We start from the raw sequence: 133608 nt of genomic DNA on the forward strand, positions 1-133608 counted from the left end.
ACTTACAAGACAAATTAGGATAGTCACGGTGGGGAGGGGGGGGCGCGAATAGTTTTCTTCTTGCTAGGGGGGGGGGGGGGGGCGTAACAGAAAATAATTGAGAAGCACTGTCCTAATGTGATCTATACTCTGTACAAAACGTTGTTTTAAAAGTCATACTGGAAGAGTTGACGTTTATTTTGGGTCAATTGAACACTAAGTAGTGTCAAGCATGTCCAGTTAACATGAGTTTGAATGTGACTGATTGAATTTGAATGTTGCCACATCCCAGTTGTAAGAGGGTGTGCAGACTTGTGCAACCACATTCCTAGATAATCTTTTTTGCCTCCCGTCTTGAAAATATTTTAAAACTAATTTCAATTGACTTATACTGCTTCTAGGTCACATTAATAGTGGAAAACGTTTTGAAATCGTTTATGCACGTTTCATTTCTTTATAACACAAAAAAATCTATGGAATTGAGAAAAAAAAAAAAAGAATGAATTTAAGATACATGATGAATCGAGACCCAATTACAATATACAAGCGTTCGTAAAAACAAAAACATTTTTAAACTAACAATGTCCAAGAATAATGTCACGTCTCTGGAAATCACAGGCATCATTTGACACGGCAAGATATTTCAAACCAATATTTTGTGACCAAATGTTTTTAATAAATTGTACAATAGCTTGCTTGAATATCTGGGTGCCATTTTTTTTCCTTGACACGCACCATTACAAACTGGAATAACGCGGCGATTTTTACATTCCTCTATAAACGCAGAGTTGAAAGGCCTGCTTGATTGACAAAAAGGTGTTCTTGTGGAAGTGGATCTGACTGCTGAGTCATCATTTGGCAATCTCAAGGGAACCTGTTAGCATTGTCGCTAAAGATTGAACAGCACTTCATGTATTTCTCAAATCATTCAAACTCACATCTCTTTGTTGGTACTCTGCTCTGACACCGTATGTCTGCCTACTTTTATATGCATATATGAATCTATATACAATCTACAAACATGGGAAACATTTTCGGAAAAGGGCTCCAAAATGAGCTGAATAACAAATAGTAACAAAACGGCGAATGAGAAAATGGCGGAACAGTCGCGTGGCGTCCCTCTCGATGCTTGATGATGACAACGATGATGATATGGATGATGATGATACTGCACGGCAAAAGTGTGCTAATATTGTAGCTGCTTGTTGAATTGTGCACTGTGCTCAAACTAGCAAACTAACCCCAGTCTGTCAACTAATAAACAGCATAATCAATACAGATTGCTGTCTGTCTCTGTGTGTCCATTTGTGTCTTTGATTCATTTTTCTAATCAACCGGGAAATTGTTTGGACACACTTTTTCTGATATTGATCGAGAAATTGTGTCCAAACTTTTGCTCGGCTGGTCTCCTGCAGTTGAGCGACACAAGATAACACTGCGGTCAACAATTTTTTTTTTTATGACATGTTTTAATCAGAGATGTAAATAAATATTGCAAGATGATTTTTTTTGCAATGATTCTGAATCTGCTTTTGCAATTTCTCTGGCCAATCAGGCTTTTATAATAATTCTACTACTACTACTACTAATAATAATAATAATAATAATAATAACAATAATAATAATAATGAAAATAATAATAGCACTGCCCCATTACTGCCCCTAGCTTTGAGCTTGAGCCAATTAATTTTTTTAAGATAAAAAGTGTATTAATACAGTAATGAAACCCTTATTTTAAGAGAGCTATATTTTAAGATTTATTTTTTTCTTTTGTAAAATTGTAATTGTTTTTTGTTTGTTTGTTTCTTGAAATGAGCGAACTATTCTACGGTGTTTTAGGCGAACACATAGTAGAATTGGCCTTGCCCTTCAAATATTTGCCATCCTGTTGAGAATGCAAATGATTTGTTTACTTGAATGCTCGCGCACGCGCAGTGCCAGGGGCGCAGTGAACGACGGGAAGTTCGAGGGGGAAAAAAGGCGAAACCAGTCCGGCTGCTTGTGCTTGGGCAGGCCGGGACCAACAATGCGCCCGCCGCGTTTACGCTTGCGCAGTGCGCGCATTCACAAGCTCCGTCTCGGAGTCGCATTTACAGGAGGAGGATGAAGCCCACATCGGTGACGCAAGTTGGGGGGCCCGTGTTGGACGGGAGGAGGATCCGCTTTCAGCGTCCCTATGGTGAGCCACTCACCGCTCGGTTGCGTAACGAAAAACACGTGGCCGCGCGCCAATCGGCCTTTCCTGACCGGTGTGGCGAGTGTGCGTGCGTGCGTGCGTGCGCGCGCGCGAGTCTCGTGGTGTCACGCTCGTTGACATCCCATGAAGGAACCAATGCTGCGCGTGCACGGCGTCTCCATGGCGACCAAGCAAAGGTGTTGCTGGGTGGGGGCTCGGCTCGATTTCAGGGGCGTGTATTTTGAGGGGCTTCGTGGGCGTGGCCAGTGTTTTGGCGAGCACGCGCCCACGTGGTTTTGCTCACTTATGGAGGCGATGAGAAATAAGAAAAATCTCCCTCTTCCGCGCACAGGTGAGCGTCCTCCTAAAAAGCCACACACCTTCTGAGGAAGTCCACGAGTACGTGACGTCATGCGTGGGGGTCGAGCGGTGTTGAACGTGAGCCGCCAAATATGATTCCGGTTCGAATTCGGAGAATCTGATGTCTACATTTAGATTGCTTAGCAAGTGCTTCCATGTTAAAAGGGAACTTTTAGTAGATTTTTAGAAATGGGGTCGTCCGCATTCAGACAAAACTGACCCAATAACAGTTCATGAAAACTAACAAAAATAACTCAATTTGAAAAAGAATTGTTATAATATTAAAAAAAATAAATGCTTTTGAAGAAGGCATAACTAACTTCATCTTGAGTTGATAATACTTACTAAAAATAACTCTAATTATACTGAAAATGACATTTTTGTATTTATTTTGGTATTGCTGCACATTGGTAGCCACTCAAGAACCAAAGTTAGCTGCTTGAAAATTGAAGTTGACTTTACTTTATTACTCAATACTGATTGACCTCATTTTTTTAAATCTTCCTACTTATTGACCTTTTTCATCTTGCACTCAACAAATACTCCATTATATATCACACAATTTAAACTAATACTAAAACTAACCCCACAAAAACGGAGCATTTTCGAAAAAATAATAACAAATCAAAACTCACAAATTGCTCATGGGAAATAAATTCCCCATGAAAATAAAGTCTCTAGGGTCACTTGAAATTAAACAGGTCTCACTCATGGCATCAACATTTGAAGATGAGTTTGGCTTCCAGGGCCAATTCATTCATTCATCATAAAGCTTTGCCTTTGATATTTTAAAAAACATAGACTTTGGGTTGATTGAATACATTTTGGCTGAACGGTCCGTGGGTTTCAGCAATTGAATACACGCGTGCATGTTTTGAAAAGCCGTCAGTGTGATGTTCTGAGCCGTCGATCCAAGCCCATTGGTGGCTGAGCTCTTCCAGCTCGTCTTATCGTCCAATCGGCAACACTCCGTCCCGTGCCATCAGCCAAACAGGTGCTTGGACGACAACGCTCTTCTAAAGTCTAAAGTCTGTGCACCCACACACACTCACTCAGTCACTCACTCACACACACACACACAGCAACAGCCATGTCGCAAAGTCACAACACCCTGACTCAAACACGACTGGAGAAGACGTGGGTGCCGTGGATGCCGGACCGACTGAGCAAGCGTCGAGGATGTGAGTACCGCAACGCGTCGTCGTGCTTTTGAATTAGACGGCTTGATACGCGGCGCTGCAAGCAGGGCCACCCTGCCGGTCGGTCGGTCGGCCGGTCGTTCACCCTGCCGGTCGGTCGGTCGTTCACCCTCGCTCCAACCGAGCAACCGACATTTTCCCCCTAATCTCATTTTTTATTTGAATCTATTTTTTTCTCACTCGATCGAAAGAAAAAAATCCTAAATCAATATCAATTAATATGAGAAAAAATATATATAAATCAAATCAATCAATCAAAATAAATGAGCAAAAATATTCCACTTGGAATAAATATCCTTTCCACTTTGTCCTGCTGACAAGTAATGGCCAAATTGTTTGTTGTGTTTTTTCAGCGTCGGTTCCACAGTTCACTAACTCGCCGACCATGATCGTGATGGTGGGACTACCTGCTCGTGGGAAAACGTACATCTCCAAAAAACTCACCAGGTATCTCAACTGGATTGGCGTCACAACCAAAGGTATCGCAAGCGGGCGCGATACGCGACCACCTCAGACTGGATCCATTTGAGATTGGCTTCTGTTATGTGCCGCCAACAGTGTTCAACGTGGGCCAGTACCGCCGAGACGCCACGCGTTCCTACAACAGTTTCGAGTTCTTCAAACCCGACAACGCGGAGGCCATGAAAATCCGAAAGTACGACTAGCAAGAGGCCTTTTGCTCCGTGGCCGCAAATGAATCGAACCGTGGCTTTTTCTCTCCGGCAGAGCATGCGCCGTTGCCGCGCTCAAGGACGTGTGCGACTACTTCACCAACGGGCAAGGCCAAGTGGTGGTGGGTCATCCACTTAAGTCATCGGACCCACAAGAAGAAGATATTTGATTTCATCAAATCTCGATGCGGTCATTTCAGGTTTTCGATGCCACCAACACGACACCCGAGCGCCGAGAGCTCATTCTCAGCTTTGCTAATGAAAATGGCTACAAGGTTTGTCATCGGTGATTAGTAATCGTATCGATATCTAGATATGAACAATGATTGACCAATATTAAGAAAGCTACAATCACCTCATGCCTGTTCAGGTTTTCTTTGTGGAATCCATCTGTGATGATCCAGAGATCATCGCTCAGAATATTAAGGTAGGATATGTGCGCCAACTCAATCGACACTTTTCGACCGCTTTATTTCTCAATTAGCAAGTCAAGCTAAGCAGTCCCGATTACATCAATTGCGACAAGGACGAGGCCGTTGCCGATTTTCTCAAGAGGATCCAATGTTACAAATTAACGTACGTGGCGTTGGATGATAACAAGGACAGGTAGTGGAACTCCTTCTCTGTATGAGACCAATCTCTTCAATCCTCACAAGTCCTGACCATGCAAATGTGTGGGGGGGGGGGGGATCCCGCACTTTCCCCTAAATGCAGGAACTTGTCGTATATCAAGATCTTCGACGTGGGCAGCAGGTACCTGGTGAACCGCGTGCAGGACCACATCCAGAGCAGAATCGTTTACTACCTCATGAACATCCACGTCACGGCGCGTTCCATCTACCTGTGTCGCCACGGCGAGAGCGAGCTTAACCTGGTGGGTCGCATCGGCGGAGACTCGGGATTGTCGGCCCGCGGCGCCAAGGTGAGGAGACGCGTGGCCGTGCCGTGGCTCGCGCGCTAGCTTTGGCTCTTTTCGTTAACATCCTGTCGTGCAGTTTGCTAGCGCTTTGGGAACGTACGTGCGCAAGCAGAGCATCAGTGAGCTGAAGGTGTGGACCAGCCACATGAAGAGGACCATCCAGACGGCTGAAGCTCTGGGGGTGCCGTATGAACAGTGGAAGGCTCTCAATGAGATTGATGCTGTGAGTATGCATTGCTGTTTGCTGGCAAATATTTCATTTAGTTTACAAAGTTGCAGCAGTCAGTTATTGCAGTTGTCCATTTCCGGCAGCAGGGGGTGCCGTTGAGCAAGGTTGCGTTGTGTTTCAGGGCGTGTGTGAAGAGATGTCCTACGAGGAGATTCAAGAGAATTATCCGGAAGAGTTTGCATTGCGAGACCAAGACAAGTATCGCTACCGCTATCCAAAGGGCGAGGTGAATATTGTTTGGACCTTTTGACTAGGCCTCTTCATCTTTTCCTTGAACATTTTCCTGGGGGAAAACATCCCGATATTAACACTTTGAGTAATTCACGACCGGCGGCCATCAAGTCCAAGCAACGGCTGGCTGCTTTTGTGCCAGTCAGGTGAGCTTCTCTCCTAACTAGCCTCATGTTCACCAGTCTTACGAGGACCTGGTTCAGCGTCTGGAACCCGTCATCATGGAACTGGAGAGGCAGGAGAACGTGCTGGTCATCTGCCACCAGGCCGTCATGAGATGTTTGCTGGCGTACTTCCTGGATAAAAGTGCAGGTGAGAGCATATTGCACAACGCACGTGTAATCATGTCGTCATCATCATCTTGTTGCTTGTGCTATTAATAATTATGATGACACATGTTGTACACAGTGGAACTGCCCTACCTCAAGTGTCCTCTTCATACCGTCCTTAAACTCACCCCAGTTGCTTACGGTCAGTTTTTATTATTACCGTAATTTTCGGACTATAAGTCGCACCGGAGTATAAGTCGCAACAGCCACAAAATGCCCATAAAAGTGAAAAAAACCATATATATATATATGTATATAAGTCGCCCCCCCCACCCAAACTATGAAAAAAAACGCGACTTATAGTCCGAAAATTACAGTATTGTTATTGGTGTTGCTACCGTGAATGTTAGCATTAATATGATTGATTTGTGTTTTTCTAACAGTACTTAATGTGACCAAAAACAATATCTAACTTGGGTTGTACGGATATTTGTAACTTTTTAATTCCCATTCAAAGTGGGGCTCGTTTATTGGTCCTTGCTGTTTCAACTTGTGTTTGTTTTGCTTTTGGTTCGGCTACGGCACAGGGTGTAAAGTGGAGTCGGTCTTCCTGAACATTGAAGCTGTGAACACACACCGTGATAAACCCGAGGTGAGTTCGACACATTCTCAGTTTGCCATAAAAGGTGACAAGATATGGAAATAGATTAGCAGTGTTATTTTAGGGGCGCTATAATTAGTGTTCTACAGTAAAGATTTTTCCGTAGACATGTTTTGGGGCAGGGAATATATTCACAATTTGTTTTAAAGATGTGTTTGATATATTCGAATGTGATAATGGCACATGGGAGAGGTACTTTAATGTTTAAATCTCTATACTGTGGACTTTGTTTTAAAAGCACACTAAGTTAGCTAAGCTAACCTCGCTAGCAAGGTATGCCTGGATGCTGTTTTTGTAATGATATTACATCCGGCCTTTGAACGAGTGAAGTAGTAAATCCTGAGCATGGAGATTTGCTCCATAAAGTCAGTGTCAATTTTGTTTTGAATCATTTCCTTGATTACGTCCAAAGGAAGGCCTCATTTGGTGACAATGTTTTAGTTCCCCCCCTTGAACGTGACGTCGCAATTTGTTTTCTTTGTCAGAACGTGGAGGTGGACCGAGATGCAGAAGAGGCGCTGGAGACTGTGCCGGATCACATCTAGACCACCAGGGGGGGAAAAAAAAACGCCGCCAAGGAGCACATATGATACATCAGACTGTATGTGGATATAATTACATTTTAATCCAAATATTATCAGATGTTTTGATGAGAAGCCATGGCCCAACAGAACATTTACAAGGGACATACAATGGAAACTTTACTTTTGTAGTTGATTAAGGGCTATATCAATAACTTGACCTGTCTGTGAAATCGGAAGCCACCACTGGCTAATTGAATCCTATTTCCACCATTATGTAAGTAGCCATTAGGATTTGATCCTATTTTCCCCGCTAAAGGTAGCATTTTGTGACAAAGATACTCAGTTACACTTGAAACTAGTGTTGCAGGTTCACCATTCGGAGTACTGTTGTGTAGGTTTGAACGAATGCAATGTCATTGCAGCTCTGCTTACCTTTTGAAATTGATATTGCTTTGGAGTTCCACTGTGGCATAAAAATGGCACATCTTGCGGCAAGTCATGGTGGAGAAAGTGTGTGTGTGGGGGGGAGGGGGTACACAATGAATTCTATTCATTGAATCATATTCAATGATGCACTTTATGGATGCTCAGGGAATAATCAGTGGGTAGAGTACTGCAATAATTTATCGTTATCATCGTTCAGTGTTCTGACTGTTCTGTCGTTCTTGTAGCGGTTTCGTTTGGTTTTTGTTTTCAACCAACGTGGACTCTTAGCAAAATGCCAATGGCGCAATAATGACAATAGAGACAATGCACCCCGCTTGAAATTTGTTTTCGCCTTCTGTGAGTGTATGGTTATTTCTTGCACTTTCCCAATAAAAATGATGTTTACTGTTCACTAGAAGTCATGAAAAAATAAATAAAATAGTCATCTCCGGCTGCTGTATTTTTTTTAATTGAAATGTTTTATTTTGTCAACATACTGTGGATTTTATACTTCTTTGTATTTAATAGTTGTGTGTTTTTTTTTCTCGGTTCAAATGTTTGACTTGAGGCGATTTTAATACGTTTGTTTGTTTGTTTGTTTGTTTGTTTGTTTGTTTGTTTGTGCGGTCATTAATACTATTGATCATACTACTAAACAGTTCCGTTACATTTTCGCCCCATATTTATATTTATTTGGAGGGTTACTTATATTGATTTGGAGTGTTATTATTGTGACGTATGGCTGTTTCCAATGATTGTTTTTGCACGTGACAATGACGTAACGAGGCGGCAATGGGGGCGTGGCCGAAAGGAGAGTTTACAAGTTTGAGTCGGAAAGTCGTGTCGAAGTGTGCGCAAGAGGAGAAGAGGTGCAGGACGCAGGGAACCTGGCTCGCTGGCTGGGTACGCAAAGGCTGGGGGTGCACCGTGACGCAGCGGGAGCGCGAGCGCAAGCGCAAGGCAGGCCGCCTCTCTGCTCCAAGGCTCGGGCCAAGACCATGCTGGCGAGAGGATGGGGGACGAGCCAAGAGTTTCCCCGCTCAAGAACTTTGTGGCCGGGGGGTTCGGCGGAGCGTGTCTGCTGCTGGCTGGACACCCGCTGGACACCATCAAGGTGACTCCCAACAATGTGGACAATGCCATTCTTGTTGTTCGTTCGCAGGCTTTGAGGAGATTATTGGACAAATCAGCTTAAAAAGGCACGAGGCGCAACTCGAGCTGCTCATTTATCTTGTAAAATTGAAAGATCATGTTGTGATTCGGGAAAAACACAAAGCGCAGATTTCAGGTTCAGGGTTCAACTCTCCCACCGACACTTGCCCTCTTGCAAATACAAAAACATCAAGTCGAAAGGCGACAGTCGGAGGTTAAGTAGGAGATTATGGCTGGAAGAGAAGTGACATGACTGCTTTTAACATGATCTGCATTTATTAGGCAAAATCGAAAGATTTATTGGCCGTCGTTAAAATGCAGTGGAATCTTTTGTGCGTACCTTTCACCGAAGCTGTACCTCTAACCATGTTGCAACTGAAGCATATGAAAATCGAAAGGTAAGCGGAGCTGCAGGTTTTAGCATGGGTTTACAGTATCGACAGCATTAGCTTTTGAGAATAATGTTAGAATAGTAGCAATGTCACCCATTACTAAAAAGTTATGTTGAAGGACTGTGCATCTTAAAGAGGACGTTAAGTTTCAAATCTTCTTAACAGTACAATGTTATGCATAGCCACGAGTCCAAACGCTGTATTCCGATGAATTATACATTTGTGGAATTTGACTAAAGCTCGAAACGCAGCCGTTTTGATCCACCTCACGAGGCGGACAATGAACTACTTGCTGTCGACTGAAAATGACATCACAGTGCGTAAGGACTCAGTTTGCAAAGGTCACATGACTAAATCAAGGTGAGCCATGTACCTGCTCTTTAGGCACCGTGATGTCATTTCCTCGAAGCCGAACGACACCAATGCTGGACACATGTTGTCAAATGGTCAGACAACAACAGATTGTTTCGAATAGAACATTACAAAATCCCCTTTTCCAAATATGTCACCCTGTGTTTTGTATTTTTTTAGGTGAGACTTCAAACTCAGCCCAAAGCCTCCTCGCTGTCTCGCTACGTCGTCTACACGGGAACTTTGGACTGCTTTCGTAAGACCGTCTCCAAAGAGGTCAGTGCGAACCCACACACACACACACACAATAACGGGCACCATGCACACACTCATCAGTATGCTGTGTGTGTCTAGGGCATCCTGGGCCTGTACAAAGGGATGGGTGCACCGCTGCTGGGTGTGGCCCCCATGATGGCCATCAGTTTCTTTGGCTTTGGTTTGGGGAAGCAGCTCCAGCAAACAAAACTTGGTCAAGAGCTAACGTTAGTGCAAGAACACACATGTGGAAGCCAGAGCCAAACTTTTCCATTGTCCCCATTAAGACATCTGGAACCTCTTTAACAATGTGGCGGGGAAAAATTGTCTCCCTTAAAGCTGATCCGCACATAGTAGGTTGAGCAGAATCTGACAGCGTGCAACGCGTGACCACGTTGTTCTGAAGTGACCTCGTCCCGTCCAAATATAAATGTCGACATTGACGTGCCCTCTCGTGGTATTTGCTCACGTGAGACACCTCCCCCCGCTGACGTCCTCAAGTCTCAGCCCCGCCCCTCATGTTACGCATGGACCTCCTGTTTCTTCATTGGGCCCCTTGGTCTATTTTCTTTGCAAGAAATACAGTATGCTATAAATATTGTGTTGATATGCTACAGATATGATGTCAATTGATGTTAACAATGAGTGACTCGTATATAAAAGTTATTTCTGCCGTCCTTGTGTCACTGCGTTCAGGCACACTCAAATATTCCTGTCGGGATGTCTGGCGGGGGTCTTCACAACTGTGATCGTGGCTCCGGGAGAGAGGATTAAATGCTTACTGCAGGTAAAGTCGAAAGTCCGACATCATGCTTTGGGGGGCAGGGGTCGGTTAATCAGTTACTGCAGCGATGTTACCCATTTGTATTTCACGTTTGTTTAGTGAGGGTCCTCATGGCTTTGTAATGAAGTCCTTGTCCACACAAAAATGTTTTTATTAAATGCATTCAATTTGCATGAGAACAGTGTCCTCGTGGTTGGCATGTCTGGCTCTCAACTGGTGGGATTCTGGGTTTGATTTTCAGTTGCAGGCTTACATGGGTTTTAAACTCACTAGTCCCACCACATGCACGGATCTGCTACACTATATTTGACAAGTTACATTGTGTGGCTTGGTGATAAATTGCTGTCTTTAATAAATAAATAAAAAGTGAAAAAAAGGCCAAAAAAAGAATAAATAAGTGAAAAAAAAGGAAGAAAATTCATCAATTAAATAAATTGTGCTTAAACAATGGCGGCAATAATAGTTTTGAGTCGCATCAAACTGTGCAGGTGCAGGCTGGTGGCGGCCCATCCAAATATTCGGGTCCTCTTGACTGCGCCACACGTCTCTACAAGGAAAAGGGCATCCGCAGCGTCTACAAAGGGACGCTGCTGACTCTCATCAGAGGTACACTGGCATGAAGAATACTATTGAGGCTTCTTTTCATTTGGAATCTTTATCATTGCGACGTTTTGGTTGATGTCTACGCTTTGACCGTAGCATGTTTTTGTCATAATCATGAATTCATATTTATCTGTGTTTTGTGTTTTCCAGATGTGCCTTCTAATGGTCTCTACTTTCTGACCTATGAATACTTGAAAAAATTCCTGACTCCAGAAGGTCAAAGGTAACTGTGTTAGCACCAAAAGGCTGTGAGGTTAAACACACGAGTTGATCTTTGCATGGCTCTGTTTGCTTCTGTGTGTGTGTGTGTGTTAGCGTTTCACAACTTGGCCCCGCCTATATTCTGCTCGCTGGCGGCGTGGCTGGACTCTTGAACTGGACCATTGCGTTACCCCCAGATGTCCTTAAGTCCAACTTTCAGACAGGTGACAGGGGATGCATGCAAAATAAATCATCCTTTTTATATATATATATATACTATATACACGTATATATTTGGGTTATATTTTTACAGTTAGGAGTTTTGAGAATTTGAGCATCACCCATATTTATAAACATGCAAAACAAAAAGAAAGTGAAAGTAACGGTTTGTTTGTGTTTGCGTGCAGCCGCAGACGGCAAGTACAGAGGTCTGCTGGACGTCTTGAGGACGCTGCTTCGAGAGGAAGGAGCCAAAGCGCTCTATAAAGGCTTCAACGCCGTCTTCCTCCGAGCTTTTCCCGCCAACGCCGTACGACTCCCTTCTCTTGCACACATTTGCGAATAAGAACCAATTTAAATCTCTTTCTCTCCTTCTTCCAGGCATGTTTCTTGGGCTTCGAAGTCGCCTTAAAGGGTTTGAACTGGCTGGCACCCGGCTGGTGACCTTTTGAGCTACTGTGGCCAACAAAGTGCTGGGACCGCGCTGCTGCCGAATTTCCATGTTTATATGGAGCCCCAGACATGACATAGAGAGAAACATTTTTAATTGTTTCTAAGATATTGATCAAATGCGTGCCCAAAATGTTTATTTATTGTCACTGGCCTTGTTGGGTAAGCAAATTGAGTGTACCTTAGAAAGGTGAGGGTGTGCGCCTTGGTATTAAAGCCACAAATTAGTATTATATTGCCATGAATATGCTTTGTGTATGGGTCTTTTGTAATTGTCGCCACAATTTATTCAGTCAGTTTGGTTGCATATAAGGATAACCGACTATTATCTTCTATTTCGTGGACCATTTTGAGATCTACATTTGATCTCGTATCTTTTATTTGAAATGTTTAAAGTGCATGAACACTTTTGGCACCGTTTTCAATAAAGCTTTTTTTTTTTTTGACAACCATTTTTCTTATCAGAAGTCATCTGAGTCCATGCTGGCTGCAGACACCAGGCAAAATAAAAACTCATGTAAACATAAGATATAATCAAATTCAAATAAAGACATATCAATGAGAAGAATAAACTGTGCAATGTGATGTCGACAAAACTGAAACAAATTGTCCAAAAAACCCACAACATTACAATAACGAGACGAAATGTCGTTCTGTTGAAGTAGAAACTTCACTACCCACAATTCAAAGCAACGTTTCACTTCCGGGTTATGTCGTCACTCTGTCATAAGGAAAAAAAAGCAAGTGAGGTGGGTGTTTTAATCTGTTATACTTTGTGCCGTCCCTCTATTACTGCTGCAAGAATTGAACTCATTCATTTTCCGTCCATATAACTCAACTTTTGAATTCCTATTCAACTTTTTGTGTGGTGAGTACAAACTGTATGCAGGGTAGCAACCGTAGTTTGACCTAACAACAACACCTAAGGAACCTCGCTCGGGTCGAGAGCAACATACAGGATGAATTCAAATTCTTGCACACGCACATGCACATTACATCACATTTTATTTTACGATCTGAAAAGGGCGTGAATGACACGATGCACAACATAGAATAATGTAGTGTAAATATCAGTCGTTTGCAATTTCAAATGACCATCATCACTCTTCTCTTGTTTATAGAATGAAGCAAAGAGCACAGATGATTAGGATCATTGCATAAAAGTAAAATGCGGTACATTTTCAAAACGTAAACCAGCTACCAAGAACGTAATGTTTAACATGGGATGTTGTATCTGTTGACAACTATATATTATTATATTTCCAAGAGGAAACACTTATTTTTACATTACATACATGTAGATGTAAAGAAAAAAAAATCCCATTTGTTATTTTAATGTAAGTTCATTTATTTATCATTTATTTGTGCATCCAAAAAATGACAGCATTCGTTTAAAGGATGTCATCTGACGTTTGCTTGTCTTTCCAGAGCCTTGAACAATGCTGCTCATCCTTTAATGAATGTGTGTGGATGTAGTGCACGTGCGTGTGGAGGGCTGCGATGCCGCTGGAGGTCAAGTGGCCGTTCCCACAATGCCCGACGTTGGCATGGAGGCTCTCCGGTTCGCTCATCATGGGCATGGTGGGCTCCTATTCCTACTTGTGGACCAGTAAGTTGCATGCAACGTTGCTAGCCGCATCGAAAAGTGGACTGTGGATTCTTACTAGCGATCCATTGAATTTCAGTATTTCACGGAGCCACGTCACAATTTAAAAAGAAAACAGAATTAGCAAGCCTAGCCGTGATCTCAATCAGAACCTTCTCATCACTCACAGCATTGTCGGTCTTCCCCTAGAGCACATGAATTGCCTGACGGTCCACAACCGTGAGGTTCTATTGGAACTCATCGACCAGCGGGCGGCTGACACGCCCCTCATCACGCTTTCCAATCACCAGTCTTGTATGGACGACCCGCACATCTGGGGTGAGAGTCCACCTAAAGCACTGGGAAAATAAAGTAAACAAATTGTACGTGTGTGATTATTTATTTGTGTGTGTGTATGTTTATGTGGGGTAGGTGTCCTTAAGCTCAAACAATTGTGGAACTTTAAGAAGATGCGATGGTAAGTTTTCCTTCTGTACAATTTCAGCTGTAACAGATAATTATTCTCTTTTTTTTTTTCTTTTTTTTTTGGCGAGGTGTTGGTGGGGGGGGTTATTTATAAAAACTTCCAATATATCTTTTCCATGACAGACCGATAAAAAAAGTAAATATAATTTTAAAAAATCCCTTTAGTTGTTGTATTCACAGTTGCCAAAGCGTGAGTATGCATGGCTCCAGTGTACACTTATAGACAACAGATTCATGTATGGAATGTATGTTTCACTCAACTTTCATTCCAACAGGACTCCAACGGCATCGGACATCTGCTTCACAAGAGAGTTGCACTCTCGATTCTTCAGCCGAGGAAAATGCGTGCCAGTCTGTAGAGGTGAGTGACACGAGCATGTCGTCGTCGTCGTGGTCTCACGTCGTTGATATTTTACGGCCCCCTCTTTAGGTGATGGTGTTTACCAGAAAGGGATGGATTTTATTCTGGAGAAGTTGAACAGAGGGGAGTGGGTGCACATTTTTCCTGAAGGTATGATTTGGTGCATTGTGTGAATTATTTAGTGGGTGTGGCTTTTGCATCAATTGGCTTCATAGTCGAACACTTTCCATTTGTGGTGTTGTCATTCAACAGGTAAAATCAACACAAGTGAAGAATTAATCAGGTTAAAATGGGGTAAGTGCATTGCATGATGGCCATCTTGTAACGTGGCGCTTACACAGGCCACTGGTGTTTTTTTAGGTGTGGGACGCCTTCTCGCCGAGTGCACCCTCAATCCCGTCATCCTGCCACTGTGGCATGTGGGTAAGTGCTGTTTTTTATGTCGACCTGATGCTACATGTTACATTTTCAATGACTGTTGGATGTTTGTTTCTTTGTTACGATCCTCATTTGTTTCTTATCCCGATCCCAGTTGTACCATATCTTTAACTCACCAAAATCAGGATTACTGTGCATGGAGATTTACATCGTTAATTATATCCGCGTAATTATTTTTCATTTCTACTCGGCTCAAACACAGACCCTTTCATGTCCACGTCACGATATATTATTTTTGTTTTTTTAAAGATCGCATACGGTACGTCTGCTAGCTTAATGCTAACATACAATGGGAAAGTCCATAGACTGGTTTGCAAAAATTAGCAACTCAATTGCTGTTTTGAAACACTCAAACATCTAGCATAAGCATAGAACATACAAATAGACTATCCAACAACTATGCTCTGTGGAAAACAATTTGATCTTAAGACTTCACGGGACCTATTTTATAACAGCCATCATCTTTCGTGTCAGGCCTGAGTGATGTCCTTCCCAATGTGAGCCCCTACATCCCTCGGATTGGCAAGGTAGGAACATTCTCTCGGCGTTCACCCCCATTCTCCCATCCTTGAGTGGCGGCCGCGTCCGATTAATCGATGGAGCCCTTGCAGAAAATTACCATCCTCGTGGGAAAACCCTTCGGTGTCAAAGACCTCGTGGAAAAGCTCAGAGCAGACAACAAGAGCCAGGTGAGACAATATCGGATTGTCTGTATTCTTACAAATCTTTTAACTGATTATATTTCCGGTTGAAATAGTATGTCCAAAAAAAACGTCGATTGTTTTATGCAACTTCAGAGGTGCTATGTTTCGCTTTGAACGTTCCTCTGCAATGTGTTAGCATTGCGGCGTCGGAGACCTTCACGGTTCCTTTGCTGTTGCAGTTGGAGATGAGGAAGATGCTGACCGACCTCATCCAAGTGGACTTCCAGAGACTCAAAGTTCAAGCTGAGGCACTTCACAAATCCTGACAAGGGTCAGGCCAGACAAAGGACACGACGCGGAAGGCCATTTTGTGCAGGAGTGTGCCGGAGCAAGTGGAAAACATTTTTATCACAGGACGCAGTGTGTGACCGGAACTCCTTTTAAAACATGTTGAATGAGGCTGAACATGAACTGACTGAACATCACAAATGATGTATTTTTCCTTTAATGGTATTTTTACCATTTTATGGTTGAATTCTATTCTGTCTTATTGCATCTTTCTATGTATCATTATTTTTTAGCTCAGTGCACATTTGTTATCCTGTAAAAAAACAAAACAATCTCTGGCTCCTCCATTACCGCTCAGTGTCAATGTCAATAAAGTTTTCTATATGTGGACCCTTTTGTGGTTGTGAAAAAACATGAAATCAATATAAAGACAATGAAGCGATTTGTGAAACCTGATGGACTTTAGTGCTTCTCTGCAATTGGGCTGCCAATGTATTGATTTTGATTCCATTTTTTTGTTGCTTTTTGAAAGTGCTTCTGTTGTGCCTACCTGTGACGTGCATCCTAGCACTAACAACATAAATGCGAACAGAGAGAGGACATAGTTGACAAGAGAACTGTCAGTCTTTTGTAATGCGGTGATGTTTTTTTAATTTTAAACACAATACGTGCTTTGGTTCAATAAAGGTTGGTGGGCTAGGAGTTTTCTGGTAAAAAATAATATTGGCTATTTGTACGAACGAGGCGGCGCTGTGACGTCGTCTCTTCATAGGCCGCCCGTGACGTCACCCGCTGGGATAACCGAAGATGGCGACGGCAGGGACGCTTCCCCTTCAATGCATCTCTCCGGCCCTCCTCGTCCTCCTGCTCGGCACGCTGAGCAGCTGCGAGGAGCAAGTGCCGCTCGTCTTGTGGACGCACCAATGGTGAGCCCCTATTTGCTCCTTTTCTGGTGTGTCCGTTTTTGCGGGGCGCGTTGTGGCCTCGACGACGGTATTAAGCCACCTGACAGCTCGCATCCTTCTGTGGAAAAACACCCAAGATGTCTTCCGTAAGCGCATCAGCGATACGGTCGCGCAATTGCCCGTTTGAGAATGGATGCATTTTGTGATGTCAGGGTTGTAATGGATTGCACGACTCTGCTGCGACAAATTGAGGCTCAATCGTGCAAAAGTATTGGAACGAACGGCCTCTCGTTTTCTTCTCCAGGACCCCCCAAGCGAACCAGCCCCTCCCTGCCGCAGGTCACATTGTGGAGCAGCAGCAACTCTCCGGTTACCTGGATACAATTCTCAACACTGGCCCCCGAAATGTCTTGCTGTTTCTTCAGGACAAGGTACATGGACATTTTTGGTCTGCTTTTGGTGGACCCTTTCATGCACGCATGCACGATTGTCTTTCCTCCAGATGAGCGTGGAGGATTTCACGCTGTACGGAGGAGCTTTTGGAAATAAGCAGGACAGTGTTTTCCCCAACCTAGAGGTTGGTTGTTCAGGTTTCTACTTCATGGGTGTTTCATTGCCTCCTACTCCTTTGTTGCTTTCCACTAACAACCATGCAAATTCAAAATAATGACTGTTTTTTTTTTAAATTGTTTGACTACCCTGAGGAGGCCAATGACACTTTGCACTATTGAGGGTTTTAAGGGGCAAATTGTAACATCAGCTGTCCATTGAAGAGTGCCCTGAGATCATCGTCCTCCTCCCTGGTGCTCCCGGCCGTGTCCTGGCCGGCCTCCAACGCAGTGATTGGTCACCTGCAAGAGCAACTGGAGACCTCCCCTCTATACATGGACCCCGACGCACTGAGTCAGCTCACGCTCAACGCTTCCTCGCCCGCCCTGCTCGTCTTCCGACTGCCCTACTACATCGGGTCAGTTGAGCTGGGACACCTTTTTTTAGTTTAGATTAGAAAAACTCAAACAGGACACCAAACAAAAAGTAAACTAGAGAACACGAAGCTACTTTTGTTGTTGTTTTAAGTTGTTTGACTGCCAAGTGTGAACCTTTCTTTCTTTCTTTCTGTCTTTCTTTCTGTCTTTCTTTCTTTCTTTCTGTCTTTCTTTCTGTCTTTCTTTCTTTCTTTCTTTCTTTTTTTCTTTTTTTCTGTTTTTCTTTCTTTCTGTTTTTCTTTCTTTCTGTTTTTCTTTTTTTCTTTCTTTCTTTCTTTTTTTCTTTTTTTCTTTCTTTCTTTCTTTCTTTCTTTCTTTCTTTCTTTCTTTCTTTATTTATTTATTTATTTATTTATTTATTTATTTATTTATTTATTTATTTATTTATTTATTTATTTATTTATTTATTCATTCATTCATTCATTCATTCATTCATTCATTTATTTATTTATTTATTTAAGGTCTGATCTGATGTCCGCCAAAGAAGTTCTGAGCGGGAACGGTGAGCCTCTATCGACTCGAGCGTGTCCTTCCGATTTTAAAATGGCCGACTTTTAACCAGCTTGCATCCTTTAGACGAGGTGATGGGCCAGGTTGTGAGTGTCATGAAGAGCCAGTCTGTTCCCTACACGGCCATCTACACCGCCCTGCGACCCTCCCGGGTGAGTTGGCGTGGCAATCGACAATTGTATATAGCACGTTGCTATCACATACTATTTATTTTCATACTGTGTTTGTGTTGCGGTTTATTTGGAATTCCGTCAGTACATTTTAGAAAGGGGACAGTGATGCAATAGTGAAATCATTGTTTTCGGATGATTGCCACTTGTAACTGTATTTATTTCTTCAAATATGGGAAAGGACAGTGCATTGTTAGGAACGTATGACAACGAAGCCCCGCGGTAATGGCAGTCGCGTCTGGCATTTTGCAGGGGTCGCCTTCGGTCGCCATGGAGGCGGCTTTGGCGGGCGGCCGCTCGCTACTGCAGGCCAGAGGCGGATACAGAGATCGAGAGCGAGAACGCGAGAGGCAGCGCAAAATGAAGGAGAGGGCAGGTGTCTACGCTCCAGTGGACTTTAAGGCATGTGGTCGTTGTTTTGATTTCTTCGTCTTTTCCTTCTAGATCTATTTTTGTTTTGGTCAAGGTTAAAACCTGTTTATCCTGCCCATTACTACCGCTCCTACCCTTCCTCCTCCTGCCGTTACTTCTCGCCCCGCGTTACTGCTCGTAAAACCGCAAAAATCTGCTAAGCCCAAACGTTTTGCAATTGCCGTTTAATGCCACAAGATGGCAGCAAATCGCTGCTGCTGTTTATAGCTAAATAAAGTCCATCGCATTCCATTTCAACATACTTCCTCAACACCAAAATACCACGAGAGGGCGCCAAATCAATTGGGATTTCTGTTTTGCTACTACACTGCTTTTTAATACTAGTCATGCCAGACTCCTGGAGCACACACTGCAAAAGATCCTAACCCTTTCACAACGTTTTGCGTGCAGGAAGGTGAGAGCAGTTGCATCCTCCTGTGGGCCAAAGGCCTGTCGGTCAGCATCCTTCGCAGCGGCCGCTGGGAGTCCCACGACCTCACCCCGGCCACCTTCGGTGAGGGCGTCAGTCCCAAGCTGCACGGTTCCAGCTGCGACAAAAGCAAAGCAAGGTAGCGCTACTATTTCAAACTGCTCGACACAAGTAATAAAGATGCTTGAACTAAAGTCGACTTTTTGGCATTGTCATTTTTTGCAGACTGACCCTTAATTACGAGAACATTCTTGGACACCGCGACTTCAAATTGATGTGAGTCTGCTTGACAAAGACATTTTTAACAATACAGTTGAACCTCCAAGTTGAATTACAGTCCGTCCTGAGACATTTTTTTCCCATCGCTATCAATCTTCGTAACGGTAAGATGTCAAAATCAAAAATCCTGCGTTTATCCGTGTAGCTTCAAGCTGAGCCAGCGCCACTACAGGGTGTCGGCCCGTCGCTGGTTCACGCTGGACGCCGTGGAGTTGGAGTACGACGGCACCAAGGCGACGTTTAACGGCAGCAGGAACATTTACGCCCCGGCCGAGTACTCGTACCGCTGCGAGTCGGTCAGCAGCTTCCGTTGGCCTCAGCTTATCCCGCGTTCATCCAAAGATCCAGCCAATCAGTGGAGGGTCGCCTTCGAAGACTTCCAAGTAAGATGGTTCCCTACTCGCAATGGAGCACTTTTCTAAAATGTCATCTTGTGTCATTATTTAATGACCGATCCCTAAGTCACGTGATCGTATCCTGACAGATTCAAGGCTTCAATGTGAGTGGCGGCGAGTTCTCCTACGCCTCCGACTGCGCCGGTTTCTTCTCGGCGGGGATCTGGATGGGCTTGATGACCAGTCTCCTCATGGTCCTCGTGCTCACCTACGGCCTCCACATGATCATGCAGCTTCACACCATGGACCGCTTCGACGACCCAAAAGGCCCGGCCATCTCCGTGCCGCAGACGGAGTAAAGTCCTGGCAATCATCACAATCGTGTTCTGTATTCCCGTCCCCCCATTGTCTCTCTGCCTACCCACACAATAGCATGTCCCTGCTCCTGTACCCCGACTTTCAACGTCCCTGCTCCTGACCTCACAGGGATTCTTCCTGCCCGCATCCGTGTTTGTTTTGTGGTGTAAGCTCGGCGCTGGTTTTGACCCTATATTCTAAATCTTTTTTTGTGTTTAACAGGACAAAAAAAAAAAAAAAGAACACAAACTGAAGCTTGTTGGAATCATTTGATCCCAAACTGAGGGATCGCTGATGTGAAAATGTTATTTATTGGTGAAGGTAGTTTTTGTTTACCAAAGGGAATACATATTGTCTGTAGATGGGAAGAATAATTATGATGTCTATTGGTTTTATTTTGTTGGATGACTGAAGTGACGTGAAAGTGCTGTAATGTCAATAAAAACATCTGTGGAACAAATTACTTGCAATTTTGGGGTCAAATCATTTTTAGATTCAGTGTGAAAAATGCCATTCGCGAGCAATGTGAATGATGAGTCACAGACCGTTAGGGGGCGCAGTTGGTCCATGATCAACTTTGATGAAACCTTGCTGCATCGAAAGTACAGGATTGGACCACAGAGGAAGTCAGAAAAGATATACCGTCATTTTCGGACTATAAGTCGCACCGGAGTATAAGTCGCACCAGCCATAAAATGCCCCAAAAAGTGAAAAAAAAAACATATGTATATAAGTGGCTCCTGAGTATAAGTCGCCCCCCCCCCCCAAACTATGAAAAAAAAATTACGGTAGTTTGATGTGAAATAGTGGTTCATCATTTAACACTAAACATCATATTTACTACATTTAGAGCCCTTGATTTAACAAGTATAATATTTGTTCTCCCTCAAAAGCCTACTGAGTTTGATCAGATAAATGCAATACAAGGATAATCCTATAGGGGGCAGTCATCCCCCTTCAGCTGTCTTTCAGTGACCTTGCAAGAAAAGAAACGGCTGATTTTGAAGACTGGCAGATTTTTAAAAGGTTATGGCGACACAAAGTGATTTTTTTATCATTTTTTTTTCTTACTGGGACAATAATATAAAAAGTTACTGGGTAAAAGTGGAAGTACTAAAAAAAATCATATGTATTTTAGAAAAAGGTGTGTAAAATTGAAAAACAGCAAGTGTACGAAACCTTTCTTCATTTTTGCTCTAAGGTTTTGATTTTTCAACTCAATTATTAAATGAATCAAGCATAATGATGGAAAGTCATTGTATAGTCATTGTAAATGATTAAGAAATGTCACAATTTTGGGCGTGTTCATACAAATGGTTACAAATGGAGGAGCACAGGAAACTATTAGAAGATTTTCGGCCTTTCATCATGCGAAACAAAATGTTTGTGACCCACAAAATCAATAGAAATGGTGGGAACAATGAAAAAAAAAGTTGCGTATGGAAGTTTATCTGTGCCATCGGATTTTGAATTCGAATTTGTAGCACTGAATTTTTTTACATCCAATTTTTAACACAGAATTTTTTTTGCATCTAAATCAGACTTTGAATTTTAAAAGCCATCGAATTTCTAGCACTGAATTTTTTTTTCCTAAGACATTTTTTTCAATGTCTCAAAAAATTCAGTGTCAAAAAATTCAATGTCTTAAAAAATTCTGTGTAAAAAAATTCGACATCTCAAAAAATTCAATGTAAAAAAATTCAATGTCTAAAAAAATTCAGTGTAAAAAAATTCGATGTCTCCAAAAATTCAGTGTAAAAATATTCAGCGCGGACATCCGGGGTAACCAAGGGAGAAGTAATCGATCCCTGTATCAAATCATCCAACGTTCAGCAAATCAAGTTACGCTCCATTGGTCATGTGACGTCGAAACAGGAACGTCGTGACAGTATTCATATATATATCAGTATATCAAGTTCATTACAGTATTACAGTATTAACTGTTACTGTTACCTTTGAACTTCACGACGTTCCTGTTTCCTAAAAGCACCAATAAAGAATCTGATTTTTCCCCCCCTTTTCTTTTAATCCTTCAGACTTTCAAAGCTTAAGTCAATTGCTCCAACATCATTTAAATTTTTTTTTTTTTTTTTTTTAAAGTGTATGTCCTGAACTCAATTGCCAATTTGCCAGCCAGATTTGTGCCCTGCCTGGCAACACATCCTTTCAGGAGAAAGCTTTGAACCTTCCCTAAACATATGATTGACAGAGTTAAATGCAGCGGTCAGTAAGCAGAAATGTCAATGATGAAGACAAATGAGGCACTTAATGAGCTGCTGTCACGACAGCGTTGGAGGGAGGGAGGGAGGGAGACTCCACCTCAACTCAAGCAGACGCCAACATTCAAGTCCTTCTCATAGTTAGTACGTTTCGTGCAACGGCAAGGCCAATTACACGGGCCGAGTTGCATACCTTACCAGATGATGGAAGGGAGCACTTTGGGTGTGTTGCATTTTCAACGCTGACGTTTTTTTACATTGACACTTGACACACGTGCGACCTTTGCCAACGTGTGGCCACTGCGAATGGAAAGTGAAAAAAGGGATCCCAATGAGGGATGGGTGCCGAGCGACTCGTCAAAGTTGGACCCCTTGTGGCCGTGACGTCACCTCACGTCACGTACTACATTGCAAACATGCCGTGTGCACTGCCGAGCTGCAACTTGTTCTCCAGAATGCTCGTTGGTTAAGATCATCCGATTGATGGGATAGATTCGGTGCTAGTACAAATAGTGCACATTCAAATTAAAATTTAATAAAAAAAAAAAAGGATAAAAACACAATCAAGCCGACAGGCTTATTTCTATTGTCTTCTCCGTATAAACAAAACAAACACACACAAAAAAAACCTAGAGATAGAAAAGGGCAACATGGAAAATCATCTAAGTCCAACTGAGCTGTTTTTGCATATCCAAGAAAAAATGTCGGTTGAACAGCCTCGAGTGAGGTGTTTTTCTTACAAGGGAAAGGTCTTCTTTTTTCTTTTCTTTTTTTTTGGGAGCGGCGCCGATTAATCGATGAATCGACAGCTCATCGATACCTCGATGAATCCCCATGGATTACTCATTTGGAGAACTTGTTTGATTGACAACGATCCAAATCCTTGCAATTCCACTCTTTTAACAGTAAACATTCTCCAATTGTGTGAAAGCAGACTAATCCATTTCTTTGAAAGTAGTCGTACTTTCATTGTCATTTTGAAATCATGTCTTTTTTTTAATAAAGGATGGAAATAGTGTTAATTGATCAAATGAAACGAAATAAAAGCATGAGTTGAAGCCTCAGACAAATTCTGGGACCTTGTTCATGTAAGTTGCATTTTTTTCTCTATCGGTTGCCAGTCTAGTTTGTCTTTCAAGTGTTCCGGATGTGTGCAACTTAATGAGTTGCTTTTCAACCCTTTGCCGAGCGAGCGAGCGAGCGAGCGTCTGTCCACTTTGTTTTGCCGTCAGACAACACTTGGCTGACTCATCGTTCAAATGGCATCAGGGGTGTGACATGGGAGTGTAGGAGTCAAACGTTGCTAATTAAGTAACAAGTCCAAAAGTATTTCCTTGTGCGCAAGAACATTGCCCTGCCTCTCCAACGCCTCGTCTCATTTAACATTTCTGACTTTTGGAGTCAAAGCAACGTCCCGGCTGAAGTCGCCCTTCCACTCAAAATGTAACGACCCCAAAATATTGCAAATTAGGCTTGACGGGAAATGTCAGCTAAGTTGATGGCGCATGTATTCTACAGGAGAGCTTTGGACTTTGTGGCCTTATGAGCACGTCATGTATCATTGGCACACAAAATGAGAGTCAATCAAAAGCAAGTCAACAATCACTTCAACTTTGTTGTATTACTTGTATGTCATTGTGTCCTGGAGGCGGGCGGGCGGGGCGGGCGAGAACCCGCCCGATGACTCGTCACGTGACGTAAGCGACACCTTCAACATTCCTGGGCTGCTTCCATCCCACATATAAAAGGAACGCTCGTCGTGGTCGTCTTGCACACATCTTCAGCATCAAGCATTCATCACGACAGCAAAGGTAACGTGACAAGTCTCTTTTCACACTCCCTTTGCGTTCAACTTGAGTATCAAGACACACATCCAAACCAAGTCTTTTTTTTTTTTTTGCTGTCAGATGGCCCTTCGTGCTTTGCTTCTCCTGTGCGGGATCAGTGGACTGTTGACTGGAGTTGTAAGTGAAAGGAAGAAAATGCAAATCCAAAGTCTGTCACTTGATACGTTTGGCTTCATTTCATGCATTTTGCTCTGTGCCTCTTTTCTTTGCAGTTCTCCGTCACCGTGACAGGTTGGTAACCGAATTGAATCGGGCGTGCCATTTTTATTATTTTTTATTTTTTTTTGGTCTCGCCGCTAAAGTAATAACTGTCTTGTAGTTCCCGAGTGTCCGGCTAATTGGGTTCGGCTGGAGAACCGCTGCTTTATCTACCGAGACAACCCACTTGCTTTCACCGCTGCAGAGGTACGTCTCGTCACTTGTTGTGATGTAGTTGAACATCACTTTTACAATCCATAAATCATTGTTTGTCCAATCACAGCCTGTACAATGAACCTGAGCTTGACATTTGACCTTTGGTTCTGGGTTGTTTATCTCTCGCTACGTGCAGGCTATGTGCAACGCTGCAGGTGGGACTCTGGCCAGCATTCGCGATTCGGTGGAAAATGCCCTAGCTTTCCAGTTGGTTCGGGATGCCAATAGCGGTTCAGTGGTCGACACCTGGATTGGACTCCACGATGGAATTAAGGTACGACGTCGTCTCGTGCGACATGTCACTGTGAACGACTGTTGAGCAGATTCGGTCTCGTCAGCGATTTCTGGGAAGTGTCAAATGGAATGTTTTTGTCCTAGTAGTGGTGGAAGTTCAATGATGTTGAATTGGAGAGAACGTGAATGATCTTTTAGCCATGACTCGTCCAAAAGTATTTTTGTCTTGCAGGAGGGTAAATTCGTCCGCACCGATGGCTCAAAGTCCAAGTTCTTTGACTTCAGAGACGGACAGCCAGATGACTTCGGCGACAACGAAGATTGTGTTGAGATTGATGATGAAGGTATGCCTTTTTTTGCTTTAAGTCTTAAGTAACAGAAAGACATGAAGTGTGTATTCGTGCATTTTTTTTCTTTTTGACAAATGACCAGTATGGTATTTTTCATGATCCACACAGGCCAATGGAATGATGAAACCTGCACCGATGTCCAGGATTTCCTTTGCTCCATAAACCTGTGGTAAAGAATCCACCCTCTTGGTGTCACACCTGGAGCTGCATGGAAAATCTTGACCTCCATCTTGATGCTTTTCCTTGGCAAGATACATTTGAAGTGGTTTAACTTGATGTCCTACAACCTATCTTCTTCGTTTCCTTTTGGTTCTCAAACTATTTTGTTCTCTCTCCAATAAATGAAGGAATCTCTATGTGCATCACATGTGTTTGTGCGTATGTCTAAGAATAGATGCATAATACTAAATTCCATCAAAGCCACAGTCAAAAACAACCATATATTAATCACACATATATTAATCATAATAATAAAGCCTTGAGTCAAAAACAGTCATACATTTATCACACATATAATAATATTAATAAACCGATGAGCATGTCCACCTCACAGTGCAGAAGATGCGGGTTGGATTCCAACTTTTGCCTTGCTGCATGGAGTTTGCATGTTCTCCCCGTGCCTCCTCTTCCACATCCCCAAAACATGCACAGTAGGCCAATTGAGCACTCCAAATTGCCCGCCGTAGGTGGGATTGTGAGTGGAGCTTAAGATCAGGGGATGCTTTGAGAATAATTGTCAATTCTTTGTCTGGATGTGAAGAAGCCCTTTGAGACTGCTTGTGATTTAGGGCTATACAAATCAACTTGACTTGACTTGTGTGCCCTGTGAGCTTCATTCAATCAATCACAAATTGATATTGCTTCTAACGGACTGCTTTTAATCTTTGTCCACTTCCTGGAATGAACTGCTGATTACGTGTCCATCCATCCATCCATCCATCCATCCATCCATCCATCCATCCATCCATCCATCCAATATCAATCTAAGGCCAAAGAGAAGGATGTGGCAGTCAATTAAAAAAACAACAATAAAAAACTGTTTACTGTCACATTCCCAGCGGGTTCGAGAAAGCATCAGAATTGCTTCATCAATAGGTGACTCGTGAAATGACAACGTGGCGCCAGTCCAACTGACTTCTTTAACAATTAAACGATTGGCAGTCCAGTTTTGCGCCCTGTTCAATTGATGCAAATTCTTCAGCTCCACTTGACGACAACAATGGCGACAACTTGAACCTGTTGTGCTGTGTGGGCGGAGACAAAGCACCAATTACACGGGCCAAGACAATTCCATCTCAGGCTTTGAAAGCTTTGTTTCTTCCGGGGGAACGGGTTGAACGGGTTACAACGCTTGAGGTATCCGATGGATGAGAAATATGGGGTCCCAGACAGGCAACGTGGATTCTCTTTCGTATTTAGGAAAGACAAACATAATGGTGAATTGAAGCTTTTAAAGTCAAACTCAAATTTGGCAAATTTGGCCCCCAGTGTCATTTGGCCCCTGGAAGACAAATCGTCAATGGACTTTGTATCACTGCTACAATGTTGTTCAAAAAATAGAGATGCTTGTAATTACCATTCGTCTTTTGAAACATTTGAAGATTTTACTCGTCTCTGATTTCATCATCAGTTTGTTGTGTATCTAATATGAGATTTATTTTTATTCTATTTATTTTTTATTTTATGCACTGATCGCTTGGCACTTTTGTTGTACATGTGTGACAATAAAGATCTATTCTATTCTATTCTATTCTATGTTCCTACGTTGATTTGGGTTGACACATACATAATGGCCCTCGGAAGGAAGGAAACTACGACTAGCACGCGGCCTGCGAAAAAATTGAATTGGACACCCCCCTGTTCTAAATTGTTAGGGACAATTATTAACCAGTTGAGGGAGCCTACTCCGCCAAAGTCCTCATGACGATAAAGTGTTTTGCATAATGGATGGATGGAAGGAGAAAGAATAAATCAAAAGGCAACTCCTCTTTAATGAACCCTTCCTAGACATTTCCTTAAGCATGAGCCAAAAGCAGCAACTGTTGCTTCCATTTCATCTTCTCATGAAGGCTCGCTCTATCACGTGCTCTGTGGATGTAAACGCAATCGTATGAGACGAGCCAGACTTGAAATGGGCAGAAGAATAGCCCTACGCCCAAGTCAGGCTTTACTTCTGTAATTGTGACAACTCTGTTGATTAAAAATGGAAGTCGCCGCCGCCGCCGAGGCCGCCGCCATATTTGAAGCGGCAAACGCAGGGCTCATAGGAGATGGAACAGGTTCCACCCGGAGCCAACTTTGATTGCCGTCGTTAAACAGGACAAGTGGCATACCGAACAACGGCGCAGCATTGACGTATCTGGCGGAGGTTGAAGCGCTGCAACATTTCACAGATGTTCACTGAAATTCACTTATCATGGGTGCGCCGACAATTATGAAGTTTTCGAGTCACTGCCATGTTTGCGTCGTTCAACTTGAAGGGCGTGTTGTTGCGTTGGTTCACACCAAGGCTAGCGTTGCTGTTGGCGTGATTCATCCGCACACCACTTAATTGGACTTCACCTCACCTGCACCACCCAAAACCTCCTTTGGAGGTAAAAGATTTTGGTCGGAAGGAAGGAAGGAAGGAAGGCGGCGAGGCCTCGGTGGACTTTGGAGTCCTCGTTATTCTTTGTGATCTCGTGAGACGACTTCAACATTTCCTGCGGGCCAACCTTGACGGTCTCAAAATCAATGACGTTTTGGCCTTGTTTTTCAACGTGCCAAGAATAAAGAAGTGACTTGACGTTTTGGTTGACCTCTGAATATTGTAACTTCCTGTGAACGCCATGACTTGTGGGACATTGTGAACTTTTCAAATGGGGTCGTGCGTTCGGATAAGGAGAAGAAATGTTTTGTTGTTAAGAAAATAATCTTAAGGTATAGTTCAAGTATTGTGATTTAGTCCAGTTTATTTCAATGATACTGATCCAGAATGCAGTCAGGACACTTCACCTCGTCCATTTTTTTTCCCGGTGTATTTATTTACTTGTTTGTTTCTTTCTTTCTATTTTTTTTTATTTGATAACAAACTATTTGTATGGGAATGCAACGCAAGCAGAAGCAGACAAAACTCCTTTTGCGTCGACGTGCTAATGATGTGAAATGTTGATATCAGACGCACGGCAGCGTCGACTGGAAAATGGGAGGAGGGCTTCAAGATTTGAAGGTCTGACCTCAGTCTTTCTTGTGGTGACAATGTTCTCGCCTTCAAAATGTACGGTGCTGTAACTGACAAGGTACAGAAGCCTGCGCTCCCGCACCACCAGACTCTCAAACAGCTTCGTACACCAGGCTGTTAGGATCCTGAACTCGCTCCCCCGTTCTGCGTAGCGTCTTGTACTTTTACTGTCTGTACTGTCTGTATGCACACTGGCTCTTATTTGTTGTGTTATCTGTTTATTTATTATTTATTATTACTCTTATTATTTATTGTTTGTGCCTTTTTGTTTATGATGTTTTTTACTTTTGCGCTATGCTGGCTGGCTCCGTTTTGCTCCTCTTATTTATTGTGTTATCTGTTTATTTATTATTTATTCATCACTCTTACTATTGATTGTTTGAATTTTTGCCTTCTTGTTTTTATATTGTGTCGCGTACTTGTATGTCTATCGTGTTATGTGTCTCGTCACCGTGGGATAGAGAAAAAAAACGTAATTTCCGTCTCTTTGTGTGTTGTGACATGTGGAGAGATTGACAATAAAGCTGACTTTGACTTTGACTTTGAAGACCTGTCCGTCCTCCAGGATTTTCTTTTTCTTTTTTTTTTGTGGGGTAGTCACTTATCATTCTCCTGATTCCAAAGAAGTCATTGAACGAATTAAGCCAGTACATTTCCTCGTGTCCTGCGCCGTGACGTGACGTGACGTGACGTGACCCCACCCCACCCCACCCCACCCCAGTGACTGCCAAGTGTTGCACACTATTCACTATTATTTGAAGGACGTTTGATGAATCCAATTGAATTGAACTTACGCGTTGACCTTCTCTCATCTAATATGAATAGGAGCGAACCCAATGTTTGCTGTGAGAGGCGTTTAAATGCTGTCAAGCGCCCCGAAAGGTTGCAGATCAATTCATTCACTTTTCCTAAAAAACAACAACAAAAACGACCCGCAAAACGGGAGGGAAGCTGCCACGTGAAATGCCTGTAGAAGGCAATTTATAAATTGAGTTGGGACAGAAACTGGTCCAACGTGTCACCTGACATTGATGCGAGCGTCACATTCCAGAGTTGCGTCAAGCCACGCTATAAAAGCATGGCTCCTCTTCCTTCTTTTCACATTCATTCAGCGTCAAGCATCAGATCTGCGGAGGTAACATGACAACACAGCTTTACAGCAGCCATCCCATGAAAGTCACTTTTCGATGATGTGTACGTACGTAAGTAGGATGAAGAGTCACTTCAATGTTTTTCTGTCATTGGACAGATGGGATTTGCACTTCGCTCGGTGTTGCTTCTCTGCGGACTTCTGGCAGGAGTCGTAAGTGAAAGATCTTTCGGAAATATCTCGACCACACGTCGACCCGATCCGAGTCCCTTTTTAACAATGTCTTTTCCTCTTTCCAGTTGGCCCTCCCAGAAGGTTTGTCACGGCTCTTATTTCCCAACCTACTTGTTTTTTTACCTTCTTCTTTTTCTGACGTTTTTGAAATTGAAATCAACAATTTGTGTTACAGTGACTTATTGTCCCAAGGGCTGGACTCAGTTGGATGATTCCTGTTTCATGTTTGTACAACAGCAGAGAACCTTTGTTGATGCTGAGGTAATCATCAGCTTGGGTTGAAATGGCTTTTGAAAATACAAAGTGGAATCCCAATTGTTTCTTCTTTGTTTTTGGTCTCAGCATGTGTGCATTCTCAAAGGCGGGAACCTGGCCTCCGTCCTCGACGCCAAAGAGAACGCATTGGTCTTAGAGCTGATTCGGGAAGTGTTCGATCCCATTGAAGACACATGGATCGGACTCAGCGATGGCATTGAGGTGGGTGATTCATTGACAAAGGCAAAAGGTCTCGTGCGACGGTAGCGCTTGCTTATTGGATCCGTAGCTGGAAAGGAAGCGGTGTCGTCTTTCGTCGTCAACTCTGTTGGCCGCACTGCCAGCTGGCCATCCATCTCCTTTGACTTTTGACAGATGCGATCTTTATGTCTGACTTGATTGCAGGAGGACACGTTCCTGTGGACTGACGGCTCACCTTTGGACTTTACAGCATACGGCGCGCCTCAGCCCGACAACTTTGGCGGCAACGAAAACTGCGTTGAGATTGATGACGACAGTAAGAATGTTTTCTTTCACTCTGGGCTATTTAAGTGGTGTCAAGTGTTTTTGTGCAATGTGATCCCAGCGTGATGTCTGTCTGTCTGTCCGTCTGTCTGTCGAAAATACAGCTGGTAGCTATTAACAGTGAATCCCACCTTGCTCATGCTCTTTCTCTCTCTCACTCCCTCCGCAGATGAACTTTGGAACGACGACACCTGCACGGATTTGAATTACTTTGTCTGCATCAAAGAGGCACACCGTCACTAAACAGCTCAGCTACCGTCACGTCGTTCTCGAAAAATGCCTTTTGCAATACTTGGAGAATCTTCGGAGACAATAGCAGATTTCCAGCGGTTTCTTTGTTTCTATCTATGATCTTCTCAGCAATTCAATTTCTCTTGATGGCAATCAAATTTGGAAGGTGGAAGGGTATCTGAAATAAATGAAGGAATCTGTCAATGCACCTTGTTTGTCGCTTTACTTGATGAGTGTGTTTGTTTTTTCCTCACGGTCACCCACCCACTTCTTAACATCTCATTTGTTGACATAAAGTGACACACACCAATCGAATGAAACCAAACGCTGGTCAAGCCAAACCAGACAGCATTTTTTTTTTTTTTTTAAGCCACTTATTGGACCAAGCAGGGGTGTTGCTAGGCAGAAAACTCCAAAGCCCCCCTACCGCAGTGGGTATATAACCATGTTTGCGGAGATACAATAGCGTTACTAGCTTCCAGGTCGGTGGTGCTGGCCTGGGAGTAATATCCCAGTCAGGAGCATGGCCTACTAGCTGCAAGTGAGACCTTCCATTGCGAGCGGTGTAGGGGAGAAGTCGCCCAAGCAGACCCAGCTGAGCAAGAGGGGCTCGTGGTAGATGGGGAGATGTACGAGGTGGTGGACAGCTTCAGCTACCTTGGAGGCATGCTTAACGCTGATGGGGGGGGTGGACCTAGCAGTGACTACAAGGGTGAGAAGCGGCAATTCAGGGAACATCTAAGGCCCCATCCCTGAAGATGAGAGGCCGAGTGTACTCAACCTCTGTCAGAAGTAGTATGACGTAGGGAAGTGAGGCATGGACCCTGGAAACAGAACACAAACTAAACAGAGCAGAAATGAGGATGATCACATGGATCAATGAGGGAGGAAAAGACCAGTGCAGAGCTGAGACAGAAGATGGGAGTGGAGGCCATAGTGGATGTGGTGAGTAGAGGCAGACTGCGATGGTACGGACATGTAGTGAGGAAGGACGAGTACGACTGGGTGAAGAAAGTTATGTCGTATAACGTAGAGGGAACAAGACCCAGAGGCCGACCTAAAAAGACCTGGCAGATGACCGTGGCAGCCGACATCAATCGCGAGATGGCCATGGCCCGTTCCCGGTGGAGGAAGGCCATATCGAGAACCCAGTCCAACCCAGCGGCGCCTGGAAAGCGGACTTTAAACCCATGATGATGACGGAGAAATTGCCCACCTTGATGCAAATGAGCCTCATTAATAAACATTTTCGAGTTCAGCGCTAATAGCCACACGCAGTTAAGATCTTGAGAAAGCCATTGTAAAATTGTGAAAGCCTTATTATCATGGCAGAGAACAACCTTTTCTTATTGACTGGTCGTTGTAATTTATTTTTTTAAATGGACTTATGTAAATGCTATGCTTTGCTTCACCTGCTTTCAATAATTTGTTTTGTTAAGCACTTTGAATTGCCTCTGTGTATGAAATGTGCTATATCAATAAATTTGACTTTGGTTGATATCTGTCAAATGATTGAAGACACGTTGCGAGAGAATAGTACAAATTGTAGGAAAGATGTTTGAGTTCAACACGGTTTACATGTTCAGAGGGAAGAAGGACTTTTCGAGAAGACCTCATCCAGTCCTACACTCTACTTTAGTGATTTCATTTCCATCCAAAACCAAAAAGGAGCAAACATCCCATGTTAACAACGCAAGTGTGAGCCTGGCTTGTACTGGCTTCTTAATAGACCGACTGATGACCAGTTGAGACTTTCGGCAGCCAAGTAACAGGACACGTCGCATGGAAAATAGTTGGAAAGATGATGAATGTAGGGATTTGACCCCTGTTGCCCAAGAATCCTCTTTGACGAGCATACGATTCATCCGACGCCAAAGAAACGTAGTTGCTTCGGCACACCCTCACTACGGGCCACATATTTTCCAATCGGTAATTTACGTATCTTCGTACAAGCTACGTGTTCTGAGCGGCCAAACATGTTTTTATTTTTTCCACGCTGTGATCGTTTCCTAAGGAGCCTAACTAGTAATGGTTTAATGACGACGGCAAGTTTATTTATAATTGTCCTCCAAACGTTGTTTGGACCCGTCCATCCCAACTCCCAACACGTATCACCAAACCAAAAGTCAGAAAAACGAAAATAAGATGTCTCTCTAGTCAATCATTGACAATCACCCACCTTTAAAATAATCCGATTTGTTCGGAATGTCAATGAATCAACAAAAGTCTTGTACAATTGGCCCATGTACACACCCTCACATTCACGTGATTTGACAAAACACAAAGTCATTAGCTAAGTTCGTCAGGAACACCAAAAATAAAAAAAAAGGCCAATTGCCTTAACGAGCCGCTGTCACAACACGGGTGAGGCGACAGACCTGCACCGAGGCGTCTTTAATTACCCTGAACATTTTAAACGCTACTTAAGACAATTAGACAGGAGGAGTAGCATACCACGCCAAGACCAATCGGCATTGACGTCACCGCAGATGAATTTATGTTGGGGTGTGACTTGGAAGTGAAGCTTATTACATTTCAAGGTGTGGCGGCGTTTTGTCCACCCACAGTTGTCACTCCCTCCTGTTATGGATGTTTGAGACAGTTGGCACGTCAAGGAGTTCATTACAGAGGGAGGGAAATGTTGACATCTGATGACACGGTCAAACTGCCGTCGCCGCCGCCACTTAACATTCGACGCATGTGCAACTTCCGATGGCAGCCAGGAATTTCGTCAAACTCTCGCGGGTTGTTTTATTTCTTCTCCCAAATCAGCCATCGTCCCAGCCTAACCAGTTCATCTTGCCGACGTGGCGGCGCAGCATCACACAACACTTGGCTGACTCATCCTTTGCTTCAGAGCGCCCAAAATTGCATTCGAGGACATTAAGGGTGTGACATGGGAGTGTAGGTGTCAAACTTTGCTAATTAAGCGAGAAGTCTAAAAGTATTTCCTCGTGCGCAAGAACACCGCCGTGCCTCTCCAACGCCTCGTCTCGTTTGGCATTCCTGACTTTTGGAGTCAAAGTAACACCCTATCTGAACCCTAACCCTGCCACTCAAAAATAGCGAAATAGCCCAAAAGATTGCGAGTTAGGCTTGATGGCAAATGTTGTTCAAAGTCCAAATTTGAACAAAAGTCCAAATGACGATTCTACAGGAATGTGCTCAACACTCTATCTAATCTATCTATCTATCTATCTATCTATCTATCTATCTATCTATCTATCTATCTATCTATCTATCTATCTATCTATCTATCTATCTATCTATCTATCTATCTATCTATCTATCTATCTATCTATCTATCTATCTATCTATCTATCTATCTATCTATCTATCCATCTATCCATCTATCCATCTATCCATCTATCCATCTATCCATCTATACATCTATACATCTATCCATCCATCTATCCATCTATCCATCTATCCATTACGTGGACACGCAATGACAAAGTCATTGTTAAATGTGAGTTTGGTGGCTCTTTTTGTCATTGCCATTGTTTCCTCGAGGCGGAGTAGAACCCGTCTGATGCGTCACGTGACACAAGCGACACCTTCAACATTCCTGGGCTGTTTCCATCCCGCATATAAAAGGAACGCTCGTCGTGGTCGTCCTGCACACATCTTCGGCATCAAGCATTCATCACGACAGCAAAGGTAACACGCACGACACGAAAGCCTAAGCCTAAGCCTAAACCTAAGCCTAAGCCTGGGACTTTAGTCTCAACATGCAAAGCCAAAGCAATGACGTGAGCTGAAGGAAGAAGTGTGTGACGTGACGTTTGGTTCTTTTTCCTGTCCTGGCGCAGATGGCTCTTGGCTCCTTGCTTCTCCTGTGTGGGATCAGTGGACTGTTGACTGGCGTCGTAAGTGAAACTGTTCTTTGTCATTTGTCACTTTAAAGAGACACATCCACCCATCCATCATTCTAACAGTGACCAATGTTTTTGTCTCGGACAGTGGTCTAGCGGAGGTGTCGTTAAAGGTGGGTACCGGTGACTTTGTAGCTTTGTCACCCGTTTGCACTCGCCGCATGGTTGATGTCAATTCCCCTGTCTTTTAGTACCTTGCTGCCCAAAGCACTGGGTTCGGCTGAACGACCGCTGTTTCCGTGTCGTGGGCGAGGATAGAACTTTCGACGACGCAGAAGTAAATACACTCACGGTCTGAAAACGTGGACGTCACAGTAAAGCTCTGACCGCATTTGTATCTTTGTTTGTTTAGCTAGCCTGCCAAGCTATCGGAGGCAATCTGGCTTCCATCTTAAGCGCAGTTGAACATGTGGTGATTCTCGCACTGGTCGACAAGGAACTTGGACCAACTCAAACTGCCTGGATTGGATTCAATGACCAAGCAATTGTAAAGCATCAGCTAACACAATCGTGGAAATCAAAGCCGTCGTGATTGTCATGTGTGACTTATTCGGATGCAACTTGGTCTTCCAGGAGGCAACCTTTGTGTGGACTGATGGCTCGCCTTCCCCGCTGGCGGGTTTTAGGGCATTTAATGGTCCTCAAGCCCCTAACAGTGCCGGCGAAGACTGTGTTGTGACTAATACCGGAACAAACAGTACGTTTTTACTCCTCTTTTCATGTCTATCAAGGCGAAGACGATACACGGATGTCTAAATCTCTTTCCCGTGTTGTTTTGCAGCTCTTTTCTGGAATGATGTGGACTGCACTTCAACAGTTCCATATGTTTGCGTCGCCGACGTGCACTAAGTCCCGACAGTCACGTCTTCTCCAACAGCATCCTTTCTATGCTCTCGATGTCTCTTCTGAGACACTCCAGGACATCAGCGGTGGCTTTCTCTTTCTGGATCTACTGCATTATGTCTGCTCCTTTCCCACTTTACACGGATGCTTGATTGCCATCAAACAAACCCACTTTTGAAAGCTTCGCTCTCCCTCTCTCTTTAATAAATGAAGGAATCTGTCTCGGCATCAATGAGTGTCTTTTTTCTATTTGTTGTTTTGCGGCACACGCACAGAAGGTCAGAGCCGTTTGCGTGCACTCATGGACTCCAAAGGTAGAAAATCAAACGATGGCAAGGTAGAAATGGAACGAACGGCGAGCTCAACCCATCTTTTGGTATATTGGTCAGCACCAAAGACTCTACTTTTCTATTGCTATGCAATATGTGTAGCACATCTCTAGAAAATCAAAGTCAGCTCTTATGGGTAAAGCTATGCTCAAGTTCAGATGCTCAAGAGGCCGCTGCAAAGTGCCAATTCTTTTGAATAGGGGTGTAAATGGCGGCTTTTGTCACGATACGATATCATATCGATACAAAGAACTACGATACGATATTTGCCGATATCTTAAAGCCTGCTGCGATTCATTCACGATACATCACGATATGGTGCTCTACGATCGATTTTTTTTTTTTTTTTAAATAAAAAATATAGAACAATATCCTGATTTATAACAATTCATACGCAAAATCAACAAGGTTCTGCAAACTCTTTATTTAGGAAATGACAAGAGTATTGTAGTATACAAAGTGCTTATTCTAACACTGAACTTTGATGTGGTGTTTTTTCTTTAAATGTGCGGCGAGATTTGTGATCACCGCATGGCAGGATTTACAAACTGCACGTGTCTTGTCGGTTGAGCCATCTTTTCTTTGGAATCCAAAGTGCTTCCAAACGAATGACTTGAAGCCTAAAGGGGAGCAAATTTCCTCGTCTATTTGGACACTAGCCATAGCACCAGCCCAGGAGCCGCGTACTAGTTGTCCACTCCCCTTTCACGTGCCTGCTCTGCTCACAACACAACACGCTCCCGGAAAGAGGAAGCAAGCAACAATGAACTGGATTTCAAAATAAAGTCGCGTCTAATGTCCGAGGTCAAACACGGCGATATAAATCGATGTTTACCTTTAGCATCGATGCCAATAAATCGTCGAGCATTATATCGATTAATCGATGTGTATCGATGAATCGTTACGCCCCTAGTTTTGAAGGAATCGTTTCTTTTTCGACAAACGCTTTGCATTTTTTACCCCCTGAACATGCACAAGCACTTGCCACATTTTCATCGGACTTGGTAACAATTTGGATAAATTAAAGTTGATGAAAACAAAATGGCTCAGGGGCGCCCCCTAGAGCAGGAAAAGAAGAACAATCCCGGTTTGAGCGAAACGACAATTGGCAAGTAGCCTGAAATGAACTCTGGAAGCGAGCTACGAATTTTGGAATGTCCAATTTTGGCCCATTTTTGCACATTTGCGGAGGCCATCCATCCATCGATCCATCCGTCCGTCCATCCATCCATCCATCCATCCATCCATCCATCCATCCATCCATCCATCCATCCATCCATCCATCCTTTTACACCCAAGACTCATCGGATTAACTTCCAACTTGGCTTGCACCAGCTTGACAGCTTGAATAAAATGCTGTTATGCTTAAACATTTATTTCTCACAGATGGGAATTGGGAGGATGAGGACTGCACAGATGACCTTGCATACGTTTGCATCCGAGATGTGCTTCACCACTAATCATCTTCTTCCACATATTCCTCCGATAGCAAACCCAACGATCTCTCTGTGTACCCGAGTTTATTATCAACTCTAATTTTACACAAGTCACTCATTGACTATTTTTATCAAATCAAAGAGCATCTCTCTGGTAAATGAAGGAATCTATCTGCATTCAAATATGTGTTTTTGTCTTATGTCCTCGAGCAAGTTGAAGGTATTTTATTGTGTGAATGTATTCTCATCTTTTATGACGTGCCCGTGAGTCAGCAGTATTTTACCGCCGCTCCGTCATTTCGTGTTTTGTACTAAGCCAGGGGTGGCGAGCCGCATGGGGCTATTTGGCTGCTTTCATGCGGCTCTTTTACGTTCATATCAACATCCGTGTTTATTTTTCGTGCGTATTTGCTTTGCTTGAGTTCAATATGGTATTTTGGTCAAACGCGCATGCGCGTGAGGTGAAATCCCGCAAAGGAGAGCGATTGGTTTCTCTGGCTCTGAATGGGGACTGTGGGGGACTGTGACTACGGGGGCCCATTAGGTCCAGAAAAGCTGCCAAGACGCTTAGCCAGGGGTGGCCAACCCGGCCAAAAGGGCAAGGAAAAAATGCACAGCTAAACGAATATATGACGATGACCACAGGACGTTTTTAACAGAGTTAAAGTTGTTTTTTGTCGAACGTAATGGCAAGCCATTCTGCCTGATATGTCGGACGTCATCAGCGCATTTAAAAGCTTCAAATGTTCAGCGCCACTTCAGCTCACTTCATGCCAATATCGATAAGGACTTTGCAAAAGGGACTGAATTTCCCAAGCACAAGTTTGGAAAGTCAGGCAGAAAAATAGGTACAGTTTTTCAAAAAAACCACAAAGCACTCAGAGACTGTCACACTTGCACTCTTGACACTTTTGTCCTCTCCGGAGGAATTCAAGACATGGATAGTACGGAATTTCTCGATTTTCCAATTTCTCTTATCGTCATGCGCAACGTCGAAATACAAAGGTTACACTGAGCAATGAACTAGGTTATTTTCCCCCTTTTTACACAAAGAAGTTGACAGAAAAAATGTGTATTCATATCAAAGAAAGAGCAACCGAAGCCACGTAGGTGAGAACAACAGGAAGGTACGTACATCAGGCTTCGCTTGTTGTTTAGTCATGGCAAAAGTGTGCAACGATGATAGACATTCAGCTATTCAGGTATTACAGGTTGCAGAGGTACTGTAACTTTGTCTTGCACGTCCATCACAATTTCCACTGTGTTATTATTCATCGTTTTCAGTCAGCTTGCTTGGCCCATCATTCCGTTCCACCAGAAAATCAGTTCCTGTTACAAGAAAAAAAAGCAACACACTTGGGGCAATTTACCGTCATCCAAAAATGGTGACACCAATCAAAATGTGTCCGCATCACACGCAAATGATAGAACAGTTCATGATATTGTGAATATTGCCTGATAATGGTGGTATGTCACCATCCATCTTCAATACCCCAAACGGATCGATAACAAACAGGATTGAAATCTGTCCTATTGGATTTGGAGTCCAACGCCTTAACCGTGACATATAGGTCGATTGCGTCACAAGACGACTACATGGCTAGAAAAATCAGATGTTGCATTTAGATCTGAGAACGCAGAACACTGTAGCCACAGTCAGATGAAACACCAGCAAGATGTGGCAAAGAATCTCATCCGTCGTACATTACACGACACCCTGTATATAGGAAAAAAGACTCAACAATCGTTTTGCGTCATGGAAAGTACCGAACAACATTTTCTCTTTGTGCAATTGCTTTAATGCAGCAACAGTGGAGAAGAGCGGCTTTTCTTTTTTTTTTTTTTTCGATCATAATAAAGAATTTCAATCAGATTCAATAGAATTAAAAAAAACATAGCACGTCCGCCTCACAGTTAGGAGGGTGCAGGTTCGGTTCCACCTCCGGCCCTCCCTGTGAGGAGTTTGCATGTTCTCCCCGGGCCCGCGTGGGTTTTCTCAGGGCACTCCGGTTTCCTCCCACGTCCCAAAAACATGCTTGTTAGGCCGATTGAGCACTCCAAATTGTCCCTAGGTGTGAGTGTGAGTGCGTATGGTTGTTTGTCTCTGTGTGCCCTGCAATTGGCTGGCAACCAGTTCAGGGTGTCCCCTGCCTACTGCCCGATGACGGTTGGGATAGGCTCCAGCACGCCCGCGACCCCTGTGGGGACTAAGCGGTACAGAAAATGGATGGATGGATGGATTTCGAAAGGGATTTTCCAAGTAAATTTGTATTTTCGAAATAAAGATTAAAAAAAAAAAAAAGATACTTTAAGGTGACTCCAACTTTCGGATGAGTTGCTGTGCAGCACCCACCGCGAGCGAGCGACTCCGGCTTGTGTCAGTCACTGGCTGGCTGAGGCACTGGCTGGCTGAGGCACTGAGGCACTGGCTGAGGCACTGAGGCACTGAGGCACTGAGGCACTGAGGCACTGAGGCACTGAGGCACTGAGGCACTGAGGCACTGGCTGAGGCACTGAGGCACTGGCTGAGGCACTGAGGCACTGGCTGAGGCACTGAGGCACTGGCTGAGGCACTGAGGCACTGGCCGAGGCACTGGCCGAGGCACTGGCCGAGGCACTGGCCGAGGCACTGGCCGAGGCACTGGCCGAGGCACTGGCCGAGGCACTGGCCGAGGCACTGGCCGAGGCACTGGCCGAGGCACTGGCCGAGGCACTGGCCGAGGCACTGGCCGAGGCACTGGCCGAGGCACTGGCCGAGGCACTGGCCGAGGCACTGAGGCACTGGCTGAGGCACTGGCTGAGGCACTGAGGCACTGGCTGAGGCACTGAGGCACTGAGGCACTGGCTGAGGCACTGAGGCACTGAGGCACTGGCTGAGGCACTGAGGCACTGGCTGAGGCGCTGAGGCACTGAGGCACTGAGGCACTGACTGAGGCACTGAGGCACTGAGGCACTGACTGAGGCACTGAGGCACTGAGGCACTGAGGCACTGACTGAGGCACTGAGGCACTGGCCGAGGCACTGGCCGAGGCACTGGCCGAGGCACTGGCCGAGGCACTGGCCGAGGCACTGGCCGAGGCACTGGCCGAGGCACTGGCCGAGGCACTGGCCGAGGCACTGGCCGAGGCACTGGCCGAGGCACTGGCCGAGGCACTGGCCGAGGCACTGGCCGAGGCACTGGCCGAGGCACTGGCCGAGGCACTGGCCGAGGCACTGGCCGAGGCACTGGCCGAGGCACTGGCCGAGGCACTGGCCGAGGCACTGGCCGAGGCACTGGCCGAGGCACTGGCCGAGGCACTGGCCGAGGCACTGGCCGAGGCACTGGCCGAGGCACTGGCCGAGGCACTGGCCGAGGCACTGGCCGAGGCACTGGCCGAGGCACTGGCCGAGGCACTGGCCGAGGCACTGGCCGAGGCACTGGCCGAGGCACTGGCCGAGGCACTGGCCGAGGCACTGGCTGAGGCACTGGCTGAGGCACTGAGGCACTGGCTGAGGCACTGAGGCACTGAGGCACTGGCTGAGGCACTGAGGCACTGAGGCACTGGCTGAGGCACTGAGGCACTGGCTGAGGCGCTGAGGCACTGAGGCACTGAGGCACTGACTGAGGCACTGAGGCACTGAGGCACTGACTGAGGCACTGAGGCACTGAGGCACTGACTGAGGCACTGAGGCACTGAGGCACTGACTGAGGCACTGAGGCACTGAGGCACTGTCTGAGGCACTGAGGCACTGAGGCACTGACTGAGGCACTGACTGAGGCACTGACTGAGGCACTGAGGCACTGACTGAGGCACTGAGGCACTGACTGAGGCACTGAGGCACTGACTGAGGCACTGAGGCACTGAGGCACTGACTGAGGCACTGAGGCCCTGACTGAGGCACTGAGGCACTGACTGAGGCACTGAGGCACTGACTGAGGCACTGAGGCACTGACTGAGGCACTGAGGCACTGACTGAGGCACTGAGGCACTGACTGAGGCACTGAGGCACTAACTGAGGCACTGAGGCTCCTGGCTGTCATCTGGTGTTTTGCTCGCTCCACTTGTCCGTTTTTCCTCACTGGTTGGTCCTGCTGTTGCCCATTTAAATACCTCACTGGTGCCATCTGCTGCTCGAGTTTAAGCATGACTGTCAAAATGGTTGCCACTTGGATTTTCCATGATGTCAAGAAGTTCGCCTTCTCGTGTGCGTTTTTTGTGGGGCCGTGTGGTTGAGAAGACTAATATCAGCCGTCACCTAGGGGCCCCTACTGGCCACCCACATGTACAACAAGGCCCTATGCAGGCGATTTGTGTGCGATAGATACCCCGTTGCAAGATCTTTAGCAATGCCATTGATCTGATATATATGGGTATAGTCTTTTATTTATATATTTATATTCTTGTATATGTATATATTAGATATATTTGACACATCTATTTTTTGTATGAATAAGATACATCGAGGGTTTTTTTATCTTAATGATTGACACATTACATACAGTCAGAATAGGGATGAAGTGTTAGAAGATGTCAATGCTTCAAAATAAGTTAATGAATAGAAAAGAGAACAACTCTTTCTGCTTCGCCTTTTCCACCCCAGACAACATTGTGAAGTGAGCCACGTCAACATTCATCCCAGTCCCTTTGACATTTTAATCATGTCATTGATATGTGGCTGTTAATAATTGGTAGTGTTACTGCTTGTTTATTTTTTTTAAGGACTCAACAATGTGCATGGTTACAGCTATTGTCAGCTTCAAGAAAGTGAATAAGCAGCATACCAGCCAATCAGCTAACGCATGTATGCTGCTGGGTGCGCCAGCCGTAATTATCAAGCGGCACCCAACTAAATTATGAGTTGTGTTTTTCTCTTATGACGTCTGGCTAATTAACAGAGAAGCAAAGAGAATATGTCCTTGACGTGGGAGTGTCAGGCATGTTGGCGCCTACTACTTTGCTTAGAGCATTTCTCTCCGACTTCTGAAAAAGTCAAAGTCCCCCAAATGAACCCCAATCAGAAGCAAACGGACGAGACCAAATCGGCGGGCGACGCTAAATTGTGAAGCTTTGTCATAGAGGGAAGCTAAACGTTTGGATTGATCCTGAAAGAGAAGTCGGTGCCGCTTTGTAATGGCTTGCGGCTTTGTCGCTAATCACAACCGATCTTATCCGTTGTGGATATTAAAATTCCAACGTCTCAAAAGTGTCACTTATCATGATTGCAACAGGTCAACTGTCACGATGATACCGAGTTGTTGATCTGCTACTGAGTTGAGCTCATTTGGGTAAACGACTTCCTGGGAGTGTCACTCAACAAGCTCGATTGACTCAAGGGAATGTTATGAGCACGGTGTGAACTTTCTGTTCAATCTTCCGCATTGATAAACATGAAGCTAATTTCTTTTTCGGATCATTTTCTAAAGTTGCCGCACTGCTTGATTGGGATCCCCCAAAATATGTATTTTCATCAGACACACCAAAATGAATGGGCACAATCGACGACAATTCATTTGTTCTCGTCAACTGACAGAACATATTTGAAAATGGGGCATGGCCTTCAAGTCTCTAATTGCCCTTGACGGCGTGCCTTAATTGTCCGTGACGTGACGTCAAAGCGGACGGATTCAGGCGTGAGTGAAAATAATCACCGTTTCATTGAACATGCCAAACAACCTTGGAATGGGTGTGTACTTAATTAAGGAAGCCGCAGTCCATCCAAACTTAAGTGGCCAGGTGCGTAAGGCGTGTTTTCGACTTAAGGAATAATGTTGGCATTGCTCAAAGGAGCTATTAAGTCAGGAGAACATTTCCTTGTAGACAAGTGCACCGCCCTGGTTCTTATCTTGCGCCAGTTGTTTCACTTGAAGAAATTGACAATAAAGCAGACTTTGACTTTCTTTTCCCAGCCAACTGGCCGTTTGAATGATTTTTTTTTTCTCATCACGAGTTAATCGAGAGAAAAAAATCATCCTTTGCATGTTCGGAGGAGGGGATGGATGTGATGAATCGGAGTCAACCTTTTTGGGGGCGTATGCAAATAAATTGGCCTCGATTGAACTGCTTTGGTGATTGTTTAGGAATACGTGTGCAGCTGCGTATCTAATCCAAAAAAGGGTTGGATTTTCTCCATTTTATTTCGTCAAGTGCTTGCACAAAATAAAATCATCTGGATCCAGATACAGTTCCTTGAAGCAGATGTAAGGTCTGCTTAAAAAAAAATAAAAAGGATGATTTTATCTGATTGGCAAAAAAAGCGGCGTTTTTTTTCAAGATCATTTGTTCAATGCAAAAATCCTTCGATACAAGTTTGGTTTGTTCAAAGGCCAATAAGCGACATACGCAAGCAACCTGAGCGGCTCCCCAAAAAACGAGTCAGATGTGTCACGTGACAAGACAATTGGCGTAGTTCGCATTCCAGGGCTGCGTCAAGGCACCGTATAAAAAGCCCTGGCTTCTTGTCCTTCCGCACTAAGCCTCACCACAGCAAAGGTAACTCAATTCATTTGGGACACGGCGCATGCCCATTTTGTCCAAGGCACAAATGACCAAGCTTGTCTTCTGTCTGTCGTTGCGCAGATGGCATCCGGTCTTCGCTCCTTGCTCCTCCTTTGCGGGATCTGTGGGCTGTTCGGCAGCATCGTGAGTTCAAATTTGATCCAGTAACTCGAAAGCAAAAAAAATGGCTGTTGATCATCGTCAGTGATTTGCCATTTGTTTCTTCTTCACAGTCATGTCAGACAAAGAAAGGTAAGTCGAGAGAGAGAGATCGCACTTGGATTCCTTCCTTGCCCTTCCTTCCTTGGCCTTCCTTGGCCTTCCTTCCTTCCTTCCTCCCTCCCTTCCTTCCTCAGGTTGAGTTGTCGCCTCCAATTGTGTCGCAGGGTATTGCCCAAAAGGCTGGACTCGGTTGAACGACCGCTGTTTCATCTACGAACACGATGAGAGAACCTTTGCCGATGCCGAGGTCCGGACCGCTTTCACCCAGTAGTCGCGACGTCGCTCAAAGCCAGATGCGTTGCTTGAACCTTTTTGGCTTGTTTTTGTCTTCCTCATCAGAGCGTCTGCAACATTCTTGGTGGCAATCTGGCTTCCATCCACAGTGTGCTGGAAAACCAAGTGGTCATTGAAATAATCCGGGAAGCGGCTGGTACTTTTGAAGACACTTGGATTGGCTACCATGATACAATCCTGGTAAGGCTGTACAAAAGTTTGGATTGAATCATGTGGATGGTGTTGAGTGGCAATATTTGGATACGTTGAATGGCAAAGGGTCCTCCGGACTCACTTTTGTCACTAGCCGACATAAAATGAAATCTAACTTGGATTTTTGTCTTGCAGGAGGGTGACTTCATTTGGACTGATGGCTCCCCTGATGGTTTTACAGACTTTGACATGGGTCAGCCAGATGAGGCCGTCTCACCTGGGGACTGTGTGGACATCGATAGCGCAAGTAAATACTTCATTTCCTTTCTTTGTAGATGTTGAAACCAAAATTCATTTCGGGAGCTTTAATGTGATTTTCTTTTTTTTTTTTAACAGATGAGCAGTGGCACGATGACAGCTGCCTTGATCTCAATCCATATATTTGTGCCAAAAACATCCTTGTCAAGCAACACTAACCAGTCCATCATATCGTCTAACACGATGCCTTTCCCACCTTCTGGATGAGAACAAAATACTTTAGGGTCTTATTTTCAGGTCTCTTCACCTTTTTTGTTTGTTTTTGGCTTCACCTGCATTGTTGACTTGTGATTGGTTGTGGTCAGTCCAGAAAAAGACTTGTCACTAATAAATGAAGGAATCTGTCTCTGCATAGGAAATGTTTTTTTTTTCTTTCTTCCAACTTGCTATTTATAATGCAGCTCCAACTGCACAATTGCATTTGGTTTGACAGGTAATGTCCACTTACTGTTCAAGTGACACGTCACCTTCAGGGAACAAGAGAGTGAATTAAATGCCGTTAGATCGGGGGAGGGTTAACAATAAACCAGAATAAGTCATGGCTTCCTGCAATTATACCTACAGTAAGATTACCGTGGTTTTCCATGTATAATGCGCCCCCGTGTATAATACGCACACTAAAAATGGCATGTACCCATGTATAATACGCACCCAAATTTGGACTCTTACTTAAGTCCGTCAACATAAAATGATTTCAGAAAAAAGATCATCTTTGGGAACAACCGGATGTTATTCTGCCAGTCAGTATCACTGCGCATGCGCCAGCATACTCGATAGCGAAGAAATGTTTCGGATTTGTGTAGGGTACATTGTGACAGACAGCAAACGAGCAGGTGATCGAGCAAGCGTCTGATACCAGAGCATTGTGTTCGTATGGAGCGTGTTTGACGTGAACAGCAGAGAAGAAAGTGCATCTGTAATGGCGGCCTCCGTATGACATCCGGATTTAAAAAATAAAAAGAAATATATATATATTTTTTTTACCCATGTATAATGCGCACCCCAGATTTTAGGACAATAAATGAGTTAAATTTTGCGCATTATACATGGAAAAAAACGGTATTTCCCTTCAGAGCGTCTGCAATATTCTCGGCGGTAATCTGGTCTCCCTCCGCCAGTAGCCTCAAGGAACAAGCACCAGCTGATCAAGTGATTCACCAAGAGGATGGCTCTCTGTCTTTGGACTCTTTGATTCTATTCCGGTAAAAAAAAAGTCCTTATTGACACCGAAAAGGAATCCATCTTGTCAGCCAATGAAAGGAAGAAAGTGTCGAGTTATATTTTCATCATCGCAGATTTCAGAAATGATGGGTAGGTGTCCTCTAGCGACACCCAGTGGTTAACACGTGTCAAATATTTACAGCAAAAATTCAAACTTGTCAATTGACTCAGACATCCTTATTTCAACCCAGAAGTATTCCTTTCTATCGTGTACTCCACGCTTACTAAAATGTGACTTTTTCTTGCTACAGCTTACTTGAACTGTCATTCGGTGTGGCATTCAGTTTCTGTTTTTGTCGTAATATTCTTCTTTGTGTCTCTTCACTCGCTTGTTGGCAATCAGTGAGAGATTAAAAATGTGCTTCTTGCTTCTGCCACACTGGACTGCAATAGAAGAGAGAAGACGACGACGCCGCCACTGAAGAACAAGACAACGATATCAAAGAAGAAGCAGCAAGCGCCATCATGGCCGCCAACCTTTTTTTTTTTTTTTTGCACGACAGCGAAAACAAGGGTTGCATCATTTGGGTGTGGGCTCATAATGTCATATTAGAGGCGGAAATCCCCTGTAAAACGATGCTAATATTCAAACATAAATTCATAAATCCTTTTCTAAATCCACATCTAGCGAGCCCCATAAGAGGAATAAAAATGAGAGCCGTCCCCGGTGTGCCCGTCTCCAAATTATAGAATGGTAAGTCATTACATTTGATGAGTTCACCACGAGGTGGGATTTAAAAAAAATAAAAAATCCACATTGCATTTGAACAAAAATCACTGCAATATAAGAAACAAGCAGATGATTCAAACAATAAAAGCACTTTTTAAAGCGGTGAGCATAAAACAAATACAACCAACCACTAATGTCATGTCCTCAAATTTGAGATCACAAAGGACATGGTCCGCAGCAAAGAGCCTGAAAAATTCAAAGAAATATGAACGGTAGCTTTAAATCAGGCACAGGCAAGATTAGGTTCAAGACTTTGGAGAGTGAGTGGTTGATTTATGTTTTTGGAGTGGATGAGGGGCTTTTCTGATTTGGGGCTTCAGTTCATGCAAGGTGACGAATCAATCGTGCCTTGATAGACCTGCTTATCTTTTCTTTGCAACCAAGCCTTACTGCATAATTAAATCAACGCATTCATAGGCAATGACTCACTTTAATTCCGAAGCAACTTCCTCAATGGTGGAAGAGTGTTTTTTAATCATTAACTGAGCGAATTTGGAAAAGGCATCAATCTGCTACTGAATGTTACTGGACTCGCTCAATGTCATGTGACACCGGATGCAACATTCAAAGTGTGTCAATGCAACCCAATATGAAAATAATAAGAATTGTCCAAGAAATACTATTTATATATTTCGAAAATGATAATCATTCTAAAAGAAATACTATTTATTTGTATATTTAAAAAAAAAAAAAAAGGACAATAGAACAATAATAAGTGTTTCAGGTGCTTATTCCAAAAACACAATACTACACATCACATGGAAATAATAGCGAGCTATAAATAACATACAATGACTTGTTGTTCAGCACATCCTTAGTTTTATAAAGCATAGAAAGGACTTTTGACATGATAAAATGATTTGTTCATATGTGGCTTCCAACTGAGTTTGGTTGTTTTAAAATGATTTAGATGTGGCTTGAGTTTGGCAATTAAGTCTGAAGGCTTCTCGGTTCCCATGAGTTGGAAGAGGATTTGGCAATCTTGATTTCTCCTGCCAAGGGTGTATCTGCCTAGATTGACACACTCAACTCGTTGAACATGTCATATGACATAGCCTACAACATTCCAGACTTCAAACTCAACCTATAAAAGGTTCGCTGGTCGTCATTCTCAGCATCCACTCATCTCCAAAGGTACGCAATTTTACACCTGCATGGTTTTTTTTGGGGGGGATCCTTTCGTACGGTAAGCTGCGAGCCAAATTTTCATAACGATTCATTCTATTATCTGACAGATGGCTCGTTTGAACCTGTTGTTCGTTCTTTGCGGCATCGTTGCGCTGACCCAGGCTTCGGTAAGATTGAATAGTTTCGAGCTTTGACTTTCTAAATTGAACACCGTGCTCTTCTTCTTTGTCGTCTTCACAGAGGCAAGACAAGGGAAAAGCCGGTTAGTAGCCGTGATTAAATCCGACGCACGTTGAACATTTCCACCGAGTGCTTTAATGTCAAACAATTGTGTTGTAGACGGTAACTGTCCCAAAGGCTGGACTCAGTTGGACAAGTACTGTTACATCTATGAACACGATCCCAGGACCTTCCCTGACGCAGAGGTACGTGAGACTTTCACATCGGAAACGACGGAGTCGTGATGGAAAATCAAATGAAAAGGAAGCGCGAGTGCCGAAACGACTTTTCCACCCCCATCAGAGCGTCTGCAACGTTCTCGGCGGGAATCTGGTCTCCATCAACAGCCTCAAGGAACACGCCCTTGTTGTTGAGCTGATTCGAGAGGGGGCTGGTTCTGTCGTCGACACCTGGATTGGACTCCACGATGCCATTCTGGTGAGATACCTTCTCATTGAATCGCCTCACGCTAGCTTATCAGCGACTGTCTGAGTGGGATGTGTTACTCAAATGTGATTTTGCCTTATAGGAGAACGACTTTGTTTGGACCGATGGCGAAACAGTTGATTTCAGAAATTTTGGTGCTCTCCAGCCCAACAACGCTGGAGGAAATGAAAACTGTGTCGAGATTGAGGCCGATGGTTTGTATGCTTAAGAATATCGCAAGCGGTGGGTGAATCCGGGTGGTTGATCAAAGATGGTTTTTCTTCTTCTTTTTTTTCCTTGAAAGTGGCATAATGCAAGCGGTGAATCTGGACGCTTGATCCAATATCGATTGAAAGTGCCATACTTGACCGCCGTTTGTGTTTTCTTGCAGACTCTCTGTGGGATGATGACGAGTGCACCGAGGAAAACCCGTTTGTTTGCATCAGACCCGTGACCAAAAAAGAATGCCATTAAGCGGCCATCTTGGGATCATATCATCTTGAATAATGTCTTTTCAAGTTTGGGCTACTTTGGGCTATGGCGTCCTTCAATGTTCATCAGACAGCCATTCATTTTTTAATGATTGCCGTCAATGAAACTTATTTGGATGGATACCACAGCTTTTCAATAAATTCCATTTTCTGAGCATAAACATACGTTTGAGTGTTATTCCTTCCCCCAAATCTTCGCACCGATATGTAATATTTAATCATAGGATGCTCGTCAAAAGCCCATTTTTAACTTTTTACGTTTTATTCGGCAATGCAAAAGGACCGTAAAATCTTATGTTGATTGTAATCGTCTTTACATATTGTTTTGAAATATAAGATATCGTGAAATATGAGATATACGTACTATAGAAGAGGGGTGTCCACGTCATTTTTTGGGCGGGCCGCATTGTAGTCATAGCTTCTTTCGAAGGGGCCATTATGACTGTCAACCCAAATCAATGTATGAGCGAGCCAGCACCTCAGCTACAAAACAAACTGGCAAATAACTCCTTTTCAAATCAGACGAGTAGAAACTGGTCAAATACCGTTTTTTCCCATGTATAATGCGCAAAATTTAACTAATTTATTGTCCTAAAACCTGGGGTGCGCATTATACATTGTATATTTGATGTGTGATATATACTATCAATTCTATGTTTGTTTGTCTGTTTAACGTGATCTTTTTATATATTTATTTATGGTCTGCACTTTGCACACACAAGATCGGTGTTTGTTTCACAGGGGTGGAAAAAAATAAAGAGACGGACGGTTGCCTTGTTGAAGGATTTCAACCTAAAGAGACACTTGAAATCGGAATTTGTGTTTTTACACTGAATGGCTTATATTTGCTTATTTTGTCATTTGAAAAATAAAGACAAATGTCGTTAAAAAATGTCGGAAAAAACGATTGGCCCCCGGGCCACTTCACTTGATTAAATCTGGCGCTCCTTGCAAAACGTTTGGACACCCCTGGTTTACAGTTTACATCACCTCGCTATGAGCCAATAAGTGCAACGCCATCAAGTGGTCGGAGTTAACCACTACAAGTTTCTATCGACTTCTATCAAATAGTTTCAAGTGGAGAAGTGGCCGGGAGTCGTATCCACCCATTAATAAAATAAAGCTCAGTTGACGAGAATATTCGTTCACGGGATCCTAGATCGTTCATGTCAATGACGTGTATTCTCGTCGCTGGCATACAAACGCTTGAATCTTGAATTTCTCATAGTACACTTCTCAGTGTTCACTTCTATGATATTGGGTATTATATCTAGGAGGACCACATAACAATAATTGAATTGTGTGTGAGTGTGAAAAACACGTTTTTCGAGAGATACCTGGAATATGAAAAGATAACAAATTTTTTCCATGTATAATGCGCCCCCATGTATAATACGCACCCTAAAAATGGCATGTTGATGCTGGAAAAAAGCCTGTACCCATGTATAATACGCACCCAAATTTGGACTCCTACTTAAGTCCGTAAACGTTATTTCAGAAAAAAGATCATCTTTGGGAACAAGCGGATGTTATTCTGCCAGTCAGTATCACTGCGCATGCGCTAGCAAACCCGATAGCGAAGAAATGTTTCGGATTTGTGTAGGGTACATTGGGACAGCAAACGAGCAGGTGATCTAGCAAGCGTCTGATACCAGAGCATTGTGTTCTTTTGAAGTGAACAGCAGAGAAGAAAGCGCATCGGTAATGGCGGCCTCCGTATCATATCCGGATTAAAAAAAATATAATATCCATCCATCCATCCATCCATCTTCTTCCGCTTATCCGGGGTCGGGTCGCGGGGGCAGCAGCTTCAGGAGGGACTCCCAGACTTCCCTCTCCCCAGCCACTTCATCTAGCTCATCCCGGGGGATCCCAAGGCGTTCCCAGGCCAGCTGAGAGACATAGTCTCTCCAGCGCGTCCTGGGTGGTCCCCGGGGTCTCCTACCGGTGGGACATGCCCGGAACACCTCCCTAGGGAGGCGTCCAGGAGGCATCCTGATGAGATGCCCGAGCCACCTCATCTGGCTCCTCTCAACGTGGAGGAGTAGCGACTCTACTCCGAGTCTCTCCCGGATGACCGAACTTCTCACCCTATCTCTAAGGGAGAGCCCGGACATCCTGCGGAGAAACTCATTTCGGCCGCTTGTATCCGGGATCTCGTTCTTTCGGTCACGACCCATAGCTCGTGACCATAGGTGAGGGTAGGAGCGTAAATCGACCGGTAAATTGAGAGCTTTGCCTTTTGGCTCAGCTCTCTCTTTACCACCACGGACCGGTACAGAGTCCGCATTACTGCCGACGCTGCACCGATCCGCCTGTCGATCTCGCGCTCCATCCTCTCCTCACTCGTGAACAAGACCCCAAGATACTTAAACTCCTCCACTTGGGGCAGGACCTCATCCCCGATCCGGAGAAGGCATTCCACCCTTTTCCGATCGAGGACCATGGACTCGGATTTGGAGGCGCTGACCCTCATCCCGACCGCTTCACACTCGGCTGCGAACCGCTACAGCTACGAAAGATACTACAGCCCAAAATAAAAATAGCTTCAACCTGGATTCCCAAATAAATCAATTCAACTCATTTCACAGAAAAAAAAAAAATGGAGACATCTGCTTTTTACGTTTGAACTCTGGATAAGGTGAGAGGTGTCAACACATCTGGTCTTGGAGAGATGATCAGGAGGCGTTGACTGTCTTGAGTCTTCTTTAAGACAACACGTCCGTACTGACACATGGCTCGAAAAACACCTCAGCTGGGCTGTTAAGCCATACTGTACTCGTAGGGGCTAATTAGAGGTCTTTTGCGTCACGACAGATTGTCTCGTTTCCGTCAGAAACAAGTTTGGCAAGGAGGTTTGGAATTTCTACTGTAATTGCCTTAATGTTTGGGTGCGGGATAGGACAAAAGCCAAGTACTGACGCCTGATGACATTCCAAATGGACCGAGCAAAACAAGTTCTTATGTACAGTGACCGTTCTGGCGTTACTTTTCACCAATCATTTTTTCACTTCTATTTGTATTGTTTTAAAAGCCACTGGTGATGTCCACTCACCGGATTTGCGCAAACAACGGGCTGATCTTGGCCGAGGTGGACATCAGCTGCCCATGAACCGGAACAAAATAGCCGATACATTCATCCGTTCACTTTCCAACCCGCTTTTTCCTCGTTAGGGGTCGCGCTAGGGCCTATTTTGGGGTCAGTATCGATATATCGAAGGAAAATATGACGCATTTTCCAATGAAGTTTGAAAAACTTGTCTGACGGGTCATGTGACTCAGGGTACGACATTCCATAAGTGTCAACACAAAGCATAAAAACTTTCCTGCTAGACATCCTCAGCATCACTCGTCAAGACCGCAAAGGTAAGCGAGCATACGCTCAATTTGACGTCCTGCCTTTCTCCCCCACCCCCACCCGCGCACGTCCATTTCTATAAAGCCAGTTGAAAAGTTTTTTTTAGAAAAGCACCCAAATGTAAATCAGTAGAAAGAAACGCTGAAAAGTCATTCTTATGATCACGCAGATGTCTCGTCTTCACCTGTTGCTCGTCTTTTGCGGGATCGTCGCGCTGTCCCAAGCTGTAAGTCAATGTACGACCACAGGACTCTCCTCCATCTTTTTGTTTTGGCTCCCTAAACCGAACATTGTGCTCTTCTTCTTCTTCATGGTCTTCACATAAGTGTAGACAAGCGGAAAGTAGGTAGCGAGCCGTATTGAAAATCTTGCTTCCATTTGACGACAGAAATCATTTGATGGCCAACATTTATGTTGCAGCTACCGACTGTCCTCCGGGATGGACTCAGTTGGACCAGAATTGTTACGTCTACCAATGTGAGCCCCGGTCCTTCTTAGATGCCGAGGTACCAAAGACTGGTTTCCTGCCTGTTGACATTCCGGAGCGGATCAACTTAACGGCTTGAATCGTTTCTCTTGATTTGTTTCCCGTCAGAGCGTGTGCAACATTCTCGGGGGGAATTTGGTCTCCATCGGCAGCGCCAAGGAAAATGCCGTCGTTATTGAGCTGATTCGAGAGGGGGCTGGTGCTATGGTAGACACCTGGATTGGACTGCATGATGCCATTCTGGTGAGATACCTTCTCATTGAATCATTTGTGTTCACTCGGTGTGCTTTGACAAGTACGTCGGTCGCCCACACCCGATTTTGTCAAGGAACCGTGGTTGTCTTAACACACGTCCTGTAGAGCGACATAGTGGAGCTTGAAGATTGGATGGAAACTGATCTTCAAATATCATAATGTTTGCCAAATAGGTCTTGGTCTCATGTGTTGTCAGTCTTTCCTTTGAAATGCAATATGACTTTATCTTACAGGAAGATGACTTTGTATGGACCGATGGCAGAATAGTTGATTTTAGAAATTTTGGTCCTAACCAACCCGACAACAATGCAGGAAATGAAGACTGTGTAGAGATTGAGGCAACTGGTTTGTATGCTTACAAATTCCAACATTGTAACAAAAAATGATGATGCCATTTTTTATATATATATATATATTAATACACACATGATGTCAAATATATTATTATATAAATATGTAATATATTCTATAAATCGATTATGACATTTGCACATTTAAAAGAAGCATAGAGCACACGTAACCCTGGTTTGTGCGTTCTCTAGCGGACCCGTTGTGGAATGACGACACCTGCACGGAAGAAAACACGTTTGTCTGCATCAAGCCTGTGGTGAAGAATTGCTGCCATTAACCAGGCATCTTCTTTCATTTTTGGAATCAAGCTAACTACCACATGATATCTGTGGTATCCTTCATGTTCGTTGCAGAATCATTCACTTTTTAACGATTGCCATCACGTAATCTTATTTGAACGGCTAACTTTGCTTTTCAATGAATAAAAAGAAATTGCTGTGCTTAAAAATATGTTTGTCACTCATTATTGTATCTTTATAGACACTGTACCGATGGCAATTGTAAATTTCAAAATGGATTGATGCATACTCTAATACGCTGGATGGCGCTATTCCCTGCAAAATGGATTGATGCCGAGCGAGTGGCCTACATACTCTAATACGCTAGGTGGCGCCATTCCCTAATACGTTGGTGTGGATTCATTATTTCTATATTAAATAACCCCAAAAAAGAAACAGCACCTACTACACATGATTCATTTCAGGGTGTATTCATTCATTTAATTTTGGCACTTTGGGTCCTCAATACAAATCGTATTATCCTTCAGTAATGTTTACCTCAAGTCCTGCGTCAATTTGTTGCCTCCATTTTTTCATGTTGTGAAAGCCGGCGACATATGTTTCCGTGTACCTGGGAGGAAGCTTTGAAAGGATGAATGGTTCCAAGGAGAGTCGACTACTTGTAGACCTAGTTTGAGTGTTTGGCAGAGAAAGGAAGAGAAAAACGGAAGCTCAACTGCACATTTGTTTGAGTGGAGAATGTTTTTGTCGTTGCTTTTAGTTTAGTTTTCTTCAGAATTTCTACTAATTAGATGAGGTGGCATGAAACATTGCAAACTGTATCGAGACTGTTGCTTCACCTGCTGGATCTTACACAACAAGCAACCTATATCAAATTTGTCATAACGTCCAAATCAGAACCAAAGTGTTTGGAACGTAAAAGGGACGTTGCTTATGTACTTTGAGGCAGTTTCAAAAAAGAATTGATGGCCAGCCAGCTGAGCCATTTGGAGCCACCATATACGGGACGACCTGTGTTCAACATTGTTAACAGAAATGTTGTTGTTGCTTGCTTGCCTGCCTTCTTCGCACACGACGTACAAATGTGACGTCAGAGTCGAGGAGCCCCCCCACAAACACACACACAAAGCACCTCGGTGTTTTTGCTATAATTACCTCATTAGTGTTTTTGTTCTTTCACAGTACAAAGGGCAAGTCATTATTTGATGAGTCAAAAGGATAAAGCACTTCCAGTGACGACACTAATAGGTAGTTGGATGGTATGCTACAAGTCCAGTTGGTAAGCATGCTTTCCACTTAGGAGTGTCAATCTTTATAAAAGCATTTCACCTCAGGGCGACTGGCAGGAAAGTTTAAGAGGGCAAACATCCAAAACCTGACCTCCCTCACTTCCTGATTTTTTTTTTTAGGGTGTCAGTAACTCAAACGGCATGGCTCGGCTTCAACTAAAGGGAGAAATCCAATTGATTTGCTCGTTGTAATGGGTCCTTGGTCCCAGGGCCACATCTAGTCATTCTAGAAGCACTGGAAGACATCTCAAGCTCACCGCTTTACTGTGTCCGTCGTTTCCAGAGATTGAAGGAACTGAACCATCAACCAAGCAAAGTTCTCTACACCGACAAAAGATTTCTGAAACGCTCGTCCTTGAACAAGCAGAACTTTGCTCACAATTGTGAGAGCACTGCTTGACAAATGAGATTTCACCAGGCATTTCTTTGAGGTTCTGATGCATCCAACAACGGAACATTTGGATCTCTCCGAGTTGTTTGGACTACAAAAGTCTCTCAGTGTTGGGGAGCCTGAGGACTGGATAAGGGCTTGCCTCCGAAGGTGATGGCGCTCAGAACACAGGCGGGAAGACGTGGTTCATGAATTATCTATCGTGTGTGTGATTCTTGGGAGACTGTGTGAATTGTGTGAAGGGTGTGAACGGTGCGGTTCTGCAACAGACAGAAATACAGCACGTAAGTCACACAACGCTCCACTTCTGACGTCACACAACACTGGTAGACAGCACGCACACAAACACACACACGACATAACTGACTGGACGTAACTGTTCCGAGAAGCAGAAATGAAATACTCCAGACAACACACCAAACATGCGTCATCGTAACTTTCCAACGTTCAACACCCAATATATATTGATTTTCAGCATCAACATGGGAACCTTTCTAACACTCGGAGTAATAAAGATGGCGGCTTAGCGAGCCAACCACTTTCTTTGGTACTCCCGCCTCAAAGGATGTGACGTAATACAGTAGTCCCCAAACTTTTTGGCGCCACGGACCGGTTACGTATCAGAAATATTTTCACGGACCGGCCTTCATATAAAGAAATAATACATTTATATGAATGCATAACTAATAATATATTTATAATAAATACAATGAAATAAAATGATGCGACTGGCATGAAAACAAGTATAAACGACATATAAATAAAACTCACCATGACGTTGAATAGTGGGAGGGCTGAGCTTGTTTCTCACAAATCAAGCCGGCCGGGCGGGCAAGTGCTTAAAGTTGGTCTTTGAATGCAGAGTGCTTGGTCTCCATGTGCCCAGAATTTCCAAACATCTCTGCTTCTTGCTCCTTTTTTGCTTGCTTCGCGGCCTGGACTGAGGTGACACGTCACGTGACCGAGACGAGCGTCTTGACCTGAACCGACGGATGTCATTGGGAGAGAATCGCCAATATTTTTCAAAATAAATTCTTCTACTCATTTTTGCTAGCTTTGCGGGCTCGACCGGGGAAACATGTCACGTGACCGGGATGACCTTCTTTCACCTGAATTAATTGATCGTCGATAAAAATAAAATAAAATTAAATCCTGTGCGGCTTGGCAGCCCGGTACCAAGTCGTTGGGGACCACTGACGTAATAGAGAAAAAATACGTAATGGAAAATGGAGAAAACTGAACGGAGTAAAAAAAAAAAATAGCCCCCAAACAGATCGTAAAAGTATCTCTGGAACACCTGGAAGGATAGATGACTATGATCTTGGTGGCTCCTAGTGCACAATAAAATGAATAAAAAAGCAAAAAAATAAATAAATAAGTGGATTTTCTATGATAATGACACAATAGTCATGATAGTCCATTTTCACGAATAAACTCAGTTTATGTATTTTTTTTTACGCATTGACGCGGCCAAAACGTCTTTTGGGGGTTGGGAACGGTCATAATAAATAAATAAATAAATAAATAAATAAATAAATAAATAAATACCGTTTTTTTCCGTGTATAGTGCGCCCCCATGTATAGTACGCACCCCTAACAATGGCATGCTGATGCTGGAAAAAAGCTTGTACCCATGTATAATACGCACCCAATTTTTATGAATTTTTTTTAATTTTTTTTTTAATTTTTTTTTTTTTTTTTTTTTTTTTTTAAGTCCCAAAGATCGTCACACACGCAGGGAGGCAATGGGTCCCATTTTTAAAGTCTTTGGTATGGTCTTAACTAGGCTGGATGTCATTTTTTTTGTTGGCGTTGATTTCTCCGACTGCCCCTAAACGCACCACCGCGCTCCGTGCGCACACGGCGGCTCTGTATGGGAGAGACGTTGAAGAGGAATAAAAACACCCTTGGAAACCAAAACTTGCCCCTCGTCGTGACTCGGAGCCGCAACAAATGTTTCGGATTTGTGTAGGGTACATTGTGACAGACGGCAAACTAGCAGGTGATCGAGCGAGCGTCTGATACAAGAGCATTGCGGTCGTATGGAGCGTGTTTGAAATGAACAGCAGAGACGAAAGGAACAAGGCAAAGTGTTGTGAAATAAAATATTACCTGTAATACGCATTTTGTTATTTGCTGATTGAAACTGCTAATTCAACTGTGAATTGAAACTAATAGGTGGAGAACTGAACTCTCGCTCTTTATATAGCTGACGTGTCTTGCGCAACCGTTCTGCGCATCTGTAATGGCGGCCTCCGTATGACGTCCGGTCCGCGATGGAGATTAAAAAACAAACAATATTTGACAATAACACACCATCGAGGATTGCACCATCGCATCAAACGATGTGTCGTCAATTATGAATTTTACTAAGTGTGTTGGGCAGGATGGCTGAATGCGATGCGCGATTGACAACAAACAAGAAGAAAGGTGAGTTTTATTTCGGGGGAGATTTGTCATGTCTCGTCCCCAGTTTTGCTATGTGTCTAGGTTGCCATAGTTTCTGTTCGTGTCACCCCGCTCTTCCTGTGTCACCTCAATCGATGTAACGTGTTTTGTATTTAAGTCCTGTCTGCCCCTCGCTCACCGTTGGATCATTGCATGTGTTACTGTCATTCTGTTCCTGTCTTTGGTAATGTCACCCTGTCTTTTTGTTCCACAACTTTGTCGGTCAGTCCTGTTGTTGGTTTTGTTGTACCATGACTTTCTTTAAAAAAAAAAAAAAAAATTTAAAAAAAAATTTTAAATTTTTTTTTTGTACCCATGTATAATACGCACCCCAGATTTTAGGACAATAAATTAGTAAAATATTGCGCACTATACACGGAAAAAAACGGTAAATAAATAAATAAATAAATAAATAAATAAATAAATAAATAAATAAATAAATAAATAAATAAATAAATAAATAAATAAATGCGTGCAACCTCTTTCAACAAAATTCAAACATCTCAATTAGCGTGTAGGTACTAACACCCTTACGAGCTTTTGCGATTGCTCATTGAATAGACAAGAATTTAAAAAGTAATTAAAGGTGACTATTGTCACTGCTAACCTTTTTAGCATCTCCCTACATTAGTAGGAAATCGTCTTTGTCTTTGAAGCTGTGACAACTGATGTGGAAATTGTTGAAGTCTGTCATCGAGACTTACGCAAGCAGACAGTTACTATGTAAACAAAACATTGGTTGCCGTTCATTTGGGACCATCGTGAGTCATAAGGTTGCTAGAAAGTGTACATCGTGTTTTTTCTCTTATTGGACTTGGGGCGAGGCTTAGGGTGAGGGTGTCCGCATGTGTAGAGCAGTGGCGTAGCCAGGAATCTTTCCAATAGGGGCGCGCGCCCACAGGAAAAAAAAAAAAAATCGAACATCACTCACGCCGTTCGCTGATCGCTAAAACAACATCCGGGTCCGGGAGGCAAACGGTGAATGGAGAACATCGCGCACATAGAATAGCGCAAGCACATTCGCGCAAGACCGAAAGAAAAAAACGGCATGAAAATGAAGAATCGAAAAAGCTCGATTTTTTTCAAGCCCCGCCTCGGCTACGCCACTGGTATAGAGGATCAAAACTGCCAAAAACAAAAACGCACCAATAAATGGTGAAAAAGACATTTAAAACAAATAGAAGAATGCAATTGAATTTTTTTATGATCAAATCAACAAAAATGTATATAATTCAAAATAAAAGTTTCAAATTAAAAACAATCGAAATAAATGGACATAAATGGGGTAAGGTCAAATAACAAAGGCCCATTTGCTTAAAGCGGCTTAGTATAATGACCCTTGGGTAATAGCTTCAGTCATTAGACAGACAATGACGCTAGTCATAGGACACACCTCAGTTAAACATGCAAATAAAAATTGTTTTCAATCTTCCCACAGTATCATCAACAGCGTGCAGTCTAAGTGGCATCTTTCTCAGAACCTTTTTAAATGATGTGAACATTCCATCCTGTTGCTGTTGTTTTGTTTTTCCTCCTTTTATTTTTCTCCCTCCCCACACCCAAGGCAGATGCAGATGACCCCCAGTCATGCTCACACCACTCGTCCGTCCGTCCGTCTGCCAGTGGACACCAGCGAACCATAGCACAGCGAGACTCATTTGCCACAAATGGCAAGAACACGGAATAGACAGAGACTACACAACTAAAATGTGCATAATGACTTCTTTTCTTTTTTTTTTTGCCAAAAAATAAAACAATCGAATGCTTCCTAAGGCTTGTGTTGAGATCAAATATTATAGAATATTATATTATTTATCCTGTGTGGGGGAAAATATTTAATTATTACTGTTTGTACATTATTAAGATGAATCATTTCTACGTGGGCTATTTTTTCACTCAAAGAAACACATGGCAAACATTCTGAGGGCGGTTAAACAGATTAATGGCATTTTTATTCATTTCCATAGGGGAAGATGATTTGAGATACACATTTATGAGTTAGTTACGTGTGCTCTAAACTTGTATCTCAAGGCACCACTCTTGATTAAAAAATAAAAAGGTCGGGAAACACTAGTCGCCAAGAGGAATGAATGCAATCCGATGATATTGCTAGAATATTTTATTGCATAATTGATTTGATTCACTGAAATATTTGTAATATACCAAAGAGAAGAGATGCCATCAGACTTTAAGAAGAGTAATCCCAGTATTGAAGATGGTATTCTTGTAGATTTTCAGCTTGGGAGGGCAAATCAGTGCTCGCATTGGTCAGCATCTCGAGCACAAACAAATCTATTTTCGTCCGTGCAGCTGTCATTGTCCCAGAGGTCATCTAGAAGAAAAGCCAAAAGAGTGGAAAAGGCACCAATGTGTGTCATTTCCTTCAATAGTATGAAAGAAAACTAGCAGCAGTACAATCGCATTCAATTAGTAAGTCGCCATTTTCCCTGTTCAAGTTATCATATGGTATTTACCGTCAAATTCAATTTCAAGACAATCTCCATCATCGTCGTCACCGTTGAAGGCAGTGAAGTCAACATCTGAGCCATCGGTCCAGAAGTAGGCGTTATCCTGGAAGTCAAGAGAACACGTTTACAGGAGCCACATATGAAAAGTATGTTTGTCACAACATAATACGGGCACAAATGACCATTTGATTTTTCATCAACATCACAAAATATGCCATGGCCAGCCAATGAAATACAAAATGAAAACATATTTTTTTCTGTAAACGCCTCAAAAATTTGACAAAATAACCCACTGATAAATAACTAATGTTTTTCCGGGAAAAAAAGCTGTCTTTGCTTCCCCAAAATGCTCCAAAACATTTGGGGGGAAATATTGGGAGCGGGTGGGGTTAGGGTTTATTCGAACGTATTGGTGAGTACGTCTTTTCCAGTATGTTCAAACAGATTTGCCAGTCAAATATATTCCTTCCACATTGGCAGCTCCCCATTTTCCGTCCAATCCATTCAGACTGCGGTCGCGTTTCCAAAAAAAACCAATACATAGCTGATCTTGAACCGAATATGAAAGTCAACCGGTCGGATTCAAAAAAAGGCCAAATGTGGCCCTTGATGAAAACAACAGCTACAGATCACATCCAAAAAGATCCCATCTGGGTGGCGTGAAACATACAAAATCAATATTATAAAATACAGTATAATGTATATAAAAATGTTATATATATATTGTAAATAAATATATTGTAAATATATCATACACAATCCATATTATAAAACAAGATATGAAATCAACCATTTCACCTCAATCGCTTCGTGGAGTCCAAGCCAAACATCAACAGTAGAGTCGGAGGATTGCTTGATCAATTCAAGAATGACAGCATACTCCAAAGCACTGTGTACAGAGGCGAGGTTCCCACCAAGAATGTTGCAGATGCTCTACAAGAAGAAAGAACAAAAGTGCAACATTTCAAAAGGGGTGAAGAAGTTGCGCAAACGTGGCGAGAGACTATTTCCCAAACCTCTGCATCTGCAAACTGCCGCCCCTTTTCTTGGTAAATGTAGCAGCGACAATCCAATTGAGTCCATCCCTTGGGACAGCAATTGTCTAGGAAGAAAAGAGGAACATTTGATAACGACGACATTTTCTCTTGAAGAATCCAGACAGCTACGAACCTTTCTTTTGACTGGCAGGTTTAGACCACTGTGAAGAGAGAAAAAAGCAACAGATTGTTCAAATCAGACATTGTGAAAAGAAATTCAGCAAGCCACTTACAACTCCAGTCAACAGTCCGGTGATTCCGCACAGGAGAATCAGCAAGCGTGGAGCCAGTTCCATCTATAGAATGACCACCAAAAAAAACGTTTAATATCAGCGACACTCATATTAAAATCGATGTAGCAAAAAAAAAAAACACCTTTCAATATCAGTTACACTCTCATATTGAAAAAAGACACGCATATAGTTGATTGAAAAATAGAAAAGTGTGTCATGTTACCTCTACGGTTGCAAGCGTTCGTCCTGAGCAGCGGGATGATAAATGAAGTGCACTCTTTATATAGAGCGCTCTGAGACACTTCTGGAATGAAGACTTGCCAATTAAGTCATCAAAGTAATTAGAAGACACCAATCCCAAATGAGGCTGCTTTATGTAAAGGGTGGTGCCTCGAGAAAAATGTTCCTGAATTAATTATACCCTTGGCTGCCTTCCCATCCCAAGTGTGCTATGACAACGGCGGCACACACCCATCTTTTGTTTCAATCCAATGTTGGACCAGGTAATTCAATTGAGAAGACTTTCGCATTAACCACCGCCGCCGCCGACGATAAGAGATTACGATTGGATTGGCGCAAAAGTCATCTTGATCATTATTGATTGTTTTGTGAACAAAGTTTTTAAAAGTATCGGGACAGCAAGGTCAATTCCGGTTGTGGGTCGATACTGAAGATAGTAGATAGCTATTTGGATTTGGATCCTAAGAGAAAAATTCAGGTGCAGCTTTCGTTTCCTGGTCGTCATATTTCATAAGCACGCCAATGAAATGATGTTTGTGTGGCACAACTTGTTTCTTCAATCAGATGTACCGGTGGCACAGCACAGACGTTTCAAAATGACACTTGAAATGCCTTTCCAATGGGGACTTGAACAAATTGAGCTCCATTTTCTGTGGTGAATCCTGTCCAATCTTTTCTTCAAGATGTGAGTCCGTTCCACTTCCGGTCCAGGGCTGCTCGGCCATGGAAACAAACTTCTCCGATCCAGCCGTCTTGTTTTGATAAGGTCAAGAAGTTCCCCCTGACGTCAGACGGGCGTGTCTACAGCCGGAATGTTTCAATTCGCTAAGCACGGACGAAGCGCCAGAAGCTACATGTGTATGGAAATCACGTTTGATTGTAACTTAAAGTTGAATAACTATTGCAATGTCAAAATATACGGACAAGCGTTCAAAAGTGTGGCTATGAGTGCTTTTCATGAAAACTAACATCATTGCACGGGGGCTTTCAAGTAGGGGCGTAACGATTCATCGATACACATCGATTAATCGATATAATGCTCTACGATTTATTGGCATCGATGCTAAACGTAAACATCGATTTATATCGCCGTCAGTGTTAAAATGCGCACTTTGTATACTGCAATACTCTTGTCATTTCCTAAATAAAGCGTTTGCAGTACCTTGTTGATTTTGCGTATGAATTGTTACAAATCAGGAGATTGTTCTATATTTTTTATTTGAAAAATATATATATATATCGATCGTAGAGCACTATATCGCGATATATCGTGAATGAATCGCAGCAGGCTTTAAGATATCGGCAAATATCGTATCGTAGTTCTTTGTATCGATATGATATCGTATCGTGGCAAAAGCCGCGAGTTACACCCCTACTTTCAAGGGGTTCCTAATCCTCCATTAGCCTTCGAAGACAATTAGCAAACACAGGCGGGATGGTTGCTAGAAATGGGTTTTTGGACACTTGGATCGCATCTTGATGTAAAGAACATGACATGGAAGACGCAATTCTAAACTTGATATTTCTCTCTCGGCCTGAAACGCAAGTGTCTTCAATTGACAGTCCAAGTTGTCCGAATGCTTTTGGAGGCGCTTTTAGAGGAGGATTCGGTACACGGCAACGGAGAGCAAAAGCTTATTTGACACCGTCGATTTGCGCGGACCGTCATAATTGGTGGCAAGAAATCAGGACTGGAATAACAAGATGATATTCATTCTTGCGTAGACACGCTATTGCGCTCAGGTCAATACGTAGGGCAAAGCCTTTTCCGTTTGACGACAACTACGCCAAATGGAATGGTTAAATAAACATACGGTACATGGGGGATGGAAATATTTCTTTCCATATGTGCCAGTACCTGAACTGCTTGCCAGCCAATGGCAGGGCCGCACAGAGACAAACAACCATGAACACCAAGCGTGTCTTTGAGATAGATGTGGGAGTGCACGGGGGTGAGCCACACAGGCACAAGGAGAACATGCAAACTAAAATCCAACCTGTAACCTCGGACGGACGGACGGACGTGCTAACCAGTCTGCCACCGTACCAACTTTGAGAGCCTTTGTGAAATATTGCGCCGATAGTTCGATACAGCCTCTTTTATGTATTCATTATTGAGTCAGGCAAGGAAAATATTTGCTTGAAATCGGGACGGGACTAGATAAGCAGTATTGCTTCACTTTTCGACGTCAGTCCAAGAAATGAAGTTGTAATGAATGGTGACTAGGTTCAAAGCAAATGTTTTTGGTTTGTTTTTTTAACACCAACTCAGGCTAGTAAGCTTTGTTACCCAATCCCATGAGAATGAAATGAATGAATGACAATTCTTAAGCACCATACGATTGTAGTGGGAGGAATCCCAACAATCTTATATGCCGCACCAGCTACGGCTAGCTAGCCACAATGCAGCTAAACACCCCTCAGTCAGACTCCATGGCGGCAAATAAGCAATACTGTACTCCGGCCAAGTATCCGGATGAAGCGAAAGGAATGCCAAAGCACAATTAACTTCATTAAGATGCCGATGATAATCACCGTTTATGACATCATTGTGGTATGGAGTGCTTGGGTGATTTTCCACTCAAGTTTGGCTGAAATGGTGTCAAAGCAGAAATATTGAATTTTCAACAGCAAAATCGCAGGAAATTTCTGGGAAGGAAATTAGAAACGGTAACGTATACGCAGAGCTAAACGAATGAAGTTCGGGGTCGGTGGACACCAGCTGGGAAGAGGCTTAAATGGTTTCTATTTCATTGATTCATATTTATCATTTTAGTTTGAGTTCATTTTAGCTTGTTTTATTAAAGTCAATTTTGCATTTTTCATCAAATGATTTGATGCAATAAACACTGTGAATTTAAGACCTGTGGATTGCATCAAAGGGTGAGCTGACTGGTTTTATTGTTAAGAACACGCTCGCTTCAAGTCCCTGGGATGAATGCCACTAATTGCTGCTCTTGACGTGACGTTTGAATGATTATCCAAACAGCTAAACCTTTTCATGTTTTAATCCAAAAGGTTAGTTTTCTTTTCAAAACACAAAACATACAAAGAGCAGACGTCCTAAAAGGAAGCAACTTTTACGACACCAATGAAAGTGATGTTATTTGAAGACATGAATTCATTTGGAGAATTAATCATTGTGTGCGTTGTCAAGATCAAAGTAGTTCTTCCGTCTCGCACAAACAAACCTCATTCTTTTTTCTATATATTATTGTCGCTGGTTGCCAGACAATTCTAAGTCAGTCAGTCGGTGGATCCGACCGGTTGAGCTATCGTCACTCGCCGGCGCCGCATCTGTTGTGGAAAAGCTGCTCCACCACCGACGAGTCAGCCAGTGTGGAAATATCGCCAAGATCCCGCTCACCGCCGGCGATCTTGCGCAGCACGCGTCGCATGATCTTGCCTGATATTTCGGAGAGGAGGACACAAAAGACGCATTGGCCACTTTCAATATCTGCTCTTCTGGGAAATTGGACACCCAGCCATTGAAACTTCTTTTTTGATGTATCTGGCAAACTTGGGCAGCAGAAATTCTTTCTTTTCATTCATTTTGAAGGAAGGTTTTCACTTTCAAAACATTGAGTGCGTACCTGATCTGGTCTTGGGGAGCGCTGGAGCATCCTGAATGAAGTCGGGTGTGGCGATGGCGCCGATCTTTTCACGCACTGGTGACCAACAAAGGCACAAAAGGCTTCACAATAGAGCAATTGGGCACTTTTCTTCTGCCTCTAGTCTTCTGTTAAAAGACTTTTCACACAACTTATGTTCTTCTAAAATATGGGGGGTAGCAGTAAAAACACCGAATTGAATAAGTCTGTTATTTGATCTATAATAATACATCTGACATACTTGATTTGACCTCAGACTTATGAGGCAAGTCAAGAAAATATAAACATGTATCCTCTTTGGTTATGCAGATTGCACTTTTGTTTTGCCCCTATTTTTTTTTTATAATAACAAAAAAAAAAAAATCTGAAATAAAATTGGATATTTGCTAGTGGCCTTTTATTGTGGGCTCCCTGAAGCACACAGTAAGCTATCACAGATTTAAAAAAAATTGAGAATCATTTTTGAGACAAATATTTTAAGTGTATAAAAAAAGAATTTCGAGTTCAAGTAAAAAAAAGGTAACAAAAGTGCTTATGAAAAAAATGGGCGCTAAATCCTGAAAACACCACAGAAAGTATTTGACTGAAGCCACCTTGTTTTTTGAGCTGGGCCTCCAGCGTGCGATTGTAGTTGACACCGTCGCGTAACGTCACAAAGCAGTAGAGACTTTCTCCTTTGACGGGATGTGGCCGACCCACCACGGCGGCCTCGGCGACGGCCTCGTGCCCCACCAACGCTGACTCCACCTCCGCTGTGCTCAGCAAATGACCTGCAAAAAGCCAGTCAGGTAAGGATGGCCATCAAATTGAAAAGGGGGATCTTTATGGCGAATGAACATCTCACCTGAGACGTTGAGCATGTCGTCTATCCTCCCGGTGATCCAGTAGTATCCGTCTTTGTCTCTACGGCAGCCTGCGGATAGAGGGGGGAAAAAAACAAAACAAACATCGGCATCATCAGCACACCCATGCGTTGCTGCTGCATCCTCTCACCATCTCCAGTCACGTAGTATCCCGGGAACTTCTTGAAGTAGGTGCTTTCAAATCTCGCGTGGTTCCCAAACACCGTCCTCATCACGCCAGGCCACGGCTGCTTGAACACCTGTTTGGGTCAAGGCGTCACGTGGCCGAGCTTTGCGTTCGTGTCCACGCCGACGCTTCCTACCAGATAACCTTCACTCGTCCCCTCCAGCTCCTCGCCGGACTCGTTCAAGATGGCCGGCACCACGCCGAAGAACGGAAACGTCTGAAAAAGACAACTTTCTTAAAAGGATGTGTGAAAATGTGTCAAGCACCAGAGGGCACAACCAAACGAGGAGTCTGCTATTTTACGATGAAGCAGCCATCTGAGGTGATTTCCAGGCTGTCGAAATTCTACCCAGATAGCTTCCCAGCGACTTACAGCAGAGCCTGGCTTCATGGGCGTGGCTGCCGGCAGAGGCGTCATCACGTGTCCGCCCTGGAAGACACAAAGCGCGGTCACGCGGACGTGTCCAGTAGGGGGCGTCGAGCAAACTCACCGTCTCCGTCTGCCAGAACGTGTCAACGATGGGACATCTGCCGTCTCCCACGACCGTGAAGTACCAGTGCCAGGCCTCGGGGTTGATGGGCTCTCCGACTGTGCCTAAAACCTTCAGAGAGTCTCGCTTGTACCTGCGCACAACAGATAGATAGATCTTTATTTGTCATCGGAACATGTAACACACACACACACACACGGACAAATGTCAACCTGAAGATGACAAAAGGGACATGAAGTCGACTCACTTTTGCACCGGCTCGCTGCCGTACTTCATCAGCATCCTGATGGCGGTGGGGGCCGTGTAGAATTTGCTCACGTGGTATTTGTCCACAATCTCCCAAATGCGGCTCACGTCCGGATACGTCGGAAGACCCTCAAACTGAAACGGGCACATTTGCAACATGGCGTTAAGCTCCATCGCGTAACTTTGCCCGAGTGCAGCACGAGCTCCCCCCCCCCCCATGCTGCACTCACCAAAACGCTGGTGGCGCCGTTAGCCAGCGGCCCGTAGGTTATGTACGAGTGTCCGGTGATCCAGCCGATGTCGGCCGTGCACCAGTAAATGTCGTCAGGCCGATGGTCAAACACCAGCTTGAAGGTGGCGGCGGTGTAGAGCATGTAGCCGCTGACGGTGTGAAGGACACCCTGCAGAGGAGCGCCGCATAAACAGGAGCAGGATAAGACATTGAGTTGATGAGTCAAACCCATATTGGGTCACAATATGGTCTTGTCAAGCATGTTCTGCTTTCCCTCAAATGTGTTTTTATAGTTACTCCGCCATTGCCATCCGTTGTCATGCCAGGTGGCTCACTCTACCTTGGGCTTGCCTGTGGAGCCGCTCGTGTAGAGGATGAAGAGAGGATCTTCAGACGCGCACCACTCCGGTTCACACTCGTCCGACGAGTCAGCCATCAAAGCGTGCCAACATTTGTCCACTTGCGGGTTCCACGGCACCTTGCCATGAGGATTCCAAAGTTACAAATAATGAAGAAGAAAATTTGCAACAAAAGTCAAATTCCAAACGTTAGCCAGTCAAAAGGCGCAGGAAACGATTCATCGGCATGAGCTGAAGGAAAACAAGTTATGCATTGATATTGGAATGCCTCGATACTGTGAGGGTGCTATGCTACCGGAACGTGCAGTGCCGGAAAAGATCGCAACAGTTGAGTCGATATTTTGGAGAGGAAAAAAACTTCAGCTCGTTAAAAACTTGCAGATTAAAAAATAGGAACTGACGGGAAATGAAATTGGCCTTCAGTGGTTCAAGCTCTGATGCCTTGACCAACCTTTTTGAATCAATGATGATACTTTTGGGTTCATCATTCAATCGGGCTTCATCGGGAATATCTGATTTGGCAGCATGAACGGACGACGTCAAAAATCATAAGTACCGTAATTTTCGGACTATAAATCGCACCGGAGTATAAATCGCACCAGCCATACAATGCCCAAAAAAGTGAAAAAAAGAAACATATATGTATATAAGTCGCTCCTGAGTATAAGTCGCCCCCCCCCCACCCAAACTATGGACGCGACTTATAGTCGGAAAATTACGGTAAACAAAACGTGTACAAAGATAGTGAGAGCAATGGTGACAGCAGCTTGTGGGTAAAGTACAATCGTGCACGGTCAATGTTGTCCTCGTACAAACGGAAAAGTGTTGCGCAGAGAACAAACCCAGGCTATGCAACAACAAAAAGCTCAACTAAGTTGGTAACCAATGATCTTCATGCTGATCAAAACAAATTGGTGAGGAGGGAGTGCGCTGAGTGACGACAAAGAGAAGAAGAGTGTTAGTTTATTCCAAAAGTCAACAGACATCGGAGAACTTGAACAACAGGTTCTGACTTTGGAGGCAAAAGTAGCTTTGCTTTTAATTAACGCTAGAGTTGTGTTGAAATAATACATTACGTTTTAGTTGAGCCCTTTTGGAATTACGCCCATCTCTATAGTTCCAATCATTTCTGAAGTGAGCAAGCAGAGACATTTTCATGTTCTCAGATGTTTGTGCTTACCGACTATTCTACGAACAAACTGCTGTGATTGGGTAAAAACAACAAAACTCGGATTGTTTTTTTGTTGTTGTTGGTTTTGGTGCACAATGCTAAGCCCGAGGATGGATGTCAATATAGCTGTTGATCTCTTTGGATTTGAGAAAGGAGGAAATGGTGAGGATCCCAAAAAGGGCCACCACGATGTTCATCCCTTAATGTCAACACAAATGACATTTGAAGCTTGATTGTGTTTACCCTTCAGCAGTGTTGTTTTTTTTTAAAGAGTCAACCTGGAAGCAAAAAGAAATGGTGCGGCCAGGCTTTTGGCTGGAAGGAAGATAAGTACCTGCGGAACAGGACGAGTTTTTCTTACTCTGCCTGTTTCTGTCTCCTGCTGGACGAAGGAGAAACAGCAAGCGTGACCGTGAAGGGGGAGGGAGGGGTTCTTTTCAAAATGAAAACAATATGACCACGTCGAACCTGCTTTAAGAGGTCAAAAAGTTCAACTATAGTTAAGGATCAAATGTAAAATGTCACATCAGAAAAACAGATCATTACAGTGAGCGCCACCTTGTACTATTAACAGTTTCAATTTCTTTTTCGACATGGATGACAACCGAATCAATAACAAAGCAACCCAAAAAAAAAAAATAGAGCTCACCTGGAGGTCAGGACATGGCCGTTTGGCAGGGGGAGACTTAAGGGAAATCTCTTGTGCTTCTTTGGATAAATGTTTCAATACGATGCATCTCTCAAGTGAGAATCCTCTGGACACAAAGAGAGAAAAAGAATCTTTTTCCGATTCTTGATCGTTGTGAAGAGGCAGGCGTTCATACGATAGAATAGACACGCGTGCCCAAAAATGTTTTTGTTACCAGACGATCAAATTGATTTGCCGGCACAAAGCACTCGCAAATATGGTCATAAATGTGCATGCATGAGTGCAAAGTACTTGTCTGTGCATTTCTGCAGAGCTTCATCCGCTAAGAGTTTCAGGTTGATCAGCTTATCCCCTCGGTAGAAGCCGTCTGAAGGCGGATGGATGGCAAGCACACGCACACAAAAAAAAAAACATTTGAAAACATTGGGGTGGGGAATCACAGTCAATATTAATAAATGACAAAACAGCCTCTTTGAAGGGATCCAGTGGGTCAAAAAAGAAAATCCTCTTTAAATGACATATTAACATTTAATATGATATAGATTTTGCCATGCTAACAATGTAAAGCCCAAGTATAAATATACAGCTTATATATATATATATATCCCATTTATGTCTAAACTGGCAGTGCAATATTGCACTCTGCAAATTGAATTTGTTTGCTCACTAAAATGAAGGCATTGATATTGCATGCATCAAAATGAACGCTTGAAAGAATCCATCAATGACATGATTTACTTGACGCTGACATGTTGAGAAGAATGACAATGACGCATGTGAAGTCACCTGCGGTGATAAGCAGCGAACACTGCGAGTCCACAATCCTGTCACACAACGACTCGGCAGAGAAACCTGCAAACTATCAGAAGACGTGGGTTTCCCGTCCGCGCGCTCCCACCGGCGCGGCGCTCCCCCGCTCCCGACGTACCACGATGGAGTGGACGGCTCCGATGCGAGCGCAGGCCAACATGGCCACCACTAGCTCCACCACCATGGGCATGTAAATTGCGACGCGGTCTCCTTTCTTCACACCTGCCCAACGAACACAGAGGTACAAGTAAATGAGTGGCAGGCTCAGCTCGTTGCGGTGGGGCTTGTTCAAAGTGTGCTAGCTATACCCTGTGACTTCAGAACGTTAGCAAAGCGACAGACACTGGTCAGCAGCTCTCTGTAGGTCACCGTCAGCTCATCGCCGGGCTCGTTGCCTTCCCTGCCAAAATACACACACGTAGAAGAAAAAGAGAAAAAAGGCCTTCATTCGTTTCAGCTGTGTTTTTTTTTTTGAGGGTTAGTCAAGCAAGATGCATGAGTGGTTGGAACATCTGCCACTTTTGAAAATCTGTTTGCAGGCGTAACTTGTGAGGGAGGGGGTGGTCAAGGAAAGAGGCTGACGGGGATCCCTTCTCAAACAAACCATCATTTAAGGCTGCAACTACCGTTTTTTTCCGTGTATAATGCGCCCCCATGTATAATACGCACCCTAAAAATGGCATGTTGATGCTGGAAAAAAGCCTGTACCCATGTATAATACGCACCCAATTTTTATGATTTAAACTTTTTATTTTTTAAAAAGTCCCAATGATCGTCACACACGCAGGGAGGCAATGGGTCTCATTTTTATAGTCTTTGGTATGGTCTTAACTAGGCTGGATGTAATTTTTTTTTTGTTGGCGTTGATTTCTCCGACTGCCCGTAAAGGCACCACCGCGGTCAGTGCGGACATGTGAAAAAGGCGTGCGGACGTGAAAAAGGCGGCTCTGTATGGGAGAGACGTTGAAGAGGGATATAAAAACACCCTTGGAAACCAAAACTTGCCCCTCGTCGTGACTCGGAGCCGCAACAAATGTTTCGGATTTGTGTAGAGTACATTGTGACAGCAAACGAGCAGGTGATCGAGCAAGCGTCTGATACGAGAGCATTGCGGTCGTATGGACCATGATTTTCTTAAAAAAAAAAAAAAAAAAATTGTTTTTTTTTTTTAAATTGTACCCATGTATAATGCGCACCCCAGATTTTAGGACAATAAATTAGTTAAATTTTGCGCATTATACACGGGAAAAAACGGTAATCATTATTGTTGCAATACAGGTGCTGAGTGATTTGGTTTTGAATTCTTCTTTGAAATAGAAATATTTGTACAAATCAGGACAATGCCGTGGGGGGAAAAAGAGGGTCAGTGCAGCAGAAGGGCTCGCTTGAAAATCACGCAGAGAAACCATTCTGTCTAGCCACGCACTTGGTGGCCACTCCAGCGAGCCAAATATTTGTCCACAAATATCCAAATGTCCACTCTGCGTAACATGTCCCCTTTAAGGCTGAGTTTCCGATGCGATAAAGAAGACAACGAGGCTGTAAAACACGTGTCGACCGAGCGTTATCAGTCGCGTCGCCATATCTGAAGAAAAATCACCTCACCCAACAATGAGGAAATTGACTTTCCATTCTTGCCGCTTATAGTTCAGTCACATATGCATAAACAGCATAGAAAAAAATGTATTTTTCTGTGCTTATTTGTGGATCATTGAGGAGTTTTTTTTTACTAAATATTTCTTTCGAAAGAATTGCTGAAAAGAACAAAGTGTTTATCGCTGTTAGCCCTTGGAGAAGGATTCACATAACAATCTGTCTGACCACGCAAAAAATGAAAGTAGTGTTTCAGTGGCATTATTTGAAGCAGTCCCTTTGTAGATTCGACTATATTGAAAGACATTTTTCCCTTAGTTGATCACACTATATTTAAAGAGATTTTGGGGGGAAATTGAGGTCACTGCATAGGCTTCACATCACTTTTTCCGAATGTAGCTGTTGCTCTCCCATGTTCTCCCTTGCTGCCCTTTTTGCACTATTTACATGCAAACAATAACCAGGGTCATTTTTGAAATGTTCCCCTTTCAGACCTGTTTTCACATGTGCGCACCTTCATGCTCTGTTGTTGGGCAAACACATTTATCAAAAAATAAAATAAAAAAAGAGATCCACCTATCAATATATCCTTAGGTGACATCATGTTTGACATCACACTCGACAATGTATTGGATATTAATTGATTTTTTTTTTTGATAAGGAGACGTCCCAATTATAAGTGGTCTGTGCTTCTTCGTGGATTTTTGATCCAAAATGGCAGTGAGGTTTTATTAAGGTGTCTGGGAACTCTTAACACCCGAGAACTATTACACTCTGGTAAACAACTTTTCAAGACTTAATGATGGAGCTTATGCAGAACAGGTTTCAATTGCCGACTGACCAGTAGAAGGCCACTTTGTCGCCGAGCTTTCTGTCTCGAACGTTGCGGTCGAGCACGTTGTAGCAGATGTTGGTGGATGCGCCCTCCATGCACTTGATGAAGATGTCTCCTTTGGTCGTGTCAAAGTTGTAGTCCAAGAAACGACCTGTGTGTTTGGTCTTCCAGAAGAAGTCCTTGGCCATGTCCCCCCAGAACTCTGCGGGTCGACAAGACACAATGCCGAGAGGTGCTAGGTGGGTCTTACTTGCCTTTTGAAGGAACGCGAGAGGAAACATTCCTCAATCGTTGCACTACGCATTGCATCCGCTGACAAGTCATCGATGCAAGGGATAGGCAATTGATTGATTTGATCGGTCGCACCTTCGAACGATTACGTTTTCATTGAACGCAACATGCATGTTTTTGCAATGCAAACAGACAAAGTTCGCAAAGTAAGGCCAGATCACAGATTCTAACACTCTTAAATTCATTGAAAGGATTGCAAGCAATTGCACTGCCCAAGACATGATCAATCAATTTGACACAATCGATCGATCGATCGCAACGTGCGATTGGCTGTCAAACGCGTCACACTTACTGTCAGGGTCCTCAATGGACTGCATGTACATTTCCTTAAATGTGTCAAAGGTGGGGACGTGGGCCCCCCTCCGCATCTCCTCAGCCGCGTGAAAGACGTCGTCCTCGGGCGCCTTGTCGGGAATCATATTCAGATGTCGCGTTGGCTGCTACGAAGCACAAGTAAATCACTGCGAGCAGAGCAGGGGCGAGAGCGTAGCTGCAAGACTCCACTGGTTTTCTCCCACGAGTGTTGTTATCTATATAAAAAGGGGGGAAAATAGGATCCTTTGATGGCTTTTGGGTGCTTCAGTGTAGTGATGCTTGAAGAAGAGACAAGGTCCAGAGAAATTTGACTTGGAGGACACAGGCAAGCTAACTAAGCTAACTAGCAAAGAGAGCGGAGACGTGTTTACGCGCCAAGGAAGACGTCCCGTCTTTTTGGGGACGCCAAGATGTTTTCATTTGGTTTTAAAAGACACAGGTAATCCAAAACGGGGCCCAAGAGGAGGAGGAGTGGTGACCGAGTCCTTGAGTGAGCCTTGGCGGTGGCAAAGTCTACTTTCCCCCCTCTTTTGACAAGCACAATGAGTGGCACTGACCTCCGTTCACCCCCGGGCAGCAGCCAATCAGAGGCGTGGTGCCTTCGTCAAGCCACCGCTCAACTCCCAGTAGTCGAATGAAAGTAAGGTTCGCTGTCACAGCCAGCAGCCAATCAACACGCGCGAGGCGTTCAATGACTCATCTGAAAGCTCAGACTTTACACTTTTGCTTCCTTATTGTATATCCAGGATTCACTACTTCGCTAACTTGTAGTTCTCAATTAATAAATCTAATTTCCTGGGTGAATTTATAAAGTGATGTTCCCAAATTCGAGTTACTTCTAGAGAGCGGCCCGTGGAAAAAAATGAGTTTGACACCCCTGCTTTAGTCCATTTCTTTGGATTGTTTCCTCGTTACATTGGCGCCATCTTGTGGAATCTTCAGACACTACTGAAAGAATAACAAGTGGAATGGCATGGGATTCCTATTGGGTTGGACCTCATCACTATTCATCAAGTTAGGACTGCCGTGCACAGATACTTGGCAGAGTACCCCCCACCCCACAACATAGGATGAGAAAATGCGTTGCAAACAGTCTATTTATTTATGAGAAGGCAAAAAAAACACGCAGGCACCGTCTGATTGTGTGCAACATTCACTTGGTTAAAGGCCGTCAAAGCATGAGACTGCTGCACGTCTCAAGGGTTTGGCAGGACTGTCTTGATCGACGCATTCAAATTTTTTTGCACCTTTTTGCCACCCGGACGCTGAAGAAAGTCCTCAGCTGGGGGCTTGGAGGATGACCTCAGATGATACTAATACTATCTTTACACACACACGCACGCACAAACAGTAAAATTACCACACAACATTAAACCTGCTAGAATTCATCGCAACAAATGAAATGGCTGTCGGCTTAGGACTCTTGAGTGGGGGCGGAGACCAAACTGACAGATGGACCCACACCAAAAGAGACCAACGTATCGTATCCAACAGGAAATGAGAATTAGCAGAGTAGATATCCAATCGATTATGGGCCATGGTGCGAAAGACTGGTTTCTTTTGGAATAATTGGACCAGTTGGGAATGTCAAATTGGGAAGGCGACAACCCGCTTTGTGAATTGAGTGACAGCTTCAAATGACATTGAGAGTGGTAGTCAAAGTAAAAGTACGGTACATACAATTACACACACCCACACAGAACCTTCTTACACTCATATGATAGAAACATCAGATTTTACTGACAGAAGAGTTGGGAGTCCGGCGGCTGCATCGCTGGGCCGCTCGCACGAGACTTGAGCGGATTCGTCCAAAATCGGTCACGCCGACGACGTTTGGAGGGGTGGGGGGGAGAGAGAAAAAAAAACAGCTCGTGATCTCCCGATGCTAAAACTCCTCCTGCTCTTCGGCATCTGGTATCTCAAAGCCCTCCTGGAGAAAGCCAGAGAGTGTCGAATGAATACAAACAAACAGAAATCGATGATCCACACACGTCGAGTGTTATTATGCAAATGCATTTTGCTATCGAGACTGCTGCAAGAACTAATCTGCCAGAATTCACCCCTTTTTATCCATCTCAGCGGGCGACCATTTTGCCAGTTGGCAACCGTGATGTCATTTTCGGCAAGTGGCAAAATGGCCGGCCCCTTAGATGGATAAAAACATCTGGATTTTGCCTGTTTAATTCACATTCCACAAACACAGTATCAATCAGAATACAGGAATGGAGCTTGACTTCCCCTTTGATATTTTGCGAACTACGTAATATAAGATATGGGTGTCCACGGTCCCCCTCTCGTGGCCTCACTGTTTTGCAGATTTTCTGGGGCGTCATCCTATGATGCTTTTATTTATTTTCCCGCATAGGAATGGAAAATGCCAAACGCACTTCTATCATGTTTTTGATGAACACCATGGCACTCAAAGCTTTTGACCGAGTCTCCCATTCACGCACGCATTCATAGCCGCAATGTGCTCAGCGGTAACTCATGCTTGTACCGTTTCCATCTGGACTGCCCGACGCAACGCACTGTGCCCCCGTTCGGAGGAGCGCCGACAGACAGCGCACACTAGCACTCTGTTTTGGGTGTACTCTGAACAAACAACATTCTGTTCCGACACGCAAAATGTTGCAATATTTGCACTTTGCGAACCATTGCACAAAATCAAAATGGTCTTTGGAATTTGCCTTTCTCCACCTTGTCCACTGGGATGATCTGAAAGAGGAGTCAGTCCGTATGAGACAGATAGTAAACAACTGTGTTCAGCGGGGGAGGGGCTTTAAGTCACCCAACCGCAGTAGGATGATGCAACGTCATCAAATTACTAGGTTTAAGTTTTTGTTCAAGTTTGTCTTCGAAGACTTAACTGTAATCCGACATCTTTAGCCGAAGATGCCATCCTGGTAGTTGAATGCACACCTTGCTGATGTTATTGTTCAAAGTGAATTAAGTTGACGTGACTACTTCCGCCGGCATCATAAGAGAAGAAATGATAAGAACGCAGCAGCTGCTTGAAGTCGCAAGTACTCGTCCATTGTCGGGAGGAGGAGCAAACTCCTCGCGCAGTCTGCCGATATTTTATTTTTTTTTTTTTAAATATATTGTGCTAACTCTAACTCATTCAAAAATAATACTTTTTTTTTTTTTTTAAGAAAATAAATAAATAAATAAATAAATCCCACCCGATGCCGAAATATTTTATATATATTCTGCGGCCCGACTAACTCCTTCAAAAATAATTAGGGACAGGTTAAAAAAAAAAAAAGAGAGAGACTCACATCTACAGCGTAGAGGATTTCCACAATCCTCTGCAGTGCGGGGTCGCCCTGGCCTTCATTCTCCTGGCAAATAAGCTCAATGTTCCGCAGCTTCCCAAAGTAAAAGTCTCTCTCCTTCTCGATGTCCTGAACCGTACACCTGAGTTCCTCCAGCTGCACGTCGGCACACAAGCATCATCACAGTCACATACCGCGCGGGAGCAACACCAAAAATTTAGACAACTCTTTTTTTTTTTTTTTTTTACTTCTGACTGGATCTCCGCCCCCTCCTTGTTGGCGGTGGCACTTGCGGACTTCTTGGCGTTGATGGGCACCACTTTAGGGGCGACTTTGGCAACCGGTGGCCTCTGAGGAGCTGAGGAGAACAACGAAAAATGAGACGGACCAGGAGAGTAAAAAAAAAACCTGACGATGTGTTTGACAAGCGGGACGCCTACTCCGGCTGATGGCCTTCTTTGGGGGCTTGTTGAGGGCCGACATGGCGGCGTTGGGTGGAGTTGGCGCCTCTTGGCCCTTCCTGGCCTCCACCGGGTCATACTCGCTCTCGCAGTAGTTGGCATCAAAGAACTTTTTGAACCATTGCACAAACTCAAAGTTGTCTTGGAACTTGCCCTTCACCAGCTTGTCCACTGGTATGATCTGAAAGAGGAACATTTCTACAGAACACCTCCCCTCAAATATTGGGCGCGCCTCTGGGAAAGAGTCGACTTACTTTGTCGATGTTCATTTTCTTGAAGGCGAACTGGAGGAGCTTATAGTTGTGGATGTACTCGTGCTCCAGCTTGGCGCCAAATTTCACTTTTTTCACGGGCACAGAGCCCGGGAACAACATGTCCATGAACTGACAGTAGGCGGCACCTGCACAAACAAATAGTCGTGCTTTGAGATATTAGGCCTTGAAGTTGTTCCGTGACCACGCTCGGCGCCTCGCAAATTATTGTCATCCACTGGGGAAATGCTGGCCACGCAGCCGCCATCGGTACGACAAATAACGCTTGGAGGCGGTCTCACCTGAACACAACATCTCGATCTTGGTGAGGTTCATCTGCAGCGAGTCGTTGATCCACACGAGCATGTCGTGGCGACTCAAGTTTTCGCTGGTCACCGAGGTGGAGTAGACGTTCACAGCCATTGTTTGTTCGTCGGCAGATCCCTGGAGGGCAAACATGGGAACTGTCAAATTACAATTGCTAACACCGTTCCTCCTCCGCCGACGTTAGCACCGCGAATAACCACGGTGGTCAGATAGTTCCTACTCGGTCTACTAAACAAACAAACAAAGAGACATCCTTTCCTATTTTTTTTTTTAATGTGATATAATTTGTTTATTAAAGACTACAAAATTAGAGAATACTCATTTTTAAGAGGATGAAATCAGAGAGATTTGTACAAAAACAAAGGCTCAAGCGATGAATGGAATATCAGAATGGTTGTTGATTTATTTGCTGATTGATTCATCATCAAATAAGTGATTAATTTAGACACCTTTCAAGATGTTTTGGCGAACCAAAATGATTGGAAAAAAACTGAAAATGAGATGGGCCTTGTAGTCATGTAAGAATACTGCCAGTGTTGGGTAAAATTAAAGCACGACTGCATCATTGGTGACCATATCGACCAGCCCTAATTATCTCGGGGGGAAAAAACAACAACACAAAACAACGAAATAATAAGGTTGTGTAGTTATTTGATGGAGAACAGCACATACACGTTGCATTGCCGCACTGTCACGTCTTGCCTACAAATATGGGCCGGTCCTTCGACAAATGTCTAGAACAAATTAATGATCATTATTATGACACAACTGTAACAATTAGCATGAACTAGCAGGTTATGCCTGTATATTTGGCTCTGTGGCAAATTTGAAAAAGAAACGCTTGGATTTCCCTGACACATAACAGGGCCGCGATGCTAACCGGTTAGCTCGACAATGCTAAACCCTCCCGAGACAGATGACGATTGCCGCCCGCCCGTCCGCCCGAAAATGTTGCTCGGGCTTTACTTTCTGATTGCGAGCAACTTGCGCGGTTGGAATTCTTTTCCACTGAAACCAAGATTTCCTCGTATTATACGTGTGAGTCGAGAGTTGTTATTTTTGTTTTGAATAAACAGGGAAGTGAAACGGACGCGTTTTTCCCCCTGCCTCTAGCCGGCCGCTGTCCACTTCAACAGCAGCTTGACGGCCAGTTGACACGGCCGACGAAGAACCCACCTGGAGTTTGTACTGGTCTATTCTGCTCTGTTATGAGCGGTTCGGTCCAACTCAAGTCCACCGGTAGCGGAAGGTAAAAGAAATCTGAGGAGGTATTTTTTTTTTCTTCCTCTTTATTTCCACTTTCTTCTTTGTCTTCTTTAAATGTTAACGCCAACAGGATGGGATTCATCTTCTGCCACCTAGCGGCGAGAAGGGGCCAAACATACACAAGCTGGTAGGATAGTTTTTAGGATTTTTTCGTTGATTTTTTTAATATTTTCATTTTTGAGGGGCGTTGGGTGTATTTCAGAATATTTCTCTTGTTTTTTTTTCATTTTATTTTTCCAAAAATATTTTCTCAGTTTCTTCACAAAGTTGTGACGTGGCCTCCGGCCCTCTGAGCGACAGGTGGGAAATGGTCCTTAAAACTATTGTAAATTCTAAAAACTTTCATTTGTCATATTTATTGTTGCGTGTTCAGATGCTGTTTGGAAATAGACATTCATACTAAACATTTCTTCAATTAAAAAAAAAAGTAGCATTAGCTTGCCTTTGTTAACCTTGTTGCAATTGATTGTAGTTGTCTAATAATGGCATACAGTAGACACGTTTTGTAGCGACTCTTTACCTTAGAGGTCATTTCTATAGGTTATAAAAAAAAAAAAAAAAATCTCCAAATACATCATTCGCCTTTTTACATGGTGTTCCATTTCTTTTCTGTCTCTTTGGTATCACATTACCCTGCAGACACCCTTCTTCTAACTTTATCCATATATAAATATATTCTTCTGTAAACGTTCTTCCCTGAGGTAAAATAAAAAAGTTAAAAAAAAAAAACTGTTGGCAGTCGACTTAAGCCAATGGTTACACTATTGTCTTGGGCCTTTTGAGATTGTACTAACAAAAATTCACGCCAAGAAACCTTCGAGACTTGAGCCAACATGATTCCCTTTTTTAAAAAAACAAAATACAGAAGCGTCATTCTCTTCAAGGCGAGCTGCTACTCCCCCGGAGGCACATAGGTGGCGGTAGCGGTGGCCGGGCTGGGCGTGAGCTCCTCGCAAGCAAAGTAGTCCTTGAGCGGGGCGAAGAGGTGTCGGATGACGGGAACGCTCCAAGATTTACCTAGGACCTTCTGTCTTTGCTGTCGGTTCATGTTCCTCACATCCGTGTAATGTTTGGGAAAGCCAAAGATCCTGAGAAAGGGTCACAGGCGACGGCAAACTTGAGTCAGGTCGTTGCCACGCATACAACATCAACACACACTGACCGGTTCACAAGCACACATAATCGCACGTGGACACACACACACAAGTAGTTTGTACTTTTCAAGTTCGGTGATCCAGAGAATGTCTTCTTTGCCTTGGTGGAGGACTGGAAGTAGCGTGACATGTTTGCCCTGCTTCAGTGAGTTTGGGTTTGTGGTGATGGTTCTCACTTTGGTAAACTGCACAGAGACACCAAATTTGCAATTCAGCTGATCTGATCAATAGCGGGTCAAACATGAGTTTTACACAATACAACAACCAGTATGGGAAAAATATAAATTGTTCATATGTTAGGACAGCAAAGTTACACAAGCACAGACAATTGTCACTGTGCAAAATTGTTCCAACCCCTGATAGGCGTCACCCCGCTACATAGTTTTCGACAAATTTTTGTGACTAATGAGACATTAGAAGAATGCAGTCGCCTGCAACTGACCCGGGCTTCCCTGCCGAGCTCCAAGCAGTCCTGCAGACTCAACTTGTCACTCTGGGAGGCTGTAATGGGCCTGGAAGACAAAACATCACTCAAATACAAACATCTCAGAGCATGGAATCAATGTCATTCTTTCAAGAAAAGGTTACAATGCTATGATACTGGATTGTTTCATTATTTTCTTCCCAAAATAAAATTGTATTGTATTCTCAAAACGTTGTACTACTACCAAATAAAAGCTAAAACAAAACGTATCTCTCTTTATTGCAACAGTTTCTGAAACAAACGAGAATTTGGTTTTTAGAGTAAAGCCAAAATAGAATCAATCGTATTTTTTTCTACAATAATAATAAAGTACCTGTTATATTATTTCAGGTAGTATCATATCATTGTTTTTGAAAAAATAAATAAAGTTGTACTTTTTTCCCACAATAACAAAGTTGGCCACATTACGAGATTAAAGTCGTTCTATTTGGGGAAAAGGAGATTATCGATTTGTGCCCCCACTTCTAAGCGTCACCTGCTCATCCCCGGGATGTTCCCCCAGAAGTAACGGGCTCTGTGGGCGGGGCTCACTCTGATGGCGTCCACCAGAACCGGGTTGCACTGTCAATCAAGAGAGCGGTGTTGAACTAACATGGAGGGGGGGGGGGGGGGGGGGGGGTTTGTTATGGACGACAGAACGGGAAAGAGAACCTCGAGGAAGCGGCAAATGTTGACTCTGTCGTGTATGTTCATGAAGACGACGTTCTCAAAGAGCCAGAAAAAGGGCCGCTGGTCTTCTTCTCTGGGCTTGAGCATCTGCAGGATGCGGTAGAAGTCGAAGAAGAGCCTGCCTGAACCCTCTGAGGAAAGAAGGAAGGAAGGAGGAGCACACGGTTCAGAAGACGATGAGCTTGTTTGTCTCCCAAAGAAACAATCATCGAGTCGATGGACACACCGTAGAGTCCTTTTCTGATGGGATTAACGATGGAGAGGTCGTTACAGGGGCTTCCGCCGATCAGCAAATCGAAAGGTCCCAACTCGTCTATCTAGAAGGCAAGAATGGACGTCACAATGGAATTGGATGGTCCTCTTGATGTCAAGCATTGTTTATTCGTGCGACCGTACAACTTTCTTGGTGATGCAGCGGGCGTCGCCAACATGGACGATCTTGCCGTCGTGGTTGACGTGCGCGACGGCGATGGAATCTTCGCAAATCTCAGAGGCGATGTAGGTTTGGATCTTAAAGCCGAGGTCCTTCAACACCTGGTACCCTGTGAAAGAGATAAAAAGGTCAAACTTTTTTTGGTTCCTTGAATTGATTTGCATTTTATGAACCCTGCAAATGTGTCCGATCCTTTTGCCGGACCCTGTACGTATTCATGTCGAGTGATTTGAATCAACATGCTGACCCGTCGCAATTCCGTCAAAGAGTGAGAGAACTCGGATGGGTCTTCGTAGGTTAGTGCGGATGGACGGATAAACGCGGTGGGGCTCCTATAGTGGAAGAGGACAGATAACGACAAGCTCAATTACTCTCTGCTGCTATAATTCGGGCCGCAAAGGATATCGGGCCAAGACTCACGAATTCCATGGCGCTGTTGTTGGCAAAGAACTGCTGGACCCGAATGCTCCAGTCCTCTCTGGGAAGGAGGGCACGGTGACCTTGGTGGTTCTGACAGATATAGCAGATCCACGGGTCCACATGCTTGAGCGAGTCAAAGGTCCCGTGGCCCGCCAGGATGTTGAGGCAGTCATTGCAGTAGGATCTTGGACCAGAGACAAAATAGTTGCCGGTGAGAGGTCTTAAAAGTGCGGATGAGGAGGACGCGTGGGGGGGGTACCGGACCTGCAGCAGCCGCCGTTCCCACACAGGATGACCTCCAAGCCGTAGCAGCAGATGGTGCAATAGGACTGATAGCCGTCGTCGTCGTAGCGGTACAAGGTCTCTGTGAAGTTGTTCTGTGGAAAAGCATTGCGGGATTGGATTGATTCAGGTTTTGAGATTAGGCACTCAGTTTAGTTTGTCCTGTGTTGGATTTTCAACTCACATTAATTTAAGACTAAATAAACTTGCTAGACATTGTGTCTAAATATGTCCCACTTCAGTTGCTACTACTTTTTTTCTTCCTCCATTTCTTTTTCTACTTTTTTCAGCGATTGGCAAATACTTTGCCGTCAACACGATTTAAGTTGACGGGTGATCAGCTGGACCAATCCACTGTAGATAACGAGCACCATTTTTCGGCAACCCGTCGAGGCGAAGCTTACTTTGCAGCGCAAGCAGAGACCTCCTTTGAAGAGCGGGTGGAAGGTCTCCACCTCGTCACTCCCGCAACACAAACAGAAGCCTGCGAAAGGAGTAGGAGAAACGTCATTTTATCACAAAGCGCTGGCAAAGATCGATTTTCTTGATGGAACGCACAAACCTTCGATGTCTAGTTTCATGTCCACGATCCTCTCAATTGTTTCCCCTGCGAACGCATAGAAAGATTTGTTCTTAGTGTGCTCATAAAAGACTCAATAGCTAAACTTCAAATGGGTCAGAGGTAGGGCGGCTCCTACTGTATTTGATCATTCAATAAATAATTACAATGACATCATCTATATAGTCTAGTGACTAGACTCTAGTCTATGAAAAAATATGTAAACTCGAATTATAAAAAATATAGGTCAGACCATGAACACGTGTAACTCGTATTATGAATCAAAAACTCACTTCGGCGCGTCTGGTCGGGCTGAGTGTAGGGGTCAATGTTGGACGTGTTGACTTTATTTTGGACTTTGGCAGAAGACCTCCTCTTAGGGACACAATCGGAAGAGTGGTCGCCATACGATGCGGCGGCGGCGGCGGCGGCGCCGCTGCACGGAACGTTTACATCCTTGGACCTCTTCTGACCACCTTTGCCTTTGTCGTGCTCGTCTTTCTCCCGCTTCTCTGCTGAATCGGTTATGGATCGTTTACTGGGGACGCCTTTCTTGCGTTGCTGCTTGGCGGCGCTCGGCGGCGGGCTCTGCGGCAGGCTTCTGGAGGAGACGCGGGACTTTCTCTTTTGAAATTTCTTCTTTTTGGGTCCGTTGTCCGAGTTTGGCGGACCTTCACGAGAAACATGACAATACTTGAGAGTTGCGTGCGGGCAAGCAAAGTGGACGAGCAGTGAGCATAGGAGCTTTACAGTTCTGAGGTTCTGGTTTTGAATGTCCTGGTGTGGAGTTTGCGCGTGTTCTCCATGCTTCCCTCGTCGTCCCGCTTCCTGCCACATGGACAAGTTGTCCATTTGGAGGTGTGGATTTGAATACGAATGCTCGTTTGTCTGTATGGGCCTTGCGACTCAGCTAAATTAATTGTGATTGACTTCTACACACATTTGACTTGAGCATGATGTCGTTATTGAAAGTTGCTATCAAAACAAGTGTTGCCATGGCATGTTTTGGTGTTAAAAGACGCACGCTCGTACCACTCCCGCAGGCCGCAGCGTCGGACATGTCGACGTCATCGTTGTTGTCATCGTTGTTGTCTTCTTTCTCATCGTCGCTGCTCAGCACATAGATGAACTCCGGCGGAGCTATAGTTGCAGCCGGGACAGCTGCAAATAGACAAGTGACCTTTTATTGACGTTTCCTCATTTCTGTTAAGGAGGCTACAATGTAAATGTGATGTTCCGATTCTTTCGAAAATGTTTGGATTGGTCTACGTTGCTGTAGACGGAACCTTTGTCTTACATTTTGGCTGGAAAGGTTTCCTGATGTGAAACTCCTCTGTGACGTCAATCTCATCTATGTAAAAATAACAAAACACACATTAGTTTAATCATTGTCACAATATTAGGATAAAATGAACTCAGGGAAAACAATAATTTGTGTTTTCAAAATAATTGTTCCAATATTAAAGTGATTTTTCAAGAAAAAAAAATCTCAATTTTACAAAACTAAATTGAAATGCTATGTTTGTAGTGTTTTGTTCTTACACAATACAGATGTGTTTTTTGATAGAATCAAAGATTTACTATCTATTTCTGAAGAAAAAATGATAAGATTTAGGTTGTATTCATCTAGAAAATGTCTTATTTTCACAAGATTAAAATTATTTTGAAAGGGAAAATGAGATCTAAGTCATGTGTTATTAAAAACAAAAAAACTTACAAGACTGAAATGTTCTTTTTTCTGGAGGAAAAAAGTCTTACTCTTGTAAGATTCTCCCAGAAAAGATGGAACCGTTTTTATTCATTTAATATTATTCTGAAAATATTCCCAAAACATTAGAAATGTACTTGCTGAAACCAAAATGTTCACTCTTTACGGATATCAAATAAAATGGTGACTATTACTTTTTCTGGGGCGCATAATATTTGTGCTGGTTTGAAGAAATGAAAGAAAAAGTCCCACCAGATGAATGGTCCGTGTAACCTGAGGAGTCTGAATCACACAAGTCCCATGTGACATTTTCATGCTGTTGTTGCTGGGTCTTGACCAGCAGTTTGTGCGTTGGAGGTAACGCTTTGGATGTTTCTTCTTCTCGACTGCCCGACAGAACCCAGGCATCAGTGTGAACCTTCAACAGGAAAACAGTGTTTGGACATTATTGTCATTAACTTTTTGCAGGGACATCATGGGAGAGGACAAGCTGTTGTTTTGGGGATGTGGGAGGAAAACAGAGTGCCCGGAGAAAACCCACGCAGGCACGGAGAGAACATGCAAACTCCACACAGGGATGGAATCAAACCTGCACCCTCTGAGTTGTGAGGCGGACGTGCCACGAGCCGCCTTGTTTCCATAAATATTCTCAAAATTATTTTATCTCTGTGACTGATGACAAAATGAAAAGGTAGCCCCCCACCCCAAAAAAAATAACGCGAGTCCTGGTTTTTCTGTACAGTAATCTCTCATTTATCATAGATAATTGGTTCCAAACCAAGTGAAAGCCCCAAAGTAGGGTCACCCTCTCATCTGTACATTTTTTGCGTGTCAATAAATGTATATGAAACCACCTAAGAGCATATGTTATTATTAGAACATTAAATAATAGTTTCAAACATGTAAATAATACATTAATAGTATAAATAACACAGAAAATATTGTATAAATATCAAAAATGTAAATATTATACGCATGTGTGGGTGTAACATATGTAGATGTGACGTTCTGTTGTTACCCTTGATTAAATAGGGACCTCTAGTGGTCACAAGTTACCATAGCAGCGCTATGCACCTTTTGTAGATGTATATGTAGATGTAGTTAAAGTATACATACTGTAAATATGATTTTAGGACTTTTATTATTATTATAACAACTGCAACACTGCAAATATGTGTTTAGAACTGTTATTATAACAACTTTTTTTGGGCTGGAAAATATCCGCGATGCAGTGAAGTCACCGTAAACGAACCATGAAGTAGCGAGGGATCAATGTGTTTTCATACAAAGGTTAACAAGCGCCATCTGGGTATTTCTAGGTTCGTTTCCAGAAAAGACTTACAAATAAGTAATCAATATACATGCACCATACATTTTAAAAACAATAAATTAATGTATGTACATTAAGGAAACAAATTTGTCCGTGGATTATTATAACTGTTTATCCACACACCAGCATTTCATGAAGCGTTCTTCGCGGAAAGGGAAAGTTGAAGACCGGAAGTCATAGTACCGGAAGTCAGTTTCTCGGCCAATCACATTAAGGCGGGCAGCAAAGTAACCAATAGAATCAATAAGATTACGCGCTTTATGGGTTCTGATTCGGAGTCAGATTCCATTCGTGTTTGCAAACAATGTGAAGTAGTTAATCTGAGCTCAAATCAGATGTTGTCGACGCCAAAAGACACCATGGCGAAAAGCGCAAGAGTGAAAGAATGTCGATCCAAACAACGCCGCAAAACAAACTTATAACTATTCAATTCTGTCAGCAAACTTGGCTAACAAGCGCATAAGACGCATTTCAACTAAACGTGACACAGTTTGCAAACGAAATGGGATAAAAACAAACGTTCGAAACGATCTTGATCAACAAGCGTCATTTACAGAATATCAAATTAACATGCTTAAGTAATGGTGTAAAATGTCGCTAGTCGCTCAAGGAAATAAAGTGACTCCCCTTGCCAAGAACGTTTATCTTGTGGGTATTGAAGTTATTCATTTACGCAACACAAAAATAATTCAAATATGCAACTATTCTGGTTTAGTTGTTGATGCGGTTGTTTTGTAATGCACGAAATCAAATGCGGTTGGCAACATGGCCACTTTTCAACAAACATGACGAAAATGCATGTTAGCGTACTTACCATGGCCGCTTCTCACCGCGTGGACTGGACATTTAAACCAGCACAAAGCTGAGGAGGCCTGAATAGGTGGGAGGCTTGAGGAGGTGGGAGGCCCCGGCCCCGGCCCCGGGCCCGGGCCCCACCTCCACACCCCTCCGCCAACCACCCGTCGAGTTTAGTATCTGTTGTAAATTGTGTTTTCGCCATTTCTCTCACCTCCACGAAAATGTCTTCGCCCTTTGTCGTTATAAAATGTCATAATTAACCATCAGTTCTGACTTTATGGTCGACGATGTTACACGAAAGACGGCGATGTTAAGCAAAAACTCGCGATAACAATAATGCTAACAGCGGCTAGCTTCGCAGTGTTTAACTGCCGGGTTACGTGTTAGTTGCGAGAAAAAGTATGAGACTCAGGTGGAATGACGCCGATACTTATCTAATTTATGAAAAGAAAAATAGCAAAGGTTTTCTTGGACAAATAAAACGATCATTTATTTCCATGTTTTTGAACATAATGCAAAATAAATCCTAAGCTTCAAAAGTCAAGCAAATCGAGTCCCCTCTGGATTCGGTCAAGTGAGTTCCATGCACTCGTACATTTCTGCATTAATTGGCCATACAGCACACTTTGAACTTTTGTAAACTTTCAAATCTTAAAACAGTCTACTGAAACCTAAGGTCGATTTAATAAGCCACGACTCGAGTCTTCCTCTGCAGCAAGCAATTCTTTCCTATACTTGCAGATCAGAGCTGCACAATGGTCAGCAACATTCTTAGGATGAGTGGTGTAAACTCTCGCTATAGAATCCTAAGCCTAGGTGAGGTCACGACCTCAAACAGGCCGCTCCACAAGGCTTGTTGTATTCTGTTGAAGCCATTCACTAGTTGATTTACTTACTATGTGACCTTTGCCCCATCCTCTGTTAGTCTTCAGTTGGCAGGCAGGTGCTCTCAAAGTCTACAAAGATTCTTTAGCATTTAACTGATTTTTCTCCCCTAGTGATGCAGGAAACGTACGTCGTCCGTGGCTCACACTTCCACATCCATCTATTCGTGAGAGAAATTCTGTTTGGATTCAGCTAGAGCTGCCTTTTATTGAAAACAAACCACAGAAGACTTAAGAAAACTACACAAACAGTGCTTTGCCACTAACAGTTTAAATGAGTCACTGTGTACAAAAAAAAAGTAGTATCAAAAATAAGCTAACTTGTTTTATGCTTACTATGAAGTCCTGAAAATGCGAAATAAAAAAAACGTATTTGTAATTTTGTTACAAGAAAGAATTGGAAATTCTATGATATATCTTTAGATTAATATTGCTCTACAAAAAGAAAATCCAAAAGAGCAGGTTGAATCATACAACTAGAACATTTTTATGAGTGAATCATGTAAACAGTTGTTTAGGTCCCTTAAAGATAGAACAACGACACACACACACACACACACACACACACACGGTGAATCGAACATTTTTTTTGTGTTTTCATTCTGAAAACACATTCCAGTGATTATAACTAGAGAAACTTGGGAGATTTTTTTTGAGGTAATATATCTTTGCTTTTGGTAACAGCAAAAAAAATCTTTCACTTATGATACTTATACATAACAAGTACTGAACGTTTCAGCATGGACAACATCATGCTTGTTGGCACGGAATACTGAGTGCTTTTGCCATGACATTACAGCAAACAAAATAAAATAAAAGCAACATTTGGGTCATAAAAACACACAAATGTTGCTTTAGGTTTGCATTGGCTTATTTGAAATATTGTAATGTGGAGGCCTTTCAGGGTAACACGCTAATAACACAATAAAACCTGTTTTGTTTTTTTAAACATCCATCTCTCAGCCACATTAAGATAAACTTTTCCTAACAGCTAACTTAAAAAAAGTGGCTTATGCTTGAGGTTTCTATCTTCCAATGCTTGCTCGAGCTCTTCTCACAAAAACCTAAACTATCCTCAGCATCAACTATAAAAAGTGAACAAAGGGATACTGGCCAAACTAAAGGGTGACGCCAACCTAGTAAAAAAATGACGTTGAAAAACTATTACGCTTATGTTAGGTGCTTTCTATTTCCTGCTAATGAGGTCAAATCGATGACCTGGATATGTTGCCGATGGGTTTTAATTAGCTGGTAACAGGTTGCATCCAAATATCTTGGTAATGGGTGTTGACTATGTGCTGGTGAGGGCACTGTCTATGTGCTGTGAGAGATAGTATCTGTTTGTTGGTCATTCTTTGCAGCTATTTCCTCGTAACATAAAGTTGACTGTTTGCTGGTTCTGGCCTCAACATGATGATGACAGTAGATGGGCCAGGTGGGCTCTTTGTGCTGGTTAGTCACAGGCAAAGAAGTCTTTGAGGGGTGCGAAAAGATGCCTGATGACGGGGACGCTCCAGGACCGGCCTAGGAGTTTCTGCCGAGCACCTCGACCCATGTTGGACACGTCTGTGTAGTGGACTGGGAAGCCGAAGATCCTTAAAGAGTTTTTGTCAACGTTAGAAACCTACATTGTTCCTCTGCAAGGATGAAGCTGCTCATCACAACTAGGGTTGCCGACCATTGCTTTCTGTTTTAGATATAAGTTAATTTTGGTAGTTTAAATAAAACTTCTGGACAGCAACTTTTTCCTGTGTTAGCATCATTCAAAAAATACGTAACTTGAGTTGGCCACCCTAATCAAAGCTCCCATCAAAATGATGTGTTTACCTCTCCAGCTCAGTGCACCATAAGATGTCCTCCTTTCCATTCATCAAGACTGGGAAGTGTTGGTCCTTCCCCTGTTTGATGGAGTTGGAGCGTGTGGTGATGGTGCGCACTTTGCCGAACTGAAAAACAAGACGACGTTTCGTTTTGGGAAGAAAAAAAAAGGAGGGGGGGGTAGTCCCACTTGCTTGATTCTCACCTTTGCAACTCGTCCGTGATCCAGACAGTCCTGGAGCTCCAACTTGTCCATCCCAGAAGCACACAGCGGTCTAGAATGGATACACTCATGTCAATATTACGTATATGCTGAATATTTACAGTATTTGGCCCATCGTTTTCGGAACCTTCTTTCGCACCTGTTCATACCCGGCAGGTTCCCCCAAAAATATCGAGCCCGGTGGGCTGCAGACACTTCAATGGCATCAATCATTACGGGGTTACACTGCAACAAACGCACACATTATATTTCGAAAAAAACAATGTTAGGAATCGTTTTGAACACAGATGGACAACGGCAATGGCGAAGTCAGCCAGGTTCTCACCTCCAGATATCGTGAGATGTCCCTCTTGTCGTTGACGCCCATGGCGACCACATTCTCGAACATCCAGAAGAATGGACGGTTCTCTCCTTCTTTGGGCTTGGCCTCGCTCAGCAGACGGTAAAATTCAAAGAACAACCTCCCTGTGCCTTCTGGAATGACAAAATGAGAACCCAGCTCACGACCACATCGCTGCACCATTCTTAAATCACGTTTGACTTCTTTGAGCAGTGAACACCCAGAATGGATTCAAAGATCAGCATTTACTGATTTTCACTTGATTCCGATTTATGGACAGATCACAGCTGTGTAAAGTGCTGTCGGATGAATCAAAATAAGACAACAGGTTGTGTAACGTGCTACTGCACCTTTTTCTTTGTTTCTGTGTGATGTCACGCAAGTTTGTGCTAGCATGCTATTTAGGCTGCTATGCTAAGCTAATACTGCCCATCGATGGCCCTCAGGTGAAAGTGGTTTGTTTGTGTTGTTGACTACCGTTTTTTTCCATGTATAATGCGCAAAATTTAGCTAATTTATTGTCCTAAAATCTGGGGTGCGCATTATACATGGGTACAAAAAAAAGAAATTTTCTTTTTTTTTAAATCCGGATATGATACGGAGGCCGCCATTACAGATGCGCTTTCTTCTCTGCTGTTCACTTCAAACACACTCCATACGAACACAATGCTCTCGTATCAGACGCTTGCTCGATCACTTGCTCGTTTGCTGTCACAATGTACCCTACACAAATCCGAAACATTTCTTTGCTATCAAGTTTGCTAGCGCATGCGCAGTGATACTGACCGGCAGAATAACATCCGCTTGTTCCCAAAGATGATCTTTTTTCTGAAATAATTTTACGTTCACGGACTTAAGTAGGAGTCAAAATCTGGGTGCGTATTATACATGGGTACAGGCTTTTTCCCAGCATCAACATGCCATTTGTAGGATGCGTATTATACATGGGGGCGCATTATACACGGAAAAAAACGGTAATTGAATTTGTAACACCACTTTATGATTATGTTGATGATTTGGTGGGTTTTCTTTTGTCTGTGTTGCAATAGGCTGGAGTAAATACAGCTAATGAACACCAATAGGTCTTCTTGAAGTTATGCCACTCTGAATATTTGGAGACATAATACAAGCACCCCAGTAAGAACCTGTGTTTTTCTTTCTTCGACCATTTTGGGGCATCAAGAGGAAATTCCCAAATCCTTTTAGAGTGTTGTTAATTACTGGCGGATTTTCGCTGTTGGCAGCATGTGTGTGGCCTTTCGAAACAGCAGGGGTTCCTCACTCTATCTCAAGTACACCATCGTGGTCACGTCATATTTCTCCACTTACCAAAGAGGCCCTTCCTGGCTGGGTTGACGATAGACAAGTCATTACACGGACTTCCACCGATGACCAGATCAAACGGTCCCCATTCCTGAATCTGAGGAAGAGTAGCACCGTGTTCAAAGAAGGTAGGATGAGTTTGAAAGAAGCGGCATCCAACATGCTGTCCAACATTTTGGCCCTCACGTTTTTCCTGGTGATGTTCCGGACGTCATGGACGTAATGGATTTTCCCTTCGTGTCTGACCACGCCGACAGAGATGGAATCCTCGCACACCTCAGACGCCACATACTGGTCCATCTTAAAGCCCAGATCCCTCAAGACCAGGTAACCTGCGAGCATTAATACACAACCGAGGTGATCACTTCGCTCATGAGGCTCTTCTGTAACGCCGCACTTACCGGTGGCGATGCCGTCAAAAAGCGAGAGGACTCGGATCGGTCGCCTTTGTTCTGCCGGGACTGCCGGGTAAATCTTTGGTGTCTCCTGGAAGGTCAGTCAGCGAGTTAACAAGTGCTCGATTTCAATCTTGCGTCGTAATGCAACTCACAAACTCTTGTCCTTTGTCGTTGCCAAAGAACTCCTGCAGCTTGACGCTCCAGTCGTGGCGCCGCTTGAGGACACCGTACGTTAGCAGCGGCTGGCACATGTAGCAGCGCCAAGGGTCCAGGAAGCGGGCATTGTTTGATGCGCCATGGTGTACCAGGATGTCGAGACAGTCCACACAGAAACACCTGCAGTATTGTATTGTATTGTTGGGATTGTTGTGTTTTCATCGAATATCAATATCTTGGTCTTAAGATGCACACACACAAAAAAATGGGTACCGTAATTTTCGGACTATAAGTCGCGTTTTTTTTGTGGGGGGGGGGGACTTATACTCAGGAGTGACTTATATACATATATGTCTTTTTTCACTTTTTTGGGCATTTTATGGCTGGTGCGACTTATACACCGGAGCGACTTATAGTCCGAAAATTACGGTAAGTAAAATCGGCTGGCTCCTCTCAGTTGTAGGTGGATGTTTTTGCACGTAAACACATCTGTAAGGCAGGTGAATATTATTTGGTGTGCGGGTAACCTGCCTGCAGCAGTTGGCATTGCCGCACAGCAGAACCTCTCGGCCGCCGCAGCAGACGGTGCAGTAGGACTGGTAGCCGTCGTCGTCATACATGTAGGATGTCTCCAAGTACACATCCTACACAGAAGTCCACTCGGGTTAGCTTCACTTGATCGCTAGCATTTGAGATGGATTACGTTTTTGTCCACAAAGGATGTGGATTGGGATTTTGTACAACTGAATGTATATTTGTGTCCATAGAGCCATTGAAAAACCACCACAGCTGCATCATAAGAAGAAGAAGAAGAAAAAGATAACAAGAAGATAAGTGCGTAATGATGTCAGCTTCCCATGCTAGCCTGACCGCTAGTTTATGTTTTGCGTGGTTGCTGCTGCATATTATATTATATTATATTATATTATATTATATTATATTATATTATATTATATTATATTATATTATATTATATTATATTATATTATATTATATTATATTATATTATATTATATTATATTATATTACCGTAAATTCCGGACTATAAACCGCACCAGCTGAAATTGGGGGATATTTTAGTTTTTTTCTTATATAAACCGCATCGGACTATAAACCGCACATGCACACGCGTTTTTTTACAAAGAAAGACCGTTCACAGGAAGCCTTTTTAAAGTTTTTATAACATACTTTAACATGTCTTTCTCAACATTGCCTGTGACAAAGGGTTTAGAGCCCTTCGACGCAGGTCACCTAGCGTGCATTCCTACTAAAGCTCATAATAGTCACAAGCAACACAGCCAGAATAAGCAGCAGCCATAGTAGTGTTTCAAAATAGTATTTTTCTTGTTGTTTTTTTCTTCAAGATACCACCGTGTATAAAAGTGATCAAGTCATCACGAAAAAAAATCCTCATATAAGCCGCACCTGACTATAAGCCGCAGGGTTCAAAATTTTGGAAAAAAGTCGCGGCTTATAGCCCGGAATTTACGGTATATTATATGATATTATATTACCTTGCATGTTTGGCACAAGCCTCCTTCAAAGAGCGGGTGGAAAGTTGCTGCTCTCATCTTGCCACACGAGAGACAGAACTCTGACGCACACAAAGCCTCTCCATAAGCAGGGCAGGATAGAAAGTGTGTCAAGTGAGAGAATGGTTTACCTTCGATACTTCGTTTATTATTCAGGACTTCATTGACCATTTGTTCTGGAAGGAGCACAAACACGACAATGAGACCCTGTCAAGTGTGCGGGCCGAGCAATATTAAAACATCCCGATTTTATTTTCACAAAAATCCCATTTCTAATTGGAATCTTTTCTCCACTTCACTTTCAAAACGTTCTTAAACTAGCGGCAGGGATGCCGTTTCAATTCCTAAATTCAAAGAAGGAAAAATCGACTTCACAATAATAAATCATTTCGAATCAATCATGGAATTGGACCCCGAGAGATGAAAAGGAATCATTTACCTCTGCTGTACGACTCCTCCGGCCCAGGCTTGTTCTTGCACACGCTCAGTTTGGGCTTCTTGGCACTGGGCGGATACTCGGGCAGTGAGACGTCCAGGACCTGTATGTCGAGCACGGCACTATCTGCACGCACACACACACACACGGTCTAGTCACGCCACCAGGACCCGCTGGCCCATCGACATCTGCTCACCAGCGCTCGGTGTGGGTTTGAGCCCCTCTTGGCCTTTTGGCAGGAAGCCTTCCTGGGCCCAGTCCATTAACGGCTTGATTTGCTCGTCGGGATTGTCGGACTCACAGGGGGGGAATTTCTTGCCAGCCCGAATACTGGCCATCTGGACCGTAAGGACCCAAACACAGCATCCAATCATCTCCTGAATGCGCCGCTTGCAAGTGTATCGTAAGCAGCGAGTATGCTAAATTAGCTGGTTAGCATAGAGCTCATTAGCAGGTTTTACACTAATCTCATGTGCACCCAAAATCTTAACGTTTGGAGAAACAACAAAGAGATTCCTGTCTATAAGTGAGGTTCACCTCCAGAGCTTGGAAGATGGCCCTGCGATAGGACGCCAGTTTGGTGTAAGACGCCTGATTGAAGAACTTGTCAAAGGCAGTGATGGAATCCAGCTTGTCGGCGGAGACCTGCAAAGACACGAACGAAGAGGGTCAGTCCAGTCGGCTGCTGTCAGGAGCGTTGGGAGCTCGCATCTTGCGCTCCTCACCTCGGAGAACTTCCCATCCCCGAACCACTGCAGCCACCTCATGCCGGGGTTGGCTTGCCGTTTGCCGGTCGCGCGCCAGGTCACCACCATGCCGGGCCACCAGGAGAAGCCTTTGATCTTTCCCCAAACTAGCTCACCAACGTTGAAGCCCTTGTTGTCCTGCAGACACCCAGAAGTTCATGTACGGTCTTCTAAAAGCAGAGGAACGAATTGAATTCCTTTCATCAAAAGATTCACTGCCTGGTCGTCAAGTGGAATTCAATCATTGACTGCCACCCACGAATATATTTGTCAAGTCGTGACCTGAGTTTGGCCCATCTGTGAGGCATCTCACAGTGGGATGAGTGAGGTCTCCTGTCTGGAGCCCACATCCCTCGATCACGTCCTTACGTTATATTCGACGTGAGCGTCGCAAGCGGACGCGTTGGTGCCACTGCTTCGGGCCGAGTCTTTGGAGTCGTTCTCCGACAAGTCGGGACGCGGCACCTCGGGGACCTCCTTGGGTGAGAATGCTCGCGAAGCTCTGCCACACTGATGGAGGAAGACAAGAGTGAGGAACATCTCCGCCAGATTCTTGTATCCCAGCACAGGCATTTTGCACCACTGATGAAAGTTCTTTTTTCTATTCTAGTTGGTATTCTCACCATAGTGGCCATGAGCTCATGTTTTCGTGTCTGTCTGCGAGGTTTGGCGTGTGGCATGAGACCGGCCTGGAAGATGGTTCGGGCAAGCGGCCTCTCTCTCAAAGCCAGATGAGTCTTGCTCTGAACGCACAAAGAACACGTGTCGGTTGATGCAAATTCAGCGTCGCTTTAGGCAGATTTGTTCCGTCCGCTTACGCCCGCCATACTTTACTATACGGGTCCCAGGTCCCATGCTCGCCCTCGGACCTCTTCCTGGTCCCTCTTTCCACATTCACGCTATCGTCTGAGGAGGCAAAGAAATGGAATTGAAAGAATAAGGAACGAATTACAATGAAATAAATTGAAATACATTTTAAAAAACAATACCAAATCAATCGAAATAAACACAAATGAGATTACAATGAGATTCAAACAGATCATTATAAAGTGTAACAAACTGAAAACAGAATAGAATAACATCATTTATTTGGAATCACAGCAATGAATTGAAAACAAATTCAATTAAATCTGAACCCAAATAATGTCATCAAAATGATTTCATATACCTCGAGGTGACGAGGCACCCGCGTTCTGTTTCGGGCTGAAGGGCGACGGTGGCTCGGCCCCTGCCAGCGGGCTGTTCTCACTGGTCATCTCCACGCCGCTGTCATTCTCCAACAGGCCTTCGGGCGGTGGCGGGCTGACCTCCGCCTTGGGCAGTGCAAAAAATAAATAAATAAATACATATCCCATTATCTGCATATAAGCGCTGTCTAATAAACGACACACGATTCGATATTTACTCCAGTACGTGTAACGAGGAATAATAAAAGGACAATGTGAAAAGCAGCCAGAAAGGTTGTCAGCATTGGATGTAGTGGGAAAAAAAAAAGCGTCAAGTCGTAACTCCTGGATGTTTTTTAACGAGTCTTTCATTATATCCTTTCGAAATGAAGTTCCTACAATGTATTAGGTAGGGCCAAAGGTGATGAGGTACAAACATGTTTTAGCTTGAAGAGAGAGGCATGCTAAGAAAGAGCCGCGACTCAGGAATGTGATCTCGGTAAGTTAAGCGGAACAATTTGGTTTGGCTGCATGCGCGATGACACATCCGACGTGATGGTCGGTCGAGCGCTACACTGAGGAACAGAGGAATCCTTGGGGGGTTTGATGGATGCGGGGAAGACATTCTTGAGGAACGCCTCCGAATATTTCAGAAGACACTTCCATATCTGATTGGGACAACTAGACAGAAGCACAGGTGCAGTCAGATTTTTCCACAGATTCATCGCTTGATATCATGACAGTTAGCATGTTAGCATTGAATCAACTGGCATGGCTATCAACTCTGCCATCTTGCTATTTGTGGTTCTTGATCTATATTTTTTTTCATTTGAACTTAAAAAGATTTGTGTGCAGAAAATGATTGTCAACATCAAGTGTCTTCTTTTGAGAACATAGTAAAGATCTGTTTTGAAAAAAAAGATCTTTAAGTTTTCAAGGGTGATACTCCGTAGGTGGTCTATTCAAGACAGGTTGGGTTGAACCTTTCGGGTATGGGGTAAACTGGGTCTTTAGGAGAACGAAATTGAACGGCCAACTCAATGTAAAGTACCGTTTTTTTCCATGTATAATGCGCAAAATTTAACTAATTTATTGTCCTAAAATCTGGGGTGCGCATTATACATGGATGGGTACAAAAAAAAAAAAAATTTAATCCGGATATGATACGGAGGCCGCCATTACAGATGCGCTTTCTTCTCTGCTGTTCACTTCGAACACAATGCTCTCGTATCAGACGCTTGCTCGAGCACCTGCTCGTTTGCTGTCTGTCACAATGTACCCTACACAAATCCGAAACATTTCTTCGCTATCGTGATACTGACCGGCAGAATAACATCCGGTTGTTCCCAAAGATGATCTTTTTTCTGAAATAATATTACGTTTACGGATTTAGTAGGAGTCAAAATTTGGGTGCGTATTATACATGGGCACAGGCTTTTTTCCAGCATCGACATGCCATTTTTAGGGTGCGTATTATACATGGGGGCGCATTATACATGGGAAAAAACGGTATATATTTGATCAACTTATATGTTCCTAAAATATTTACACGATTTACCTCTCTTAATGGAATTTTCCATGAATTCGACATTTGAAATAGATTTGAAAATGTCTCATACCGCCCTGGAGTGCCCCCATTTGAGAACCCATGTGTTTGCAGTTGATTTATTCTCAATCTAAACCTCAGGGCATAAGATGAAATTCCTATTTCCTACTCGTTCATTGACATCTGCAAAAAAGACACATTTGACAGAAGCTGTGGCCAAACATTGGCAGCACGTCACTGCAAGTAAACCGCAGTCAACTTGGGAGGTGCTTCCCGCCGTCTCAGAAGGTGTTCCAAGTGGGTCACGTGATTAGACTTGCAGCCGAGGTTATTCCTCGGATCCTGAGGAGGAATCATTCCAAGTAGCGTGCGATGCTAACTCAACCCGGTGGGTGACATGTCCTGTGACTGCAAAGAAGCCGCTACTAGGGATATTCGAAATTTTGGCTCGAATTTATAATTCACGCTAACCTTCGACAGGTGAACTTAATTTGACTTGCTATAAACCTTTGAAGTTGACTGTTTCACAACATGCTGTTCTTTCACAATGGGCGAAATGTCAAAAAAGCCCAACCGCTTGATCCATGTTTCACCACATTAGTCGAGATTTTACATTTGAGGGCTGTTGACAGCAGGAAACCAATGGGAGCAGATGGTGAAAGAAAGGAAGCAGACCCCGGCTAACCCTAACCCTTCCATACTGAAGTGATTTACGAGAGTGAAAAAGAGGAACAAACGCCAACGGCTATCGCAAAAATGTACTGTGTGAAGCCTTAAAGCCGGGCCGTCAAAAGTCATTTTTGTCGCGGGCCGCATTGTAGTTCCGGAGGGCCGTTACGACTGTCAACGCGTATATTATATACAGTACAGGTTACACAACAAAGGGATGAATAATGAGCTTTGAAAGCAGACCCAAGTAAAAATTGTTCAAATATTTCAAAAGGATGCACGGTAATCAATATTGCTAGCATTATCTGTATTTTTTTTAAAGTGAAGACAATTTGCAATTTTAGGATTGACACATGAAGTCAATGCGCAATTTGAGTTCTGCTCGAAATACGGAACAAGACGTAAAAAGCTTGAGCAGGTTTCGAGCTAAATGTTAGCAAAGCTACGGATAGCCTTTTAGCATTTTGGGACTGTTACCAGAAAAAGCATCTGAGGGTAGGACAAATGGGAATCTTAGTGCTTTTTCAGGTCGCTAAATTGGTATACTAACGAGGTCACCGCTGATGACAATTACACTTGTGTACTGTTATGCAGATGAGGGAGCAGTGCCACTTGGCTTCACGCCAGCCTGAATGCAATGCGGACTATATGGCAGACTCACCATGGAGGCCATGTTGTTGCCGGTCTCCATGGCCACAGCAGAGTATTGATCCGAGGGCATGGCTGTCGCTGTGGCCGATGGTGGTGACGACCCCTTCTCAAACCTGTCAGTCAAGCAATCAAACCAGTCAAAAGTATTGAACGTAGCCGTCAAAATAAACATTTGAAATGTGACTGAATTGATGATGTCAAATATGTATACGATAATTCAATATGTAAATGATAGCATTCAAGTTTTTTTTTTTTTTATATCTGTTTAAATCATTTTTTTCCCCTTTCTGGTGCATTTAATAATTATTTCTATCTCTAATTTCCTGACACAGCAACATGCAAAACCAATAGGACATTGGCATTGGTACTTTTATTCATTCATTTATTCAAAAAAATTACTATTTTATGAATGAAATGAAACAAATACATCATTATTCAATGAACTAACTAACTAACTGACTAACTAACTAACAAAATATCAAATTTTAATGAATGAATTGGCATTTTAATAATGACTATTACTTATATTTAAGTGTGAAAGGCCGCATGAGTTTAGCGACTCTGGTCTGTACTTTTAGCATTGGCAAAAGTGACCCGTTGACTTGAAGAAATCCAGGAAACAAGCGCTGACACGCCGAAATGAACCATTGATAAAACAAAAGAAAAATCCACAAACACACCATCGTGTGTGCGTTCGTGCCACATTCTTCTTTGCATTGTGCGAGGATTAATTACATTCAGCCTGCATGCACATGAGAAGCATATGTCAACACTTGACTTTGTGTGTGTGTGTGTGTGTGTGTGTAGACGTGTGTGTGTGTGTGTGCATGTATGTGTAATTTTTTTGTGGAACCTCAAACTATCCTCTTGTCACTCATCTATTCGCTGCTTTTGCAAAAGAAATAAAAAAAATACTTTTGAGCCATCTTGTGGAATCGATTGTTTGGTCAAAGTACAGAGTTATAATTTTGTACTTTTTTCAAAAGGAGTGGCCGCAACAAGTTGGAGAGGCCAAGGAAGGATGGAGGACGAAGAGGGGCCCATCAAGGGATGGGGGGCATCCATAGAAAGGGAATGGGGGGGGGGCCCACATCAAAGTTTGCTGGCTGGAGATTATGGAGGCGATTGTTCACTTCCTAAACGTGAGGGCGTGTGTGCACAATTCAATTTGTGTGTGTGTGTGTGTGTGTCAGGGGGGCTTGGGTTCTTGTTGGGGCCACATTCCTCATCAGCCATGTACTTTGGGATCACTTTATGGTCGGTCAACTCCACAAAATGGCAGACATTCTTCATGCAGGCGTGCCACGTGACTCTGCCGAGCAAAAAACGTACTTCCTGCATCTGTGTCACATGGGCGTGAAGCCCCGCCCCTTTTACACACACTTAAATCTCATTTAGCTGAGGTTGAAAAAAGAAATTGGATGTATTTGTAGTTGGCCATGTGTCTACTCTATTTTAACCACTATTTTAATGAGGAACAATAGCAGTTGATAATATACTGCATAAAAACAGTGTAATTACATATAATTCTGTCACACTGCATTCATTGAATTACGATTGTGCTACCTCTTCTAGTGTGCCCATGTTGGCCACCTCGGCTTAATAAGACAGATAGTACACAGATATGCTGTTCATTGAGACACATCAGCTCTTCTGACCTCGTCAGTGCAACACTAATATTAGTTGTTCTTTGCAGAGGATATGATTGCGTTATCTATCCTGCAAGGTTAGCGACAAGGTTTAGAGCACAAAAAAAAAAAAATTAACATTAGGCTAGCAGATGAAAATATATATCATTCTCTTTATTTTATGTTTACTTAAAGTGTAAACAATAAACAGACGAAGGGGGGGGGGGGAATTGTTATTGTGAAAACAGTTAAGTACACTGGCAGCATATTTGAAGTTGTTTCCAAAGTAGCCTTGTACATGATATTTGCAAACCACAAGATACATTGGGTCGGTCGTTTTCAATCTTTGCTTTAGTAAAACATAGATGAACACCATGTTTTTAAATCTGCGACTGTCTTCCAACTTTCTTGTCATAAAGACAACAATGAGAAAAAAATGGTCCTACCACCGAGCGCGAGTGACTACAATAATTAAGACGAAGTATAAAATTCAGAACATCAAATAGACCCGGGGCCCATCCATTTTTTTTTCTTTTTTTTTCTGCTGTTTCAAATTTGGCCCCTTGTGCACAAGTTTGCCTGCCCGTGCTCCACTCTGGCCAATTGTACCAAATACAGCGTGGAATTGCTTCCTCAAGTTGCGCCACACAAGTTTTCGGTCTTAGTTTAGAAAAGCAGCGAGCGCACCAAGAACATGTCGGAAGAGCTTTCGACGCGTACACGTGCGGGTGTGTACATGTATCCCAATGTGCACAATGCATGCATGAATGCAAGCAAGCAAGCAAGCAACAATTGTCGTAACGCGACAATTACACGACAACAGTCAGGTTGACATTATCATGAATATATGAGAGTTGGTGGAAAACTTACATAAGCAGGAAGAAAAGCCTTGCGTTTTCTCGCAAGTCAACGTTGTAGTGCTGCACGAGTTGATCACGCAGTGGGAACTCTCTCTCTCTCTTTCTCTCTCTCTCTCTCTTTCTCTTCTCTCTCTCTCTCTCTCTCTCTCTCTCTCTCTCTCTCTCTCTCTCTCTCTCTCTCTTCTCTCTTCTCTCTCTCTCTCTCTCTCTCTCTCTCTCTCTCTCTCTCTCTCTCTCTCTCTCTCTCTCTCTCTCTCTCTCTCTCTCTCTCTCTCTCTCTCTCTCTCTCTCTCTCTCTCTCTCTCTCTCTCTCTCTCTCTCTCTCTCTCTCTCTCTCTCTCTCTCTCTCTCTCTCTCTCTCTGCCTTGCTTTGAGTAATGAGTACCCGCCTCAGCAGAACCAACTTCTTCGCCACCTCCTCCGTGACAGGCAGGCGGGCTCGGGCAGGCGGGCTGGGGCAGGCGGGGCGTCCTCTCGTCTCTTGCTGGAAAAGCCAACCCGCCGCAGGTGAACTTTCTGGCCTCGGGTTACGCCAGGTGTGGTGGAATTTTTGTGTTCACTGCTCAAGCGGACAGGTTGGGCAGGAAGTAGATGAGGTTAAAAAAAATTCATGTATTTGTAAAATAGGTCTTTGTTTTTCTAAATTGTAATATGTATAATATCTTATACATACATACATCTTCCCTAGAAACACACTTCAACGTTTACATGCTATTAGTAAGGTCACCAATATTGCGTGATTAATGACTAATAAGTTGTCGCAGTCGTGCCCCCAAAACCCGACACAATTTTGTAAATAAGAAAGAATCAACAGTTTCTGTTGTTGCTATATATTCATTTTATTCCCAGGGTCTGTCACGGAGCAGACAACATGTTGAGCTGCTAGCGGTTGTACTAACTAATTAATAAATCTGTTATTACAAGAGCATTACTTTTGATTGGGTTTCCCAGACAAGGAAAAAGTGCTGTCAAAAAGTCCAGCTTTTACCGGGAATCAAATTAGTCTGAGTCGTTTGAAAAGACCACCTCGGCGTTGCATGTGTGCTTCTTTTTATTTCATGGACGAAGCACGACTCAACACTCGCAATAAATTTTGTGCTAATGAGCTTGCATGAAACTACTGGAAAGATGATGATGAGTGCCACAATCACATTGTGTATTGTTTACGTGTGTGTGCCACACTTTTGTGTACTATGCTGGTCAAGTCAGAGGTAAATTAGTAGGAAATTAGTAATAACGTGCATATATTTTGTGAATTCCAATACAATTGGATATGATAACATAACAATATGATTCTAGAATTTCAAATTCAACATTCTCATTTGCCCACCCCCCCGAAGAAGTTTAAACATGATGCCGTTCAATTACTTTGACACATCCAATATGGCGACGCAAATTGAGGCACAATAAGGAGCGCGTGCATGTCCCGAATCGCACGTGGTTAACCCGGAAGTGGAACCGACAAGCTTCTTGAATCTTTTCCGGGTTCGCGGTGACGTCAAACATCTAGTGTCTTCGAAAGATGCAGCTTCACTTCACTCAAGATGTTTTACCGCATTCTGTCAGCGGTGACTTCCACAACCTCAACAAATTCAACGAGCAGGTAAAAGTGTGCGACATGTTAGCGGACGCCTGGCTCGTTTTGCTGAAGCTTTAAGAAGCTAGCGAATGATATCGAATGACATCATGAGACCTTCTGCCAAAGCTTGACAAACGTTGATCGAATATTATGTTGTTGGTGGTTCACAGCAATTTCTACGTCTGGTGGAAATCCTCTTCCACTTTTTGTTAGAGCCTAAAGAGGTAAGCACGCACGCACGCACGCCAAAAGATGCTTGCACAATTTGTTGTGTTTGATGTTTGTTGAAATCTAGTCAATGGTTACTGGATATGGGCAACTTCGAAAGTATATTGTGATTTATTTTGCACCTTTCATGCAAGCCACGGTTGCTTCTCGAACATTTGACACCAAAGTACCACCTATGAAAATATATTGTAAATAATTGTGTTTGTGTACGTGTGCACAATGGAGACAGAGAAGATGATGCAGCAGCTGAGTGACTTTGCAAGTGAACACAGGATGAGTGCAGGCCCGCTCAAGAACCTCATGAAGAGCGTCATCCTTGTGCCACAGGGTGACCTTGCACACACACACGCACACACACACACACTGCATAATAAAATATAGCAAAACCAGGTTCCAGGGTCGAACACAAAAAAAAGGAGTCATATGACCACACTGAAAAGATAAACAACTCAAAGCAATTAGGAAAAAAACGTTTTTTAGAATAATAAAAATATGCAACTTGTGTCCAAATTGACGCTTTTACTTTTGATCATTTGTCTTTGAATCTTTTTCCCTTAAAAAGAAGAAATAACTTTTGTCCTTTCAAATATTTTTGAACATTTTTCTATGAACTTGATTGTCATATATTTACAGCTTAAATCTCGACAGTATGCGACTTGATCCTTCTAAACCACAGGTGTCAAAGTCAAGGCCCGGCCGGGGGCCAGATAGGGCCCGCCACATCATTTGATGTGGCCCGTGAAGACAAGTTGTGTATCAATTCGGGTGTCATTACTAGAATTGCAAATTGTCTTCACATTCAATAATATCTTTTTTTTCTTTAATATTTGACCAGTTTGTACTCGTCTGATTTGAAAACGAGTTATTTGTCAGTTTGTTTTGTAGCTTTTACTGTGTATAATATGAGGTGCTCGTATATTGATTTGGGTTGAAAGTCATAATGGCCCTCCGAAAGAAGCTACTACAATGCGGCCCGCAAAACAAATGAGTTTGACCCCCCTGTTCTAAAGTATGACTTAAAATGTCAAAAAATATACTACTTCATTCTTCTACATTACAAATAAGATGTCAAAAATACAACTATTCTAATATTATGACTCTTCTATCAAAATTCTGTAATGAAAATATTCTTCATTCTTGTAAATATACTTCTTGTAATATTGTGAATATATTCTAAATAAAAAAAATGACTACTTTATCCTCAAAAGGTTGACTTTTCTTTCCGTCTGCGTTTCCTATTCAGGTGCGATTAAGAAAAAGCTGACTGGTGAGCAGCTAAAAGAAGATCTGCAAACTTTAGGTAGGTTCATGGAATTGATCTTTCTGTTGTGCCTACCTTGGCCACCAGATGGCAGTATAAAACGTCAGGCGGACACAAGCCAAGAAAAATGCTCAAGGCACGACTGGATACTTTTTTTTTTTGCAGGACTTCAAGAGGACAAGGCTGGTCACTTTTCGCAACAGGTCTCACCGTTTCCTCCTCACGGCCATTGTGTATTTTCTTTGCTCCTCAGCCCCTCCCACTAACAGCCGTCCGTCCTATCTTGCAGTGGGCAGAGCATCGTGCGGCGCTGTGCAGACTGGCCGTGCGACAAACGCTGACTGTCAACCGCCTGCTGGATATGGAATGGAAGTTTGGCGGTGAGATGAAGCACAATCATATTTACGAGACGAACATTATTTAAATGATTGCGTGTGGTTATACAGCTCAGACTTTTAATATGTGTTCTAACATTTGTGACACCATAGTGACTGTCGGCACGAGCGAAGTCAACAAAATGAGCAACATCTTTTTACAGGTAACAACAACACACACACACACACACAGTTTGTCTTGGATGCCAAATAGTCTCTTTGGCTTCCTTGGTTGCAGCTCAAACTAGTCGTCCAGAAGGGGAATTCCACGGAAAACCTCTACATGGGTAAGTCATCGGGCCTGGTTGAGAATAGATGGCAATTTGGGGGGGATTATTGGAGAACAAGAAACTAAGTGCATTGTGGGTAGTTCAAATCTCACTTTTCTCTGGATGTTTCAGAGTTGACGCTCCCGCAGTTTTACAACTTCCTGCATGAGATGGAGAGAGCCAAAGCCAGCATGGACTCTTTTAGCTGAGTGTGTGTGTGTGTGTTTTCTCTCTTAGCCTTTTGTATGTATGTATTTGTGTGTGTGTTTGGCTGTTTGGGCACAATTGCCACTTTTGCACAAGCCATGACACATTTCAATAAAGATGTCCATACATCATCTGGACCACTTGTCCTTGTGGGCGTCTTTGAACATTTGTGATTAAAAACAGTTTTAACAGTGGTTAAATGTGGGCAAAAGAATCACAAATTCTTTAGAAAAACATTTGACAGATCCTTTTGTTGTCTAATCTTTATTTTGGACTTTGTTTAAAAAATGGGGGCGTGTCGTTATGAAAACCTGCCATGTGTCACAATTATAAATTACCATTTAATTTGGTTAAAAATAGAATTGTTTTTATATGTTGCATGAAAGCGCCAATAACAAACCCAAAAGAATAGTGATACCATTTAGGTCAGGGGTCACCAAACTACGGCCCGCGGGCCGGATACGGCCCACGGGACCGTTTAATCCGGCCCGCCAACCCTGAACAAATTGTATTATTAAACTTTTTTTTTTTTTTTTTGCTCATTTTGCCTGCAATGACTGCGTTTGCCCAGTAGATGGGGAAGCGCTCGCCTGCGCATTTACTACCGGAAGCCGTGTCAGAAAGCTCGGTGCACACTCACAAGCGCGTGCGTGTACGGACATGGCGCACTCGCGCTCTATTTGTATCAGTCCCGAATTTAGAGCGTGGGCTGTGACGACAGCATTCTTGTAATTCGCGCGCTGAGCTTTCAGATGCAGTTTCAGCCACATGAACGTCAACATCTACCCGTCACAGATCGAGGTAAACGGACCAACACCTCGGATCTCGCCTAAGAATTGCCACAACAAATTTTACTCCAGACTATGACGCACTATCAAACTTTAACAAAAAAGACAGCGGTGTCTACAAGCCTACTGGAACCTACAAAAGGATTATAAGGAAGGAACACAAGAACTTTAAGAGACTGCTCATATGTGTCAGAGAGGTTCTGCTCTGACAACTGAGCTGAACTTTTATCTGTTAAGATTGTGCATGGCACAACAGAAAGTTAATGTTCCATGGTTTTTTTTCTATGAAGAACCCAGAGATAGTTATTTAGTTATTTTTTTAGTTGTTTTTTCTGTGAAGAACTCAGAGAGGGTTATTTAGTTATTATTTATTTCATTAATAGTGTTATTATTTGTTTCCTGACTTTTTTTCTGTAAAGAACCTGGAAAGGGTTATTAAATAACCGTTATTTGGTTATGTGTGGCTTTCTGGAAAACAATCAATTTTTTAAGCTCCCCTACGATCGTCACACTTTTTCTGTTACAAACTGACACCGGCCCCCCATCAGAGAAGGGAAAGGTTATGTGGCCCTCACAGGAAAAAGTTTGGGGACCCCTGATTTAGGTGAACGCAAGAGTCTGCTCGTGTGGGGTTCCTCTTCAGCCAGCAGGTGGCGCTGTGGTTTCTGGATCCAAATGTTTTACAAGCAAGCCGTGATTCCGCTTCTAATGTTTGTTTTGGTCGTGCGATTGACGGACGGACGGACAGACAGACAGACAGACATTCAAGTTCAAGCACATCGAGACATCGTCCTTGCAAGCCGTAAGACAAGTCTTTTGTAAATTTGACAAACCAAGTCCTAAAACTGGCAGCCTAAAGCTGACTCCAGTCAAGTCACGTGTCTCAAGTCTTCTTGCCTCTGGTGTGAACATTTAGCATAAACTTTGATTTGTGTATTGTTTGCCCTGTGATTGGCTGGCGACTAGTTCAAGGTGTACCCCAGCCGTCTACCTATGTGAGGGTAAAAGGTTCGGAAGACGAATGAATGTTTTAAATACTACAAACTGTTATGCTATGGCTCGTGTTTTGCGTTGGCAGCGCCTCATGCTACATGCTAAATGTCCCATTCCCAGAATGTTGATAATAACGTGATGTGCCACAGAAAAAACAAAGGCAGACTTATAATTAGGGCAAAAAAAATATCAAATGAATGTTTTAAATACTACAAACTGTTATGCTATGTCTCGTGTTTTGCGTTGGCAGCGCCTCATGCTACATGCTACATGCTAAATGTCCCATTCCCAGAATGTTGATAATAATGTGATGTGCCAAAGAAAAAACAAAGGCAGACTTATAATTAAGGCAAAAAAATATCCGAATTTATATACATCTCTAATTAAAAAGTAAAAAGGTCTTGACCAGTGGTATTTGAAATTATTTTGCAAATTTAATAGTCTCTCAGGATTTGAGTGTGAAGTATTGTCCATTATAGTTCCGTAATGAAATGTTTTTATTTTGGACGTTTTTAGAACTTTATGCAGATAGCAGAGATTTACACCTTCTTGATGATCTGTGGCAAAAGAGGATGAAGGCCAGTGCCAATGCTCCGAAGGTAAAGACGCACACACACCTTGAATCAAGATCAACAATACATACAGTAGTTCATAGAATAAATCCCTTAGTGATGGGTGGACGGACAACATTTAATTTGAATGTAAATTTAATCTAGATTTTTTTTTAATGATGTGCTCAAAATAAAATGAGAAAAACATTGTGTAAACATATTCACTATACAGTAGTACAAAGATAATCATTAACAACAAATGGATGGATGCATGGATGGAGAGGTAGTTAAGTGTAGAATAGATAATGCTACATTCCCGTTGAAATAAATTATATTCAAGAAATCCGGTCCACTTCAACATGGTCAGTAGCAACTCAGTACTTTTCAGTGATGGATACAGATGAATATTTTTAATACGGTATTTGCTCTGCTTTTTGTCTTCTTCACTGTCCGCCCGCCCGCCCATCCTCCCATCTTACATAGCACAGCTTCCCCCAAATGGTGCACAGCCAGCCAGCCAGTCAGCCAGCCAGCCCCCCATTAAGCGAGCTGCCTCATTAACAGCTTCACACAAAGGACACTGACCAGGAAGCGTGCCCGTATTTAGAAAGGGAGGGCTGGGCTTAACTAGCGCAGACAGGACCTCTGCATGATATGGCTTCCACGCACAAGCAAACAAACAGGACAACTCTGCATGTGTGTGCATGCGCACGTGGAGGCGTGTGTGGGTGAGTCTTGGTAATTGCCTCACTCCACGGCTGGGGGATATGACTTCTGCTAAAGTTCAGTGGTGAATTATTAAAACAAATTAATCAGCATGGAACAGAACCGTGTTAATAACCGTGTTTGTCTATGTGCATGTGCACGTGTATGGAAGGGGGGGGATGGTCGTATTTGTATGTGAAAATTGGAAAAGATACTTGTGTGTGTGTGGGGGATCTGCTACAAACATCACTAAATTAAAAATATGATACTCCCTATTGATATCATGATTTCTTAAAGGCTTTACAAAATCATAAAATGATTGAAATGAAACCAAAAATATCACGTAAAACATTGGCCAAAATACAAACATAAATAAAAAATATGAAACACAAGACGAACTTTTTTTTTTTTTTACAAAACTCGAATCGGCTTGGACTCCAAGTGTTGTTGTTTTTCAACATGGTGTGCCATTTGTTATGTTTTGGAAAGCATTTGGGATGAGCACACAGTTTCGTCTGTTAGTGCGCACCCGACCGACACCCAAGCCATCTTCCTCATCCCTCGCTGCATCCGCCCCCCATCCCATCCCAATTCAATAAGAGGAGGAAATGAGCTGCCGTGCTTTCTGTGTGTGTGTGCGCGCTCATGCACGTGCACGCAGGCTTTGGTCTGTAGCACAGGCACTGTTGTTGATTCACCATATTGCTTCTTGGCGTTGGAAAAGAAGTAGCCGTCCGTAGTCGAAGCAGATCCGAGAAACATGGTGGCGGCAAACTCAACTCACTTCACAGTCAGCATCATAGTGATTGTTTTTGAAAGAGGCTTTCAAGCTGCTCACTGCTATTTCAAGGGACGTTCACCCTCAAATTAAAAGTCTGAAGACGATGAAAATTTGAATTTGTCAAAATAGCCTCAAAGCATCTCACGAGCAGCCCTAAACTTCCCTACTGAACCGACAGGTGGCAGCCTTCTCCTGTAAAGCAGTGGTCCCCAACCACCGGGCCGCGGTCCGTGGGTCACTTGGTACCGGGCCGCCAAGCCTCACAGAAAAAAAAAAAAATCATCGACGATCAATTAATTCAGGTCAAGACACTCGTCCCGGTCACGTGACATGTTTCCCCAGTCGATCCCGCAAAGCTAATATGTGGCGACAGGCTAACTAACCAGGCAATGACGCATTCAAAACTGCTTCAACACATGGAAACCAAGCATCCTGCAATAAAAGGCAAACCTTAATCACTTGGGGTGTCATTGTCTCCGATTACGTCTAGGTGGGACCGGCTCGTTTCTGACAAACAAACTCGGTGCTCCCGCTAATTCAACGTAACGGTGAGTTTTATTTTTCTCATTTGTACTTGTTGTCGTATCATTTTATTTCATCGTATTCATATATTTATTATATAAATGTATTATTTATATAACTGCCGGTCCGCAAAAATATTTCTGACATGTAACCGGTCCGTGGCGCAAAAAAGGTTGAGGACCACTGCTGTAAAGCTTGGCACACCCGCCCGCCCTCACATGTGGGAGGGAAGGTCTTGGACAGCAGGGGTGCCCAAACCTAGCCCTGGAGGACCCCTACCCTACACCACCAACACACCTGATTGAAATGATCAGCTCATCAGGAATATCATATCATAATAATAAAAAAGATACGGAATATAATAGAATAAAAAAAAAAGATACTGATCATTTCAATCAGGTGTGTTAGAGGAAAGAGACATCTTAAACATACAGGACAACAGCCATTGAGGACGTCGCTGCTGTACAGGAATGATACACAAACTAATAATCATCATATGACATTATTACCGACACAGGAAATCTTTCTTCTTTATCTTTAATCTAATTTATTGCTAATTGCAGTACAAGTGCGAAAACAAGCTGAGCATTATTTCTTTGGGGAAAACATTATCTCTAACTAACTAACTAACCAACCAACCTAATGTCATTGTCATTTCTCCAAGGAAACGGGTTAAAGTGAATTTGAGTCAAATCGTTATTTTCGCTTTTTGCTCGTTCCCCCGCTGTGACGTCACGCCGATAACCACGCCCCCATCCCGCGACAGCCCCACCGAGTCTTGGGGGTCGTGCGCGCGCGCGCGCCGCTGTATCCATCCTCCCTCCTGGCGCAGGCGGCACGGCACGTTCACGAGTCGATCAGAGACGCAATCACAATAATAATGCATCATCGCAATTATTGTTCTCAACAATACTGGAGGAATTGAAGAGGACACGGGAGTAAGACGAAAAGGCACGTCCGCTTTCTCTTTTCTTCGTTGTAAAGGAGTGAAGGTAAGCACTGCTCTTCATCCTCCTCACCCTCGTCATCTGTCATGTTGTCTTCACTTGTTCGGTTCGGTCACGCGGCGACGTTTTTATGTTGCGTGTGTGTGCGCGCGCGCACGCGTCACGCACATCCCATCTGACGGTCACTGCGGTTCCTTGTGCGCCATGACTGCTGCACATTGTTGTGCGTGCGTGCGTGCGTGCGTGCGTGCGTGCGTGGGCGCCTGGTGCACACTGACCACTGTCCACGTGCACGTGGCGCGGGACAATTGTCAATTGACTCAACCTGTCCATCTATTTTAGAGCTGGCTATCTAGCGAGCCCATTCTCTTTTCTCGCTCTGGCAGTACGTCTATGTATGCATGGATCAATATTCAACATCTATCTATCTATCTATCTATCTATCTATCTATCTATCTATCTATCTATCTATCTATCTATCTATCTATCTATCTATCTATCTATCTATCTATCTATCTATCTATCTATCTATCTATCTATCTATCTATCTATCTATCTATCTATCTGTGGTGCACAATATTGGTCGTGAGTGAAATACATAGTTTTCCCCAAAAAAGAATGTATTAGCAAACTAATTATAATAACTTGGTTTTATTTATGTACTGTAGAAAAAAGTCGGGTGAACTAAACATTTTAAGGCAACAAACTTTGCTGACATTTGAAATTTGTCAGTTTCGCAAAATAGTTTTGTTATTGTAAAAAAAATAACTTTCAAGCATTTTCAACAGAGATGTGAGTTTTTAGAGCTAATGATCCATTGAATTGTCACCCAACTTACAAATGATGATTTCTAGGCCCTGCTTGAAGCTTCAATTATTATTGTCTTATTATTGACTTTTTTCTCAAGTCAGCAACAGTGAGGAGAAGTTGCAAAAGATGCCTTTGTTTTTGTGTTGCGAGTGAGCGGGCTGGGCCAAGTCGAGATAAGGGGCGTAAAGTTCAGGGTTGAAGGAATGAATGGGCCCTTCCGCTGTATTTCATGGGCTCAGTGCTGCTTTAAATGGATGTTTGTGAGGTCACTTTTGGTCCACCATGCTGGTGACCCCTGGTTTGTGGGCTCAAAATTCAAACGGAGCCAAAAATCATACTATACTAGTAGCTTCAACTTCAATGTACCGTAAATTCCGGACTATAAGCCGCGACTTTTTTCCAAAATTTTGAACCCTGCGGCTTATAGTCAGGTGCGGCTTATAGGAGGATTCTTTTCGTGATTTTTGTGATGACTTGATCACTTTTATACACTGCGGTATCTTGAAGAAAAAAACAACAACAAAAATACTATTTCGAAACACTACTATGGCTGCTGCTTATTCTGGCTGTGTTGCTTGTTGCTTGCTATTATGAGCTTTAGTAGGAATGCACGCTAGGTGACCTGCGTCGAAGGGCTCTAAACCCTTCGTCACAGGCAATGTTGAGAATAACATGTTAAAGTATGTTATAAAAACTTTAAAAAGGCTTTCTGTGAACGGTCTTTCTTTGTAAAAAAACGCGTGTGCACGTGCGGCTTATAGTCCGGTGCGGCTTTTATAAGAAAAAAACTAAAATATCCCCCAAATTTAGCTGGTGCAGCTTATAGTCCGGTGCGGCTTATAGTCCAGAATTTACGGTATTTGTTTTCAAACCTTTATTTTGCTTTGATGCACATTTGACCTGAATTATGAAGTATTGTACTTTTCGACCCCACTGTGTCTAATCGCATCGTTGATGCTTGAACTGTGCGTACAAAGGAATAAAGTTTTTCGATATTAAACAAAGTCGATTTGAATGTTGGTCATGACGGTGGCACTCAAAGAGGTGAGAAGCATCGTAAGAACATTTGGCCTGCTGAGCCATTCTTGTTCCCAATAGAACCTGACCCAGCTCCTTTTGGGATGCCATCCGGCTCCATGTTAGCATAAACTGCCCGCAGAGATCCTGCTACATGTTAGCATAACCTTTTCTTGTTAGCGCTCCTCTTTATTTACGGTGTATTGGGTGCTGCTCAAATACATGTGTAATTGATGATTATGAAATTGATATTTGTTTTTTTTTTTTTGTGTTGCAAGTGGTGCTTGCCTTGTACAACCACCTTAACTGTAGCCTTGACCAAATGGAAATGTCTTTGTCTTTGAGGTGTCTTTTGTCCACCTTTGCTCAACAGCGAAACTCTGAAAAATCAAACATTGACTCTTTTGTTCGCAGCATGCAAAGTCAAATAATGAGTGTAGATGAATACATCAAGTCAGGCTTGTTGTGGGGAAGGAAATATGTCAAGGATTGCTTAATGTGGCCCTACAAAAACGTTTTTGTAATAAATGAACATTTTCAACAATTTGGCATCTTAACAGCATGTGATTGGTCCATGGCAGCTCTCTTGGTCTTTTCTTCGTTGTATAGGTGGTGCAAGGCAGGCAACCTATTTGCATTATCCAACACAATGTGAATGACGTAAACAGCCCACTTCAAATGGCTAACTCATTCAGCATGGACATTTTTCTTTTGCGCTATGTTTTTTGCTTCTTTATGTAGCCTATCCTACATGTGCAGCATTTAGCATGATTTTTAAGTGTGGTACGTCAAATGATAGTTGTCTTTAACATTTGCTTTGAATTGACAGAGAAGTGTTTCGAAAGGTTTGTTCTTTCACATTTTTATATCATTTACTATTTCACTTTCATATCTAATCCATTTGAATGAAATAAACCAGTGCACAATTTTCCTTCTACTACAGTACAGTTACCGTTTTTTTCCATGTATAATGCGCAAAATTTAACTAATTTATTGTCCTAAAATCTGGGGTGCGCATTATATATGGGTACAAAAAAAAAAAAAAAAGATTTATTTTTTTATCCGGATATGATATGGAGGCCGCCATTACAGATGCGCTTTCTTCTCTGCTGTTCACTTCGAACACAATGCTCTCGTATCAGACGCTTGCTCGATCACCTGCTCGTTTGCTGTCACAATGTACCCTACACAAATCCGAAACATTTCTTCGCTATCGAGTTTGCTAGCGCATGCGCAGTGATACTGACCGGCAGAATAACATCCGCTTGTTCCCAAAGATGATCTTTTTTCTGAAATCATTTTACATTTACGGACTTAAATAGGAGTCAAAATTTGGGTGCGTATTATACATGGGTACAGGCTTTTTTCCAGCATCAACATGCCATTTTTAGGGTGCTATTATACATGGGGGCACATTATACATGGAAAAAAACGATAATCTTCAAACTGCAGCGGCTGTATTTATTTATGCTACCTAAAAAAATTTTTTTCCGCTACAGTTTGCGCTAATTGCTTGGCATAAAGAGATTTCCATTCAGGCTAAACATCCATCATGAACAATGTTTAAAATGCTCCAAGAGGTTTTGAACATTGACAGCTTTACGAGGGCCGTTCACCTTGTTTTGCCTTGTGCAGCACTTAGGCTGTCTAACCTCAAAACCCTTTAAGTGACTCCAAGCACCGGTCTCTTTGGGTTTCTCAGAGACCCGCAGTGGTCATGCTGGATTACATTGCGCCAGAACAGTTTTACTGTGGAACAGGGAAATTTGATTTCTTCCTTTGTTTTTTTTATATTGATATTTATGGCAAAAGCAATTGAAGAGAGAACAACTTTTGACAGGAGACAGACACACAAAGCAGTGAAAATATACAAACAGCATATGACAACAATTACATGACATAGGAACTGGACAGTAGCGGCTCCATTTGGGAAATATCACAAACTGCTTTCAGAAACCGATGTCACAAGAACAAAAGAGCACAGGACACAATATGCACCAGGCAATTCCGGGTCTTGTGATAAAGGGACACCAGAAGTAGCAAACAGGACAGCACAAGGTAGTGAGCCAGCCAATGGCGGGAGTGGCCATGCACTTGCAACCCTTGTAAAGAATCGTCTAGCGGGCTCAGTAATGCAGCTAGCAACTAGCTAAAGCAGCTAGTAGCGGCTGTGGGAAATTCAGCTCAGCGGGCCGGTGATCACGTTTTGCCAGGTGTAAATCCAGCCGGCCTTATGATAGAAAGGCAAAACGTTTAATAGTGTTCAGGCAGATTTGCGACTGACTGGATTAAGGCGGGCTCAGCGTGTTGGCCACTCGGCTCATCTCTGACATGCAAAAAGATGGCGACCGAGCTAGCGTCCGTGATGTCAAATGTTTTATGGAGGCTCTCTTGTTGATTCAGCCAGCGCCTTATTGCTCCTTGACGCTCGGGTTAATGATTGGCAATAAGCAGTTAGAACAGAGGACACCCCCAAAACCTTTACAGGTACGAGCAAAACATCCCACGCAACGCCGTCGTGTCACGCTAGGTGTCAGCGCGCCGGCCTCGGCAGAAATGAGCCATTCCGCACCACTGTTGTTATTCTGTTTTTTGTTTTGAATCTCGTACACTTGAGTAGGAATACAACACGGATCAAATATTGATCTTGCGATATTATTAAGACGTGCACAAACGTATCGAGACATCGAACATTGGTATATATTCTTTTTGTCTATTTCTATGTACTGTTACTATCAAATATTGATATTGTGCTGTATCATGCATCATGTATCATACACACGCATACGCACACACACACACACACACACACGCACACACACAGAGTGTCAGTCAACTGATGAACAATTCTTCCTCGTGGTTTTCTCAGCGATCAATAGTCTTCAGTGCATCTCCCTTGACCGCAACCCTTGGTAACCTCGCAGGATGTGTGTGTGTGTGTGTGTGTGTGTGCGTGTGCGTGTGTGTCTCTTGTAGCTCTCAGCAGCCTGAAGCGAAGCACATCTGGAAAAGATACATTTTAAATCTTTTTTTAAATCAGTTTCCTTATCATGAATTGACCTTTATTTTATTTATCATGAATTGACCTCTATTTAATTAATCTGATAAGATGAAAGGAAATGGTAATTCAACCGTGTTTTTTTTAGTTCAATGTTTTTTGTATTATTTACCAAAACTAATTGAATCAGTTATCCTACAAATGTCAACTATACACAGCATTTCAATTGTTTACTATTTTATTTATTTTTTATTCACAATCATTTCGCCACTTATTGTCACAGTAAAAGAAACCAAACCTGACATCAAAAGGTTACAAAATCAGAGACGCAGACTATTTTCATTTGAATTGTCAAGTTTATTGAAATATTTTTTGGGATGTTGGTTAGGGACTTGAATTTTGCGCCTCTCACCCAATAACAGCTACTCGCAACCTCTGCACCAAATGTAAACAGAGCTGTTGTGTATTTTAATGAGAAAAGCACATTTGATTTAGTTCTGAACGTTTGTACTATTTTACTTCTCGTCTTTTATTGTTTATACACATCACTCTGTAACAGCTGCTGTAAAAATAAAGTTGATTTGAGTCATAAGATATCACACAATTGTTTTAATGAACTCAATTCAATGTCACACTGAAACGAATCACTTTTTGATTTACAGCATCGACGATAAAGCCAAGCTGAAAGCGACAGTTTTTCCTTCCATCTTAAAATATGTTGAACGGCTTCCTATTTGTCCATCCAGCTCATATTGAATTGGTGTTCATAAACATGCATATGATTGATAAACGCAAAGTGAAGTGCCCTCCCCTCCTCCCACTTTCTTCCATTTTACTGCATGTGGACGGACCACAGTTCAATATCCCTTACGAAAACAAATAAAATGGCGACACAGTTGCATGGAGAATATTCTCTCGTGCGCTTGAGTAAAAAAAAGAAAAAAAGAAAAAGATGAGCTCTTCTCACTACGCTGACATAGTCCCTGAGTCTGTCACTTCTGCACCTTCTACTTTCTTTTTCAGAACCAAAAACTTGAGGAGTGAGCTCAGACGACAGGCGCAACCCGTATTTATTGACAAAAGTGACTTTTATTCGACTGATTTAATGCAGAATACATTTTAGAAAAATCATGCCCAATCATATCGACACAGCCGCTGAATCAAACATTTTCAAAGTTCCACGTGTTTTTTTTTCCGATGACATTCCCAAGTCTCTCGTCAAGTTCTTGTCTCCAGGATTTCCTATTTCATGCCAGTGAGTCAGGCCTCATCCCAGGATACGAGCAGTGGGTGTGTCAGAGGTGCGGACGAGAGAATCCGCATCGGACAAATACAGCACATGGTAGCGAATAGCACGGAATCGTCTTGGTTGTAATTATTGGTTGCCGTGGTAACATGGCGATACCGTGACAAAAGAGGCTGCTCGGAGGCCGCCCGGATGCTGGGAGTTGTCAGGATGAGAGGATGCAGGCATGGGGGAAGGGGAAGGGAGGTAACATGGGGGGTGGGCTGCTGATGGGAGTGGGGGTGGGTGGATTGGTGATGCCAGCTTGAGGGTCCGGCAGCTCTGCACCATGGCAACAAAGAGACCCTTTTCCATCCCCCCATAAGATCATAAACATTTCAGCATTCATAAAATGGAAACACGTTAAACACTCGCAATACAAACCGTATTGGTGCGAATATCACTCAAATTGTATCAGATGATCATTGCTTGTGTTACAGTTTCAATACGATCGATCCCTAGCTGATATGGCGCTTGGGCATATGGTTATCACTTTTGCTAAAGTGGATCAAACTTTGATGACGCGTTTTATTCTTGTCGCATAGTGTCAATGAAAGTTGCTCCAGTATCGATTCGATGCTGTATTGTATCATTATCACTTGGAATATATCGCATCACTGCAAGTGGATCCAGTATGGCTATGTTTTAAAACAGTGTTACTTGCCGTCTTGACATAATTGAATCAAATTTTAGTATTGTGAAGTAAGATATAATGATTGTTTTCACTTAACCAGATCAAACTTTGATATGTATTATGTATATATTATATATATATGATGTATAATATATACATGATGTATATATTATTGATATGTATTCATCTATATTATCTATTGTATCACGATTGCTTGTTATAGAGCGTTTATAACAACTGGAACACCATTATTATGACACCTTGTATTTGTTATCATTGCTTGTCCATCAATTCTTGATGCTGGGCTATATTTTGGTGACTTACTCTATCAATATTAATACAATTGGATGGATTCTCCACATTTATTGTATCTTTGAGCGTTGATACAAAAATATTACACACGTATAAAGTCGCGATGTATTGATATCATTTATGCTACAATGTCGCTCCATCTTCCATCCTTCATTTTTGTGATTTCCTCATGAGTTTCAATGTAAGTGGATTGTATCAACAGCGATATTTCATCTATTTGTGTCAATCCTGTCGCATATATGTTGACAGTACATCGCAACGACATTGATCATTATCAAGGTAGCTACGTATATATTGTCTTGTCCTGGTGGGGATGTTGCGTTGTCTAGATGAGCACTCGGAGACAAAGATCTTTCCGTTTGTCCCTGAGCTAACTTGATTTGCCTAGCCTGTCCATCCGGCTGCTGCTCTGCTTTTGATGAACACGCACATGCACAAAGCAGACCACCAATGCTACAGCGATTGGTCTGGTGGGACGTCACATTGATGGCCATTTCTGATGCGTGGTAAAGCTCAACAAGCAGTCACAACCAATCAGCCAAAAGTCAACGTCCATCAAATAGCGAAATTTCACAAAGACCAACTACATTGGAGCTTTCCCACTTATTGCGACCATTTCATGTTTTGTGTCCTAGAATGAGGCGTCAGTGAGCAGCAAGGACGAGGCGGACATGAGCGAGCCCTCGTGGCCGGCAGCCGACGCCGGAGCCACGTCGCAGCTCAGCCTGGCCGGCCCAGCGGATAGCATGCGCCACGGTCCCAACATCGCCGGCAACAGGGAGGACGACGGTAACATTTATGCCGCTTTCAATATTGCTTTGACTTGCTCAAGAAGGTAAATCGGATGGATTGAAAAATTCAAAGCACCCCCATCTGATAGGAAAGTAGCCATTGTTATTTTTATGGGTTGTGAAGCAGCAACACACATACGGCTAAAGTCTTCACCCTTTTGGTGCATTATTTTGCAAATTCCAAACTAAGTACCGTCATTTCCGGACTATAGGTCGCACCGGAGTATAAGTCGCACCAGACATAAAATGCCCCAAAAAGTGAAAAACAACAACATATATATGTATAAAAGTCGCTCCTGAGTATAAGTCGACCCCCCCCCCACCCGAACTATGAAAAAAAAACCGCGACTTATAGTCCGAAAATTACGGTAACTAACTTTGAACCACAGTCTTGTGGGAGGAGCTTAGCCATGTCTGTGAATTATGAATGAACTCATTTGTCACCCACTATTCAATATTAATGACGACTCATATTCTCGGTCACACGCATCGTTAGCACCAATTAGTGAAAGCTCCGATTATGTCTTCCTTGCACTTTGTTTGCTCGGATCCAGCGCACGTTAACAAATTCAACTTAGTTGATGAAGTGCGTGCGTGTGTTCTCTACAGCGTCAACTGCGGAATGTTGAATTACTTTTGAAGCAGCAGACGAAATGTTGACCCGTGTTTTTTTTTTTTTTTTTAGGACAGAAATATTTGACTTGGTGCTTGCTCTATTATGGTGCATAATGACTCACACACACACACACACACGCACACACACACACACACACACACACACACACTCTTTAGGAGCGCACACCTTATATACACATTGAGCTTCGTGTCGTTTCAAGTGTTTTCGTGACAAGAGCTGCCAAGCTGAGTGGAAAAGGTCTTAAAGGAGGATGGGCAGATCGCCGCCCACCTGCCAGTTATGCAAAAAGAGCACTTGGGGGGGGGAAAAAAAAAAAAAAGATTCTTCCACCTGTCACCTCTTGTCCTGTTTATATACGTACCTGAGCAGCACGTTATGTCCCAGAATGATTTCCGTTTATTTCTATCCCATGGTGGATGTGCCTAATCCTCCAAACTCCCTTAAGTGAGTCGAGCTAGGATCACTGCACTGCCACCATACTGCGCTGTTAAAGCAAAAATGGTCGAAAACAAAGGTTCCGATCTCGAAAACGCATGACTCGTACCTCAAGGCGCTCCTTCAAAATATTAACTTTTTAATAGGCACTTGTAATTTTTGTCTTTCGTCCCCTTTGCGCACCTTTTATTTCTTCTCGCGAGGTTCACGGGACATGAGATTTTAAAACTGAAATCCTCCGTCCAGCACAATCTAGTACTAAATCTGTCATCTCCGGAAACCTCCGGAACACCTGTGGTCTTCGCTGCTTGGAATGCCACTCCACTGACTTCACGCTGACTTCCTATCGTCGTCATTCTTCTTCATGTTTTATAATCAATGTGTGTATCGGTGCGTTCCCGCTGCGAAAGTAGGACAGCGTTGTCAAATGACCTCCCCCTGCCACCTCCCTACAGCATTGGGTTTGTGGAGAGGCTGAGGAGAGGAGGGCAGCCATTCAAAAAGGAGAAAGGAGAAGGCACATGCTTGGGCTCTTTGTGGCGGGCGGGATGAGATGAGAAGCAACAATGATTATTATTATTATTTTTACCAGTAACAATGAATGAATGAATCTTTAAGCGTCTTTGGGTTCTTGAAAAGCGCTATACAAATTTAATGAATTATTATTATTATTAATCAATGCACGGAGAGAGAGAAATGTATGATTGTCTGTGTGCGTGTTCAAAGAATTTGAAAACCAGAATGCACCCATACCAGATTTGGACACTGGTTTTTAATATGTTTTCAAATGTTTCATGTTCTGTCTGTTCTCACCTTCGATTTCGATTAACATGATGTTAACACGTTAATATTTGTGTTTTATTCCACAGTGTGGATTTTAAAATTGCGCTTTTGTGTTACCGTTTTTTTTTTTTTTTTTATAAAAGGATGGAAATATCGCTTTTAAAACGTTCATAACTCTTTGAAAGTATTCAAATGAGTTTCATCGCATCAGTTGAATAGTTTTCATTGATTTACTGGAAAGCACAAGGGCTAAAAAAGAATGGTTACCTCGGTTGGAGTGAACGGCAGGCAGGCACGCTGAGTTATCGATCATGCGCCTTATCAATTCCGCCGTGCTATGTGGACATTTTATTTTGAAAGTCTGATTAGCACATTGATCCACAGCGGTACACTGCAGTTATTTGTCCAGTAGGGACTCCACGGTGTTTAATGTGCTATTCTATACCAGGATGTATGTACTCTGTAACCTGGTCACTGTCGTCAAGGAAACCTCTCTTCCATTCGAGTGAGACTCTATGCGCTCACACACAATCTGTAAGTGCTAATGTACTCGCTGCTGGGGGGGGGGGGGGACGTGGGGGGGGGGGAGACCACGTCCTCCTTTTCAACAAAGAACCTGGAGAAGCTGAAGAAACGTCTGAAATGATATTTCTCACTTTTAGTAGTGTGAGCATTTGAATGGTGTCAGTTGAGCCAAGATGGAAGATTGATGAAAAGCTCAGTGGATGTGCTAACAAATGCAAAACCGGAGTAGTGGAAATGCTAAAGCAGATTGAGAAGCCATATCAATCTTATCCTGTTTCGGCCACTACTTTTGAAAATGGACAGAATGCCAACATGCTAGCGAGAATTAATAAATTACCGTTTTTTTCCATGTATAATGCGCAAAATTTAACTAATTTATTGTCCTAAAATCTGAGGTGCGCATTATACATGGGTACAAAAAAAAAAAAGAAATTCTTTATTATTATTATTTTTTTTTAATCCGGATATGATACGGAGGCCGCCATTGCAGATGCGCTTTCTTCTCTGCTGTTCACGTCAAACACGCTCCATACGAACACAACGCTCTCGTATCAGACGCTTGCTCGATCATCTGCTTGTTTGCTGTCACAATGTACCCTACACAAATCCGAAACATTTCTTTGCTATCGAGTTTGCTAGCGCATGCGCAATGATACTGACCGGCAGAATAACATCCGCTTGTTCCCAAAGATGATCTTTTTTCTCAAATCATTTTACGTTCACGGACTTAAGTAGGAGTCAAAATTTGGGTGCGTATTATACATGGGTACAGGCTTTTTTCCAGCATCAACATGCCATTTTTAGGGTGCGTATTATACATGGGGGCGCATTATACATGGAAAAAAACGGTAATAAAGCTTTTACCCTATTCAGTGACAACTTTTTTTTTTTTTTTTGCGAAAGCGCTATAGCAGATTTGACCCTGTACTCGGTCGGGTGCTATGATGCCGCTAATGTGTTAGAAAACATTTTTTCTATTGTAGACAGGGCTGTGGACTCGGTTCGGACTCGGGGACTCGGTCGGACTCGGTCATTTTTGCCGGACTCGGACTCAGTGCTGATTTTGACCGAGTCCACCGAGTCCGACAATAAAAAAAAAGAGGCAAGACGCAGCCAGAGAGTGTCAGGTTACAGTCAGCGCGGTAGGAGTTGGAAGAAGCAGTAAAAACTCCACCAAACTCGTCGTAATGACCCGTGACATATGTTTTATTTTGACAGTAACGATGAGAGTATATCAAATATATCCCCAAAACATATGAATGTATTGTGCACTGTGAGAGTTGATGGTTCTGTGATTGATTGATCAGGCCTGAGGCTAGTTGGATGACTTGTGTTCAAAGTCCAAAGATGCGTGGGTGGAGTTCTGATTTGTGTGTGCGCCTATATAAGCCAGTGCGTGTGTGTGTGTGCGTGCATGCGTAGGAGTGGTATGTATGGTAAGGCGAGGTCGAGGAGGAGCAAGCTCAACAGTCTGGGTCTTTGTCTTCCTCACTGTGTGTGTGTCTGTACGTGTGTGTGTGTGTGTGTGTGTGTTGTTTGCAGGCAGCATTTTTTTTTTCTTTCACCTCTCAAGGCCACAGATGATCCAGCCGCAGGCTGCACAAAACATGCAAAACACACACACACATTGCACAAAATGCATGTGAGTGTATTCAGAGGCTGGCTACACGTGGGCGTGAATGATGCGAGACAAGTGAGGCAATGTCAGTAGTTGACTCAGTCAGCATGTGTTAGCCGAGCGACTCTCTCGCCTTTGGCTTTCTTCCCCCAATGTTGATGACATGCTATTGCAATTTGGATGGCGTGTTATTGCCATGTCGCTGCCATGTTGTCCTGGTGTGGCTGGCTGTCACAATCTTGTGTGTGCTGACAAGTCTTTTCCAAAGCGTTAACGTGTCCTCACACCTTGCGTGGCTGCCATCTCAGCGCCGGCTGGGTCTGACGCTCTGAACTTTCCACGTGCTTGAAGGCATCGTGGACATTGTCGAAAAATGCCATCAGGGTTGGATCGTATTCCAAAAAGCAAGGGAAGGTGCTGTTTTCATTCATTGTGAAAGGGGGTATCAGCTTATCTGATATTTTACAGACACACACACACTCACTGTGCTTTATATGTAAAGTAGGTCAGGAGGCCAGTGGCAACCATCACTGTGCAAGCAGCTTAGGAATTTTGAAACTAAGCGCTGGATTTTGGTCGAGAGCACACACGTGTTCAGGCGTATAAACCGGCGCACCTCCATTTTTGAGTAGACGCAAACCTCGAGACAAGTCGGCTGTGTTCACCCCCACAACGGCGCAAATAGCCGTTTGGAACTGCGCGCATCAGCGAAAATAGCAAAAGGAAGCTAACTCCACTCATGCGGGTAATTGGTGCTAGCTAGCACGTGCTAGACTTTCACATGGGCATGAAAGTAGTGGCACAAAAGTGACACTCAATGTTTTGTAGCTTCCAAAGGCTTTGAATTGTGTTATCGAAGTAGACTCCCATGTCATGAATAACGTTTGGTTTTGATTTTGAAATAGTTCACACGCATCTTGTACGTTTCCATACCGTCACAATGTCATGTTGTCATGTAATGAGGCAGGTCGTGTTGTGTTGTCATGGTAACATATGATGAATGAGCAAAAAAGGCACATGAAATGATATCGCGGAAATGAGACTTGTGTCTGATATGACTCCTGTGGAAGAGAGCCAGCATCTGTTCACGGCATACTTTTGCCCTATTGACCGTGAGTGTGGGAGGAGAGGGGGGTGGGGGGGGCTCAGTTGCCATGACGATGCCAGCTAGGCAAGGCAGTCGGTCGGGGAGGGACAGCGGCGCCTTTTAGGGTGTGGCACCAAGGAACCACCGAGCGAGGGCCTGCCTTGCCAGCAGCTCGGGATAATCCATTGTAATCGGCCCTGGTGTAGGAGGTGGGAGGGGTAGGGGTGGGGGTGGGGGGCACTCTACCTTCCCCGTCTTCGTCTCTCGGGATGTGGTGAGGAAGAGGCTGAGATGAGGGGAAGGGGGAAGCAGTGAAGGAATTAGCATCTGTTAACACTCTCGCCCCCTTGGAGGGAGGCCGAGGGGAGGAGGGGTGAAGCCGCAAATGAAGCACCATGGGCGGATGACCCATACCAGCGCCCTCCCTCCCTCCCTCCCTCCCTCCCTCCCTCCCTCCCTCCTCCGAGCAAAGGTACCTTCTCCATCCTTCCCATCTTATCATCCCTCCGTCATCCGAGCAAACGTACGTTCTCCATCCTTCCCATCTCATCATCCCTCCCTCATCCGAGCAAACGTACGTTCTCCATCCTTCCCGTCTTATCATCCCTCCCTCATCCGAGCAAACGTACGTTCTCCATCCTTCCCATCTCATCATCCCTCCCTCATCCGAGCAAACGTACCTTCTCCATCCTTGCCATCTCATCATCCCTCCCTCATCCGAGCATCCGTCTACAAATCTCTTCTGTGATTTTTCCAACTCCACCTGTCCCTGCGGCCATCCTCTTCTCCCTCATCCCTTTATTATTCCTCTCATTTCCCAATGCACCCTTTTATTTTCCCCTCCTCGCCAGCCGTACTGCTCCATCTCTCTCTCTTTGGCTCTCTCCCACCCTCATCCATTCATTCCGACTCTTCCCCCCGCATCCCTCCAGGAGGGAGCCGGGATTCCCCGTTTTGCGTGGTGATGGGACGGAGGGCCTTCAGGGCAAGGGGGAGGGGAGCTGATATATTCCGGAGTGTGCCATTTGTCATCCCAACTTCAACGTTCTCCTCGGTGCGGAGGCGCTCGCAGCCGGAACGGAGGTCACGGTAGCGTCCGTGTGACGGCGTGACACACACATGCACGCTAGCGTGCTCTGAGGGGCGAGGTCATGTGATGTGCACAGCGCTCCATCACACAGGGCGTCCTATTCACACTCACACAGACAACACACACTGTCACTCCAGTTGCAAATAACAATGTGCGTTTGTAAGAAAGTGGGGTTTTCCAGACGAAACCCATTTGGTTACATCGCATGTGACGGCTGTATAGCGAATATTCGCCGACTGGAGTTTCGCTTTTGACTGATTTGCCTTTACCCCCCTATGGAAGTCAATAGTTTGATGAAAAAATTCATCGGTGTGTGTGTGTTGTGCTCTATCTGTAAGTCCTGGCTGAGTAGGAAAGTAGTTCAATAATTGGTGTGAAGGAATTGCGTTCGAGTGACGTTAGCTTAGGTTATGAGTGGAATTTTGTTCTTTCTGTCTTAAGCCATTTCCCAAGTTCTGCCACAAATAGCCAAACTGCCCAAAATGCTCTTTTCGATACACTTTTAGTGATACTAGACATTAAAACAAGAAATGGAAGAAAATACAGGTGATATTTTTTACATGGCCGTACGTGTCATGCGTGTAGAAGAAGAACCAGAAACGTGGATCATAATAACAACATGGCTGCCAACAGCGGAGCTAGCTTACAAAACGCTCATCTAACGTGACTGTTTTAAAAAAAGATACATACTTTCATTCCCATTAAGATGTAAGAACATGAAGTTTATGCAAGTTTGTGACCGAAAACAATTTTCTTTATTTATTTTTTTTTAAACGTGCTTATTGTCAGGAAAAATCAAAGGAAAACTTGTTTGGAATAATGTTGATGTGGATGGATGGATTGAAATCTGAAATCAGATTTGAATAATTGAAACCATATCAATCAAGTTGGTGTCAAAAAAATAAAAAAGGAATCATTTGTCAAAAAAGAATCTCTGTTCCGTGTCAGAATTCCTGCTGTCATGAACCGTTGATTGACAGAATGCCACGTTCTGGTGTGTGCCTTCACTGGCGCCCCCGCCTGGTCACATATGCTATATACACTCGAATCATATCTAAATATTTGTACTGTATGCATCTCTTCATATCCACATATATACAGTGTATTTCTCCCCCCTTCCCCCATCCTAATCATCATCACCTCCACCTCTAAAGCGACCCCTACCCCCACCTGACCTCTTTCTCTTGCTAGCTCCTTGCCCTCTGCCGATCCCCCAGCAGTCTTTCTTTCCGTCCTTCCTCAACGTCTTTCCTTTTCGTCCTCCTGCATCCCTTCGTTACGATGGTTACGAAATGGTACATCGGGGGGGGGGGCGTCTGTTCTGCCGCCGCAGCATCCATACACTTGCGGCCAAATCTTCAGAATCTCCAAACAGCATACTTTTAAGCAGTAATAGCAACAGTACAAGAGATGATGTTATGTTATGTTATCTACTGCTGTTTTCTCCCAGTGTAACGTATTGATCATTTATCTCTACATCCTTGAGCAGCCCACTCTTCACCTGTCTGTCAACCTTGATCCATATCTTGCCAGCATCCATTGGTCCACATTCCATTCATCCATCATGAAATGTTGATGTCCATTAAAGTGCACGATGGATGATGATAGAAGGAGGAAAAGGGTGTGGGATGCGGAGGGAGGGAGGGAGGGAGGGAGGGAGGATAGGGAGGGAGGGAGCTTGATGCTGTTTTCTGCATGTCTTGGTCCGTTGGTTTCGACTTGGTGACTTCATGCCGCCACCTGCTGAACATTTTGTGAATGTCTTTATTGAAACATGCTCAAGTGTGAAGTCAGAATATTTCGACGTAAGCATGCGGTCAAAACCAATTGAAAGCACATTCATCAATTCAAAATCTTGAATATGAAATGAATACCAGCAATGTTGAATGAATAAAGGTTGGATAAGTAACTCTCTGTCATTCCAGATGATTCATCGTCCGAGAGCGGCAGCGGCCTTCCCACCCTGACGCCTCCGTCGTCCTCCTCGGCCGCCGCCGCCGCCGCCAGGGAAGCCGATGTTGTCAACGGCAACTGTGGCCCCGCCCCGCTCGACTTCAGCGCGTCCTGGTCCTCGTCTTCCGAGGACCAGCAGATTGCGAACCTGAGCGAGCCGCCCCCTCAGAAGCCGCCGCTGGGCCCTTCTCACCTGCCCGTCACCGTGTCGGCGGCGGCGGCGGCCCTGCTCGGCGCCCTGCATCCGGCTGTGTCGGAGGAACTGCGTAGGAAGTACCCGCTGGCCGCTAAAGCTCCGCTGGCGACGCACCCTGCCTTGCCGGTGCCCCGTTCGCACATCCCGCGCGGGCACGCCTCGCTCGGCAGCGATCTGCGCCTGGAGCGCGACTACGGCGGCAAGGTGAGTGGACGGACGGCGGCCCGGACCCCCGAGCAATTTTCCCACCATCTGCCTTGCGCGTGCGCCCAGTCTCCCGTGTACACTTCCGGCGGCGGCTACGACAGCATCAAAACGGAGCCCGGCGCCGAGGACCTGAGCGCCGGCCGTCTCGGCGCCCCCGACGACGACGACGACGAGCACGACGAACACGACGACAGCGACAAGATCAACGACGCGGAGGGCGTCGACCCGGAGCGCTTGAAGGCCTTCAATGTGAGTGGGCGCCACTCGCTCGACTTTCCTAGCCAGTAACGCCGCCCGCCGCCGTCTGCCTCCAGATGTTTGTGCGTCTGTTTGTGGATGAGAACTTGGACCGGATGGTTCCCATCTCCAAGCAGCCCAAAGAGAAGATTCAGGCCATCATTGAGTCCTGCAGCAGACAATTTCCAGAATTCCAAGAACGCGCCCGCAAGCGCATTCGCACCTACCTCAAATCCTGCCGACGCATGAAGAAGAATGGCATGGAGGTACCACGCAATTGCAAATATTTCACAATCGTCGAAGTCGAGTGACTTCATCTTTTACGACGCGCATCGCTAATATGCATCGGGTTCTTTTTGCCCCGATCAGACCCGTCCCACCCCGCCTCACCTCACCTCCGCCATGGCGGAGAACATCCTGGCCGCCGCCTGCGAGAGCGAATCTCGCAACGCCGCCAAGAGGATGCGCCTGGATGCCTATCAGGTCAATCGCCGACCTTTTTATCACTCGCGATAAAAGCGTAGCATTTGATTAGCTGTACTGCGCCAGCTTTTCGAGCTCCCACTTAATGAAAACACACAATGAGGAAATAATAACGTAATAACGTGAAAAGTAGAGCAGTATTGCAACGTTCCTTCGCCTTGTGCTTGAAGGATGAGCCGATCTCGCTGGACAAAGCGTCCAGCGGTAGCGGCGCCGCCACGAGGGAGCCGGCGTCACTTGTTCCCTCCGCCTACTCGCTGGCCGCGTCCGCCTTCTCCAACCAAGAGCCGCAAGTTTACATCAACGGCGCCGGGCTCAACTACGGTTACCGCGGCTACCTGGGCGGCGCCGTTTCCCTGACGACTGGCGCCGCCGCTCAGAGCAACGGTGAGGCTGTAGGAAAGATGTATTTCGACTTTGTCGCGCCGGCCGCCCTTTTTCAGTGGATGGATTGTGTCCTCCTCGTCAGGCCCCACGGACCTCAGCATGAAGTCGCTCCCGTCGGGCAACGTGGCCACCGCCGCCAACCACTGTCTGGGCGGGCGGGGCGGGGCTTCGGCCCAACTCAGTCAACCGGAGATCGCGGCCGTGCGCCAGCTGATCGCCGGATACCGGGAGTCGGCGGCCTTCCTGCTGCGCTCTGCCGACGAGCTGGAGAACCTCATCCTTCAGCAGAACTGAAGTGGCCATCTTCAGTCCAGGAGAAAAGTTTGAAGTGGACTATTTGTAACAAGAGGTTCTGCCTCACAATCAGCTCGAGCCTCCGATGAAGAGCGACTTTGCCGAAGCTCCAGCAGCCGCTCGAGCACACGGGCTTGTACATAGAAGCACTTATCCCGCTAACTAACCTTGCCGCTACTTCATATGCACCTCGGGCGCCCGTTGACCAGAGCAGGAAATACCTCAATCATCCGCTTCCTGCCCCGCTGCTGTAAATACTCAGCTGAAGATGCGGAGGATGATGACACGCGTGTCCACTGTTTGTGTGCGCTAAATGCTAACCACTACTCCTTTATTACCTCTTACGCTAACACGGTCGTCACATCACTTCGGATCCTCGTCCGTCCATCCGTCCGTCTCTTCTCGATGGACCTAAAGCTCCTGCAGGCCTCCTCCGCTGGGATATTGCTGCTAGAACGAGAGGCGGCGGGCGCTTCAGACATGGACACCCGCCAGACCTCACAAATGGCGACGATGACAGACCACCAAAAGCTTTCTCGTGTTACGTGTCTTTGTTTGGACGAATCGGCAACAAGTCGCTACATCTACGTTATTGGCCGCCGGGCGTTGTCCGGATAAGCCGACGAGCGGCCTCGGTTTGTCGCGAGGAGAAACGTTAGCTTAGCTTAAAGTTGTATGATTTGATTTTCAAACAGTCGGCCATTAACCCGTTGGTTTTACATTGTACAGCAAGTTGGCTACGTGATTAGATGTCACTAACGTCTGCCGTCTTACAAGATTGAATGAGCTTGGTCCGTGAGCAGCCTTGTTTTGTCGCGAGGGGAACGTTAGCTTACTTTAAAGTTCACTAATACGGATCAGTCAGTGAGCAACCTTAACTTGTGAGGCCAAAGTTGGTTGAACTTAAAGTCGTTTCAAATTTGTTTTGATCATTTTTACAGCTATCTTTAAGTCTAACCTTGGTACTCTCATTGTCCTCTCGCGTCAGCATCGGGCTAAAGTTAGCTTGGCTTCAAAAGGTATCGTTGAAAACAAATTTGAAACGTGTAGACACATTGTACAGCCAGTCATCAAAGCAACATAACGTTGTCTTCTCAAAGTACAATGCCTTCCTATGGATAAGATGGGCTTATGCTCACATAAGCTAACTGGTGGGAACAAATAAGGTGGCCATTTTGCTATGGGAACAAATAAGCGTCAATGGAGGTGGCCATTTTGCTATCGGGCGAATTTGGGTTTAACATTGAGCTTTTTTTGGTTCTTTTGGCTAAAAAGACAAAACGATGTTGCCCCAAGCCCAGGGCTATGATATTAATACGCTGCCTTTGCACTTAACTAGTTTGCGTCTTTTTTTCATCTGGATTTCAGTCGTGAGGAGGTGGAAAAAACATTCTCCTTTGATCGAATCCAACATCGATGTTGCTTACCAAGGAGTCATCCATCCCTAGGTCGCACGAAGCGAAGATAACAAATCGGAAAATGAAAGTTGTGACACAAAGCTGACACTTTATGCTTACTTTTGAGTTTAATGTGCGAAAACAACAATTACAAAAGTGAACTGAAGGGACCGATGAGAGGATTTCAAAGAGCGACTTGTTTCCGACCGTGATGTTTTTATTTTGTGGTGGAAAGGGGGCAGGTGGTGTGCGCGTCGCACTAGCTTTTGTGATTTTTTTAAAAAAAATATTTCTTTTACACAATGCAGCTGATAATCACACAATTAAGTTAACAATTGCGAGAGCAAAGAGAGTTAACGTGACTTGTTGGCTTTGTGGAACATTCCCGATTTGAACTGTGAAGAATGTTTTTGTTATGGTTTGATTTTTTTTTTTTTCACAAATATGCAAAAAAAAGAGGGGCGAACGAGGAAGGATGCGATCAAGTCACACGATCCGTGCGACACTGCGCTACAATCAGGTTCGAAAGGTTCCAAGCCAGGTGTCGGGAAAATATGGCCTGGGGACGGATATGCTATGATCCGTTCTTTCATTCTAATAATAATCGGAATGATTAAATTGGGGTTAAATTGGTTGATTGGAAGAATCGTTTTATTAAAGAATTGCTACGGCATTGAATTAGTGAAGCCAAAAGAAGACGTTTGATTTTGATTCTATTTTACATACACATTTACATTGGTTTCCACTAAGGCAAACATAAAATAACCAGCAAAGGACAATCTTTGCCAAATTCTAAATTGCTGTTTCCAATCGAATTTTTACGAGTAAACTCCACCTCCTGATGCCAGATTGTTTTTTATTTCCAAAATCAACTTTTTTTAAACAATCTATTTTTTGTATACAATGTTCGACAGTGTTTGCATTCTGAATTGTTGCCCAGCTGCAGCCCCCATCCCAAGGAAAAAAACAAAAAAAACTTCCTTACTATTTGAGTTGATGTCATTCAATAAGTCCATCTCAAACTTAATCATAGAAAAGACGGTTCACAAACCTAGTGAGCAATGGGACAACATAGTGAGCCTAGTGGTTAACACCTTTGTCTCAAAGTTGATGGGTTCTGGGTTTGAATCTCAGCTTCGGACCTTCTGCCTGCATGTTCTTCTCCCTGCATGGGTTTTCGCTAGGTCCTCCAAAAACATGCACGCTCGCTCTGCCAATTGAACACTCCAAATTGTCCATGTGTTAAATGTGAGCGTAAATGATCGTTTCTTTCCATGTGTCTTGCAATTGGCTGTCAACTAGTCCCAGGGTTGACATTGGTAACACATCATACTGCTAGTCAGTCAATACATCTGGCCAGAAAGTCATGTGAAAGACTCTAAATTGCCCATAGGTGTAAATGCTCATTTTGTGCCCTGCAATCGATCGATTGGCGACCATTCCAGGGTGTACTCAGCGTCTTGCCCAAAGTTGATTTGGATAGACTCCAGCTCTCTGAGGACACAAATACATTGGCCAGCTATTTATCACTGACTGTGTTACACGTTCGTGTCATGGATACGTATCTTTCTTTCTTTCTTTCTGCTGTGTTCTGGATGATGATGACGATCTGAATCGCTCGCTTGGCCTCGTTTCACTCAGCGCAAGTGTGATGTTTACATGTACAGAACTTCAACTTCCCTCGTATTCACTGATTTTTCTCCGAACCCCCAACAACACCCTCCAACAATGAAAATGGGAAGAACAACATAGAAATAACAGCTGGAAGTCGTTCGTGTTTCTTCACCTCTATTTATTTGTTTGTCTATTTTCTGAACCCTACCGATCTTTGCAAACAGCTCTTTAACATTGAACCTGATGTGATTCATGTTAAGCTGCTCACTACATCTCACGAGTCTGAGTTAGGGATACTAACCGCTTGTTATTGTTTCGACAGAGGTCACTGAAAGGATGCTAATAGATAGCATTTAGCCATGTGTGACTTAACAGATCCTAAGAGTTTGCTGTCGTGTAATCATGCATTAAGATAGGGTCACGCTAACTGCTTGCTAACATTTAGCCAAAAGTCGCAGAACCGTGTGACTACGTAACCAAGTGATGCTAACTGCAGTTAGCATTTAGCCATAGCTGTCTGAGGAGTCGTTTGTTAACGTTACAAAAAAACGTCTGTCAAAATGCTGATTATAAATGAAATGGCCACATCAACCTGAGTACACCGCATCAGGAAGTTTAGAATTTGGATGACGACATGGTCGGTCCAAAGTTGTTTTGAGGAATTAAAAAAAGGAGGCAAAAATCAAATTGCTTGAGCAGGCCAACGTTTTGAGACGTCACTGGGTCACCGTGATGTTTCAAATGTGGATACTATCCCCTAAAAACTAGCGTGAATGCCGATTGGTGAGAAGATCCGTGTGGGTAGTAGAATAGGTCTTTAAGCGGTCGATTGGCGGATGGAGGATTTTAGAGGCATCTGACGGGGTCATAACATCTAGCCATAAATTGCAGAGGTTGTGCCAATCGTTTTTTTACTGACTAAGTGATGCTAACTGCTGTTGGTATTTAGCCACAGGATACATGCCCTCTGTTTGCATTTGCTAGCTAGCTAGCCAAACGGCTTCTCAACGAGCACACCCGCTTATCCAACGAGAGCCCCAACCGATGTAGTTTTGCAGATAAATAAATAAATACAGATTTTGGTTCTCTTCAACATCTGGCTAGCGTCCAGCTATGCATCAGTTAGACCTAACCGCTTGGGCCACCGAGGGAAGAATAATGGTGCATTTCTCGACAGTTCTTGACGAAAGGATACAAACGGGTTGCTAGCGTCTAACCGTGCACTGTATACATTAGGGATTGTCAATGCCTTTTAGCATGAAGCCATAGGAATTTGCCCATGTGTGTGCTATTAATGCTATTAACCCCATTCATTCATTTTGGATGCTAACAGCTAGTTGGGTGCCAGTTGTGGGTGAACAAATGAAACAAGAAGCATCTTTCATTATTATTATTTTTGGTTGGAGGGGCTCAGTTGTGTAGACGCTCATACACACACACACACACACACACACACACACACACACACCGATGGATGGGTGTGAGAGAATGAAAAGCCATTGAGACCCACTTTGGAGGTCTATTCGTATATTTAGCGATCGAGAAGGGTGCAGACGACACACGTCAATCTCAGGAAACAAAAACAACACAAAGTTTTGTACAGACTCATTTGCTGCCCTCTTTGATACCATTTTCTATTTATCGTCTTTCTCGGTTTCATACAGCAGTGGACCTAATGTGTTCATATATGTAAATGAGACTTTATGTTGTGTTTTGTCAAAGAGAACATATCACGTCAACAATCTAACGGTGACTTTATTTTCAATGTGCTGTCACTTGGAACGTTTTGTTTTTTCTTCGGACCTCCTGAAATGTACAACACAAAGTTAAATATACTAATGGTAATAAAAAGTGTCCTAACCAGCTCAGTTCTTTTGTCTTTTCCAACAAAAGCAATCGAATTAGGTTGAGATGAACGCTTTTTAACGGGCTTTCAGCACCATACGTAAAGACCGAGAGAAAATATCACCTATTTGACTTGAATGTTGAGAGAATAATCATGCAAGAATTCGTTCAATCCGACTTTTTGCCAGTGGGGAGAATGTGTGACGTCATCGTGATCGTTGCTCATTGTTTGTAGGGTGCGCGCCCATGTGCCCGCGCACGCACCTGTCAGGTGTCACGCACGCGTGACCCAAAGACTTGAAAGGACTCGCGTGAACGCACGCCATCTTGATCCACACGACTGTCGGTCGGTCCAAAACTGAGGCCGAGCCCGAAGCTGTCACCTCGGATGTCCTCGGCCGCCACCTCGGATGTCCTCGAGCGCTCGCTTCCGCATTCCCACGGCAGCGGCTCGGGAGAAAAACCGGTCGGTCCGGCTCATCTGGAGCGCGCTGCCGCTGGTCCGGAACAATGCTTCATCCCGGCCGGCCGCAGCAGGGCGCGCGGGGCGGC

At 43.7% G+C, this 133608-nt stretch overlaps 18 protein-coding genes and 2 long non-coding RNA genes across 36 annotated transcripts in view; 15 read left to right on the forward strand and 5 right to left on the reverse strand.

The window, feature by feature from the left end:
• Nucleotides 1-1932: 1932 nt before the first annotated feature.
• On the forward strand, nucleotides 1933-8095 carry LOC133146261 (6-phosphofructo-2-kinase/fructose-2,6-bisphosphatase-like). Of its 4 annotated transcripts, none has more exons than XM_061269757.1 (15): nucleotides 1933-2158; nucleotides 3598-3696; nucleotides 4068-4193; nucleotides 4273-4369; nucleotides 4441-4507; nucleotides 4586-4660; nucleotides 4756-4812; nucleotides 4870-4991; nucleotides 5100-5307; nucleotides 5381-5527; nucleotides 5655-5759; nucleotides 5947-6076; nucleotides 6173-6235; nucleotides 6621-6685; nucleotides 7180-8095. In XM_061269757.1, the coding sequence occupies exons 1-15, from the start codon at nucleotides 2083-2085 to the stop codon at nucleotides 7237-7239; spliced, it is 1497 nt and encodes a 498-aa protein (XP_061125741.1). In that variant the 5' UTR covers nucleotides 1933-2082; the 3' UTR covers nucleotides 7240-8095. The 4 variants fall into 4 exon arrangements, with proteins under 4 accessions (XP_061125741.1, XP_061125758.1, XP_061125750.1 ...); XM_061269766.1 differs by having other exon boundaries at nucleotides 1942-2158; nucleotides 2508-3696; XM_061269774.1 differs by lacking the exon at nucleotides 3598-3696.
• Nucleotides 8096-8440: 345 nt separating this feature from the next.
• On the forward strand, nucleotides 8441-12500 carry LOC133146280 (mitochondrial carnitine/acylcarnitine carrier protein-like). The gene is made up of 9 exons (XM_061269787.1): nucleotides 8441-8758; nucleotides 9720-9815; nucleotides 9894-10021; nucleotides 10491-10581; nucleotides 11067-11184; nucleotides 11332-11404; nucleotides 11497-11606; nucleotides 11790-11911; nucleotides 11983-12500. The coding sequence occupies exons 1-9, from the start codon at nucleotides 8657-8659 to the stop codon at nucleotides 12043-12045; spliced, it is 903 nt and encodes a 300-aa protein (XP_061125771.1). The 5' UTR covers nucleotides 8441-8656; the 3' UTR covers nucleotides 12046-12500.
• Nucleotides 12501-12758: 258 nt separating this feature from the next.
• Nucleotides 12759-16243, forward strand: tafazzin (tafazzin, phospholipid-lysophospholipid transacylase). Of its 5 annotated transcripts, none has more exons than XM_061272348.1 (11): nucleotides 12759-12800; nucleotides 13480-13632; nucleotides 13847-13975; nucleotides 14069-14114; nucleotides 14398-14483; nucleotides 14553-14633; nucleotides 14736-14777; nucleotides 14844-14906; nucleotides 15396-15448; nucleotides 15533-15610; nucleotides 15805-16243. In XM_061272348.1, the coding sequence occupies exons 2-11, from the start codon at nucleotides 13512-13514 to the stop codon at nucleotides 15889-15891; spliced, it is 786 nt and encodes a 261-aa protein (XP_061128332.1). In that variant the 5' UTR covers nucleotides 12759-12800; nucleotides 13480-13511; the 3' UTR covers nucleotides 15892-16243. The 5 variants fall into 5 exon arrangements, with proteins under 5 accessions (XP_061128332.1, XP_061128331.1, XP_061128335.1 ...); XM_061272347.1 differs by having other exon boundaries at nucleotides 12770-12919; XM_061272351.1 differs by having other exon boundaries at nucleotides 12771-12919; nucleotides 13528-13632.
• A 392-nt stretch (nucleotides 16244-16635) lies between these two features.
• Nucleotides 16636-20699, forward strand: atp6ap1a (ATPase H+ transporting accessory protein 1a). The gene is made up of 11 exons (XM_061272346.1): nucleotides 16636-16779; nucleotides 17063-17189; nucleotides 17261-17335; nucleotides 17532-17725; nucleotides 18206-18246; nucleotides 18321-18406; nucleotides 18677-18830; nucleotides 19251-19404; nucleotides 19491-19541; nucleotides 19690-19927; nucleotides 20029-20699. Exons 1-11 carry the CDS (start codon nucleotides 16661-16663, stop codon nucleotides 20236-20238), a joined length of 1449 nt encoding a protein of 482 aa, XP_061128330.1. The 5' UTR covers nucleotides 16636-16660; the 3' UTR covers nucleotides 20239-20699.
• Nucleotides 20700-24180: 3481 nt separating this feature from the next.
• LOC133150232 (galactose-specific lectin nattectin-like) lies at nucleotides 24181-25662 on the forward strand. Its single transcript, XM_061272622.1, has 7 exons — nucleotides 24181-24266; nucleotides 24363-24419; nucleotides 24515-24533; nucleotides 24622-24707; nucleotides 24853-24990; nucleotides 25183-25294; nucleotides 25409-25662. The coding sequence occupies exons 2-7, from the start codon at nucleotides 24363-24365 to the stop codon at nucleotides 25471-25473; spliced, it is 477 nt and encodes a 158-aa protein (XP_061128606.1). The 5' UTR covers nucleotides 24181-24266; the 3' UTR covers nucleotides 25474-25662.
• Nucleotides 25663-28554: 2892 nt separating this feature from the next.
• LOC133149225 (galactose-specific lectin nattectin-like) lies at nucleotides 28555-31059 on the forward strand. The gene is made up of 8 exons (XM_061271842.1): nucleotides 28555-28578; nucleotides 29494-29655; nucleotides 29770-29823; nucleotides 29910-29925; nucleotides 30020-30105; nucleotides 30187-30321; nucleotides 30505-30616; nucleotides 30794-31059. The coding sequence occupies exons 1-8, from the start codon at nucleotides 28555-28557 to the stop codon at nucleotides 30865-30867; spliced, it is 663 nt and encodes a 220-aa protein (XP_061127826.1). The 3' UTR covers nucleotides 30868-31059.
• A 3363-nt stretch (nucleotides 31060-34422) lies between these two features.
• Nucleotides 34423-35801, forward strand: LOC133144611 (alpha-N-acetylgalactosamine-specific lectin-like). Its single transcript, XM_061267450.1, has 7 exons — nucleotides 34423-34515; nucleotides 34668-34724; nucleotides 34819-34843; nucleotides 34922-35007; nucleotides 35083-35217; nucleotides 35304-35427; nucleotides 35512-35801. The coding sequence occupies exons 2-7, from the start codon at nucleotides 34668-34670 to the stop codon at nucleotides 35577-35579; spliced, it is 495 nt and encodes a 164-aa protein (XP_061123434.1). The 5' UTR covers nucleotides 34423-34515; the 3' UTR covers nucleotides 35580-35801.
• A 7931-nt stretch (nucleotides 35802-43732) lies between these two features.
• On the forward strand, nucleotides 43733-45139 carry LOC133144631 (galactose-specific lectin nattectin-like). The gene is made up of 7 exons (XM_061267481.1): nucleotides 43733-43808; nucleotides 43896-43958; nucleotides 44048-44066; nucleotides 44201-44283; nucleotides 44376-44510; nucleotides 44658-44769; nucleotides 44859-45139. Exons 2-7 carry the CDS (start codon nucleotides 43896-43898, stop codon nucleotides 44936-44938), a joined length of 492 nt encoding a protein of 163 aa, XP_061123465.1. The 5' UTR covers nucleotides 43733-43808; the 3' UTR covers nucleotides 44939-45139.
• A 2741-nt stretch (nucleotides 45140-47880) lies between these two features.
• Nucleotides 47881-49156, forward strand: LOC133144601 (ladderlectin-like). The gene is made up of 6 exons (XM_061267440.1): nucleotides 47881-48026; nucleotides 48100-48121; nucleotides 48199-48284; nucleotides 48382-48516; nucleotides 48608-48719; nucleotides 48896-49156. The coding sequence occupies exons 1-6, from the start codon at nucleotides 47967-47969 to the stop codon at nucleotides 48976-48978; spliced, it is 498 nt and encodes a 165-aa protein (XP_061123424.1). The 5' UTR covers nucleotides 47881-47966; the 3' UTR covers nucleotides 48979-49156.
• A 3351-nt stretch (nucleotides 49157-52507) lies between these two features.
• LOC133144593 (perlucin-like protein) lies at nucleotides 52508-53894 on the forward strand. 2 transcript variants are annotated; one of them, XM_061267419.1, is made up of 6 exons: nucleotides 52508-52579; nucleotides 52680-52695; nucleotides 52774-52859; nucleotides 52949-53083; nucleotides 53329-53440; nucleotides 53638-53894. In XM_061267419.1, the coding sequence occupies exons 1-6, from the start codon at nucleotides 52511-52513 to the stop codon at nucleotides 53721-53723; spliced, it is 504 nt and encodes a 167-aa protein (XP_061123403.1). In that variant the 5' UTR covers nucleotides 52508-52510; the 3' UTR covers nucleotides 53724-53894. The 2 variants fall into 2 exon arrangements, with proteins under 2 accessions (XP_061123403.1, XP_061123410.1); XM_061267426.1 differs by lacking the exon at nucleotides 52680-52695 and having other exon boundaries at nucleotides 52508-52589.
• Nucleotides 53895-59914: 6020 nt separating this feature from the next.
• Nucleotides 59915-61867, reverse strand: LOC133150189 (galactose-specific lectin nattectin-like). Its single transcript, XM_061272565.1, has 7 exons — nucleotides 61775-61867; nucleotides 61552-61614; nucleotides 61452-61479; nucleotides 61298-61383; nucleotides 61080-61214; nucleotides 60288-60384; nucleotides 59915-60145 (listed from the first exon to the last, which is right to left on the reverse strand). The coding sequence occupies exons 2-7, from the start codon at nucleotides 61612-61614 to the stop codon at nucleotides 60066-60068; spliced, it is 489 nt and encodes a 162-aa protein (XP_061128549.1). The 5' UTR covers nucleotides 61775-61867; the 3' UTR covers nucleotides 59915-60065.
• Nucleotides 61868-64781: 2914 nt separating this feature from the next.
• Nucleotides 64782-74051, reverse strand: acss2 (acyl-CoA synthetase short chain family member 2). Of its 4 annotated transcripts, XM_061301290.1 has the most exons (20): nucleotides 73981-74051; nucleotides 73401-73638; nucleotides 72824-73019; nucleotides 70698-70789; nucleotides 70508-70611; nucleotides 70366-70438; nucleotides 69871-69946; nucleotides 69580-69685; nucleotides 69265-69363; nucleotides 67741-67878; nucleotides 67399-67569; nucleotides 67170-67303; nucleotides 66923-67055; nucleotides 66805-66861; nucleotides 66568-66648; nucleotides 66396-66504; nucleotides 66247-66315; nucleotides 65996-66172; nucleotides 65385-65459; nucleotides 64782-65197 (listed from the first exon to the last, which is right to left on the reverse strand). In XM_061301290.1, exons 2-20 carry the CDS (start codon nucleotides 73525-73527, stop codon nucleotides 65070-65072), a joined length of 2145 nt encoding a protein of 714 aa, XP_061157274.1. In that variant the 5' UTR covers nucleotides 73528-73638; nucleotides 73981-74051; the 3' UTR covers nucleotides 64782-65069. The 4 variants fall into 4 exon arrangements, with proteins under 4 accessions (XP_061157274.1, XP_061157291.1, XP_061157283.1 ...); XM_061301307.1 differs by having other exon boundaries at nucleotides 69265-69309; nucleotides 73401-74047; XM_061301299.1 differs by having other exon boundaries at nucleotides 69265-69312; nucleotides 73401-74047.
• Nucleotides 74052-74502: 451 nt separating this feature from the next.
• Nucleotides 74503-79074, reverse strand: LOC133169276 (microtubule-associated protein RP/EB family member 1-like). The gene is made up of 7 exons (XM_061301328.1): nucleotides 78914-79074; nucleotides 77713-77854; nucleotides 77414-77559; nucleotides 77139-77340; nucleotides 76947-77056; nucleotides 76702-76854; nucleotides 74503-75353 (listed from the first exon to the last, which is right to left on the reverse strand). Exons 2-7 carry the CDS (start codon nucleotides 77831-77833, stop codon nucleotides 75309-75311), a joined length of 777 nt encoding a protein of 258 aa, XP_061157312.1. The 5' UTR covers nucleotides 77834-77854; nucleotides 78914-79074; the 3' UTR covers nucleotides 74503-75308.
• LOC133169279 (uncharacterized) lies at nucleotides 78589-79842 on the forward strand. Its single transcript, XR_009718389.1, has 2 exons — nucleotides 78589-78775; nucleotides 78851-79842. It is a non-coding gene; the product is annotated as an uncharacterized LOC133169279 (long non-coding RNA).
• LOC133169246 (DNA (cytosine-5)-methyltransferase 3C-like) lies at nucleotides 79283-87179 on the reverse strand. 3 transcript variants are annotated; one of them, XM_061301255.1, is made up of 18 exons: nucleotides 86166-86199; nucleotides 84965-85130; nucleotides 84302-84355; nucleotides 84037-84165; nucleotides 83755-83832; nucleotides 83298-83675; nucleotides 83008-83052; nucleotides 82850-82929; nucleotides 82428-82540; nucleotides 82164-82347; nucleotides 81991-82075; nucleotides 81707-81852; nucleotides 81537-81627; nucleotides 81293-81441; nucleotides 81117-81202; nucleotides 80600-80669; nucleotides 80221-80342; nucleotides 79283-80091 (listed from the first exon to the last, which is right to left on the reverse strand). In XM_061301255.1, the coding sequence occupies exons 1-18, from the start codon at nucleotides 86169-86171 to the stop codon at nucleotides 79896-79898; spliced, it is 2178 nt and encodes a 725-aa protein (XP_061157239.1). In that variant the 5' UTR covers nucleotides 86172-86199; the 3' UTR covers nucleotides 79283-79895. The 3 variants fall into 3 exon arrangements, with proteins under 3 accessions (XP_061157239.1, XP_061157250.1, XP_061157260.1); XM_061301266.1 differs by lacking the exon at nucleotides 86166-86199 and adding an exon at nucleotides 86857-87179 and having other exon boundaries at nucleotides 79286-80091; XM_061301276.1 differs by lacking the exon at nucleotides 83755-83832 and having other exon boundaries at nucleotides 79287-80091.
• Nucleotides 87180-87901: 722 nt separating this feature from the next.
• Nucleotides 87902-101373, reverse strand: LOC133145654 (DNA (cytosine-5)-methyltransferase 3B-like). Of its 3 annotated transcripts, none has more exons than XM_061269320.1 (22): nucleotides 101227-101373; nucleotides 98739-98841; nucleotides 95865-96009; nucleotides 95526-95602; nucleotides 95320-95439; nucleotides 95066-95206; nucleotides 94676-94834; nucleotides 94488-94595; nucleotides 94147-94288; nucleotides 93954-94076; nucleotides 93646-93690; nucleotides 93497-93576; nucleotides 92514-92626; nucleotides 91979-92162; nucleotides 91830-91914; nucleotides 91615-91760; nucleotides 91435-91525; nucleotides 90091-90239; nucleotides 89905-89990; nucleotides 89748-89817; nucleotides 89552-89670; nucleotides 87902-89319 (listed from the first exon to the last, which is right to left on the reverse strand). In XM_061269320.1, coding segments are annotated over exons 1-22 (2430 nt in total). In that variant the 5' UTR covers nucleotides 101229-101373; the 3' UTR covers nucleotides 87902-89177. The 3 variants fall into 3 exon arrangements, with proteins under 3 accessions (XP_061125304.1, XP_061125296.1, XP_061125287.1); XM_061269312.1 differs by having other exon boundaries at nucleotides 95865-96015; XM_061269303.1 differs by having other exon boundaries at nucleotides 91615-91914; nucleotides 95865-96015.
• LOC133145676 (uncharacterized) lies at nucleotides 96264-100036 on the forward strand. Of its 2 annotated transcripts, none has more exons than XR_009710962.1 (2): nucleotides 96264-96559; nucleotides 99715-100036. It is a non-coding gene; the product is annotated as an uncharacterized LOC133145676 (long non-coding RNA). The 2 variants fall into 2 exon arrangements; XR_009710961.1 differs by lacking the exon at nucleotides 99715-100036 and adding an exon at nucleotides 98672-98911.
• A 1266-nt stretch (nucleotides 101374-102639) lies between the features above and the next one.
• On the forward strand, nucleotides 102640-105271 carry commd7 (COMM domain containing 7). Its single transcript, XM_061269332.1, has 9 exons — nucleotides 102640-102819; nucleotides 102966-103019; nucleotides 103249-103351; nucleotides 104267-104323; nucleotides 104450-104487; nucleotides 104574-104664; nucleotides 104773-104822; nucleotides 104897-104945; nucleotides 105060-105271. The coding sequence occupies exons 1-9, from the start codon at nucleotides 102739-102741 to the stop codon at nucleotides 105134-105136; spliced, it is 600 nt and encodes a 199-aa protein (XP_061125316.1). The 5' UTR covers nucleotides 102640-102738; the 3' UTR covers nucleotides 105137-105271.
• A 12375-nt stretch (nucleotides 105272-117646) lies between these two features.
• On the forward strand, nucleotides 117647-133067 carry LOC133149268 (nucleolar protein 4-like). Its single transcript, XM_061271853.1, has 9 exons — nucleotides 117647-117658; nucleotides 117727-117756; nucleotides 118113-118266; nucleotides 126369-126796; nucleotides 126866-127048; nucleotides 127114-127302; nucleotides 127406-127519; nucleotides 127690-127906; nucleotides 127989-133067. Exons 1-9 carry the CDS (start codon nucleotides 117647-117649, stop codon nucleotides 128198-128200), a joined length of 1539 nt encoding a protein of 512 aa, XP_061127837.1. The 3' UTR covers nucleotides 128201-133067.
• Nucleotides 133068-133411: 344 nt separating this feature from the next.
• The window catches only part of srms (src-related kinase lacking C-terminal regulatory tyrosine and N-terminal myristylation sites), a 7589-nt gene continuing 7392 nt past the window's right edge, over nucleotides 133412-133608 (forward strand). Inside the window, exon 1 of the mRNA XM_061300345.1 lies at nucleotides 133412-133608. This exon is cut by the window's right edge and continues 446 nt beyond it. The gene's annotated coding sequence lies outside the window, so the exon portion shown is untranslated.

This window comes from Syngnathus typhle, linkage group LG2, assembly GCF_033458585.1.
Source record: "Syngnathus typhle isolate RoL2023-S1 ecotype Sweden linkage group LG2, RoL_Styp_1.0, whole genome shotgun sequence".
Lineage (NCBI taxonomy): Eukaryota > Metazoa > Chordata > Actinopteri > Syngnathiformes > Syngnathidae > Syngnathus > Syngnathus typhle.

Bases quoted from the DNA above. Each gene is read 5' to 3' on its own strand.
- LOC133146261 (XM_061269747.1), top strand. From the start codon at position 2,300: ATGAAGGAACCAATGCTGCGCGTGCACGGCGTCTCCATGGCGACCAAG. The intron at 2,508-4,067 runs GTGAGCGTCCTC...GTGTTTTTTCAG, and splicing joins TCTCCCTCTTCCGCGCACAG to CGTCGGTTCCACAGTTCACT. The intron at 5,308-5,380 runs GTGAGGAGACGC...CCTGTCGTGCAG, and splicing joins TGTCGGCCCGCGGCGCCAAG to TTTGCTAGCGCTTTGGGAAC.
- LOC133146280 (XM_061269787.1), top strand. From the start codon at position 8,657: ATGGGGGACGAGCCAAGAGTTTCCCCGCTCAAGAACTTTGTGGCCGGG. The intron at 8,759-9,719 runs GTGACTCCCAAC...GTATTTTTTTAG, and splicing joins ACCCGCTGGACACCATCAAG to GTGAGACTTCAAACTCAGCC. The intron at 11,912-11,982 runs GTACGACTCCCT...TCCTTCTTCCAG, and splicing joins GAGCTTTTCCCGCCAACGCC to GCATGTTTCTTGGGCTTCGA.
- tafazzin (XM_061272348.1), top strand. From the start codon at position 13,512: ATGTGTGTGGATGTAGTGCACGTGCGTGTGGAGGGCTGCGATGCCGCT. The intron at 14,115-14,397 runs GTAAGTTTTCCT...TCATTCCAACAG, and splicing joins AACTTTAAGAAGATGCGATG to GACTCCAACGGCATCGGACA. The intron at 14,778-14,843 runs GTAAGTGCATTG...GTGTTTTTTTAG, and splicing joins ATTAATCAGGTTAAAATGGG to GTGTGGGACGCCTTCTCGCC.
- atp6ap1a (XM_061272346.1), top strand. From the start codon at position 16,661: ATGGCGACGGCAGGGACGCTTCCCCTTCAATGCATCTCTCCGGCCCTC. The intron at 18,831-19,250 runs GTGGTCGTTGTT...GCGTGCAGGAAG, and splicing joins TCCAGTGGACTTTAAGGCAT to GTGAGAGCAGTTGCATCCTC. The intron at 19,542-19,689 runs GTGAGTCTGCTT...TTATCCGTGTAG, and splicing joins CACCGCGACTTCAAATTGAT to CTTCAAGCTGAGCCAGCGCC.
- LOC133150232 (XM_061272622.1), top strand. From the start codon at position 24,363: ATGGCCCTTCGTGCTTTGCTTCTCCTGTGCGGGATCAGTGGACTGTTG. The intron at 24,708-24,852 runs GTACGTCTCGTC...CGCTACGTGCAG, and splicing joins TTGCTTTCACCGCTGCAGAG to GCTATGTGCAACGCTGCAGG. The intron at 24,991-25,182 runs GTACGACGTCGT...TTTGTCTTGCAG, and splicing joins GACTCCACGATGGAATTAAG to GAGGGTAAATTCGTCCGCAC.
- LOC133149225 (XM_061271842.1), top strand. From the start codon at position 28,555: ATGTACGGTGCTGTAACTGACAAG. The intron at 28,579-29,493 runs GTACAGAAGCCT...AAATGCCTGTAG, and splicing joins ACGGTGCTGTAACTGACAAG to AAGGCAATTTATAAATTGAG. The intron at 30,322-30,504 runs GTGGGTGATTCA...ACTTGATTGCAG, and splicing joins GACTCAGCGATGGCATTGAG to GAGGACACGTTCCTGTGGAC.
- LOC133144611 (XM_061267450.1), top strand. From the start codon at position 34,668: ATGGCTCTTGGCTCCTTGCTTCTCCTGTGTGGGATCAGTGGACTGTTG. The intron at 34,725-34,818 runs GTAAGTGAAACT...TGTCTCGGACAG, and splicing joins GTGGACTGTTGACTGGCGTC to TGGTCTAGCGGAGGTGTCGT. The intron at 35,428-35,511 runs GTACGTTTTTAC...GTTGTTTTGCAG, and splicing joins GACTAATACCGGAACAAACA to CTCTTTTCTGGAATGATGTG.
- LOC133144631 (XM_061267481.1), top strand. From the start codon at position 43,896: ATGGCATCCGGTCTTCGCTCCTTGCTCCTCCTTTGCGGGATCTGTGGG. The intron at 44,284-44,375 runs GTCCGGACCGCT...CTTCCTCATCAG, and splicing joins GAACCTTTGCCGATGCCGAG to AGCGTCTGCAACATTCTTGG. The intron at 44,511-44,657 runs GTAAGGCTGTAC...TTTGTCTTGCAG, and splicing joins GCTACCATGATACAATCCTG to GAGGGTGACTTCATTTGGAC.
- LOC133144601 (XM_061267440.1), top strand. From the start codon at position 47,967: ATGGCTCGTTTGAACCTGTTGTTCGTTCTTTGCGGCATCGTTGCGCTG. The intron at 48,122-48,198 runs GTTAGTAGCCGT...ATTGTGTTGTAG, and splicing joins GCAAGACAAGGGAAAAGCCG to ACGGTAACTGTCCCAAAGGC. The intron at 48,285-48,381 runs GTACGTGAGACT...CACCCCCATCAG, and splicing joins GGACCTTCCCTGACGCAGAG to AGCGTCTGCAACGTTCTCGG.
- LOC133144593 (XM_061267419.1), top strand. From the start codon at position 52,511: ATGATCACGCAGATGTCTCGTCTTCACCTGTTGCTCGTCTTTTGCGGG. The intron at 52,860-52,948 runs GTACCAAAGACT...GTTTCCCGTCAG, and splicing joins GGTCCTTCTTAGATGCCGAG to AGCGTGTGCAACATTCTCGG. The intron at 53,441-53,637 runs GTTTGTATGCTT...TGCGTTCTCTAG, and splicing joins TGTAGAGATTGAGGCAACTG to CGGACCCGTTGTGGAATGAC.
- LOC133150189 (XM_061272565.1), bottom strand. From the start codon at position 61,614: ATGGAACTGGCTCCACGCTTGCTGATTCTCCTGTGCGGAATCACCGGA. The intron at 61,215-61,297 runs GTTTGGGAAATA...TTCTTCTTGTAG, and splicing joins GGCAGTTTGCAGATGCAGAG to AGCATCTGCAACATTCTTGG. The intron at 60,385-61,079 runs GTGAAATGGTTG...CTTGACTTCCAG, and splicing joins GACTCCACGAAGCGATTGAG to GATAACGCCTACTTCTGGAC.
- acss2 (XM_061301290.1), bottom strand. From the start codon at position 73,527: ATGATTCCCGACAAGGCGCCCGAGGACGACGTCTTTCACGCGGCTGAG. The intron at 67,304-67,398 runs GTGAGTGCAGCA...TGCCCGTTTCAG, and splicing joins ACGGCGCCACCAGCGTTTTG to TTTGAGGGTCTTCCGACGTA. The intron at 67,056-67,169 runs GTGAGTCGACTT...TGTTGTGCGCAG, and splicing joins GGCAGCGAGCCGGTGCAAAA to GTACAAGCGAGACTCTCTGA.
- LOC133169276 (XM_061301328.1), bottom strand. From the start codon at position 77,833: ATGGCTGTGAACGTCTACTCCACCTCGGTGACCAGCGAAAACTTGAGT. The intron at 77,560-77,712 runs GTGAGACCGCCT...TTGTTTGTGCAG, and splicing joins GATCGAGATGTTGTGTTCAG to GTGCCGCCTACTGTCAGTTC. The intron at 77,341-77,413 runs GTAAGTCGACTC...TTCCTCTTTCAG, and splicing joins AGAAAATGAACATCGACAAA to ATCATACCAGTGGACAAGCT.
- LOC133169246 (XM_061301255.1), bottom strand. The intron at 82,348-82,427 runs GTCCGGTACCCC...CTCTGGTCCAAG, and splicing joins GGGAACGGCGGCTGCTGCAG to ATCCTACTGCAATGACTGCC. The intron at 81,203-81,292 runs GTTCTCTTTCCC...CTTGATTGACAG, and splicing joins ACATTTGCCGCTTCCTCGAG to TGCAACCCGGTTCTGGTGGA.
- LOC133145654 (XM_061269303.1), bottom strand. The intron at 95,440-95,525 runs GTATGGCGGGCG...TTGTGCGTTCAG, and splicing joins CCTGGGACCCGTATAGTAAA to AGCAAGACTCATCTGGCTTT. The intron at 89,818-89,904 runs GTGCGAAAGAAG...TATCCATTCTAG, and splicing joins AACCTGCCGGGTATGAACAG to ACCGCTGTGTGCTTCTGGGA.
- commd7 (XM_061269332.1), top strand. From the start codon at position 102,739: ATGCAGCTTCACTTCACTCAAGATGTTTTACCGCATTCTGTCAGCGGT. The intron at 102,820-102,965 runs GTAAAAGTGTGC...GGTGGTTCACAG, and splicing joins TCAACAAATTCAACGAGCAG to CAATTTCTACGTCTGGTGGA. The intron at 104,823-104,896 runs GTAACAACAACA...CCTTGGTTGCAG, and splicing joins TGAGCAACATCTTTTTACAG to CTCAAACTAGTCGTCCAGAA.
- LOC133149268 (XM_061271853.1), top strand. The intron at 126,797-126,865 runs GTGAGTGGACGG...GCGTGCGCCCAG, and splicing joins AGCGCGACTACGGCGGCAAG to TCTCCCGTGTACACTTCCGG. The intron at 127,907-127,988 runs GTGAGGCTGTAG...CCTCCTCGTCAG, and splicing joins CGCCGCCGCTCAGAGCAACG to GCCCCACGGACCTCAGCATG.